Here is a 143,852-nt window from a genome sequence, read left to right as displayed (position 1 = left end):
GACGATTTATGCAGATAGGCATCCCATCTGACAGGCATGTTCAGAGCTAGTGTAAGGTCAGGGGGTGAAGGGTTACTGTAACAAGGTTTACTCACACTCTCTCTGACCCTCTCTGTTGCAGCTGAACGATCTAATAGTTTGGCTTTGTGTCCACACAAACTACACGAAAGAGCTTTCCAATGTCTTTCTATTCCAGGCTTTTGTTGCAGCTTACATTATTCCCAAAGCAAATGCAAAGAGAAACAAAACTCTAAATGAAATCAGCTCAGCAGTAACAAGGTAATACTAAATTATTGGTTTAAAACAGGGCATTAAATAAATATAGAAAATATAATACACAGGCATAAATGACTTTAAAGTGCCAGTAGTGCTTTGTTAAATTGTAAACTTTTCCTAAGGTGGGTGGGTGTGGGTCAATACATTTCTACAGAAATGACGGAAAAGCCACTGAATCACACGCCCATGCAGAATGTGTCTGTCAGAGAGCTTGTAACAGCTTTAACACGATTTCATGGACGTTGAGAACAATTACGCAGCAATCACACACACACACACAGCTGTTCCTAATCTCTGTTGCTATCGTTCGCAGATATCCACAACTCGTAGACAGTTAGAATATCGTTGACCCACAGAGGACACCCATGTGAGTTAAATGAAAACCTGATGGGGTGGTTGTGCGTCTGTGGAAAGCCTCAATGGGACTTTTTTTTTAATATTCTACCACTAATGCAAAATACACTACCTTTATTCTTTCCAGTGAATAACAAATGTAGCCCATCATGACACAATAAACAGTGGGAGCAACAAGAATATATATTTCAACTGCTAACACCAGTTTGTTATGACAGACTGAGGCCACTGGAAGGCTGAGCCAAATTCAGACCCTCTCACAGTAATGTTTTATAAGAAAAACGATCTCGTGACTGTATCAATATGTTGCCTTCTTAAACTAAGATCGTGCTTACAGAGTGTGAAAATGTAGCAGGCCGTAAGATGTTGCAACAATAACAGTCTGGATTATGTGAGTCAGCACTCAGCATTAGACCATGAATGGAAAAATACATATGTATATGATTTTTGATAAAAGGCAATATTGGAGGGTTCTTTAGAGTGTAATCACTTGTAGTCATTGGTTACGGGTGGGTATAAAAGGTCTTAATCTAGGATGTGTCTCTCCTTTGTTTATGTTGGCGCACATTTAAGTTGTTTTGTACTCGTGGTTTCCGGCGTGCTGTTTGTGTCTTAAACTAAAAATAACTTACTTTCAAACTTCTTAACTTAACGTCGGATATGTCAATCCATTTATTTATATAACGAAAAGAAAAACAAACAATTCGGTTCACAATCCGCCGTGCCTCACGGTCAAAAGTTATCTGCCTCGCTGTGCGCCACACCTGCACTAATTAGCCCTGGTGTTAAATAGGCTGGTGGCAAAAACAGCGCCATCCCATTGCAGTATTCAGAATGGCTCCAACACAACCGGCCCCTAATTGTTCATGGCACTTCAAGACATGACAATTATAAACAATTCATGTATGGAGACATTCATACAACGAAACTAACGTTTGCAAACAAAAATAATAAACAAACAAACAAATCGACCCTCTTTTGGTGCGTTTGTTTTACTTTTACATTGACTGCTCTACCAATAGTCCTAATTTTGTCACTGGTCTTTCAATTACATTTGTTTTGGTTTTGATTTGCACAGATCTAACTATGCCTGATTTGTCTGGAAAGGCTTTAATAATCCTTCCAATCATCCAAGAATGTCGTGGTGCTGTAGCATCTGCAATCAAAACAATATCTCCTTCCAAAAGATTACGTTGTGTTTTGTTCCACTTTTGTCTTTCCTGTAGCGTTGCAAGATACTCTTTCGTCCACCTTTTCCAGAACAAATCTGAAAGATATTGAGCCTGTTTCCATCTTCGTCTTACGTACTGGTCCTTTTGATCAAACAGACCTGGAGGCAAAACTGGTTTTCTTTTCAAAGTAAGAAGATGATTAGGTGTTAGTGGCTCTAAATCATTAGGATCCTCTGAAACTCTCGTAATTGGTCGGTCATTCAAGATTGCTTCGGCTTCGCATAAGACTGTGACTAACGTTTCATCAGTTAGAGTCTGTAGATGTAAAACAGATACCAAGACCTTCCTGACCAGTCTGATCATGCTTTCCCAAGCACCGCCATAATGGGAAGCTGCAGGTGGGTTGAACGTCCACTTGATATTGTCATGAATTAAAGCCTTCTCAATTGATCTGTGGTTTAATTCTGCAATTGCTCTTTTTAGTTCCTTTTCTGCACCTGTGAAATTTGTGCCATTGTCTGAGCGAAAGTGTGCCACGGGTCCTCTCCGGCATATGAATCGACGAATAGCACTGACGCAGGAGTCTGTGTCTAACGAGTGTGCCACTTCTAAATGAATTGCCCTGCTGGCCATGCATGTAAAGATAACCCCATAACGTTTCACATAAGAACGTCCTTGTTTTACTTCAATAGGCCCAAAATAGTCCACTCCCACATTAGTAAATGGAGGCAAGTCTGGAGTAATCCTCTCGTTGGGGAGATCCGACATTTTTTGGTCACACAATTTTCCTTGGTGACGTCTGCAAAAAGGACAACTTGACAAGATTTTCCTTGCTGCTGCATTGGCATGAGTTACCCAGAACCTTTCTCTCAATTTGGAAAGGATGTAATTTCTCCCACCGTGTCTTGTCTGTTCATGAATATGTTTAAGAATTAACATGGAGATGTGCTGATCTTTACACAGGATGACTGGATGTTTGCTCTCTTCGGGCATTGCAGTCCTGGACAATCTTCCACCAACTCTTACCAGTCCTTCCTCCAAGACAGGATTCAGCTTGTAGATAGGAAAACCTGTTAAAGGGTGTAGCCCTGTCTTTAGTGCACAAATCTCAGTGTCAAATCTTTCCCTCTGACAGAACTGAAGGATAGCATTTTCTGCTGCTAATAGATCCTCCGTTGATACACCTTCTCGTTTCAATGACTTTCTGGCTTCCAACATTTTTCTGTCAACATCAAGATTAGCCATTCCATCTTTCACCAGTTGCTTCCTTCTTTGACTCAACTCCAATAGAGTTCCTTTGACCAACAGCAACCATGCAACTGCGACTTTCAACCTTTTCCAGTCAGAGAAATAGGTGATGAGTTGGCTGGTTGCATTATCCTCTTGAATGGTTATTGCATTTGTGGAGATTTCCACTTTGACCTCTGGATCATCCTCCTCCAATGTGGACTCCACTTCGTACTGTAACCATGTTTCTCTTGCTCTCCACAGGAATTCCGGACCCGATAGCCATGTTTTGCTGTTCAAAAGCTTATGGACTGTCAGTCCTCTAGATGCGTCATCTGCAGGATTTTGTTTTGTGTGAACATAGCGCCACTGTGCTGGCTCTGAAGATTCCCTAATGATGGCTACTCTGTTGGCCACAAATGTTCGAAACCTTTTGTTTTCATTGCTGATGTACTTTAAGACTGTAGTACTATCAGTCCAGAAACAGGATTCTGACAAAGAAAGCTGTAACTCTGATTTTACCATCCTGTCCACTCGAACAGCCAAAACGGAAGCAGTGAGTTCCAAACGAGGAATGGTTACGGGTTTAAGAGGTGTTGCTCTGGACTTTACAAGAAGAAAGGAAATATGAACATGACCTGCTTTGTTCTGCAACCTTAGGTAAGTTACCGTACCATATCCCCTTTCGCTGGCATCGGCAAAGTGATGCAACTGGGCGTGGACTGGTGTTCCAAAGTCATGTGGTTTCAAGCACCTACTCACTTGGAACTCTGAGATCTCTTTCAGGTCAGTTAACCACTTTATCCACTGCTGTTTTAAGGTTTGTGGAACTTCTTCATCCCAGCCATAGTTCCTTTTGCACAACTCTTGTAATATGTGCTTGGCTGGAAGAAGGACTGGCGCAACGTACCCTAAGGGATCGTACACTGCACTAGTGACTGATAAGATCCCTCGCCGTGTTTGCATCCGTTCCTTGCAGTTCACATGGAAGTTAAACTTGTCATTTTCCAGACACCAATGTAGCCCCAGTGCTCTTTCCACCGGAAGTTCGTCTATGTCCAAATTTAGTTCACTCACACTTTTAGAATGTTCTTTCTCAGGAATTGTTTCAAGGACTTTGCGACTGCTACTTATCCACTGTGTAAGATGAAACCCTCCTTTCTGGCAAAGTTCAGTCAGGTCCTGGACAATCTGTACTGCTTTCTGCGCAGACGGTGAGCTTTTCAGACAATCGTCCACATAGAAATTTTTATATACCGTGTCAATCACTTCATCCGAAAATCCATTCCGACTGTCGTCTGCTGTCTTCCTTAGAGCATAACATGCACAACTAGGCGACGACACTGCTCCAAAGAGATGTACAGTCATTCTATATTCTTCAACTTGCTTGTGCAGATCTCCATTAGGCCACCACAGGAACCTTAGAAAGTCTTTGTCTTCGTCGGCCACTCTAACTTGATAGAACATAGACTTCACATCAGACATAAAAGCAACTGGTTCTTGTCTGAATCGTAGAAACACTCCTATTAAGGAACTTGTAAGGTTCGGACCCTGCAGAAGTTGTTCGTTCAAAGAAGTTCCTTTAAACTTAGCTCCACAGTCGAAGACAACTCGCAACTTGCCCTTCCTTGGGTGATATACGCCATGATGAGGTATATAGAACAGGTTATCTTCTCCACAACGCAACTCATCCTGTGGTACCATTTCTGCATAGCCACTGCTGATGACATTTTCAAGAAAGCTTGTGTATTCTTGGTGGAATTTCTCATTTCTTTCCATTTTCCTTCTTAGTCCAATGAGGCGCTGTTGAGCAATACAACGGTTGTTTGGCAGAGTTACCTCTTGGGCTTTAAATGGCAGCTTTAAACTGTAATGTCCGTCCTTTAACTTTACAGATTGATCCATTATTTTAATGAATCTTGCCTCTTGCCTTGACATTTCTTCATTGTCGTCGGCGATTTGTTCATTGAAGTCACTTTGGTACTGCTTCTCCAATAACAGCTGAAGTGATTCTACAGATAATCTGTTTACAGAAACAGAAGGATAGCCAATGCCGTTCCTATTGTCTTTAAAATCCTTTCCTAAGCCATTGATCACCCACCCTAATAGGGTTTTAACAGCAAAAGGACCCTCACCTTCGCTATTCACAATTTCCCATGGTTCTAGCAACTTTGAAGCATTAGTACCTATTAATAACTCCACGGTAGCATCAATTTCAGGGATTTCAATGTGATCAAGGTAAGGCCACTGTGGTATGTCCTCTGGTTTCATGATGTTTGCTGTGTCAACTGGCATCTTTTTCTGTGTGTAAACATTTGGAAGACTGTAGTACCTTGTTCCATTAAGGCTAGCTACTTCAAGTCCATTCACAATGTATGTTGACACTGATGTCTTTGGGCTCATCGTTAACAAACCTATTTTGGACTTTGTTCCAGTAAGATTAAGTCTACGCATAAGAGCTTCAGAGCAGAATGTGGATGTCGAGCCATTGTCCAGAAAAGCATAAGTCTGAATGACCTTGTTGCCCTTTTGTGCTTTTACCTGAACTGGCAGGATGGAGAGCATTCCACTACCACCGGCCCCGGTCTGGCTCCCAAATGTCTGAGCTGACACAAGCGTATGGTTTACAGCTGGTTTAGGTTCCAAATCGATGCCACTGCTGTTCATCGATTTGTCCACTTGTTTGACGTGAATGTGTAAAGCTGTTGGATGGCTCTGTTTGCATTTTTCACAGGTTTTCCGCTTATCGCAATTTTTGCTCAAATGCCCAATGTTGAGACACCCAAAACATACTCCTTTTTCCTTTAAGAAGTTGATCTTTTCACGATGTTTATTTTTTGCAAGTCGTTGACATTCATCCAGACTGTGATCTTGCAAACAGAATAAACAATTGATGCCGATGTTGCTCTCCCTGTGTTTACCTTCTTGTGTGTCCCTGCGTTGCACGTTGCTAACAGCACAGACGTTTGTAGCAAAGTTACCTTGCTTCGACCTAGACTTGGCTGTATACACATCCCTTTTAACCTGCCTCTCTCTTTCAGTAGTTTGAATATCACCAAAAATAGCATCAGACAAGATTTTTACTTCATATTCCACAAAGTGTATGTGGCGAGTGGAACTCTGTGGGTGTGGAGCGCCTTTTTGGCCCGCTCGACACCGATGACACCGGCAACGCCACCCGGGGAATTTCACCCCGAGAATGGGATCGTACGACAATTAATTTAAATACAGAAAGCACACAAGTTCGATTTATGCGTGAAGCCAGAGACGTAGTTCCATTATAACAATAATTTTATTTACTACAATTACTAAAACATCAAATATAAAATACCATTTAAAATACCCGACCTACTAAATATGGAAAGTAGGCACTGAGGCCTTACCGGTGGAGGGACAGGGCCAACGGGGTGTGGGGTCTCAGGGAAGGATCACCCCAATCACACGTGCACACACAAACACACACTACAGCAAGCAAAACTCAAATTAAACCAAACGGGGGAAAACACAGCACACGAGAGGGAGACACCACCACCTGGGACACCGACACCACCACCTTCGGCACTCAGCAACTATGGAAGGAGAGCATACAGTTATTGGGAGGGAAAGTAAATCAATAAACCAAAAAATAAACGAAAACTACTTCAAGGCAAATCTAGGCAGCAAAGGTGTCTTAATGGCTGCCTAGAGCCTACCAACCCAAAATGACAAAAATAGACAATAAAATCAACAAAATTAGTCTTTTCATTAGAACTTAAATAAAAGAAATATAAACCAAAATCACTTAAATCATAGTTTAACAAATAAACCCATAAACATAACAAACTCCATACACATAGTAGCAAAACACAGGCGACCCAAAAAGAAGGCAAACTATCATTCGGGTCGCAATCAGACAGCCCTGCCCGACACTTTGAGCGACAAATCCGGGCGCTTCAACTACGAGTTGTAGTTGTAATCAAATAAAACGGAGACAAAACAGCAGCGTGGCAGGGAAGGGAGGGGTTGGTGCAGATACCAGCGCACGGCGAAGCAATTTTACGACCCAGTCAGGTAGTGTCGCACCCGTACACCTGCCGCCCTCATACAGCTACACACAGCCTACAATAAAACGGCAGATTACTTGACAACTCACTCATTAAAATACATGAGGAGAAAGGTTTGTCCGACCTACCAGCGGCACCGCTCAACCAGATTCCGTTAAAGGAAAGCCTGGGTTGGTGACAGGGAGACACTGCAAAGAGACAATACACTCTGTAATGGTCATCCCAACGCAACCAAGGCCAAAGTAAAAGAACAATTAAGCACACTACATTACCTGTTCGTCAACCGTGAACGCGCCGCGAACGCGAGAGGACCCAGAGCGGAAATGTACCTCCAGCGACAAAGAGTAACGGGTCAAGATGTCAAACCCCCCGCCTATATAGCATGCAGTAACTTCCTGATTGGTCCAAAGAGAATGAAGTGATTGAAACCACCTGCGACCAGTCAACCTGCTACATGTACAACGTCTTTAAAGTTAGGTTTGCGGAGTTGTCGCTCCCGAATACCGCAAGCAGAACTTCTAAACTTTTCCCTTAATTTAAAAGGAAGTTTTGAAACAATAATTTTGAGGTTAGCCGGCAAGTCCAGCTCTTTCATGTCCTCCAAATCTGACATTGCATTATAGCATCCACGTAGAAATAATGCATAGTCCTGTAGAAACAAAACACCTTCAGGCTTCACCACAGGCCAGTTGAGAACCTTTCCATATATGCTGCTGTAATCTTTGTTTCATTGCCGAAGTGTTCCCGTAGGAGAGCTTTAGCTGTTTCAAAACCTCTCTCCGCACTCATATGTAAACAGCTTTGCACAAGGTCGTGAGGACGCCCCCTGGTGTACCTTTCCAAAAAATACATGCAATCCCCTTTAGATGCAGCTTTCTCCTCCACACAATGCTTGAAAGCTTGCATGAACATTTTGAACTTCAATGGGTCACCTTCGAAAACAGGTAGTTGTCTAGGCGGCAGTTGGCTTGCTTTGTGTTGTTGTAAGAGCAGCTCGGATATTTCATTTTGCCTTTGCAGAATCTGTTGTGTAGAATTGTCATCAACTGCATGTGCAACATTAGCAGTAGATAAACCTTTATTACTCATCAATCTTGTAGATTTTTCAAACTTCGCCTCAGAAATGTTAGGGCTTTCTTTTGATTTTTGCTTCTCAAAGTACGACTCCATACCATCCTGATCTGAAAATGTTTGCAGTACTGCCAATTCTGCATCGGAGGCTTCAATCTCAGCATCCATTTCCACCTGTTCCAGTTTTTTCCTTATTGATTCCACCTCCCGTTCCAATTCATGTTTCTTTTTTAACGCTGCTGCACGTGCTATGAGTGCAGCTTTCCTGGCTTTTGCTTGCGCAACTTCCAATGCAGCTTTGCTTGATCGACTTGATCTTTCACTGGTACGGCTTTTAGTGCATGATGATGTACCAACATTTGATACACTATCCGTTGGCTTTATATCATCCTCAAGGGCAACGGTTTCAGTAGTACCATTATTTGCACTCTTAAAACGATTTTCTACGCAATGGCAAAATTCGTTCACACTTAACAGCTTTGCTTTGAACCAGGTTTCATGCCTTTCCTTTTCATCTACGGGTAGCAACTCAAGCAGTTGGTTATGTGCAACTTTTGTCTTTAATCAAGGCTTGATATTTGCTGAAGCTACCTTTTATTTCAGCTTCATAACCAGACTGACACATTAACCCTTGAACAGTTTGTTTTATATTGGCAGCTTTACTTAACTTGGATTTTCTTAGTGTCTCTAAGCCACCTAGTTTGGAAAGCAGTACTTTTTGTGTCAATTTTACAGACCTTTTTTTCACGGAGGCTTCATCCTCATTAACCTTTTGTAAGTCAGCTGACACATTTGTTACCTCAGTACCTTGATGATCTTCATCCATTTTACCTTGTTTTCCAGTCAACCACCCAGAAAACAGCAATATTTCACAATATCATGAAAAACGAGCATCAGAATAAAAAACAAACCATTAACACTTTCATTTCTTGCAAACCCAAATGTCTCTTATTTCAAGTCCTTGTTGGAAAATGTCAATGTCGATAAACCAAATGTCCATCCATTGTGTTCTCGTCAGTCTTGCCGTTTACCAGAGGTGTGGACTCGAGTCATGTGACTTGGACTCGAGTCATGAATTTGATGACTTGAGACTTGACTCGATAAAACGTACAAAGACTTGCAACTCGACTTGGACTTGAACACCGATGACTCGTGACTTGGACTCGAGCCTTTTGACTCGAGAAGACTTGCTGCTTCCCATGAAAACTGGGGGAAACATTTTCACACCACCGCGCCGCTCTGTTTATCTGCATCTGTCAAAAAATGTGCGCCACCTGTATGCAGAGAGCGCTGCCTGCACGACATCCAATCACTGCAGTCCATTTGACCGTATCAACGAGACAGCTCGTTCATGGTTACAAAAATCGGGATTTTTGAACCCGGATTCAGACTCCGATGGAAATCCTCGCCAACATTATGTCAACGTCTGTTTTAAAGTACTGTAATGAGCTGAGTTAATGTTATTAGTTAATCAGTTATGCAGATGTTGCATGTGTTCACGTTATGCTCTGTTACCAGCTGTAGTTACGCGAGACAACCCGAGTTTTGGGGGGCCGTGTATGCGGAAGTGTTCGTTCGGCGTGGTGACGGCCAACAGTGACAGAAGTTGAGTTGTTTTATATAAATAAATGCAGCGGAGTTGCAAGCCAGTCATCGCCTCCTTATTTACGCTGCAGCATTGGGGTCAGCGTTACAGTACTATAACACAGTCACAGTCGATCCACCATTACCCTTCCCTCCGTTGTCTAGGTCTGTGAGGCAGCGCACCATCACCCAGGGTTCCCCGTCCCCACTATAATAAGATGACTTGAATTAACTCGAAAATAAAATGCTACGACTTGTGACTCGACTTGAGACTTGTTGGCTTTGACTTGTGACTCGACTTGGGACTTGCTTCGTCATTGACTCGACTTGACTCGACTTGACTCGGGACTCGAGGGCAATGACTTGAGACTTGCTTGTGACTTGCATAACAGTGACTTGTTCCCACCTCTGCCGTTTACACTTTAATAACTGCAGGCAGCTCTGCTTCATTCCTTCCTACTCGTGTGTGTTTAACTGCTCATACCTCGTGGCTCGTTCCAGGTCCAACCAACTTTTCTTCACTTGGTGACGTAGTGTCCAATCCTCACTGACCTGAGGCTCCAGCGTACTTTCACCGACATCCGCTACCAATCACCGCTGTCCGTCAACAACCTCCGCCGCCAATCCCCGCTACCGGTCACCGATCTCCGCCCGTGGCTGCGTGATTTGCTCCACTGTCCAATGTGAGACGCGTTGCGCCCGTAGTATACGACTAACGCTATATCCAAAGCACGCGCCAGCGTTTCCATTCAGCGGATCGCCGTCGAAGACAAGGTGCTCAAACAGCACAAGGATCGTGCTGTCTAAACTTGATCGGTCTTTTTCTCATACTGAGCCAAACTTTTGACTAATTGTTGGCGCACATTTAAGTTGTTTTGTACTCGTGGTTTCCGGCGTGCTGTTTGTGTCTTAAACTAAAAATAACTTACTTTCAAACTTCTTAACTTAACGTCGGATATGTCAATCCATTTATTTATATAACGAAAAGAAAAACAAACAATTCGGTTCACAATCCGCCGTGCCTCACGGTCAAAAGTTATCTGCCTCGCTGTGCGCCACACCTGCACTAATTAGCCCTGGTGTTAAATAGGCTGGTGGCAAAAACAGCGCCATCCCATTGCAGTATTCAGAATGGCTCCAACAGTTTATGTGTAAGAAGAACACAATTACTTGTTGATCACAGCTGAGGTTCCTCACACCCATTCAGGCCTATCTTACTACCCTCCTCCCTCAGGAACTCCAGCAACGCACCCGCCCGCTGCACTTGATCCGCCTAGGTGGTGCTGCCAATGATGAAAGGATGTAGGCTGCCGTTACCCGTGTCCATTTAATTGTTATAACGGACATATGTCTCTTCTGCAGTTGTCTTCCGAACAGCCCGCTATCCGTCACTCGTCTGTTTATAGGTATACATATATATTACTTTCATGGTGGAGATAAAAGTGTCTCATTGTATAATTTGTATGTTGTTTACAGTTCAAATGAAGCAGTGTAGTACACGCACACAAACTACCAGAAAATGTGGAAGCACAACCTTCTTTTGTGCTTACAGAATGCTGTGGCAGGTTAACATGAATATGATTAATATCCACGCCCTTCCAACAGTGCATTACCTGGTGGTGGCTGCAATGCGTTGAATGGCCCCCATAAGAACTTTTGGTTCAGGAAATAATACGACTAAGCCCTGTTATATTAAATACTAAACACACTACAGACTAGATAAAACATTAAAGCTTTGATTGTATTCATATGTGTTCACTTTTTTATCCTCTCTCACTCTCTCTCTCTCTCTCCTTTCTTTCTGTCTGTGTCGCTCTCTCACTTTCTCTTCTCTTTGTGTCTCTCTCTCTGGACAGACATTCACACCCAAGGTCACAAGTCAAAAAGGGTTTGAATGGCAGGAAGGGAGTGGGATTGTTAATACTGGACCAAACTATAATATATGGTGTGAACTACTTTCTGTGCCACCAAGCTTTATCTTCACATCTATCTCACACCCCTCCCCCCCCAACCCCCCCCCCCCACACACACACACACATTGTGTGTGCCAGCATCTTATCTCTTTCATCGACAGACCGGTTATAACTCCATTACCTTCCTTCCCAATTATGGAGGAACTTGCCGTGTGTGTGTGTGTGCGTGTGTGTGTGTGTGAGTGTGTGTTTGTGTGTATGTTGGAGCTCCTATTTCTGTCCCAACTCTACTTCCTGGAGATTAAAACAAGAATTAACTAAATAAATAAATGGAACTTAATGTTATGAAATGCACCTGAAAAGAGGTCACTTCTCTTAATGTGATTATTTGTTGTTGTTGTTTTTCTGAATGTGAAAATGCTGTAAGTCATTGCAACCATTCATACAAAATTACATACAAAAAATCTACAATAGCTAAATTCAAGATTGTGATGTTTTGTATTTAGTCATTTAAATCAGTCTGGACCTCCAGCATCCGGATGAGCTTTGGCTGTATTTCCAAAATGTGTTGTTTTTACTAAGACTTGTCAACACTATTGAGAAGGAAACTTGACAGGGGGGCCAGGAGTCTCCAGGGTTGTTCTCATTCATTTGTATTCATTGTTGCTTCAGGTTTTTTCTAAAAAGTACTAGATTACCTGGCTAATAAAAGTGGTATCTGAATAATGCTTACCTGTATTACTAATATTGTAGCAGCCTGAGCTGCTTGTCACCATCAGGACGGCAGAAATTCAACATATATGTAATATTTCCCCTTGGTCCATGAGATACTATTGGTGCTAAATGTAGCACTTTAGTTACTTGGATTTATACTACACATGACATTATTCTTGACATTCTTTACTAAGCTACCCATATTAAGATATTTTAGTGATACATTAAAAGAGCAGAATATAATGGTCTTCACATTTGGTAATGCAGCTTTTCCTCAGAGTTTTTGTGCTTTCTCCTCACAGCTTTCCATGGATCATTGTTGTATCGGGACGCTGTTCCTGCTGCTTCCTTTGTACTGTCTTCTGTCATGCACCTACCGCCAAGACAATTTCCATGTATGTACAACATACTATGGCAATAAACGTTTCCTGATTCCTGATTCCTGCCTTACACCTGGCTTACTACCCTCCATATTTGACTCGTTTCTGTGAAAGAAAAATATTGTACATATTTTACGTTGTTTCTTTCTGTACACATGACATTTATTGCATTCTGTCCATCCCATTTTGGGGGAGTTGTTCCTGTGCCAATGTGAAGGTTTCGGGACAGCGGATGGACTGTAAAGCCCTCTGAATTTGGGCTGATGATGATTTTTTATTATTATGAAACCATACTATACTATATTATAATACAAAAATGACATAAATAAGAGTTTTCGTTTTTATTTACTGGATGCTATACTCCGAATCAGAAGCCATTTATTGCCACTCATGTTACACATACGGGAATTTGTCTTGGTGATTGGTGCAATCAAAGGTGACTATAATAAAAATAATAAAATGATGTAAAGTAAAAGTAAAAATGAACAATATGAACATATAAGTGCATTAAGACACGTGTTGGAGCCATGATGTAGTTTTGTTTCTTTATCTTTGAGGAACCACACGGATTTGGACACAGGTGGCGTCTTATCCTGTGTGGTGCCTGTAACCAAAATGTAGCGTAATGCCAGGGTTTGGACATTGATTGTTGGACATTGGTCATTTCATGCTATGAAGGAGTGAAAGACACAGTGAATTTGTTTCTGTCAAATTCAGCTGGCCAATGAGTCAGAAAAAGAAGAAGCAAATATATATTTGTATTTATTAATAATACATTTTACAATTGTCCATATTTGTGTTTTTGAAATATGGAAGATACCCAGTAATTTATGTTAATAAAGATTTCTGCGGCAAAATATATGCTTTTCCTGCGATTCCTCTCCGCCTGTCTGATGCCCCCCCCCCCCCACCCTTGCTATTTGCTACAGCTACACAGTAAGTCAAATGCAGCCTTCTAATATATATTTAATAAGTATCTGATAGAGAACAAATGTTGTGATACTGTGACAATTGAAGCTCTCCTCTAATTTGACTTAAACTTAATTAACATCGTCTTCTACAAAAATAACTCCTGTAAACAAGTTGTTTTTCATATAAAAATGGTGTGCTTGTGTGTTTAATACACTCACCGGCCACTTTATTAGGTACACCTGTCCAACTGCTCGTTAACACTTAATTTCTAAGCAGCCAATCACATGGCGGCAACTCAGTGCATTTAGGCATGTAGACATTGTCAAGACAATCTCCTGCAGTTCAAACCGAGCATCAGTATGGGGAAGAAAGGTGATTTGAGTGACTTTGAACGTGGCATGATTGTTGGTGCCAGAAGGGCTGGTCTGAGTATTTCAGAAACTGCTAATCTACTGGGATTTTCACGCACAACCATCTCTAGGGTTTACAGAGAATGGTCCGAAAAAGAAAAAACATCCAGTGAGCGGCAGTTCTGTGGGCGGAAATGCCTTGTTGATGCCAGAGGTCAGAGGAGAATGGCCAGACTGGTTCGAGCTGATAGAAGGGCAACAGTGACTCAAATAACCACCCGTTACAACCAAGGTGGGCATAAGAGCATCTCTGAACGCACAGTACGTCGACCTTTGAGGCAGATGGGCTACAGCAGCAGAAGACCACACCGGGTGCCACTCCTTTCAGCTAAGAACAGGAAACTGAGGCTACAATTTGCACAAGCTCATGGAAATTGGACAATAGAAGATTGGAAAAACGTTGCCTGGTCTGATGAGTCTCGATTTCTGCTGCGACATTCGGATGGTAGGGTCAGAATTTGGCGTCTACAACATGAAAGCATGGATCCATCCTGCCTTGTATCAACGGTTCAGGCTGGTGGTGGTGGTGTCATGGTGTGGGGAATATTTTCTTGGCACTCTTTGGGCCCCTTGGTACCAATTGAGCATCGTTGCAACGCCACAGCCTACCTGAGTATTGTTGCTGACCATGTCCATCCCTTTATGACCACAATGTACCCAACTTCTGATGGCTACTTTCAGCAGGATAAAGCGCCATGTCATAAAGCTGGAATCATCTCAGACTGGTTTCTTGAACATGACAATGAGTTCGTTGTACTCAAATGGCCTCCACAATCACCAGATCTCAATCCAATAGAGCATCTTTGGGATGTGGTGGAACGGGAGATTCGCATCATGGATGTGCAGCCGACAAATCTGCGGCAACTGTGTGATGCCATCATGTCAATATGGACCAAACTCCCTGAGGAATGCTTCCAGCACCTTGTTGAATCTATGCCACGATGAATTGAGGCAGTTCTGAAGGCAAAAGGGGGTCCAACCCGTTACTAGCATGGGGTACCTAATAAAGTGGCCGGTGAGTGTACTTGAGCCTTGTAGTTAGTTTATGTTGATGGCTGACCGCTGCTGAGACATACACAATACAAGCAAAGACACTCACGTTAAAGGAAACACACACACACACTCATAAGAATGATCTGGGTCGTCGCGAGAGACAATCCTGGTTCAACAACTACATTCTACATCTGGAGTGGATTATAAAGTATAAAAGCCTCTGGAGCATCACGTCACACTCACACACATAATAACCTCTGCTTTTCTGCACAAGAATGCTAATATTCACTTACACACACACATACACCAACTACACACACCTGTAACGCCTGAATGATGTTGGAATGATCTGTCTCCAGGATGTGTGTGTCCGTGTTGGTGTGTGTTGGATGGGGGAATAAGAGGAGACATGTTTTACATGTTGGATTCTGTGTGAAGTAAAAAAAAGGTAGACATTAAGTTCCATTACTTTATCAAAGTAATCATTTGAAAATTCTCATCAACCTGTTTGTGAGTTGAGAAATTGCATGGTACTGGTTCATCCAGAGCTATACAGAGCTTCTTAATGTATTTATTTTTATTTATTATTTTTTTATTTCATATTATATTCATTATATCATATTTGTAAATTGAATATGTAATTTTTCCTGCACTGTGTTATTTGTCTTGTTTTCCATTGTCTCTTTGTCTTACTGTCCAATAACCCTTCCACCTTCATGCAGAGAAAAACTCCTCTATGGGGGTTTAAGAAGGGGGAGTATGGATGGCGCCGCAGTTGGCTGCCTCAGTGTTTCGGTGCTCTTTGTTTTTTGTTGTTTTTCCTCTTTGCTATTCCCTGAGCTCTTTCACCAGATTTGAGCTCTTGAACATCCGTCATCGAACTTCAGCTGCTGGTGAGAAGAGATAGAGACTTTTCTTCATCCACCGTTTTGTGTTTCACGGAGACCTGTCTCTGTAGATCGATATCAGACTAAGAGCGGACCGCAACATGGAGCTATACGGCAAGACGAAGGGTGGAGGAATCTGGTTCTACTTCAACAACGGCTGGTGCAACGATGTAACAGTGATCCAAGAACACTGTTCTCCTGCTCTGGAATCTTTTATCATCAACTGCAAACCCTTCTACTCCCGTGAGTTCGCTTCATTCTGGTCTTTGTTTACACCCCGCCGGCGGCCTTTAACAAAAGAAACCTCAGCCACCAACTTCTTAAGTTCAAACAGTTTATTAAATGCCCGACCAGAGAGGAGAACACGCTAAATTACTGCTACACTACAGTAAGCAGGGCTTATCACGCCGTCCCTGGTGCTGCACTGGGACACTCAGACCATGTCATGGTCCACCTGATTCCTGCATACAGGCAGAAACTTTCAAACCTGTGGTGAGGGAATCCAAGAAGTGGACCAGCGAGGCGCTGTTTGGACTGCACAGACTGGGATGTTTTCAGGACTGCTTCTGACAATCTGGATGAGTTCACAGAGGCTGTAACTTCCTACATCGGCTTCTGTGAGGACAGCTGTGTACCATCATGCACCAGGGTGAGTTATAACAACGACAAACCCTGGTTCACAGCGGAACTCAGAGAACTACGACTGCAGAAAGATCAGGCATTTAGGAGTGGGGACCAAGACTTGTACACAGTCAAAATACAGGTTTAGCAAGGCGGTGAGAGAAGCTAAATGACTGTACTCTGAGAAACTCCAACAACAGTTCACAGCTAATGACTCTGCTTCAGTTTGGAAAGGCTTTAAACACTTCACAAAATACAAGCCGAAAAAACCCCACTCCATGATTGACCTCCGCCTGGCAGACGACCTGAATGAGTTCTACTGCAGATTTAAAAGAATGTCGTGACTTCATCCCCACAACTCCACCACCCCTCTCTCCCCAACCCATCAGTAGCTCACACCTTTGGATTACCCTCCCCTAACCCACTCCCAATGACCCTCTCTGTTCTGGAGAGCGACGTTAACCGGCTCTTTAAAAGACAGAACCCCCCTAAAGCAGCCGGTCCGGACTCAGTCTCCCCCCACACCCTAAAGCATTGTGCTGACCAGTTCTCTCCTGTGTTCAGCGCCGTCTTCAACACCTCCTTGGTGAAATGCCACGTTCCAGCCTGCTTCAAGGCCTCCACCATCATCCCTGTTCCCAAGAAGCCCAGTATCACAGTACTGAATGACTACAGGCCTGCCGCCCTGACCTCTGTAGTCATGAAGTCCTTTGAACGGATAGTCCTGTCCAACCTTAAGACCCTCACCGACCACCTCCTGGACCCCTTGCAGTTCGCCTACAGAGCCAACAGTTCTGTAGACAATGGTCAACATGGCCCTCCAATTCATCCTGCAGCATCTGGACTGACCTACGCCAGGATCCTGTTTGTGGACTTCAGCTCTGCCTTCAACACCATCATCCCGTATCTGCTGCAGGAGAAACTGCCCGCCTCCACCTGCAAGTGGATCACTGACTTTCTGTCCGTCAGGAAGCAGCACGTCAAGCTGAGAAAACATGTCTCTGCCTCTCGGTCCATCAGCACCGGTTACACCCAAGGCTGCATTCTTTCCCCTCTGCTCTTCTCCCTGTACACCAACAGCTGCACCTCCAATTACCAGTTCGGCAAGCTCCTGAAGTTTGGGGATGACACCACCCTCATTGGACTGATCTCTGGTGGGGATGAATCCGCCTACAGGTGGGAGTCTGACCACCTGGTGACGTGGTGCAGCCAGAACAACCTGGAGCTCAACGCCCTGAAGACCGTGGAGATGGTTGTGGACTTCAGGATGTACACACCCCCACCTTCCACCGTCACCACTGTGGATTCCTTCCGTTTCCTGGGCTCCATCATCACCCAGGACCTCAAGTGGGAGCTGAACATCAGCTCCATCACCAAAAAGGCTCAGCAGAGGATGTTCTTCCTGAGGCAGCTGAAGAAATTCAACCTGCCAAAGACAATGATGGTGCACTTTTACACGGCCATCATCGAGTCCATCCTCTGCTCTTCCATCACTCTCTGGTACGCTGCAGCCACAGCCAAGGACAAGGGCAGGCTGCAGCGTGTCATCTGCTCTGCAGAGAGGGTGATTGGATGCAATCTGGAGTCACTCCAGGACTTGTTGCCAGTAGGATTGTAGCCGACCCCTCTCACTCCCGACATAAACTGTTCGTCCCCCTTCCATCCGTCAGGAGGCTGAGGTCCATCACGACTAAGACCTCCCACCACACTAACAGTTTCTTCCCTTCGGCAGTCGGGCTCATTAACAGACCCCGGGTCGCCCCCTGACTGACTCACTCTCTACATGTACATACACTTTGTCACTTTCACTTGTCACTTTCTGTTTAGTGCACTTTATCTTTATTTTTTTTTTGTTTGATCTTTATTTTTTAACTTCTTAACTTGCTAACCCATAGCTTTAGCATACTAACCCATAGCATATATTTTATTATATTTTTATCGTACTTCTGAACTATGTTGTCTGTTGCCCATTATTATTGTACTGTCTGCCGTCATGCACGTCAAATTCCTTGTATGTCTAACATACTGTGGCAAAATATGTTGCTGATTCCTGATCAATTTAAAGACTAATTAGATTCCTCAGGTTTAAGTACTGCGTTCCTTTTCCAAATGTAAAGACTGAGAACATCTTCCATCATCTAAAGGCTAGTGGATATTTTCATGTTCCCATGACGGCGACCTCTTCACCAACTGGTTTCTACAGCCGCAGCTGTAAATTGTCAGGAATCAGGAAACGTTTATTGCCATAATATGGCACAAGATCACCAAAGAACGTATCTACACCGTACAAAAAAAAGCCCATAAGATGGGACACAATATGCCATGAACTGGCAAGCAATGGGACAAAAGATGGCTTCCACCCCGCTTGATGATGATGATGCAGATTTTATCTAAAGTATAACATGCATTTCCTGCTGAAAATGCTTTGGAATGCTAAAAACTGAAAGCTGAAATGATTCTGAAAACATTTCTGAAGATACAGAAAGGAGAATGTATCAGGATGAATACCATTGAAGGCCAACGCCTGAAACGCTCTGTGATTAGAGGTTACTCTATACCAGTCTGGTTTATCGGTAACTATCATTTTTTACCCTCCCAAGATTAGCCATTGTATCCTGGTGGACTTCGCCTCACCTAACCTCAGACCCCCGAACACGACCGCATCTCCCATTAAGTTGAGCGTTCGGTGAAGAGGCCACCCCAGGAACCAGAGAGTCGCGGACTACTGGTGTTGTTTTTTCGTTTGCTATCTGACCCACAGAATAAACTTTTGGTTTCTACCCACTGATCCGGTCTGCGTGTGGGTCCTGTCCGAGCTAACCGTAACAGCCAAATCATTGAACTGCATAACCTTGTAGTTCCAATGTATTACTGGTAGAGAAGGAAGCTTCGTAGCTGTAAACTTGAATTGAATTACAATAAAGTAAAATATTTATTGTCAAAGTTATAGTTTGTAAAATAAATAGGAGTAGTAGTTGTAGAAGCAGAAATAAATGCAGTAGTAGAGCTATCAGTAGCATTAGTGTTGGTCGTAGTAGTATCTGAAAGAACAGTGGTTGTGGTTGTATTATTAGTTGAAATAACCATAGTTAAAACAAATGGCAGTAGTAGTATTTGTGGAAGAATTAATAACAGTAGTAATAGTTTCTGTAGTAGTTGTAGTAGTACTTATTAAAGTAGTATTGGTCGGAGCTGTAATAACTGTGGTAGTATTTGTAGAAATAGCATTTGTAAAAGTAGTAACAGTTAGTCGAGGCGTTCGATGAACAGAGCCTGGACCAGAACCTGGGCCGCCTTCTGAGTGAGAAGGAGACTTCTTCTTCTTCTCCTGATGTTGTGCAGTATGTAGCTACCGGAATGTGGTGTTGCTGAAATGTTGACTCTTGAGTGTCACACCGAGGTTCATAGCAGGCAGGGTGGTGTTAGGACGGAGTTGTCAAGGGCAAAAGTCAGGTGGTTGGTGGGAGAGCCATTCCCTGGAAGGAAAATACTGAATAGCCTCAGTACAATATGAACCAAAATAATATGCATCATTCAGTATACTTTATTTTACACAAATACTATACATGTTACAAAAATAATGATCACAGTGTATTTTCATGGGAAAAGATTGAAAACAAAGTTTGAAAAGCATCATTTAATAAATTATATATTCAATATCTGACACAAGAATACTGAGACATAGTGAATACAAAACCCCCCAAATATATATAAAAAAAATATTTAGACAGTATAATAAAACTAGTGTCAAGTGTTGACCTTCTCTCTCTCTCTCTCTCTCTTTCTCAGTACTTCCTTTCATCCTTTTCTGGGCCCGGCTCAGCAGTTCCCTCCATCTGAGTCAGTGCATTTTCCACTTTCAGCAGAGCTATCTACGGTTCCCCCACGTTCATCAGGGTCTGCAAACACTTGGAAACTCACGACCAGCAGCGAGATGGGTCATGAATTATACTTGTTAAGTTTGTTATCGGCTCTTTAGCATCTTGTTAGCGTCTTATTAGCCTGTAGCTAGTCCAGTCGTCTCCAGTGGGCCGGTACGCAGCGACACACCTCCTCGCTGAAGGAGAAACCTGGTTCACACCTCCGCCTCCTTACCTCGCAGGGAGGCCTGAGACAACTGCAACAATAAATAAGAAAACACAGTTTAGGGTTTGACATTATTCAATAGAGACAGTTGTGTTAAATAGCTTTGAGAGGTTGTAGGATTAGAAAAGGTAAGTCCAGGTTCCACCATTTTGCAAGAAATAGGTAAAATAAATGGTGTTAATCCTCCCAGGAGCATAAATATGCTCAGTTCATTTACATTTATAAGGGTAATAGTGAACTAAATTATTATTTAAGACAGGTAAAAAGCTTCACAATTCAAGAAAGAGTAATTAACTGCCACAATGTATATCTTAGAGGAGAATTATGAAACGTGTTAAGCTTGAGTTAATGAGCATCTAACCAAAACCCATTAAAAAAAACATTGACTTCTAAACAATGCTGACATGGCTCAACTTTTTGTTACTTTTCTGTCACACTGTCATACTTTTCTGCTGGATTATAGACCAGCTATCATATAATGGCTTTTGTTTGATATTGATAAATAAAGACGAGAGGGGGAGCCATGTAGCATTATTCCAATGTTCAGATGGAATGCCTCACAGGTGAATGAAAACTAAAGACAAACTGAAGTAGTAACTCTGTTTATTGCTGCATTTATGATTCTGTGTTTAGGAGGCTGCTCCAAATGATTGAGAACCACTGCTGCATTACAAAGACAAATGCTAACTACTTTCTTGTGTGTTCTAAAGGTCAATAGGGTTACAGCCAGGTTTTAAATTTCATGGCGGTGTAAATGAAAGATTTCAGATGTGATTTAACATCTCACTTCTGAAACACCAGAGCTTTCACCACAATGGGGTGTCAAACTGTTTTACAGTTTTATTTGAGATGCAGTTATTGTTTTTCTAACTGATAAAACCCACACATGGAGCACAGTAGGGATGGAGTAATGTTGTCAACAAGACAAACACCCTGAGACTGGCATGTCATTGCCGGGCGATTTTGTAAAATATTTAGTCATGGATACTTAAAGAGATCAATGAACCAATGAGGAAATACACAGCAGAGTTCAAGTAGACACACGTTCTCTTTCAAACACACACACTAGGGCCGGATCCCAGACACTAGATTCCAACCGCTGTGTTCGACTCATAAATCACTCGCAAAAAAGGTCACAAAGGGTCAGGACTTGATGCAATAGAGGGATGTGTGCATATGTGTGTGTGCTTCCTTCTGTGTGGGGAGAGGAAATGGTTAAGTGACAGCTAGAAAAAGTCATTAGCACAGCGAGGTCTTGTATTACACACCAAGTTTACTGCAACCGCCAGTTTCCAGACGGGTGCTTTCCTCTAAACGGAACCTTACCAGGGTGTGTGAAGGTGTGTTGGAGTGCACTTTGACTTTACTCTAGGATGATGCAAATAGTGGATGTATCAGCCATTGCCTAACCATGATCACAGTAATATATACTCTGAGTCCTTTCCTAACCCTAACTCAGTAGTCTTGTTGCCTAAACATAAAATCCTTTGAAGATGGAGGTTTATTTGGAGAACACACCTTGCATGTAGGTATATACAGTATAAGAGTATTTGACAGTGTCACATCTCCAGGAGTAGTTTTAAGAGAAGGGCTGCAGTCTCCTAAAGTCTATTCCTCAACACTTTTGCTTGACCTCCAGGGGTTGGCATTATCTTCTTTCCTTCCTATGCTAAATAAGTTGATAAGGGAAGCATTTAAGCACCTTTCCTTAGAATTCAAAGAGTTCCATTATGGCGGCCACTCAAGATACTTCCAGGTCACTTCACTCAGTTGGGAAACTTCCCAAGCAAAAATGACTATTCCATTGTAACTGTGGTCAAGCAACCCCCCATCCCCCTTTACCTGCATGTGGCTTGGTGGAACCTCCTTCCCTTAAGGAAACACTTGTTAGGTGACTCGTTACATTCGCAGGAACACTTAGTCTTGTTGAGGGGCTGGTGCCGGGGACACGTCTTGCTACATGTGCACTGACAGGTGTCCCTGTTGACAATGTGGTTCTGAGGGCAGGAGGGAGCGGGCGGAATGTTGCAGACGCACTGACAGGTGTTGCGGTCGAGGTGTCGGTTGGGGCCGCAGTTTTGAGTTTGATCCCTGTGCCGACACGCACACTGACAGGTCTCCAAGTCCAGTTCCTTGTCCACCCCACAAATGTCCGCTGAGAATATGTCTGCAGAGATGGAAGGAGAGAGAGACACACAGAAGATCTTTGTCTTTAAAGAGTTGGGACAGACATGGTCTCTGAAAAACATTTCCAGTGTGCTGAAGTGGGTTCCCAGTTTCCAGAAATTGTGAGTCAATTTCTAATGAAATCCACTTGACTGATCTCAAACAGTATAAAAATAAAAACTAACTTTCTTAAAGAGGGTTCACCTATTGAAGGATTTCAATGAGAAAAGAATATCGCTTTATTGCTATTATTTTGAAGGAAACTGCTACTCTTTTTCTTCTAAATTTGCGGATGCCAGTACTTTTGTTAATGTGAGCCAGCAGCATCACTGCAGCGTGTCGGCAATCTGTTTTGAGGTGAGATGTTGAAAAAATAAAGATTTTTGGACCTCTACATATTTCTTTACTGAGGTCAGAGGAAAGCTATGTGCTTTGTTTGAGGAGAAAATATTGCAGTGTCCAGTATTTCAATAGGAATGTGATAACCCGATAAGATACGTGGAAAAGGTACAAAAACGTGACTGATGCTGATGATCTTCCCAAGCATCCCACATCCAGGGATGTAGCAGACCAAACCAGTAATGTGACATCCCACAGAATAACAAAAAGCAGTACGCCATCCTCTCATGGGGAGTTTATCAAAGAGTGGGGGTCTCTGCTGAACATGTCAAGAGAAAGATGGCTCATTTGTTTTTCATAGCAACATGATCATGCATCTTCCTCTCTGCCTCCTTACATACATACAGACAGAATCCAGTCATGCTCACTCTTTCCTTTTCAGGTATATTGTTATATAATGTTTTTGCGGGGAGAATCATTTCGATCATTTTTTGGCAAATTGTGTCTTAACTTTTGATTAGTGACTTTGCAGCCACCTCCATCATGATAAGTGTGTGACGAGTGTCTGCAATGTGAAGCCTGCTGCGCCTTCAGAGGGACAAAGGGGGAGTCTGTACATTCAGATATCTGTCGTTGATATACTGCACAGCACCGTCCAGCTCATAAACTGTTCTTGAAGCAGAGGTTCCTGATGCAGTGGTGCCACAACTTTCTTTGATCATGTTATGCAATCGGTGTAATTTACAGCTTTCATCAACATTAACCAAAATGTTGTTTTCAAATATACAGTATGTTATGTTGAAAAAGCTGACAACTCATAGCTGCTGGTTGTCATAGTAACACAACATGTTTTCAGGCTCAAGCAGTTTCTCCATCTTTCCGTATTGAACAGATTCAAAGAAACGTCCAAGTCTGAGACAGCTGGATCCGAGCCCACTAACAGAACTAAAACCTGGTTTGCATGAAAGTATAAAATATGTGATCCAATTTTATTTTCTCTCTAAATGTTTTATCGTGGACCGGCCTCATATCTCCTCTGGAAGGCCATTCTCACAGTAAGCCACATAGAGGGAGTTTGCAGAGTATCTGTTTTCACTGATGATTTGTAATACAAACAGCTGTGGAATCTACTACTGTGGGGTCCCTGCATTCTGCTGTTTCTCATTTGTTTACACAGAGTTTCATCATAGCCAAACACACACACACAGGCTATCAACAAACACATTGTAGTCATAAATAGTCCTCAGTGAACACATTCTGAACATTCTCCTGTCACAAAAGACTATCAGAGGGAAGGATGGCTTCCCCATGCCATCCCTATGTTCCAAGTTGGACTCAAGAGATTGTTTTGCAAGTTTGTCACCTGTAAATAAAGAGCCGTGCACAGCCATTAGGGAATGAATTGAATTTAGTAGAACTGCAGAGCTCAGGTCAAAGTAACTGTCAACAATTATTTTTCAGTTCGGCAATTAGAAGCTTCTCAAATCTTGTAAAAATGTAAGAGTACAAGAACTTTCAATTATTTGGCTGATATTTACCAGTCCAAAGTGTGTCCAAAATTTGGACTGGTATTGTATATTGCTATTGGACTATTATCAATAGGTGCCCCAGGCTGGCCAATCACTGTGCAGCATCAGCCAGCTCTGACAAATTTCTGGCTGTGCTCCTTAGCCTCCGTTGCAAATGTTTTGTATTTTCTTCTGCTACGGACAATTTATCCTTTGGTTACTGACCTGCATAAAGAATGTACCGCTTGAAAAATAAAACGAAAATTTCTTGTTTTATGAATTGACCAAAGATAAAACAGAAATCTGCTTTGAGTGCAAATGTGATGGCTCTCACCAAGGTGCTGCTGGGAGGGTCTGGGAGGGGGCAGTGGCGGAGGGGGGGCGTTGTGCTGCACGTTGGTGCTGAGACTGACACACCGACACTGCCTGCTGCTCCATGACTGACCAGGAGGACATGTCCTGTTCGCTACTGGGCACCTTCAACAGAGAGGGACAAATCTGTATTGATTATAAGACACATGAAACTTTTTTTCAACCCTCACATCCCCAGACGTTGTGTCCTTACTGTATCTAATGCACTACAGAGGCAACCCCATGTTGTTCTGTGTCTGCACAATGTGCCACCAGGGGTCTGGGTGGATCACGACCCGGTCATATGCCTTCTCCAGGTCCACAAAACACATGTAGACCGAATGAGCATACTCCCAGGACCCTTCTATGATCCTTGCAAGAGTAAAAAGCAGGTCCATCATTCCACGATCAGGACAAAAAACGCATTTCTCTACATCCCCAGAACCATCTTCTGCCCAGGTCTGGTCCGTCTAGACCATCACAATCGACTAATCGATCGCCAAGGCAGTGTCGATAGATCCCCTTCTCTTGAGTACAGAGCTTTCATGTATCATTTTAGGATGAGTTATTGTCCAATGATTTGTTATACATAGTTATAGAGTTTGGTCAGAGGTGAAACAGCGTCCAAAGCTTCTCCAGTCAGTCCAGTCTAATTTCAATTGGGTGATTCATTTGATATCATCTTCAAAATATTTGGAGCGAAGTCTAAAAAAACTTAAACCAGAACCAAAGCTGCCAAAAAAAGGTCTCATATCTTTCTATCTACTCATCAAGAGTCAGAAAATGGATTTCTTAATTGGCTCAAGAAAAGAAATTGCTCAAATCTATATGCATGTAAAAGATAACCCACTGCCATGATAAGCCATTTATAGACTAATAGATTCCTAAAGATAAATCAGAATTTCTCCATTTCCCCAAAATAACATCATTTACATTGAAAGCCTTCCCCTAGTCCCCTTAGTACAACCTCTTACTGTAAAGACATTCTTCTAGTTGCAAGGTGAGACATAAATGTCTAAAACCTCATGACTAAACATTCAATACCAGCATGCCAAGTAGTGCGCTATATAAAATGAATCATAACATTCACAAAGCATTCAATATAAACGTCACTACTCTACTGAACTAAAGTGATGAAATGGCAAAATCATGTGATCATTGTGGAGCAATGAGGACAATGCAATGTTCCTCAAATGACTGCATGTAACATGGATTAAATACTTCCATTTCCCTCTGTCTGGATTGGAGTCACAAATGAATTACTCTTTCCACAACCTAAATAGTCAAGTGGTATTGTGTGTTTCCTCTATTTGAACGCAGAAACAAATACTCTTTCCCAACCTGAACGGTCAGCTGCCGCCTTTTTCTAGCAGAATGTCATGACCTAAGCCGCCTCCCATTAAAGCTGCAAACGGCCAATGAAGCAGGACTACCTCAGACACCATCCTGGGGTCCCCAAACTGGGCATTCAGCACGGAGCTACACACAAAGTCAATAGGAGACAAGCTTTGTAAATAATGTGGCTTTATAAATGGACATATTAATATTAATTAATTAATATTGGGACCAACTTGTATAATTGTTTTCTTCTGTTGTCAGGACACATGCCAAAAATGACCACATGAACCACCACCTCATGGGACACTGACGGTCAGAAAGCGTCTGGAAAAATCATTACTCGCTCCAAGCTTGATGCATGTATGCACTCTGTGAAGTTAATCAAGAGATATTCTGGAAAGTGTTTCCTGAAGTAACACCCACAGTATTCAGCCTCAGAACAGGAAGCAGCGGAACAATAGATTTAAACCCTCATTATGCATGTGTGTGCCAACAATAACACCTCAGCTGGAAAAATGAAAAGGCTGCGCCTGACACACACGCACGCACGCGGGCCTCAGAGGTCTCCTTTGGCTCCGAATACTGTGCACAGAGCCAACTGTCGTGTGTAAAACACAATGTGATGATGCATTGAGTATGCAAACTTACTCAGACAAGGATCTCCTGATGATGCTGTGGACTTGTTTGTAGACGTCCAGTTTGGACAGACAGCTGCACTGCGTGTGGTTCGCCACACTGATGGTCACCGGCTTGGTGCCTTGGGTGATTGGCACTGTGATCTCAAACAGCTGCAGGAAGAGCAAAAGAAAGAAGAGTGAGACAAGGTCTTTACCAAGGTGAGCAGGACAACGTTGTCTTCTCCAATAATCCAGTTCACCATCTAAGTCTAGACTTCTTATTAGCAGAAATTCGTGTTCTTTGCCACCATTGACCATCACATTTGAATCTCCTCAATATATTCTAACTGCTGATGAAGCATTATCTAAAAAGGGGAAGCAAAGCAACACATTTTCACTCCCGTCTCCCGAGACTTTAGTGTGACTTTTAGACGCAGGATAACGTACTTTATAAATACTTTGATATCCTCCTTATCAACTGGATGTGCAGTAAAAACTTGTGTTAAAAACCACACTGTGCCACTTCACTCTGTTCAACTCGCTTCGAGGCAATATTTTACACATTCTTTTAGCAAGGACTCTTCAACAACGAGCCTTCAAGTTGAATCTGACGCTTGAATCACTGGGAAAACGAGCACATTTCAAAATGAATACAATGGGCAAAAATGTGAAGGATTCCCACTTGAAGAACAGAAAACATTAAGGAGCGAGGCTTAGTTCTTCACATGGCACTGAGGAAGACTGTCACAGACTGCTGTAGACAATAGGAGAGAAACCCTGAGAGCCACTTCATTCTTGCAATCATTGAGTTGAAAAGCAGGAAAAGAAACGAATTAGTCTGAATGATTCCCATTTGAGCCGCTTTAACAGCTTGATTGTCTCTCTCCCTCTCATCCTAATGAGGATGTGATTAAAGCTGACCAATGCTTCTGACCTGGTAGAGGACTCACCATTGTAACAGAACACACACACACACACACATACACACAGTGACCCGACAAATCCTTCACACTAGGGCTGGGAAACTCAAACTTCCTTACAGTATACATTTTACACAGACGTCAGAGCCGTAATAACGTCAGTAGTAGTAGTAGTAGTACTAGTTATAGTTGTGGTACTAGTGGTAGTAGCAGTCGAAGAAGGGTACTAGTTGTACTAGTATTTGAAAGAGCAGTTCGTATTTTAAAAACAGCTACAAAACAGTTCTGTACTTCATGGTTAAGGTACAGATAATCATTGATGCTTTAACTTTGAAACACTGGAATTGGGAGAAGGGGGGCGGGGATAAATGGACTTGTACAGCGCTTTTCTAGTCTTCTGACCACTCAAAGCGCTTTAACACTACATGACATTATTCACCCATTCATACACTAATGACAGGACCTACCATACACAGTGGCAACTGCCCATCAGTAACTAACATTCACACACTGTAGTCACAGCTACAGGAGCAATGCTGGGGTTAAGTGTCTTGCCCAAAGACACGTCGACATGCAGGTTAGCCGGGCCTGGGATCAGACCGCCAACCCTCTGGTTGGAGGACAGCCGTGCTCCCCACTCACCCGCAGTCGCCCTAAGCTAAGAAAACTAAGAAGTTATTAATTGATGAGCCTTATCAAACATTAAAGTAATAATTCCCTCCATGGTGGGTTTATTTTTAAATCATGGGAATGGGGGGGACAAGCGAGGGAGTTCATGATGTTGGTCTGTTGACAGAAAGCATAGCTGCGTTATGTGACTCTAATCAGCTGTTATGGTTCAGCTGTGTGAGACAGAGTGCAACGCGCGTGTAAGTATCCACGGCAACGGAGCAACTGGGTTCATTAACGAGCTGATCAAAGGGCAGAGAGCATAACAGCCATTTACACAGAATTTACACCTCAAATACAAGAGAAAAGAGTTCAGGGAGGAGGGTGGGTGGAGAAAAGGAAAGGGCAGGGTTCGAAATGAGAGGGGTCTGGGGGGGTCCCGGACCCCCTATAAGTCATTAGGGACCCCCTATAAGAATTTATTTTTAGATTTTGGGGGGTCCCCGACAAATATTTTTAACATTAAAAATTATTGTGAAAATGATAGGTCTTTAGTGACGTTTTATATTTGACGTTCATAAATAAAGCTATGTGTAATAATGTGAAATGACACAGGGAAAAAGAATTGAACACGCTTAGTGATATTTATTCAATACGTTGTACAAAAGCCTTTGTTGGTAATGACAGCTTCAAGATGCCTCCTGTCTGGAGAAACTAGTAGCATGCATTGCTCTGGTGTGATTTTGGCCCATTCTTCCACACAGTCTTCAAATCTTGAAGGTTCCGTGGGCCTCTTGAATCTTGATCTTCTGTTCTTTCCATAGATTTTCAAGGGGATTTAAGTGATTGGCTGGGCCATTCTGGCAGCTTTATTTTATTTCTTGAAACCAGTTGAGAGTTTCCTATGCTGTGTGTTTGGGATCGTTGTCTTGCTGAAATGTCCACTCTCGTTTCATCTTCATCATCCTGGTAGATGGCAGCAGATTTCTGTCAAGAATGTCTCTGTAAATTTTCCCATTCATCCTTCTTTCAATTAGGTGAAGTTTGCCAGTACCATTTGCTGAAAAGTAGCTCCAAACGTCACTGTTGGTATGGTGTTTTTAGGGTGATGTGCAGTGCCATTTCTCCTCCAAACATGGTGTGTGTTATGGCATCCAAACAGAAACATTTTGCTCTCATCTGACCCCACTACATTCTCCCAGTATTTCACTGGCTTTTCCAAATGTTGTGCAGCAAACTTTAAACGAGCTTCAACATGCTTTTTTTTCCAGCAATGGAGTCTTACGTGGTGAGCGTGCATACAGGCCATGGTGGTGGGGTGCATTACTTAATGTTTTCTTTGAGACAAAAGTACCTGCTAATTGCAGGTCTTTTTTTTACGCTCTCCACAGGTGGTCCTTGGGTCTTGGACAACACTTCTGATTATTCTTTTCACTCTTCTGTCAGAAATCTTTTGAGGAGCACCTGGTCGAAACAAATTTATGGTAAAATGATTGTCTTTCCCCAACAGTGCTCACCGGAACATTCAGAAGCTTAGAAATGCGCTTATAACCAATGCCATCATTGTGTTTTGCAACAATTAGGTTGCAAAGGTCTTGAGTCAGCTCTTTGCTTTTACCCATCATGGGATGTGTCTTGCATGACACCTTGGCAATTAGACCTTTTTGTAGGCCATCATTTGGGACTCAACCAGCTGATATTAATTTGCACTGATAAGGGTCTGGATTGCACTTTAATTACTGATAGTTTTCAGCTGTTGTCTTGGCTTTCCATACCTTTTTGCACCTCCCTTTCTTCATGTGTTCAATTACCAACATCTGGTGAAAATGTCATCTCAATAGCTCCTTTGGAAATGCACTAATGCATTCCAATAATAACTAGAAAATGCATTTCCTGCTGAGAATACGTTGGAATGCATAAATCTGAAATTAATTTCAGAAAGTTGCTGAAAGTACAGAAATAAAAAACGCTGAAATTGATTTTTTAGTCTGCCATTTAACAGACTTTTTGTCGCCCCATTACATAACCACAAGCGTTGTGTTGTGCATCATCAATGAAATAAGCACAGGAAGACGTCCCACCACTGCTTCTGTCAATAGCAGGCAGCACTGCGCACCAAGTAAACATCTCATCCACAGCAACAACTGCTTCCATTCCTCAGGTATTTCAGCTTCTCTATCACAGAGCTAAATTGTTTTAATGAGCAGGTATCTCTGCTGCTTGCTTACTGTCAATATAAGCGGAAAATGTCTTATGGGAAACCATGTTTTTCCCCGAGGAAGCTTGGCTTCCATCTAAATTCTGCCCCCCCCCTGTCTGTCAATGCGGAACACGTTGTTCTTCCCCTCCCACCCTCCGTGGCGGGTCATGCTGTTGTGTTTGGGCAGTCGCACAATGCCGTGGGCACCGAATGTCCCGTGCATTTTAATTTCCTCCGATGGTATTGATGAGAGAATATCTGTCAGCAGCAGTATTTGATCCAGTAGAAACACATGAATGTAAAAGATTCACAGATTCTGCCAAACATGGCAACCGTGTAAAATGATATTATATGCTACATTAAAATATAAAATGAATTGATTATTATTTAACTGTTACTCATGAAGCAACTGTTAAGGCCACTATAAGTCAGATTGCAGCGGTACTGAACAGAGCAGCCTTAGGAAGAGAACCTGAGAGACCCAACCTGACCACACACACACACACACACCAAGGGAAACCAGAGCTGCTTTGAGAGAGATCTATTTGTTTATTCTTGTAGAAGTGATTTTGACATCATATGTATGCATATATGTATATATGCATATATATCTGTATTTTCCAATCCAAAGTTTAATGTATAAGAATGGTCATGTTAAATGTAATCATGTTAAGTGTGAGGTTCCGTTAAACGGGCTCGGTACAGTTAACAACCGGATCTAACCACCCTGAAGACAAACGTTACACTTCTGCCATATTGCTGGAAGGACATACGAATACATATATCTATTGATACATCTCAGCTTTACAAAAAAAATACCCTTTAGCACATTTTGGGATTAGCAGAGAGTCAGAGTGAGGCAGACCTTTTCTAAGAATCTGTTCTCATTACAGATCCCATCCACGCTGATCCATGTTTGAGCACATAAGAAGAAAGGAAAACACTGTGCTTACAGTTTTGCTCAGGTAACCAGTGGAGATATTCCTGCATTGTTGGTCTTCAGAGTGGCAGCACCCCCCACATCTGTAGACGGACACACAGGGTGGTTTATAGAAGATGTTGGTGGGAGCCCCGAACTCCCTGCCCACGTCGACACACACTTCTCTGGGCATGCACTGAGTCTTCCTCCACTCCGACTCTATACCTGCACACACACAGAAGGTCAGACCACCAAAGACATGAAACACATCTTTTACTGTCAGCTGCTGTACACATGGGTGGCAATGCACAAAAACATACATGTACAATTCACGCACACAAACTGGTCTCAACATTTAGATATTCCAGTGTTGCCTAGTAAGAACTGTGGTCAACAGGAATTTCATATGTACGTGTACAACATGTGCCATCATCAAACAAAGTGCAGTCGGTTATAACTCCCTAGTATGACATGTTTCTATACAATCCCTGGAATACACACACAAGTGTACTCTCGCAGCACACTGTATAGACACAGTTGATTACACATTTTGGAGAGCTAACATATATTTGGCCACTAGCCCATGTTGTGTCAAATTAGACCCCATCTATATAGCCTGTCTGCAAACGATGACGCTCTAACTGAAACATTACAAAAATATAATCTAATACTACTTAATATGTTACATGAATCTATTAGGCCACTCGTCATTAGGTCATTTGTAATAAGGACCCTCAAAAGGTAAAAAACATGCAGTATGTTGATTACCAGTTATGGAATAAATAATGAAAACATACTTTTCAGAACATCCAAGTTGAGGTAGGCAGCAGCAAATCTTGGTTCTTCTTTATCAGCCAGTGGTTTCAGTGGGCGATTCTGGAGCTTGAAGGCTGAAGGGGCAGCCGATAGTTTGGATTTGCACTTCAGAGCGGCCCAGTACGATGGATAAATAAGATTCATCAGTTCATCGACACTGGAAGCCGAACGCAACTTCTCCTCCATATCTGGCTTTGGTGAAGATTCCTGAAAGAGATAAGATATACTTTCACTTAAAATACTGCTTGTATTTTTTATCTATACAAATACACACATACACGTCTGGAGTTAACTCCAGAACTCCTGGCAGGGCTATCTCCATTCCACCTCTGCAGCTCATCCAGAATGCAGCAGCTCGACTGGTCTTCCTAAATTCTCCCAAACTACTCCAGTCCTCCTCTCTTCACTGGTCACCAGTGGCTGCCCGCATCCAGTTCAAAACATTAGTGCTCACATAGCATGCTGTGAATGGATGGGGTCCAATCAAGGACTCACTGTATGGAGACAGGGAGAGAAATGCTGAAGACACAAGAGCGATATTGGGAATACTGGGCCATGTGTCCCATTGGACGCAAAGCCTTTTCACGCGAGTGAGTCCTCTCTTGAACCACATCGTGAAAGAACCGGCTCCCAAGTCTTATTGCTTGCTACAAACTGGCAACACGGTCAAAGATAGGACAAAAGTCATAAGGGTCTTGCAAACTTTGGTTCTAGCATAAAATAGCAACAACAATACTAGCTTGGCTGTACCAAGGCAGGACTGGACCCTGCTGACGCCCCTCCCCCTCCTATTGGTAGACTGAAGGGTGGTAAACACCTCCCCTTCTACAACCCTTTCAGTATAGGTGGTGATCTGTACCAAGAGAGGGCTTAACACGGTGTTAAGTTCCTCCCATGCTCCAAAGAAAAAACCTGCATGATCAAATAATTGTCGAAATGAATGGATTTATAACGCACATGTGAGACTTTAGCAAAGCAAACCACTATTAAGTGAGGTAGTGATCCCGTAAGAGCTCTGTAGAAACAACATGTTTGCACATTTCCTGCACACACAGATGGTCTGTGTTAATAAATGTTGACTCATGATATTTAATAACTGCAGTATGGTCCAATGGCTGGGTTCTTGTTTGTTCTTTGATTAATTTAACGTTACTAAATGTGGATGTTATCTTACTTCCTGTTGTTCAATAGAATACGACAAATGCCATTGTACTGTTTAGGATAAACAACAATTTAACATTCACACGATCACTGAAACAATATGACTGCCACACACACACACACACTCACGTACACACAGCCTGGCCTTTGTATTAGAGGCAAGTCAAACAGACAGTGTGAAGCAGTGCATTGTATTTAAGTGCTTCTTAACGTCTGTTTAAAGCCAAGACTGAGATAACAACCATACTATTTCCTTCTAAAAACAATGTGTTTATTTATGTGTTTCATATGTGCATGTTTTGTGTATGTGCTTCAGTTCCACATTGATACGTTTCCTCTGTCCTTCTGTCTGTTTCTGTCCTTTGTTTGTCTTTCTGAATGTGTCCTGTCTCCATTTGTCCCTGCTGTTGGTTGGAATGGTGTTTTCACACACAAACACAGACGCTACGCCTTTACATGGGAAAAAGGCGTTTCTTACATCGGCTCAAAGAAGCTTCAACAAACAATTGAGAATAAAGCAGCCGTAGGTCAGGAATGTGTCTTAAAGCCCAGACCAGGCTTTGCATCTTCATGGTTTGAGGTTTCAACATTTCCACAACATTTTCCAAAATTTAACCTGAGTATTTTGGGATCAAATAAGACTTTGATTTAATTTTTGAATTGTTTTGGATAAAATCTTTATTTCCATTCTTCAGATACGTACTTGGAGAGGGGGCATGTAATAATGAGTGGGTTAAGAAAGAGGGCTGAAAACCTCAGGAAATGTAGATCAACAATCAACACTTTCTAGAAACTATATATCCATGTGATCGGCGGCAGGACGATTCACGCCAGTGACATGGTTCTGTTCAGCGAGCTGTTTTGGACCCTACTACGCACCAATCACAGAATCACAGCAATAGTCCATGCCAGATTGTACCGTTTAACAACCACGCTTGACTCTCTGAAGTCCTGCACTTCCACATATCACTGTGAACACAGTGTAGTATCCTTGAGTCAGCTTCACCCCGGGCTGCGGCCTGCGTGAGGCTTGCGTACCTTTTTCTGTTAAGCCAAGTTCATGCTTCTGCATTTTCAGAGAAACGCAAGGACACGCACACACAGAGCCCCATGCGCCCTCTTGCGTGCTTACGTGCGTCGACCCATTTTTCTAAACTTGCTTCAAAAGCTACGCGAGCCTCACGCAGCCCGTAAGGCTGTGATTGGTCTGCTAACTACATCCTTTCCAGAGTCTCACATTTCTGGTTTCATAGCATAATTCCACCATTATTCAAAGAATTTTTACGAGAGAATTAATCATTTTGAAGAGTTTTTGTCGGAAGAAATCCGTAAATATGAGAACTGATACAACCCGTCATTGACGGACGATAAGGACGTGACGATGGCGTCTAATTCATGGACGCAGATCTCCACAAACGTTGGTTTTCCGGTCGAGGGGTGTACAAAGTTGTGGAGGAAAATACGGGACAAATATGTCCGTGATGAAAAGCAGCAGTGGTGATGCACGGTGCAAAAAAGTCTCTGATAAACAAACCAACGACTTCCACACACAAAGACGTCACTCTCTAGGTCGTCTTCAACAAAAAACGCTACTGAGTGCATTTATATATGTGCTATGTTCTAGTCAAATAGTATGAAATAGCTTCATCAGAAGCTACATTGATCAATCTCTATTGTTATTCCCTATTCAAAAGGTACACTTCAGGACGGGTCCCAATCATTTCCAGCATGAAGCCAGTTAACAGCAAAGGAGTCATGGAGGTATGAACATGACGCTACCAGTGAGCTATTTAGATGAAAAGTTAGGATCTCCAGACTAATTAAGATTCATCTACTGGGGACAATGAATATCTGAAACATCTGACAATCCATCCAATACTGAGACCAATCAGTCGAAACCCAACGCTGCTAACAGGGAATACATGCGGTTAGCATGGCTAATAAAAAGGCATATGACCTGTGGCTTTGGGATTGTTTGCAGAATATAAGACTGAAGAATATATGAGTAATACGATCAGTAAAGGAAATAACTCCAACATAACGTGTGTGTGTGTGTGTGTTTGTTTGTGTATGAGACCTTCTTGGCTTGGATTTGATTAACATTGAACAGGAATACATTGTGTGTTTGACTGGACAGTACCAGGAGAAAGAGGAGAAGGAGGGAAACAAAGACCTCATCCTATGAGCTGGATCAGACTCTTACTCAACTTTGTAACGTTGTAACGATTTAACTTTGTGACACTCAATACACCGTGAATATTTCAGCTACACACTTGGGGCTTCACTGATAAACAACAGAAAAATACAAAGTACTTTCTAAAACTGCAAATACTTTGCATTAAAACCCCTGTACAGTCTGGATGGAGGGGTTTGAAAGGGACCGCTGCATGAGGAGTGGTCCACCTGTGCGTGCTTTGGGAGGGAAAGCAGGAGGGGGGCTCACAGCAGAGTTAGAACGATACGTGTCACACAAAAAGTGCAGGAAACGTTGTTCACGATGTCACAAGTTGCTTTTTTTGTAAAGGATTTGACAGGTGGCATGAGTCAGGTTTGGTCAAACCATCCTGGTATGATATTTATTATTCAAATAAGAATGTTTAGAGGATTTTTGAATGGATGCTAATGTAAAAGAAAAGTGTGAGCCACTTCCAGTTCTGGTGCAGCAATGTGATGAGCGAGAGCAGTAAAAACCCTCGTAGAGGAGTTGGACTTTTTGAAAACATTCCTCCATTTGGGTTTACAGCTTGTCCTCCATTTATGATGGTGTCTTCCTCAGTCAGACCAGTTGAGATTTATATGTTGTACTATGTTTCCTTTTAGCCAAACCAAGTGAATTTCAGTATCCTATGTTCTATATTCACAGTGTATGTGTATAGAGCTATTATTGTGAAAGGTAAGAACAGAAGGGCTAGATCCGCAGTGCTAAGCAAAGGATACCAAAGCAAAGAGTAATAAAGCGTGTGTCTGAGTGTGTGTTGTTGTGCAAATCAACCTGTTCTGCTCAACTTTATACTTTGATGCCTTTATTTACAGCACCAAAGCCCCCAAAAAAACTTGCTTACAAAAAAAAAAGACTCCCCTTTTTCTGGGAAAATATTTATTAGTGTGAAATTTCTCAGGACAAAAACAACTGGTTGACAGTAAAAAAATATTTTCTACAATCTGTAAATCCATTTTTTATAATTAAATAATTAGGTTAATAATAATCTAAAATCTGAAATTGTAATGAATCACATGCAATCCCAAACTTCCCACACTGATACCAGAGGTGACTTGAAAGGCGGCAACATTAGCGTAAGACCAACCAAACATGCCAGGTCATTTGAGCCCCACGCCTTTCATCAGGTCTGAAAGCAAATATTGGACCATAAAGCAGAATCAGGTTGCAGATGACCAGCTGGACAAAGGCTTGAGACAAATGTAAAGACCGTCAGACAGCTATGGTGATATTTGGGTTTATAAAACTATCAAATGTTCTACTGCGGAAGGACAGCCACTGACACTCATCAACTGTCTGTTAGAAACATTTGTTGTTTTTCTGATTGTAGAATAACGAAGGAAAAAGCCCCAAAAAAGAAGAAAAGGCTGGTACGGTCGTATCAAGGAAAGTATGTGTGGTGAATCATTCATCGCTTGTTTGTCCAAAAAGATTGTTTAGTCATTAAGAAATAAAAGAATGAAGAAAAAAAGCTGGTATTGTCTCAGAAATCTAGAAATGTGCAGAATGTCTTTTTTACTAAGATAACAAACACACTTTTGGCAGCATTGAGAAACAAAAGCAAGCAAACAGAATTTCTCAAAGAAGAAGCAGAGTGAAACATTGCAAGAGGAGAACTGTGATCACAGATGGTGAAACACTCCCAGCACAAGTGAAAAAGGCATCAAAGACAGGATGTCCAAAATAATTCTTAAGACATTATATTGATCATCAAATGAAACATAGGAATGTGTGATGTGTTATATGCAGATCACAGCTGACTATGACTCTGTCCATCTACATGGCAACATACAGTAGATTATATTACATGATATGATTTTATATCATATTATGGTGTACTAAAGCAGTAAGGTATGAGAGGCGGTACTTTATCGTCTAATAATGTAACAGTCCGGGGGCGTTGTTAGGCAGCCCTCCAACTGTGCCTCAAGTACCTTATTGCTTTTATAATACGGTTACCAGCAAAATTATAAATAATAAGTAAAAAGCTGCCTTTCAACACAAAATACTTGTGAATCACATTTCATCAGTCTAGAGACAAATAGTCCCCTACCTGCATGTAAAAAGCATTGGGTCCCTCACCATCTCATTCATTCACATCGCTCATTACGTCCACCTTAATTGTCCAGTTGCGAAAGCTCGCATTGCCGCAAAACACTCATTTGGGGGTTTCTGGGGGGGTTTCCGGGGGGGTTTCCAGCAATCGCCACTGAGCTAAAAGCTAAAATGTCAGCTAACAGTCGCGCAAAATCTAACATGTTACTTTGAGTGCAGTGATGTGGAACAATGGGGTCAATGTGAACACCAACTGTACATTATCGCTCAATAATGTACACAACGTGACTCACTGGATTTCATCTTCTCGTATTATAATAGTTTATATTAAACTATGTAGTATTTCTCAGTATGTTAAACTGAAAATAGTATTTGAAATTTGATGTTGTTTTTGAATTATTCAAAAGGGATCGGGTAGCTTGTGAGAAAGGAATGGGAAATATGTATAATAAGTTGTATAACATATTAGAGACATTAATGCAAACCTGATGATACTTTGTTAAATCAGTAAGTTTCTTTAAATATTTCAGTTTCATGTCATGAAACATGAAATAACACTGATGCATTTACATGGACCGGATCATAAGAAATCAGCTCTGGCGCTGATGGATGTTCTTATATGAGGAGTGTGTGTGTGTGCGTGTGCGTGTGTGTGTGTTGGTAACCACGGCTTTTCTTTGCCAAACAAACTGTGAGCTTGGTGGTCCCACCAGGAATCAGTAGTTTGTGTGTTCCAGTTAAGTATTCATCATGGCCGTGTGTTTGGTTGTGCGTGTGCTTTGGCTAACAAACAAACACTCACAGTTTACACGGGACGGACAGACGCTCCAAATGTAAAATGTCATTTCCTCTGCATGAGATGTTTACAACACGAAGCAGCTTGGAACTATGAACCTTCCAACAGAAAACATTTAGTTATCAGTCAGACGGGGTTATGGAGCCTTTGGCATTACGGGATAGATAGCAGCTGGATTTGGAGCATCTTTGTGCATAAACATGGCGATAATTGGATAAGACGTGACATTGTGATGATCTCTAATCTGACCTTCCCCGTCACAATGTCATCCAACAGTCTATCACTCAAAGTGGGCATTTGTTATTTTAATGACGCAATAGATGTTCCTAGAGTAAGACTAAACAAGTTACTAAATATCAATATTGTATTTTAGGGGTTTCCTGCTAGAAGATTTGTTGCCATAATTCTGGTAACCTAACAGTTCTGGTTTTTGTACAGTAATTAGAAGAGATTAAAGCTGGAAAAAAGAAGATGTATTTGACAATGTTTGATTTGAAACAAAAGCACAAGGAGAGCTAGTAGCATTTGCTAGTAGCATTAGCTGTCGTGCTTGGCTAGAAAATGGAGCTAATAAGTTCCATTATGAAGCCTTCATGCTCTTTTGGGTCAAAACTAGTATTAGGCAAAGGGAAAATATAACTTGATTATTTTTTCAAATGTAGAGCTGTGTCAATCTTGTTAATGTGTTTTGTGGCCATTGTTCTGTCAACTGGAACCAGCATATTTATGTGTTCCATTTGAGTCAATATTATTCCATTTTGTGTCTTTCAGTACCAAAGGAGTCCAGTGTTAGAAATCTGGACACACTGTTAGGTTTATTTTCAAAGTCCAACCGTAAAACCGTATATACTGAGGAGCGGTTTGCTGCAGTGAACCTAAAGCACCTTCTGCTCAAGGACCCCTCACCCCCATGGTAGAGGGGTGACCCGCTACAGCCACCAGGGAATATCCAACTCTCCTTTCAACTTTTGGGTCAGAAAAGAAACTGCCAATAGATTAGATTGGACTAGACAAAACTATATTATATTAGAGCAGAGCAGACTAAACTAGATTAAATTAGTCTAGAGAAGATTGGACCAACCTAAATTAGATTAGATTGGAATAAATTAGATTTGATTATTTTAGATTGGACTAGATTATTGTCTAGAGTAAACTAGATTTGACTAAAATACATTGGATTAGAGTAGATTTCAGTTTGTATCACAATACAAAATGCATTGTGATACAACGGATTGAGTTGCCAATAATTCCTTCCTGTTATTACTATCCTACTACTAATTTAACCGCATGACAGAATCTCCTGCAGGTAGCAATGCTTTACAGCCAATGCATTAGACACAATCACCTCAGACATCATTTTTTAATATGGACTCCACATGCACATTGTAAAACATCCTAACCCTAAATAGAATTGTGATCATTGTAATATTCTCAGAAGATGTCACTCAGTGGTCCGTGATGACTTAGTCATCTCCCCTGCATTTCCCAGAGTCCCTGCACTTCCACTACTCTCTCTCTCTCTCTCTCTCTCTCTCTCTCTGGAAGGAGCCTTTTCTGCAATGACTGCATTCCAGTTAGGTTTCAATGTGTTGAGGCTCCAGTGTTGTTCATGCTCACAATGTCACTACAATAGAAGCACTCTGCTCAACTGCTTGCTGCCACTGAAACGTCAAGAAGACTTCTCTTTCCTAGTGGGCCCAACACAGCTTCTCCTTAATATGTCGTAGCTTAGAGATAAATAGAGCCACCAACATACGTACATTTCCAACTGTGCTTTTTTAAGATGATTTTTTTTTGCCTTTTACCTGTAATTGAGAGGCAAACACGGGGAGAGAGGCACATGACCTCCACAAAGGTCAGCTGCCGAAATTGAGCTTCACTGTGAAAGCTCTATAGTTAATGAAAAGTGAAAAATACATTAAAATTATAGTTAACCCACAAGGTGTTAGTGTCGCTGTCCCAGCCAATAAACTCCATCACGCCCTGATTCTACCTCCATCTCTCTGGTTAAAAAATAATGTACTGTACATTGTGCGTGCAATAAAAATGACAAACAATGAATTCCATTAAGCTATAACCCCCATGTTATCCAAAATCATACAAACAGATAACATTTTTTAAAAATGGTAATAATCTGCTGAAGCTGAAGTCATGATGAATCTGCTGCATGATGCTACATACTGAGGACGACATGTTAGTGTTTACCTGAATGTTTTATTCTGTACAACAAATGTGTGCTTGCATGGGCCGTTTTTTTTCCTCTACAACAAACAATCCTTTGCATCGCAAGACAGGAGTAGACCCTGATTAGTAAAGTCTGTGCCTCATACATCAGCCCTAACGCAATCTAAAGTATTTGTGTAACAGGTGTAACCTCTGGCTATTGGTGAGGGACCTGCAGTGCTGCATGGTGTGTTATCAGTAGACGGCAGGTTTTAAGAGGAAAGCCTCCGGGCCTCTCAGCTGTGACGATCCCACTTCATTATGCATTCGATCCTCAATGACTGGCTTTCACCTTCAAATCCCTTCCATTCACGCTCCCATCCGACCCCCAGGCCGCCTCCCACCCCATTGACACCACCTGTCAGTCTCAGGGGTTTCTCTTCAGATGTCAAAACTATCTGAATGAGCTCTGCATACTTTTAAGTTCAAGGAGCATCTAGAGTCCGAAAGCCCAAAGATGAGTTCAGAGGACTGATCAGGTATTACAAAAACACAGACATTTGACAAGACAATAGACTCCAAACCAATAATCTATGTAAATATATGTATAGACCAAGTTTCATTCTTAACCTTGCTCTTTTTAGAGGTCAGGAACCTCTATTTCAACAAATTAAGACAAAAAAACCTTTCACTTAATTGCCCTGGTTATGTATGACCTTTCTTAATTATTAGATTAATTACATGTCATTTATCTGACGCTTTTATCCAAAGCTACTGACATTACATTTTAACCCATGGCTTACATTTTGCCTGGGGAGCAATTAGGGGTTGGATTGAGGAAGAGAACAGAATGAGAGAGGAGGTTTCATTTAACTCTGCTCATTATTTTGGTGACCCTAATAAAATGCGTATTTCTTTTACTTCAATGAGATAAAAAATTGATTAAAATAATAAATGGGGCTTGTTAGGAAAAAAAGTGTAGATGTTATTCTAGGCCCAACCCTAGACCCAGCTACCGAGCTGGTTGAGATGGATAAGGAATAACATTTCATAAGGCACACCTTAAATAGAGTTCATCACAGACGAAACGTACACATCTAACCACATGGGATCTACCGTTTTCATTTTGTAAAAGATAGATGTGATGTGGACCTGACCCAGTAGACCTGATCTCAAATCCGACCCACAGAATAGAACACACCACTGACAGTAGCAGAGTGAGGCGCTGGATGGAGTTACCACCATCAGCCCGAGGCCCGTGATCTTTTGGTTGGTATTACTGAGGCTTTGCTCATTCTGTCTCTCAGGCAAACACCAGTCCTGTCACCTATGACCTGTAAGTGATTAGGTGCTCAGGCTCATGCTGTGTGGCTCTGAACAAAGACAGAGGTACAGCAATGCAGGCGGCTTCAAGAGACAGATTCAATGATGGAGAATCATTGAGAATCAAGTGTGTGGACCCAGGGTGGTGTGTGTGTGTGTGGGAGTTCAGGCCGTAATCCCATCCACCTGGTTTCCATCTACAGTGATTAGAGATGAACACACACGCACACACACACACACACACACACACACACACACACACACACACACACACACACACACACACACACAGGCTTCTGTAGAGGTCAGACCGTGGTTTTGTCAAAACTACTCACTACTCACTGTATACTGTTTTTGGAGTGTATTCTCAAAGCAAAGTGAACATTAGGTCTGAATTCTAAAAGGATTTTATTTTTCTGTGAGGAGTTAAAAAAAAAAAATCCAAAGTGAAAAGCATACATTTAGTGGACTCTGAGAAACAAAAAGAAGTGAATAGCAGATTGAAATGTGCAGGACTAGGAAAAATGAATAAAGGCGTTGACAGGAAATGAATGTTTCAACATGCTTTTCCCTCAGAACTTCCTGATAATTTGAGTCCTGTCAATCCTTTTCATGGAACTCAAGGGTTCCTCCAGCCCATTGTGTGCGTTTCCATAACTGTGTAAAGACATGTGAAGATTGGGCAGATCTGTGCGCTGACGTATGAAAACGCCGCATTGCATGGATGGGATGGGGGCTGCTGGTGGTCCCAGGGGTTAACACATTCACGGCTGTGAAACTAAATTCAGAAACTTATTTTCATTGGTATTTCTAGCGTTGCCTTTAACATAATGGGACATAAAGACTATTTAGATCTTAGCACCCAGAAGTTGAATCACCTGAAATATAAATGTTTGTGCTGATTTTGCCTTTTCCCCCAAATGTATATTGTTAAAAATCTTTTCTGGCCCAATGCATCACGTGACAGATCCAGAATTTTTAATTCTATGTCAGTTGCAAAGCTCTACTTGGGACTTTGCAGGGTTCCTTCCTGCTAAATCAATGCTGACGGCCCATGTTCAAACCATTCCCTAGAGTTTTATACTCACTGCCTCCCAAAGATTGGTTTGCCACAAAAGGAAGTCTGCACTTCTCTTGACTGAGTCTTCATCATTTCCAACATTACCTGTTGCTGTAGGCAGCTGTTTTCAGTGAAAATGGCAGATGTTTTCTACCTGTCTGGCACCAAATAGTTGGAGTTGAAGTTAGAGATGTCAATGCTATTAGCAGCTTAACATCCACCCAAGATGCTCATCCTTTAAATCTGACAATGCATATAAACATGAGCGTATTCTTGTTTAGCAAGTGTTAATTACTGTAGCACATTCTCTCTCTAAATTCTTTATACTTCAACAAAAGTGCTCAAATCAATACCTTAAACCAGAGGTCACTAACTGGTGGACCACGGTCCGGATCCGGACCAGAAGGCGTCCCACTCAAGTGATACCACTCAACCAATCAAGTCTTTGCATTCGAGCAGGACAACATCATCTCAATTAACAATGAAATATCAATGAAATCAATAAAAATTCATTATCGATTCGTTGTGTCGCTTGTGGAGATGCGCCCGGAGCAAAAATAAATGAACCGGGCATTTCATATTTAAAAAGCGTGTCAATGGCAAAATATGCAAAGTCAATGTAACATAGCACGAGAGCACCATGTTGTCCTGTTTGGCTCCTCGTCATCCAGCTGATCAAGCTAGCGTTAGCTCTCTAGTAACAGCAGTAAAGCAGTTAGCAAGACTAAAGAAACGTTTTTTTTTACTCGCCTTATTTGTTGTCTTGTATATATTTCGTGCTTTTTCCCATGTCGGTTATTGTTACATATATTTATATGTGTTGTACTTTTTAATGCTGTCATATACGGTAGTCTAGTGCGTTGGTGTAATGCCTGTAAAGGGAGACACACGGTGATCCATTAAACTAAGAAGCCTCTAATGCATTTATTTACAAATGTATTTAGATGTGGTGTATATTTACTTAACTTGCACTACAATGATGGAAAAAATGTAATCAATAAGCTTCAAGTGAACATGGAAAATTGAATGGTAAATTGAATCTTTTAAATGCTGTTTTTATTTTTTATCAACCGATTACAGTTGCAGCTCTAGTCTTAATACTGCAGACAGACGAGAGATGTAGCGGCGAATTACAAATAAAAAGATGGTAGGAAGAAAAGAAAGATCGCAACCGCAAAGCGAGACGAGTGAAACAAATGAGGGACAAATGGACAGCGAAAGTAGAGCATTTCATCCACCAGAATGACTGGTTCATACTTCCCACTGCAGAAGTAAACCAGTGCCTCATTTGCTTAGAACCTGTTCAAACGTCATCATGAGGCTCAATGAGCTCCTTCACGTGAGGAGGTGAACGGACCTGATGCATTCAGGTACAGGTTTAACATCCTGGCAGGAAAAACTAGATCTTAATTCTCCCCAAAAAATGGATGTATATAAAAAAAAAAATATATATATATTCTAATAAACTGTCTTGAGAGAGAGTGAGACTTGAGAGAGAGTGAGACAGGAGAAGCAGTTGAGTATAAAATAAATAGAAACAGAAAGAGAGGTGATGTGGTGATGGGGTCAGGAAAAATGCGAAAGGGAGAGTTGCTCTAGTCCTACAACACCGACAGAGAGCGAAAGAGATATGCTGGCATTGTGACAAGTATTGCTACAGTTAAGAGTCATCTAAAGATTACATGGAGGTCGTCTTCACTCTAAATCGTCATTGAATTTCAAACATAACAGTTAGATTTGATTTGGAGGATGCCGACTTGGCCTGAGTACATTGTACCCTATAACGATGCATCAATGGAACCTAACACGCTCCTTACTGTGCACTCAGATGGAAAACACCCCAAATGTGTAAAGTGCACCAAGATGGTTTTCTAATGAGCTCAGCAGCAAATACATTCACGTACAAGCATTGACGTGTGCTAAAACACTGTGGAAGAAAAGCTAATCTAATCCATATTTTAGCTCATTGTTTAATGGCCCCTCATACAGATGAACTGCTTGGTTCCGTCTCATCAACACTGTTTTTAGCAACAAAGCTGTTAGAATCAAGAGTTAGAACTTTTCCCCAGAAGTTGTTAGAGGCTGATTTCAATCAGAGGGACTCTTAGACTCAGATACATTAGGCGGCTCGAAACCTGACTCCTAATGTGCTTAGGAAGGGTCAAGTTGGAACTGATGCTTGAGGCCACGAACAGCAGTTCCCTGGGAGAACGTTCTGTGATTGTTGGACCAGCCATCAGCCCTCCCACTCGCCCTAAGCAGACTATTATACACTTTGTACCATGGCGGTTGCTCTGAGAATCTAAAAAGGGTGGATGGGTTGGTTTATAATTGGAGGCACCAGTAGTTGATTTGGCAGAGGGATAATATGGCAGTAAGGGGTTTATTGCCAGTTGGCTTCCCCCACCAGGCCAAAAGATAAATGAATGTAGGTAAAATACAGTCACAACCCTTGACCACCAGCTATTAGCTTTAAAGAGGGAATCAGGGTGAATGGTAAAGTGTACAAAACACATTCATGCCTTGGTTTCTGTCTTCTGCTTCAAATCGACATTGACTTTTTCAATGTTTTGACAAGCACAATCTCTACCCTGACCTTGTACCATGTGATTTAAGTTGCCTAAACATTACCATAACTTCAACAATATCAACAGTATCCGGTGTGGACAATGAAAACAAAAAAGATTTTGCAACGCCTTACAAGTTGGTACTTAACGACTTTGTTGTGTTTGACCTAAGCTTTAGCCATTCATTTCAATGCCATGTGTGCTAGATACGCAGTCATCTGGTACTTGAGGCAGGAGTTTCAATAACATACAATTATCACCAACTAAGATTTCAAACTGTTATTTGGTGCAAGATCGCTAGGTCGATAGGGCTGACTCCCAAAAAAACCAAGCAATGAAGCAAAAAATGTTCTGGAGCAGATCCTGCAGCTCAAAAGCAAAAACTAGGGAAGCCAATAAAAACATGGTGGTAAAAGACCAAGAGGAACTAAGAATGTTAAAAACATAAATGGCACTGAACAAGTATCATTCAGTCAAGGAGGATTGAGGCTGAACCATTGAGATCCATACTTGTGTGCGTTGATAATACATTTAGTACCTTCTGTCTCTGTCAGAACACAAACATGGGTACTTCCAAGCCTGAACTCTTTCAAACACTTGTGGAGTCAAGCTAATTCTTAAGGATTTAGGAAATAATGGTCCATTTAGAGGCGAACAGACCATAAAGCAACAGATGCTTTGTAAAATATTCATCTTATCGACTAAGCCCAAAGCAAAAATGTATACAGGCTAGAGCGACTGTAATCTGCCTGCCCAAAGCAGCTGAAACTGTGCAAAAGCTCTTTTACCCCCCCCCCATAACAAAAGCGGGCGTGAAAGACACCACATAGTTAATTACCACACACTATACATTATAGCAAAATCCCCAACAAACAAGCGTACATTGCGCTGATACAAAGGACCCAGATGACCCCCCTCAGTAAGGCGACTAAGTGAACAGTTCCGTGGATTATGGTGCGGGATTCTGGCATCATGCCCACAGACTGTGGTGAGGCAGTGTTTTGGCTGCACAGGGGAGCAGGAGAGTCTTGCCATGCATCCACCTGTCACATATTTGTACTCCTGAGGAAAACAATACAATTAACAGGAACCATGGCAACCAATCTTATTGATATCCATTGTTCCTATATTGGGGCCCATAACATTTATTACCATAACAGTTACAACTAGTAGAGAAAAATTACCGACAAAAAGGGTCCCCTTCCCAACTGCTGTATTTTGTGGAGTGCAGGTGATCTTTACAGCTTTAGTGTGGGGCTATTGTGACAGGTCTCCACCAGAGACATATATGGCATCTCTAAGTAATCCCTCTGCATTCCAAACTTAAACCTATTCAATTAAAACATAAACAAAGGCCATTCTCATATCATTAACCTTAAATACTACAGACAAGATATTTAGCCTGCAATAGCATTTTGTTCATTTATTTGACCTTTATTCAAAATGGCTAATATACAAAAATCGTCAATTCCCAGAGGGCTTTAATTGCGTAATCAGTCCCAAAAGGGCCGCTGAGAAAATGGAAGAGATGGCTTTTTTATTTCAAACTGAGAGCATTGCTGCACGGAGCTGATGAAAACAGACTAAACTACTCATTCTCAGCATGAAGCCATCAATTCAACTGTGTGAGCCGATTGAATGTTTTTCCAAAGCCCCATTTCTCGTTCGTGCATTATGTCCTAAGTTGCTATTCCTTGGTACTTGAAGGGTTTTAAAGAGGACAGGAGCTGAGTAATTTTCAGTGACGTCCCAGTGAAGGGTCTCCTGGAGTCTACTGGTCCACTGTGATCAAATGGCTGCACGTTACTGCATAACACTTAACACCGCTACCATCATAAACACACACACCGGATGTCACGGTTTGGCTTCGCTTCCGGTTTTAGTTTGAAGTTTCATGTCTCTTGTGGTCCTGGGTTAACTTCACTTCCTGCCTTGTCTTGTGATTGCGTGATTGATTCCACCTGTGTCCAATCACCTGCACCTCCCTTGTGTATTTAAGCCCTGTGTGCCAGTTGTCCTTTGTCGCGTCATTGTCCATGTCTATGTGTCCCTTGCCGTTGGAGCACGTTATTGTTTTCTTGTCAAGATTAAAGAGCACGTTGTTCGAGAACCTCTGCATTTGAGTCCTGCTTCCGCCTGCTCCAGCACCGTTCGTGACAGAATGACGCGACCAAGGAAGGACTCAGCAGGGTTTTACCCTAATGATAAATATTTGGGAACTCGCCTTGCGTTTGGGGGACCACGGAGCATGCAGCAGGCTGCCCGGCGAAACACCGGCATGCCAGCGGACTCCTGGAGCGACCTGGGGCCTGACTACCTCGACGTAAGAAGCCCATTTTTTCAATGGAAGACTGATGTCGTTGTTGGCCCCAGGAGCTACCAGGAGGAATGCTTCAGGCTCCGGGACCTCCTCAATCCGAGGAGAAGGAGCCGACGAACCCCCGCAGTCCCGGCTCCCGACTCGGCCCCCAGATATCCGTTCCAGCCTGAGCGGGCCCCAAGACGCTCGTTTCAGCCTGAGCGGGCCCCAAGACGCCCGTTTCAGCCTGAGCGGGCCCCAAGACGCCCGTTCCAGCCTGAGCGGGCCCCAAGACGCCCGTTCCAGCCTGAGCGGGCCCCAAGACTCCCGTCTCCGCCCGTTCCGGCCCCCAGAGTCCAGTCTCCGCCCGTTCCGGCCCCCAGAGTCCAGTCTCCGCCCGTTCCGGCCCCCAGAGTCCAGTCTCCGCCCGTTCCGGCCCCCAGAGTCCAGTCTCCGCCCGTTCCGGCCCCCAGAGTCCAGTCTCCGCCCGTTCCGGCCCCCAGAGTCCAGTCTCCGCCCGTTCCGGCCCCCAGAGTCCAGTCTCCGCCCGTTCCGGCCCCCAGAGTCCAGTCTCCGCCCGTTCCGGCCCCCAGAGTCCAGTCTCCGCCCGTTCCGGCCCCCAGAGTCCAGTCTCCGCCCGTTCCGGCCCCCAGAGTCCAGTCTCCGCCCGTTCCGGCCCCCAGAGTCCAGTCTCCGCCCGTTCCGGCCCCCAGAGTCCAGTCTCCGCCCGTTCCGGCCCCCAGAGTCCAGTCTCCGCCCGTTCCGGCCCCCAGAGTCCAGCACTGCTCGGCGCCCCCCGCCACGACGACGCCGGAGCCGCACTGCTCGGCGCCCCCCGCCACGACGACGCCGGAGCCGCACTGCTCGGCGCCCCCCGCCACGACGACGCCGGAGCCGCACTGCTCGGCGCCCCCCGCCACGACGACGCCGGAGCCGCACTGCTCGGCGCCCCCCGCCACGACGCACGGCCGCCGACCCGGCAGACCCCCCGAGACCCGGAGGCCCGGCCGCCGACCCGGCAGACCCCCCGAGACCCCGAGGCCCGGCCGCCGACCCGGCAGAACCCCCGAGACCCCGAGGCCCGGTCGCCGACCCGGCAGACCCCCCGAGACCCCCACGCCTGGCCGCCGCCCCGGCAGGCCGCCGGACCTTAGCTGTCGGGTCCCCACCCTCCCTCCCCTTGTCTGATTTTTTCCGGTTCTGCTCCCCTTTAGGACCGTCTGGAATTCGGTCCTTGAGGGGGGGGTTCTGTCACGGTTTGGCTTCGCTTCCGGTTTTAGTTTGAAGTTTCATGTCTCTTGTGGTCCTGGGTTAACTTCACTTCCTGCCTTGTCTTGTGATTGCGTGATTGATTCCACCTGTGTCCAATCACCTGCACCTCCCTTGTGTATTTAAGCCCTGTGTGCCAGTTGTCCTTTGTCGCGTCATTGTCCATGTCTATGTGTCCCTTGCCGTTGGAGCACGTTATTGTTTTCTTGTCAAGATTAAAGAGAACGTTGTTCGAGAACCTCTGCATTTGAGTCCTGCTTCCGCCTGCTCCAGCACCGTTCCTGACACCGGACCCATGTCCCCTGCCTTCATTAGATCTTTTCTCTGGCTTTCTTAAAACATTTGGGCCCATTTGGACAATTGTTTCATGAAAGCCTGTAAATACTAGTGTTCTCTGCTTGTTATAACACAATAGGTGGCTAGTTAATAGTAGGACACACAAAGTCAAAGTTTTTCTTGACCTCACAGTCAAAGGCTCAGTAGTGAATCTTTGATATCCTCCACACTAGAACAGGAAAAATACATAAGACAGATGAGGCTGTGGCCTCTCTGACCTTTAATAACGCACCTTTTGTTCCGCTCATCCAAAGCTTCCAGGGGAATACAACTTGGAAAGAAATTCAAGTCAGATTAAAACGGACTGAGTGAGGCTTGGTTGCTGTAAATATCCTTTCACAGGTCTACATGCATAGGGTGTTTTTTCTGGGTTAAAGGTACAGTGCACAATGATCAGGATAGGGTGACATAAAGTATGTCATTTACTAAACGACTTAACAACGTGGGTGAGAACCAATGGTCTACTCCCAGCAGAAGTTCTTTACACACTGATGAAGATCACTTTCTAGAAGGAAGGGAGACCAGAAAAAACACCTCCAGTTTGAGGAGCCCCTCTCTGTTTGATGGAGGAATATCTTCATTCCCAGGGAACTGAACTGGAACTCATTTTAAAGGTTTGATTCATCTTAATAAAGGAAACGTGAATGTCTTGGTTTTACAATCGAATACAGTCTGTAAAGGTGGGCTAAATAAAGTGTTGCGGGGGGGGGGGGGGGGGTCTAGAGTGAGAGTGAACGAGTGAACGACCTGTAGAACATGACACATCCCCATCAAGAGGAGAGAGTAATCCGGGGTCCCTCCGCAGTTCAAACTGGATTACTCCAATCAAATCTCCATTTAGCCTACATGTGGCCCCGGACACACGATGGACCCCGGTGGTCCCTTCGGCAGGGTCACGTGCTGCTGCTGTGAGACACTCACCGGCTCGTCCATCTGCTCCTGCTCCGAGTAGTTATCGTAGTCGCGGGGGCTGAAGTCGCTGGCGAGGTTGGTGTAGAGAAGGTAAGCCAGTAAAATAGATATTCCCAGTAGGTGCATGGTTACAAGGTCCTCGTGCATTTATGATCCGACAGACATGAAAAAAGGACATTTAAATAAGCCTCTGTCTGTGTGTGCGCTCGGGTCTCCTTCTGCCTCTGATGACTCTCTCTCATTTGGCCTCTCTCTCTCTCTCTCTCTCTCTCTCTCTCTCTCTCACCCTCTCCCCCCTTTATCTTTCTATCTGTTTTTCTCCCCCCACCCCCCTCTTACTCTTTTCTTTCGTTTCTTTGTCTCAGCGTCAAGGTCCAGTACTTCACAGAGAGACTGGATGGACCCGGTCATATGGAAACGGATCAACCCGGACGCGTCTCAAACGACCGTAAAGGCGCAACATTACAGGAAGACGCACGATCGGCCTTCAAAGTAAAACGCCTTCGTTCGACCGAGCGCTTTTTGAGACGCTTTCTGGAGGAGGGAATGTGGGCGTTCCCGTTGTGCCAGAGGTAGCAACTTCCAGTTCTTAACCTTATATTACCTAAAGTAATTTTTAAACAGTATTATCATGTATGGCCATCAGGGGGCGACTCATGTGGTTGTATAGAAATCTATGAGAAAACAGGAAAATGCATTTCCTGCAGAGAATGTGTTGGAATGCTGAAATGAAGGAATTTTACTAAAATATATAAAAAATGAGAAAACTGCTGAAAAACATGAATAAGAAACGTTTTAGTAACAATAGCCATTGAAATACAAGACAATTTTATTCATATAGCACATTTCAACAATAAGGCAATTCAAAGTGCTTCAGATAAAGCAAGGAGATCAGTTAAGTACTTTGACTGAAACAAGATTTTTAAAAAGTACAAATATAATAGAATTTGCAGTGTAGTTTGAGAATTTCTTTAAGAATTCTGAAATGGTCAATTAAAGGCAGCATCAAACAGAAAAGTATTTAATGTGGATTTAAAGGAGCCGAGGGACTCAGCTGACCTGCAACTTTCTGGGACTTTGTGGAGCAGAAAAACTGAACGCTGCTTCTCCGTGTTTAGTTTTAAAGTAGAGTAGTCTAAAAAAACCTGAGGGTTTGGCGCAGTTCATAAGGTATCATATCAATATTAGTAAGCAGTAGTAATAATATGAGTTGTAGTATAACTAATAGTAGTATTTATAGTAATATTAGTAGTAGTAGGTGTAGTATTTAATAGTAGTTTTTGCTATAGTAGTAGGAGTAGTAACAGCAGTTGTAGTATTAATACTTCTAGTAGTATCAATAGTATTTTAGTAGCGTTGTCAATGGATTAAAAATAATTAACTAATTAATCTCACATTTTGAAATTCATGAATCTAGATTAATTGTAATTAAACAATTAGTTTTCTTCTAAAGCCTAGATCTAAGTATACATTATTGAGAAATCACTTTGTATTTTATACACTGTTGTACATTTTTAACATTAAACTACACCCATTTGATCATCTTGGAGGTGGAACATGTTGAACTCTTCCTGCTGTCCTCCTGCACTTTGCTCTCATCTCTCCAGTATTTGACGGCTGTGTTTGAAGTGCCAACAAGCTCCCCACAGTTAGCTGGACGTTTTTAAACCAGTCTTTTTGGGACACATTGGTGTCCTCTGCAGGGTATATGTTGAGATGGAAGTAGCCTAGCAGCTAGCTTAGCCTAGCAGCGAGCTTAGCTCAGCAGCTACCAACACGTTCGGGCACTAGGAGCCCTAAAATGGTCCATTTGCCACTTGTCCCCTTCTGTTTGACACACGTGGAGGAACTCCTCTGCTCAGTTCTTCTATTGGTTTTACTTCCAATGCAAAAAGCTCTCTCCATCTTATCTTATCGTCTTGGTCTCTCCGACCCAACTGTCTGCAGCATCCTGTGGTTTCAGGGGTCAACGCACCAGAAGGACAATACATTCAATCAGATGTAACCACCATCAGCTAGAACCACCATCAGATAGAACCTCCATCAGATGTATCCACCATATGCTTGTTGCATACGTTAGTACAGAACCTTTCAGGCAGCTACCACCACAAGTTTGTGTTGTCACTTTCCCCTTTATTTCATTTACATGAATTAAATTGTCTTTTTTCCCCCCTATAGAACCAAGGAGAAGGATATCTGGCTCTGGCAAAAGCTAAATTAATTTAAAAAACCTTTAACACGTAAAATGATGGCAGTGATGCTCACAGTCCAGCGAGACAGTGTTTCACTCCATTTTCACGCCATTTTCACGCCATCAAATAAGGGAGGCGGTTGGTCATTGGTTTGTCAATCAACTAACAGTGTACTGCAGTGTCTTAAAGGAGCCTTTTGTAGTTATTTTTACAAAGAAAAAGTGAGAAGTCAGCTTCCAAGAAGTGTGACAAGGTTGTTGTGCTTTTGTTGAATTTAGATAAATGCCAGTCCTTTTATTTGATCAGTCCACTTCATATTGTTTTTGTGTCTCTCGCTGTCTTTTCTTAAACATTTTCCTGGTAGCTGGGCTCATGTTCCTGATAAAAGTGTTGAGGTGAGCAGGTTCAGCTGAAATAACTTGGCATTGAGCGGCAAGAGATGGAGTGACACAGTTATTGAACGGGCCTTGAGCTGAAGGTCAGAAATGGTACACACACACACACACACACCCACTAGCAATGTGGAAAGATTGTACCATGCAAAGGGTCTCTCTTGTTGAGTTGGGCTACTCAGTCTTACTGAGGAATAAGTGTGTGTGTGTGTGTGTGTGTGTGTGTGTGTGTGTGTGTGTGTGCGTGCGTGCGTGCGTGTGTGTGTGTGTGTGCGTGCGTGCGCATGTGAGGGAGATTGTGTGAGAGGCGCCATTCTGTAGATATTTAGGGGATATGAAATCCTTCAGCTTTGTCGGCATTCCAAAGTATGACACACACACACACTCACACACACACAGAATGGGCTCTTTTCCTTGGGGTATATTCGGTTTGGATTTAACGGTCTAGAAGAACAACATATACACTGAATTATTTTGTGTAGTAGATTATTTATGACTGAGGCAAATATAAACACTCTTACATGTGCATAATTGTACACAATCTTTGTTATTATTAAATTCTGGCTGCTGTGCATGTATTAACATATTTGTGTGTGTGTGTGTGTGTGTGTGTGTGTGTGTGTGTGTGTGTGTGTGTGTGTGTGTGTGTGTGTGTGCACGTGCCTGGGTGTGTGTGTGTGCTCAGCCACACATTTCAACTGTGAGAGAGATGATTCCTTGAAGGGCTGGAAGCGTGCACGGCGGGTTCTTCTTGTTACATTGTTACATGCATGCAGTCTTTTCGAGATACACTGTGTGTTGACTTTATTTGGTTTGGTCTGTCGAGGGAAACAAGGCGCTCAGGTTTAGGATCAGTCCTTCATATAAGAGAGGCAGTACAGTCTATACTATAAACCACGGAGAACATTTGAGTTTATAAAAAGCGTGTGAAGTATTGTCTTATATAGTAATCTTCCTTTTAATATTGTATTATTTTTCCTATATTTGTTAGTAAACTCTGTAAAAAAAACAAGTTACAGACACACAGACACACTCACAGGAACTTAGTTAGGTCATTGACCTATTTCCTTGGGCTCAGTCTAATGAATGGTGTCTGAACCAGCTAACAAAGGAGGCTTATCTCTGCACTAACATACTTTCCCTGTGTGTGTGTGTTTGTGTGCGTGTGTGTGTGTTTAGGAAATCCCACTGAATGACTCCTGGATTGCAGTTTCTCTTCATTCCATTATCCATGTTACGTACTGCTGATCAGTCTGCTGAGTGAAATGCTGAAATCTATAATAAAGTACAAAGTTTCAACTTGTATTTACATGTTCGCAGTCTCAGCTCAGCATTCTTTTTTTAACTTGTATATGTTGCATCATTTTGCATCTCAGTGACACAAAAAAAACGGTACAATAACCATGGTCATCAACCACGATATAGAACAATATGCCATCGGCATTGTGGAATGCATTGAGGGAATTGTAGCATTCAGTGATTTTAGAGCTGCCCCCATATATGAGAAGTACAGTATGTCTTGGCCTCTGCTGCATCAATATCTTTGAGTGTGTCACCTGTGACCCCCGACTCAGGTTGTTCTCACACACTGCTCATAACTAGAGCCACCAAACGTCAACAAACACCAGCAGCCATAAGTATTCCATGTAGTCGTGATCTAGGACAATTGATCTGGTGTGAAGAGGGATTCACCTTGTAGGGACGAGTCTGACTGCTTTGGTTCTGTATGCACCTTTCTGTCACACAGCTTTGTAAGTGACTCAAATCTTCACTCATTTCATCCCAAACCAAGAGCTGTTTGTCATCGTGAACAAGAACCTTTGTTTGGTGAAAACATGCAGGGGCTCGCCCAGTTCCGCTGATTGCTCAGAATCTGAATCAGAAGCCATTTATTGCCACATATGTTACACATAGAGGAATTTCACTTATAATGATAAAATTATACAAGCAAGAACAAAATGTAAATAACAACAATTGTTAATGTTGCTGGACAAACGAAGCAAATCATGTAACATTTGAAAGATGTCATACCAACCTGTGCCTGGAGAGGCCCTTTGGAGGTGGCCCTTTAATACAGACGTCCACAACCCCTTTTTCCTCACCAACCAGTTTCGTGCCAGAAAATATTTTGCCGGTCGCACAAAAAACGCTCGAGTGACGCTGGGGAAAGGGGTCAAGAGGGACAAGCGCTGACAAGTCAAATGAAAAATGATTCTTTTTATTCCGCCGACTGGTACCGGTGTTTGGGGGATTTTGTGGGATGGCTGTCCTCAACTATTGTGGTTTCAAAGTGAAATGATCCAGTTTGAGTCATTTATGACTTTTAGATTTAGTTGAAGCAGTAATCATTTGATGGAGAAAGGGGCCACATAGAGCTGTAGCGTAGTTCACATGTTGCTGCAGGGAGTTCAGCTTATGGTGCTCCCTCTCTGTGGCTCTCAAGCTCTCAGTTACATAAACAACAAATCCTTGGCTCAACGTTGACCTCTTGGTCAGGCAATTCATTGTGCACACGCGCACATATACACACAGTGCACCCAAAGACAAATAGCTCAGACCCCCCACAAACAGCAGGTCAAGGTTGTACGAACTGAGCGCCAACCTCCCCCTTCACAGTGTTTGTGTGTGTGTTCCCTCATTAGAATGCAATGCCTTTGGTCACAGACGTCTGAGGAATTTGAGCTGATATGAAAATAATTGCTTCTCTTGGACTCGGCCCGTTGTAACGAGCGATTGGTTTTTCACAGAAAGAAAACAACAAAATACGCTCCAAAGTTTTCACTGAGACTTGTAACCTGGTCACTGCCGTCTTCTAGCCACCCAGCTCCAACCTACCACTGAACCTGTCATGTTGTGGCAGCCAATGTCCTCTGAATGCTTTATCAGAGAATTGAGTGTGGGGCTTTGGGAGGGGGGGGGGGGGGGGGGGCGTTGTTTGGTCAGCATGGAGACATGTAAATCCCTGATTAGCTCTTTAACATAAACTTCCTTAACTGACTGACCCACACAGAATACCACTGTTGTGTAAGTGGGAGGGGGATTTGTGGTGTTTTAGTGTGTCCCCATTTGATAAACAGATGGTTTGGGGGGTTTTGGATAAGGTTGGGATAATCGAGGGAATGGTCCCATTAAAGTAAAGGACCCGAAGGTTATCTGATGATAAAAGGGCATATTCAAATGATCCTGCAAAGTCTCATTGTCAATCAAAATGTCAATAAGATTGAATGTCTGTCAGTCAGATGCAGTCAGTGGCTCAGAGCCAGAAAGAAATCTGTGGATTAGGATGGAGAAACAAAAACGTAAGAGCAAGGGGGGTGTGGATAAATTGCGGGCCAAAAAAAAAAAAAAATCTAGAGGTTGATGCCTCAACATGTTCCAAAATAACCGACATGTTTAGTGCTATATCTTCAGTTTCCTACTACAGTACCTGACGACATGTTGCAGAAACAGCAGGTGAACATAGCAGGAGGGAGTTTAAATCAGGGTGGGTGCATGAGGATAGTGTGTAGGGTTGGCAACTCTCCCAACCACAAATCAGGGACACTTTCGCCGGCTGACGGGGGGGGGGGGTGCTAGCGGTCGGCGGCCGGGCTTGCGCAATGAGCAGCACACAACTTCACAACAACCAGCAGTTTTTCGCGCGTCGCGCAACGGTTGGCAAACGGTTGGCAACCCTAATAGTGTGTGTGGACCTGGCCACAACGAAGATGATGATGATGATTTAACAGTTACCTAAATTAATGAATATTATAATAAGGCAACAAACATAATCGTTGTCGGTTGTTGCTATTATAAAGTCTGAGTGTCAAGTTGTCATTTGTCAAATTGTCACTTAAAAGTTACTGCAATGGCCACTCAGTTAGCTAAAGTCAAATAACACAGCATAAGCTATTTTGCACTGTTTTTGCAGAGTTGAGAGTTCACTTATTCAATTGCAACTTGGGATATTCTAATGTAACCATTTAAAACTCATAACGGCCGTCGACGGCCCTTCTTCTCTAGAAAAAAACTTAAATTATGCCATTTGATTATTTTAATTATTACGAGTTACACGTTAGAAGAGGTAACGTATGTTATTTGGGGGGTTAAAAACCCGCTTTGCATTTTAAAAGCTATGTATTCAAATAACTAGATATTTTCTAATGTTTCTTCTGATTTTCCAATATCATCAATATGCAATATTACAGCAAGTGAATACTCTAAATTTTATATATATATATTATCAGGACGTTTTGTGTGAGTAATTTGTTTGTATAGGTTTATTATGGGAAGTACCTCAACAATTAGAGGTAAATGTTGTTTGGTGTCATATTAAAGAGGGGTTTGTGCTCTTTAAAGGGATAGTTCACTCAAAAATGAAAATTGTGTCATCATTTACTCACCCCCAAGTTGTTTCAAACCTGTATAAATTTCTTTATTCTGCTAAACAAAAAGAAAGATATTTTAAAGAATGTCGGTAATCAGACAGTTGATGGACCCCATTGACTTCCATAGTATTTATTTTTCCTACTATGGAAGTCAATGGGGTCCATCAACTGTCTGATTACTTTGTGTAGGCCCCGCTCCACTGCCAGCTTTGATCACCAGGGACTGGGAGTCAGTCAAGAGAGAGTGAGTACACTGGTCCATGGCACTTACAGTAGTTCTCAGCTTTGTATGGGTTTTGGGGAATGGAACAGTAGATATGCATATCTACAGGGACCGCAAGGATAGTGTGCTGGTTGCTGGTTGTGTCTGATCGATTGTGGTGGGCCGGTCTGAGCAAAAATGCCAGGGCCCTTTTTTTGTCCCAGTCCAGCCCTGCCCCCAATGTGTATTTTCTCAGCCCGGCCCCTCTGTTCTTGGGTCTGGAGCAGATTCTCATGTGACATCTGACCCGGGCATACTGGACCTCACTTTTACCTGTACTCGGATCTTCTACCCAGTATTCAATGCAAACGATCAACCCATCTACTCTGATTGTGTTCATCTTTGTGAATCAACTGATGGACTACTAGCAATCCCAGAGGAAACAGGTGAGATGACTGAACAATTGTCATATATCTAACCCTAACCCTGTAAAATATGAGTAGATAATGTCCAGTAGCCTCTGAAGTCTAAATGTTTTCTAAGCAGCAAAACAAAGGTTTTCTTTGAGTGTTCACATTGGGGATATTTCACCTATGTCTCCCGTCTATTTCGTCCTGTGAAACAGAATCACAATATAATACAATGTTATCATAGGAAATATCAGAGGTCACAGAGGCAGGATCTAAATGAGACTTATTTGTGTTCCACTTCCTATTCACTTGAAAGTACCCACCGGTATGGTCTTAGTAGAGCATTCTGTTGAGGTGAGTCACAAACTAACAACAATAGCACATTTCTCAGCTCCTTTGGTGCATGCAAATATGAATCCAACCCACAAGTTATTCTCAGAGCTGACGTGGAGCTGTGACTGAAGCCATTTTTGTCATTTGTTTTTCAAAAGCAACACTAATTGGCACAAAGCGGTCCGGCGGGTCTGAGGCGCTTGAGAAGACTTGTTTGATGTGTAAACCAGCTTTGAAGTGACCCAGTTGCTCTGAGTGGTGCAGCAACAATGTGGCCATTCATGGGCCAATTTTATGCAGACTTTTTGACCCTGCTGCTGGGTCAAGAATTGAATGGTAGTAAAAGAGACTCCATTGAACAAGGGAAGGGTTTGTATTTGCTCCTAAATTTTTCAATATGCAAATGAAAACATGATGGCACACATAATCCTTTAAATTAGACAAAAAATAACTGCGTTACAAAATGAGCTACAAGTAGAAAACAATGAACTGTGAACTATGGAGAATAGGGGAAAAAGAAACAAAAGAAACAAGGGGCCACTATGTTTCCATATATGGGGTATCATAGTTTTCTGTAACTTGGGAGATGTCTTTGCTTATATATGTCCAAAACTTATTAACTTTATTAACTCTTCTTTTGCTTTAAATAAAAAAGTAGGAATCTCCCGCTATGGTTTGACCTGGTTCAGTCCGCCTCCCCCAAAGGCTTAGAGCAATCCTAGAAACTAGTTTGGGTGGTTTAGGACTCAGTGTAGGTATACCTGGAGGTAAAAGAGGCTCAACTGCTCTGAAGCAGAGCTGCTAATCTGGAAACAAACTAACCAGCCACTCGACGATACTTTGATCCTTTGTTTCCAAAAGAGAGAAACAAAAGAGCTTCCAGCTATCTAACATCTGGGACACTATAAAGGAAATGGACTTGGTGTTTCTGATAATGAAGTAAGTAATTTCACTAATTACTGTACTGTACTAATTACTGTATGTTGAATATCAATGTCAATGAAAAGTTCACGAGAGGGAATTAAAAACAACGAGACCCTTTATTATTAGCAATCAAACACAGATTTGGTGCTATGAAGGAAAACCAAAAAAAAAAAAATAAACATTGCTTGGATCATGATATTTTTTCTCATCAAAATATACATGCTCACTGTGCACACCCAGATCGATCACTAGCATTGGTGACTTGGATTCAATGAGGAATCCTTACCATAGATTTTTATCATTTGTTTTCTGAGCATTTTAAACGTTTTGATTTAAAATGGCACATGATTGGTTAAGTTGAAGATGTGAAGATTCAAACCTTTATTCCTTCACACTGACCCAGACTCAGAGATTAATTCCATACAATTGTGCTGCCATCTTCTGGTGATGAAGTGTAATGCTACCCGCCTCCTACAAAGGGCCCATTCAATTAGTCTATGCTACAAATACTCACTGATATTTGGTGTATGTCGATTAGGCAAATTTCCATTGTATGCAATAGCCTGCCAATCCTAATTTCACATCATGATCACTATTGATCCAGCAACAATACAAACCAACTGGAAAATAGATCATCTTGGGCCCAATAAACACATGTTAGGTTAACAAAAAACATTCTTTGTTGTCTGTTCAAATGGTGACATCATTCAGCAGGATCCCAGATCGCCATGCAGCACTGCCCCAGCACACGGAACAATTAAAGAGTGGCCTAGAACAAGCTGCTATACTCAAACACCATGTCAAAGCAACCATATTAAAAACATGAATTCCAAAAAGGTGACGAAGGAGGCAAGGTACTGGGCTTGGTTTTATTACAAAGTAAATGAAACGTTTTAGTCTCATCCGAGCGTTTATCTCGTGCTATGTTACAGATATGTTATAGACTTAGGCATAAGACGGAAATGGTAAACGCAGCCTGCTGACTTCTTGTTAAATGAAGAAATGATGACATCCATGTTCTCATACAAATGCTCTATTTGATCAGCATTTCAAGGCTAAAGCTAAACCTTTATGCTGATAGACATAACGACTTCCATTTGTCGCTACATGGATATGATCAGGCCACAGGAACCAGACCTGATCACAAAGGCCACACCACTACTCCTCTTCTTCCTGCTGGCTGAGGAAACCTCAGAATACGACCAGTGGAGATGGTTACAGACTACAGTACTTCATTGTATTTGGTTTCATAGAAACTTATGAAAAAAAAAAAAATTATATCTGAAAAATATTTATAAATATATATATTTTTCAGCAGCAGGGCATTGAAAGTGCTTCACAAAAGGCAAATAAACACATTATAAAAGGTAATATCAATACAATTAAAAACTACAATATTCTATTGAATTCTCATTTTAAGTTCTGCACTCTTCGCTGTCTGTGAATTCAATTTTTTGTTTTATAAATTTGGAATAGCATCGATGGAGGGAGAAATGTCAGCAGCAGTTTCACTGTCAAATCCTCAAGTGTTTGAGGACTCGATGCCAGAGATTTGGAGCTCAGATTGGGACATAATGAGGACAGAAAATCAACTGTGGTATTCGCTCATTTATTCAGCGTTTGGTCTCCCTCTGGGTAGAAAGAGGTGGAGGAGAACGAAGGACACAGACACACGTTGGACAAGAGAAATGTGTGGATTCAGCTCATTAAACAGAAAACACTGACATGTAGAAAGCATTTTGGTACAAAAATATATACAGTAAATATACAATATGATATAGGACTGACAATGACTGGACCCTGCGTCACATTTACACCTTGCTGTGAAAAAAGGCCACAGTGTCCGCACACAGCTGCCACCGACGCAGCAGTGTGCAGGTCATTATCAGTACAATAGTTGTATATTGTTTGGACATTATATGCAGGTTCTCTGCTCTGCTCCAAGTTGATTGTAGCATCTGTGGGACGACCAGTAACCATCGTGAGGAGGGGATGGGGGGGGAGCTGCAGAATATGTGGTTGTGATGTCATGACTTTATAGTTAGTGATTGTAAAGCATAATAAACAGTTAACAAGCGCAGCCATTGATTGGTACATGTGGCACATCTGTCTACAAGCAGATGACATCATTCACGCAGCAGCAGGAGGTCCAGCTCGCGTCTACATCACTGAGGGGGGGGTGGGGGAGGAGGAGGAGGAGGAGGAGGGAGGTCAGCGAAGGGGACAGAGTTGGCTGGCCACTGAGGACAGGAGAAGGATGGGTTGAAGAAAGAGTGAGGAGGGGGGGGATACAGGGGGAAGTTGGGTGGGGGGAAAAAGTGAGACGGTGGAGGAGGGTAGGGGCAGGGAGGGGGGGGATACATGGGATGGGGGTGTGCGTGTCTGAACTGTGGGTGTTTGTTCCTCGGGTTCTGATGCCTGGGTGAAGGTCCTGAGTGTCTGGGTGGTGGGAAACCTCTGACATCACGTTGCTGCAGCATGGCATTCTGGGTAATGTTGGCCGAATTATCTGGAGCGAGGAGAAAAATGTGATGAGGCAGAGTAGGGTTTGTAACCTTCATCCTTTTTCAGAACGTAGTAGCTAACATTAAACATTCAGCCTGTGTGCAAATACCTGCATTGCTGTTGTCCCTCTTCTTTCTGCAGTTTTTCATTTTCTTCTTAGCTTCCTGTTCTTTCTCATCATCACTGTAATCTAAAGCCTGGAGAGAGGAGAGACGGATTGGCTGGGACTCATTTGCATTTAAAGCACAGGCTTTATTCTCGGACTCTGAAGGTAAAATAGGGTGTACAAACACTGATAAGGGCTCACATGATCCACTGAAGGTGCTGTTATTGCTGTTCTAGTTCTAGAATTGGCCTAAATGGATCCAACAGAAGAGCTGCTTTCACAATGAGCACCACCCTTACTTTATCCCAACAGTGGTCCATGAGACGGATCATCCGTTTTTCACTGCATCCTCCTTGAGATACGGAGAACCAGTTCTATTTAAATAATTACTAAATAATCATTGGAGTAAAAATGTCACTTCCTTAACAAATCTTGCATCAAGGGAATGAAGTGTTGGTCCATTTGCTCCTCTGTTGGAGGGTGTTTTGACCCTTTATGCACACGGCACGGTACGTGTATGTGCACCCTCTAGTGGTTCAGCGAATAATGCAACTAACAGCGCGTTGCACATAAACACCATGGTGCATGTTTGGATCAGCTAACTATCTCCCGTGTTGGGTGCCTGGCTGGTTGGAGGCTGAAATGCTTTTGTCTCTCTGCGCTTACCTCCACCGGTGGTTCTTGGTCATTCTTCCAGGATGCATCGGATCCTTTGAAACTGAAGTAAAAGCAATTAGAAGTCAACAGAAACAAACTTCCCATGTCAAAGTGCATCTGCTTAACCAATAACCTAAAATAAGTGTCTTATTGGTCTAACTTGTGCTCCATGCATCATATACTGCGTGTGCATGCACTTACACTTTGAGCTGCTGTGTGAGGATGTAACTTGTGTACTCTTTGATGCCCGGTGTGTAATAGACAGTCTGTCCCTCTGCCAGCCCCTTGTTGGTAATCTGGTCCACAGAGTTGAAACGCAAAATGTACAGTGGACTGGACACGGGGCCAAAGACCTCAAACACCTGAAACACATGAAGCAAATATCACCATGTAGGACCCAACGTGACGCAAAAAGACTGAGGACAGAGGTCACCAATAGGCAGAGCTGGTCCACCCACCTTTCCAAGAGCCAGCCTATCAGATGTAAAGATGACGCTGTCATCAGTCAAAGGGGGCGTGTCCCTCAGGGACTGGATCACAACTGCCGACGTCAAAAGTGCGGTTAGAAAATCTGTCTCAAGGCTCCACGTAAACTTTTCTCAACAAAAACTTTATTCAGTCTGTAGTTTAGACCGTTGCGGTGTGACTGTGTGCTTGTTTATTCACCGAGCTGCTGAATTATACTGGAGATCGTTCCTATAGGCCGCAGTTCTGCATCTTCTGGTAACGACACAGACAACTCCTCCACTGCTGGCAGCTCCTGCACACAAACACAGGCTCAAACTCTGGGCCCCAGTCCTCGTACCTGATCATATTCAGGATAATATTACATAAATCAGGCTTTTTGGGTCTATGAAGCAAGTTTGGCAAAATCACCAAAGCAACACATCTATAAACTTAATGATTACCAGTGACAGTAACAGAAAGGAAATCTTCCTCGATCTGTCAATATTTTCTGACCTCATCACAGCTTAAAAAATTGTACTTTCTGCAATCTAGATACATTTGCAGGCGGCACAAGTTGTGTTGGTGCATCTCTGGTCTCTCATTGTTCCTTCTGTGTCGCTCTTTTGTGTGTTTTCATGTAGCAACAGAGTTGCTGTCATGAGCTGTACCCAGCATGCAGTTCGGCGGGGAAATGTTTTTATAAATGTACAATTATTAGTGTTACAAATTGTTTGTCACAAGCTGTTGTGTCGTGGTGTTTTACCCAGTTAAAGAGTTTGTTGTGGGTTATTCATTGTTATAAAGAAATATATAATAAACCGCTCCACAATGACGTGAATCTGCTGCCTGCCGAAGAGCAAAGTCTGTTGTTATGGTGTAACAACGCTATGAGCGGTATGTGAGAGATTCATAGTGCAAGGAGATCTTATAGCGTGCAGCCCTAGGCTACATGATAAAATTACTTAGTTTGACCAGATAGCTCCCGTTTTAGATTGTACTTTATTTTAGGCATGGTTGAGTTCATTTATGTTTAAACAATAAATGAAACACTTTTAACCAACATTGTTTTGTTGCATGGCAAAAGGCGTTTGTATCAAATTGTTTGAATGCATCCACTCCTGTAACCCTTGGAAACCCATTTCCTATAAAAAGAAGTGAAACGATTGTGTTCAACACGGAGAAAAAACTCTTCCCCACTGACTGACCTCCAGCAGGACCTCATCTCGGGTTTTGATGGGGGCTGGCTGGCTGAAACTCTCCTCATCTTCATCCTCAAAAATGGTGACAGTGGGAGAAGAGGAGGATGAGGAGGAGGAGGACGACGACGAGGATGAGCTACCACTGGCAAACAGGAGAGGAAAAGCTTCAGTTAGTGTCTTGTGCTGTAATAAAAACGTTGAGCGAACATCTGTCTGAATCAATAACAAGCCTTTAGTAGAGCTCTGAGTGAACATCTGTCTGAATCAATAAAAATCCTTTAGTAGAGCTCTGAGTGAACATCTGTCTGAATCAATAACAAGCCTTTAGTAGAGCTCTGAGTGAACATCTGTCTGAATCAATAAAAATTCTTTAGTAGAGCTCTGAGTGAACATCTGTCTGAATCAATAACAAGCCTTTAGTAGAGCTCTGAGTGAACATCTGTCTGAATCAATAAAAATCCTTTAGTAGAGCTCTGAGTGAACATCTGTCTGAATCAATAACAAGCCTTTAGTAGAGCTTTGAGCGAACATCTGTCTGAATCAATAACAAGCCTTTAGTAGAGCTCTGAGTGAACATCTGTCTGAATCAATAACGAACCTTTAGTAGAGCTCTGAGTGAACATCTGTCTGAATCAATAACAAGCCTTTAGTAGAGCTCTGAGTGAACATCTGTCTGAATGAATAACAAGCCTTTAGTAGAGCTCTGAGTGATTACCTGTCTGAATCCTCCTCCTCACACTCATCCGTCTGACACAGTGGGGCTACAGACAGCACAGCATCTCTTTTTTCCTCTAGGGGGGTTTGTGTATTTGATGACGTAACTGCGCTGGCGGGGGGCACAATGGGACTTTCCAGTTGTGACGTCATGGTCACCTCCATTTCTTCCTCCTCCTTCTTGTTCGCTGGAGTCGTCCGTCCATTCTGTTCAGGTAAACTTTCATCCATCTGAGGCAAACAGATGTCTGAAGTCAGATGTAAAGACTACACGTGCATTGTTTTAAGCAGGTGGTGAACAGCCTTCACTTATTTAGTCTGGCTTTGAACACCTCATGAGAGAACCTAAGATATTTTATTTGATATTTACTAAGTACTGTGGACGAGAGGTCGACGGTCAGCTTTATGTATTGCTCAACTAACGTTCGTCAGCATTTAACTTACGTGAAAGCTATAACTGTTTGAAGTTATAACGTGAACTAAGTAGCTAACGTTAATTCACATTCACTTTAGCAGTAGTCGGCTAACAAGCTAACGAGGGTTAGTATCGTTGACTTGCAGTTCTAAAGACTCGGATAAACCGTCTCCAGTCAGCGTGATGCTGGGCCTGCTTTCCACAACAGGTCAACAAGTCAAAAGTAACAACGTTACCTGTTCGTTGGTACTGAATGTGTGCAGCGAAGAACCTCATGCACACCGCATGAAACTCCTGCAAATGTAAGTGTACCACAGTGAGATTAACTACTTCCGTTATCAACCTTCACAATAAAGGCTTCACAAACTATTTTTTGAGCGAGCTAAACAAAATAAACTGCAATTACAATAGATAGAACACTATCAAATTATGCAATGCAGGTTTTTCACATTATGCAGCAGCGTAAATTGATGAAAACAAGTAGCTGCTATTTGACAACCATACAATAAAAAAGTCTTGTAAAATAATAATATCTTATGCAAAATATATACTATAAATACATATTGACAAAACAGGTCCTGCAATTTACTCTGAAGGCAACACTTTTCCGGTAGTAACCTTTAATTCTTTTAAACTTAACGCAGCTAATTCGACAACACGTGGGATGTGTTTTTCCGGGTATGCGCTCTGCAGCATGTAATTTTGTTCAAAACGAAACGTTAAATGCAGATTATATTAACGCTGCTTGATCCTAACATGCATGGTATTGAAAGCATGAGGACACCTGGGGGGTATTTCAGAAAGCGGCTTATGTGAAAAATTGACTTCATTATATTTTGTATCAGCTGCACCATTCAAATCGACCAGGTAGTGGAGCTCTAGTGGTATTTAAGAATTGGAGGGTAAATGTCTACAAAATGTGTGTTTTTGATTTCCACCACGTGTGTATCTTTATTTTTAACGGCTCCTTAAAGAACTGACCAAGTACGAGATAAGTTTGTTGTGCTCATCAGCCAGTGACCCAACAGGAAACTCCTTAAAAAACAATTTACATGTCTGTTTCGTATCATATAATGTCATAAAATCCTGTTTGCTTTCACACCACAAATGATGCAGACCGAGACTATTGTCAACGGGTCTCTCTGTTGTTTTCACTGAGCAGTGTTCAAACCCAGCCTAAATTAACTTAACTAGTCACCTCGTTTTAACCAAAGCCAACCAGTGTGGTATGTACTCAAATAAAAGTAGTAAAACCATTTCATTCATTTCATCATTTTAAAAGAAGAAAGGACACATATATCGGCAGAAAATGCTCCAAAATAGAGGAATCATAGTACGTCTACTTGCAGAAAAGCGGTCCTTTTGTAATCATGGCTTTCTGTGTTTTATATTGGCTCATTTATAGAGTCTAAATGACAAGGTGCTCCAGCCAGATTCAGCCAGATCCTTTGAGTGACCACAGGTTAATCGTGGATTGAAAGCACAGTTTCAATAATCCATTGGCTTGTAAAAAGTAGCATGTCTTTTCAATATAAAAGCCCCATCTGTAAAGTGGTGGAAGGAAGCTGACTGACTTCTACAGAGAAATGGTGTTTGAGTGGCTGACGGTGCAGAGCCTCGAAGAGGAGGAGACCTTCCACCAGACCCCCAGTGTAACAACACATAGACACTACGATGGGAAACACATGAGCTATAGCCTGGTTCTGGTGATTCCTCCTCCGGAGCCACACGTATGATCAGCCAGTTCGCCATAACAATTCCTAGAAGCTGATGATACTTTATATCAATGATTTTTTAAGCTTGTTACTTGCTGTTTTCTGGTATTCTTGTGGTGGATAGAACAGAGAGACAGAGTCACATAAATAAATATATGTGCGTACACAGCTAGACATGTACAGACTATAGCTCTGTCCCACATGAAACTCGCCGACACACACTCAGAGACACAGATGGAATTTCATGCTGCTCGGGGTTTTGCATTTTTTGCTTGAGCAGAAATGGAACCATCATCAATCATATCAACCAACTGCTGTTGATTTGCACATAAGGCACAGGGAGTCACAGCCAAACCACGTATTTACATACATAACAATAATAAAAGCCATCTTTATTGAAATAGTTGTGTTTACTGCCAGGTTCATTGAGAAATTAAAGATTAAATGTAAATCGGTCTGCCTAGATACCAGTTTGCTGGAAGGGAAAACTGCTGTCCAATAGAGTGTGTAGGACTGACATGTCAACGTAGACATCACACTGGTTCTCTCATACTGACATTTTTCTAGAGTTCTTGTGGTTTTGTTCAGAAAGATTCAGGCTTATTATGATTTTAATTCCTATAATAAAAAGCTTACTGTCAACCATTTTCAAGATGAGGGAACCGTAGCTGCAAAGATCAGGGGTCCATTTGATGAAGCGTGTTTAGTGTAAACTCAGAGGTTGTTCGCCCTGAGATGAGGGAAACTCTGGTTGTCTGTTTCAGAAGGGGAGGTAACTAAAGCTCAGGGTCAGTTGCTATGGTAACTGAGCCTGTGACCCTAACCTGGTCAGGAGCAGGTGTTCTTCTTTCACAGGCTCCTCCCTCTGACACAGCGCTCTTTCATTTCCTCATTCATTCATACTCTGAATCAGTTTCCACATATTAATAAAATAAGATCCTGTTATGTTAAAGACTAAAGTTTTTTTTTTAACATGGCGTGTCCTCTTCTTTTCCAGATAACTACTTGTTTGAACGGTATCGTTTATACTCACAGTCCATCAAATATGTCCATAACCTCACTGTCCTCATATAACTAACGTCCCCCATTGTGGACATGCTCTTACATCGGAGCATTTTCTTTTTGAAGCATTACTTCATTTGCAAACAGTAGTTTCCTTTACAACATCGGTGATGGAGAATATTAGTAAAGCTACTGTATGCAGAGCCGTGAGGAAAGTGTGAAACGTCTTTTAAACGTCTTAAAGAGGAGTTCCACAGGATGCACCTGAATAAAATACATTATATGTATTATTCATGTTGCCTTTATACTGTGGTGGTGCACACGCTCAACTCTGAGTCAATCTACTCTGAGTTGATTGAACCAACTCTTGAACAGCTGTTCTGAAACCACAAACGCAGAGTTTCCCATCTCAGGGTAAATCAGAGTTCAGGGTTTCACTACTTGAAACGGACCTCTGGCATCTCATCTTCAACCTGCTTATCCAGGGTCGGGTCGAGGGGGCAACAGCTAAATTGCCGTAGCAACCTTTTAGTACAAGTGTCTGTATTGGTAAGAGTCCACTATTGTTTCTTCTTTGTTCACGGTGACATTTGAGACTTAACTTATAAAAGATTGTGTCTCTGACTGATGCATAATCAACAAAAGCATCAACAAGAGCCAGGTTTTCTGCAGCATCATCCAAAGCCTCTGGATCATTTTGGAGTGTTGCCTCCTTCCCTTTCCCACTGCACCAAAATACCCATTACTCCACTTTCCACTGTCGCCATATCTTCCTAAATGGGTCTGACCTGACTCCCCTCTAACTGTCCTCCTGCGCTCGACCACTCTGCTTCTGAATCAGCGGTCTGGTGTAACTGGAGACCCTGAGGCTATGACTTGTGACCTACCATCCTCTAAAAGAGGCTTAACCCTTGATGCCGCCTGACTGAGTATTACGAACAGCTAAATACAGTTTAAAGGCAATCGGAATTCAAAGTCTGTCAATGTGTTGTGCGTGTTGTACTGTAATACAAACACTTCAATGCCACATATTCAAATTGATATGGTGTTATTGGAGATGCCTTTCTTTTGCCAGTGAACTATTACTTTCAGAATGCATTTCTGACAGTGTAGGGGGTGATAAAAATGACTCAGTGTGTATGAGTGATACAGGGAGACGGGTGTAATGCTGTGAGATGCCAGAGAGGGTGGAGGCAGAAAGAGAGAGAGCGAGGTCACTTGATACGTGTGCTGGGCCGCCTGCACGAAGCAGTGTTCAGCAACAAGAATTCAAAGTTTACACTTAGTTGGGACTTTGTAGATGGTGGCAGCAGGTCTCACATTCTGGATTGGTCCCGTCTTTGGCTCTTCAGTCTGTCCTTTCTGGATCTTTGAGGGTGGTGCTTTCGGGCTCCCACAGTGGTCCGGAGATGCAGGAGCTCAGCGAGAAGGAGCGAGCTCAGAGGGTCAACACTAACCTCACAAAAGCAGCTCATCAGTGAGTAACAGGGTTAGCTGAGAGGGGCAGTGACACTTCAGTTTATAACTTCCTGTAGGTTCGAAAGTTTGAAAAGAAGCATTCATCTTTATGTGGTGACATCTGTTTGTTTTATAAATCAGTGGCCTGTGCTCATCATGTTCACCCTCTAAGCTTTTGTATGGACCTCTTTATGCATTTCATTTGTTTTGAATGAGGCAAGATTTTTGAAAATCACAATTTCAAACACTTAATTCATGAATATGATGGAAACGGATATAAACACAAAAAAACGTGAAAATGTTACTCAAGGCAAGGATAAAAAACAAAATACTTTCCAGCAATTCATTTGGCCTTTTTGAAAATTCCTAAATTTCAAAAAGCACAGTGAGCCTTTAAAGTCTCTGTATGATAATCAGCACAACTGGGCTTATGACATTTGTTGTCGGCTGCAGTGGATCAATAGTATTAGTATTTCATCTATTGTCACTTTGTTTTTTGCCTACACATAAGTGTTGATGGATGTGAATAGAGAGGCTAGAAATAACATGACGGCGACAGATATTTAACTTGTTCCAGTAAATCGTTGCTTCTTTCTGAGAGGAATCCTTGTCCAATTGGTGCAGACAGCTGTGATCTTGAAGGCTTATCCCATGGGCCTCTGCTTGTCAGCAGGCTTCGACAACCTAACTAAGTTTTCCCATTGCTCAACACTTTGTCTGTTGAAACATACAAGTGACGATTTCCCTTCCAGCCTCACAGCAGGGACACTTGAATCATTCACCCCAGAAAACCTGCATTGGCAATATCTGGAGTACAGCGAGGTGGGCGTGCTCCTCTGGTCCTCTAGAACAGTGATTTCTTAACCGATTGGGCCGCGAGCGCCACCTACAGGGCCGCAAAACACTTCCAATCTGTACCTGTGGGTCGCAGAGGGCCGTGGTTGAAATATTTTTTATTTGGGGGAAAGACTTGCCCGACGCTGTATTGTGAAAGCCAATCAGCGTTGAGATGCTCCGCTGTCCTGCTGTCACAGCGTGAAGACACTTTAGGAAACAGTCTCACTGGAGACACAGCTGAGACTGAACGCCTGTTAGTTAGTTAGTTGGTGTCTAACCGAGGGACGTGGGCACCGAGCGACACAACAGGTCACCAGACCGGCTGCTGGTCAGCCTGAAGCAGCGCTGGAATCCGCATCCATCCAGACGCACTTCCTGGAGGAGTCTGTGAAATTCAAGCTGCGTGCGGCCATGAACCCAAAAATGACGGCATTTGCGGTTCGGACATTTGTGTAATTCAAACAAATAAAGAGCAGAAATAGCGTTTGCTTATGTCCATGGTGGATAACGGAAAGTAGTCTTTACGGAGACAAGTAACAGAGGTAAGCCCCGCCCCCTTTTGGTATGAACGCAGCATAACTCCACCAAAGCATTGAAGGCGTCCAAATCAAAGCGTCATGTGGAAACCAAAGATCCAACGCTAGAGGGAAAGCATTGCTTGGTAAACTTTTATTTTATTATTTAATTTAGTCATTGAATACAAATCAAAGCTAGAATGATATTAACTAGTTAATTCAAGACAGTGTTAATATTTGAACGGCCCCCGGGCCACTTTGTAAAAGGTTAAGAACCCCTGCTCTAGAAGTCTCTCTTGATTTATTGCCTCAGTGAACAAGAGTTTATGCTTTCAATCTCTAGTTTCAAGTCTTTTTCATTTAGTAAACCACACTTAATTTTGAGTCAAACTGACCATAAAGCAGGGGATGCGTTAAGGCGGGACTACCTTGTGACAGACAGTTTGCTACCTTTGAGTTGTCTGTGTTTTCACTTAAAACTTTAATCATTTCACAGTTTCTTTTTGCGTCATTAATGAAGTCGTCCCCTGTTGGACTGCTGTTTTGACTACCTGAGTTGAGTGATTTTGCCTCCCCATCTTGATTTTTAACAACCAGTAGCATAGAGTAGCATAGAGTGAGTGAAGCTAAGTACAAATGAATGCTGAATAATGCATTTTAGGCCACCAGAAATGTTTCCCCTGATCCTTTGATTCCTGCAATGTGGCAGAACGTGCACCAATCAGTAATGTTTTATTCATGCTAAAGTAAATAAAATAGCATAAGAGGACAATTCCAAATATATTATGGAGAAAAGCTCTTCTTTCCAATATATATATATATTGTATGGTAGATCCATTTAACAATAGTACAATTTTCTCTCTGCTGAGTTAACGCACATCATCTATTAATCCTCAAACTTTAAATGAGCAACATTTTTTGCAATATGCAATTATGCATTCTTTTTAGAACATGTAACTTACTAGATGTCAGGAAATGTCAATGTTTTAAAAGCATACACCTGTCTGATTTTATTTTTGTTACTTTATGACATAATGCTCAAAAAGTGAGTATTATATTTTTCTAATAGTAAGTTGTTGTTGACAGACGGACTAGAATTGTTCTTTTCTCTTTCTCTCCTTTACTCCCGTCCTCCTTCAGGACTCCTTCTGCTCCTCCTGCTTCTGTCGAAGAAGAATTTCAACATTGCTTCTTCGGTCTTCTCTTTCATTTCAGATTGCAACCATTACTTGGGAGGTCGTCAATAAAACATATTCCATATAACATACAACTCTCATATTTAGTCTGTTCTACATTTTGTTGATTAGCTGGTCACTTGCTCTCAACACGATCAGTGCTTTTTAAAGTAGTTTTTGAATGTAGTTATAGTTGATAGATATCCAGAAATCTATGGACCCATTGGTTCTTAGTTTAATGCTCACTTTTCTCCATGTTGGCATGCTTGTGATGTTTGCATGGACCTCAAGTAACCTGGTTATTATGTTATTATGTTGTCACAGCTGTGTGATCAAATGGACCGCAGCATCCAACAGTTCATGATGAATCTAAAACGTTCATTGGATTGGACATCTGAAATGAATGGCCAAAAACGCCTTGCCCCTAAACTAACTTGTCTCCTATCTGGAAGGCCCCACATAGCAAGTCCGTCAGCAAAATAAGTCTGACCATATAGTTCAATCAATATCAAATCCATTACCCCGTATATTCACAAATTGAATCGCATAAATTATATTTGATTGGTAGAATTCTGGCATGTCTAAAATACACACTTTCTAAAGTGATACTCATTTCTTGTCAAATTTGTCTTTAAAACAATAACAAGCTTTTAATCGTGATTAATTGCGATTAATGGTTGACTTCAATCAGTGCGAGTCATCCGGGTAAGGAAATAAACAATGGATGGAATGATATTGGCAGTTCCCTTGCTTCTGACAGAGGCTTGTTCATTAGTTTTGTGCTTACTCGGTCGCCCGTGTGGGCACCCCTGATCTGATCTACAGATACCTTGTGAACCACCACGAACCCGTAGCTCATCTGGGACAGGTCTACTTTCTGTTCCCAGAGTCAAAACTAAACATGGAAAAGACCACAAACCAATACGTGACATCATGGTGGCAATGTTCATTCGCTGTATGAAATCTATGGACATACCCATTGACTTCCATGAAGCGAGAGCTTGTCCCAGCCTTGGTAGTATTTTGATCCACTATTTACTACCTTAGTCACACTTGATCCAGATGATCTAATTAAGTAATTCATATGACTCGAAATAGGAATGCTGCCTGGGTGTAAAAACAAGTATCATGTGGAAACATGAGGACTGTACCGCAGCATGTGGTCCATCTTGAATATAACTGGATATGTCCAAGCAATGCCAGTGGTTCACTAAGAATGACACTGAACATTTTGAACAAAGTGCTCCTTAATACTTCTAAATAATGTACTTTAGTCGTCACGGTGTGTCCCTGAAGTGTGTGTTCGTTATTGTGTCTGCGTCCATGTGTGAGCGATGTGGTCAGACAGAAACTTAGACTGAGTCACACAAACATAACTTTTAGAGACATTAACTTGGAATCATTTGCTGGAGACTTACCAAAGCTCTAACTAAACCAAGCCTCAAGCTTCAAATGTCATCATTTATGTTATGTGGATTATGTTCATGCAAGAAAAAAACACATGCAGGGCTGTAGCAAGTTGCTATAAAGTTCAACCCTTGACATTCAGGTTAAGTGGGGTCAGTAGTGTGAACTTATTGCAGAAACAGATACCCAGATCACATTCAATGACAAGTTGTTCTTTACATCTCTTTCTTCTATTTTAGCATCTAATTACCAACATTATTTCTCATTGTCCTCATGTCTTAGTAACTGGTCATGCCACAAATTGTTACAATGCTAAGACCAAGCAGTTTTTGGCAGCACATTCAACGACATTATTTTTTGTTTTTTTGTGTGTGTGTATGGCACGCATCTGTCACCCCCCCCCCAAAAAAAGAAGGGTTGAAAATTATTAGATAAAAAAGTCAAAATTATGACTTAAGAAAGTTTCTTTTATTGACCATCATACTGTTTTAATCATGTCATTGAGTACTGACTTCCCACCACATTTAATCGTCCAGAAAGGGACGTCATCAATAGCTGCTTAAATTTCAATTCATTTTATTTTGTATAGCCTAAAATCTGAAATGAAAAACCCTTCAATAGGGAAAAAGGGAAGAAAATTTGAAATCTTTTTCCGGTATGGTTTACGAATTGTTCCACTCAAGGCATGGAAGAGAGCTAGTTAGCTGGCAGCAGTCCTGCATTATGTTTGTAAAAGCAGAGGTAACAGAGGATAACGCTATTAACAGCTAACAGACGCACCCGGTGGAGATACTGAGTGCACCTAAGGACAACTGGGGCTCAGTGGAGACCAGGGTTGTCTTTCAATTGGAGGATCAGCGGATGTATCCGGCTCCTTTAATCCGCATGTTGATTTGTCAACACTAAATCTCCAAACAGCTTTGTGAATGTTGGTTACTGATTTGTCACTGTGTGTGGTAGCTCCATTCATCAGTTTGTGAATGGGTGAAGGCCACCTTGTCGAACCAAACTGCACCCAAAACGGTAGAAATGAGAAAGTCTGTATCCAAAGTGTCATGAGTGGGTGGAAGACTAGAAAAGAGAAATACGTACGTAATAAGTACAGACCTTTCTCATTTCTATCGTTTTGGATGCAGCTACTGTATGTGCAATATAACAACCAAATAACAAACAAAAGTCTGTTCCTATTTTTCATACTTTTTTCGAGAAACGAATAACCTAATTAGAGGCATACGGTAGTTTCTTAATGTTTGTATAACATCATTTTTAAGAACAGCTTCATCCAGCAGGAAAGTATTTTTTTCTCGATATGTCTTGATGTTTTATTCTGAAAAACTGCGGGGGGAAGTGCACCTCGATGTCTACAATGTTGGAACGCAGCCTGATTCTAGAGACTGCGGCTTGAAAAGGAATCACGACTATTCGGTAACAACAAAGTCTCACACCGAACATTGGTCAAAGGTATTTTTATTTTGATGTGTAACGGATTTTGAAATGGCGAGTGTTCATTAAAAGTCACGGGTCTCTTTTCGGTAGCTAACGCTAGGCAGCTAAAGCGAACGCTACGTCGTGAAAACACCCAAAATGGCCGTTATGTGTGGTTCTACGTATAGGAGGGGGATGTATTTCCCGGTTTACGTGGTTGGCTATCTACTCAAATTAGGTATTTGTTCTATCATAGTATGCCCAGTTGCACATATAAGCATGCGGTTGGGGTTTCGTTTGGCTGAAGGTCTGCATGTGGCCGGTTTGAACGAGTTTTAATCCAAATGTTCAGGTCCGTTGCTCAGAAGCACCGAACCGGCACACCCGACATGCAGGGACTCTGGTGCAGCTGTTGACTCACCTTCTACATGGATACGATACCGATTAACCAAGCTCAATTGTTCCTAAAAAAGTACCGTTACCCTTGGGTCTCCACCACATTTCTATTTCTCGGATTAGATGACTTTCCCCCGGAATTGCCGTCGGCCATTACGATGAAGTTTATCGGTGTTCCAATTGCGAAAGCGAGACCCCCCGTGTGTCCTATGTGGCAACAGAAATCCCTTGTGTGAACATGATAACTTGAGTTATAGCTCTGACCTTCAGTGTGAACCGGGTGACAGAAAGTGTGCACCCAAGGCTCTGAATAGTCAGACCATTGATGCACATGTCTGTCTGTTCAGTGTTGTAGCAGCTCAACACAATGTTTGTCAATCACAGGTTTGGATTATATGTTTTAACTGCTTCTTTTCTTTTAATACATACAGTTGGTAGTTTTCTGTTCCCGTCTTTCTTTCTTTATCTTAATATTGGATTATGGCCCGACAGGACTTGAACAGCTGGATTAGTGTCAATGGGTTATACATGGTATTCAAAATCATTGATTTAAATACCTTTTTAAAAGAAACTATTTGATTTTTATTTATGAAGGTGTAAATCCAGCTTGGATCGCACGTACGGGATCAATCCCAGTCCCTCACAGGCAGTGAGGAACAGCTTTAACCCTGCTATTAGATGCACACTTGGTTTCAGTGGATACATGACTCCCGTTTTCCCTGTTAGAACCAAATCCCTATGAAGATGTTGCAAAACATGCAACTTTAAGGTCCGATCACAGAAGAAATGATTGTATCTTATCAACTTCAACGTTCCCTCCACATTGTATTTTGCCGTTGCAACAGCCAAAATAAATTTGGTGTAATATTACACAAGAGACCAAGTTTCGTATTTTTCTGCCTAAGCCGATTGAAATTACTACTCTGATGACTGTGATTAGTAGTGGGTCAACTATGAATTTTGCGATCAGACCTTTGTGACCTCGACTTAACTCAAACCCCAAATAAGCCAGGATAAATACTAATGCATCTTCAATTGCTGAAAGAATTAATGTTTTATTGGGCCTGTTTAGATGGGAAGTTGTTACCTCATCATCGTATTTGAAAGTACGTTAATAATACCATTGGTCCCGGTCTTAATGCGATGATGTGTGAACCATAACAACGTTTTTAAACTGCATTTGATCTTCTTCTTGTCTTACTTTGTACTTGCCTGATTATCCATGGGAGAGGTTTTCATGGGGGTGGGGGTCAAAAGTTTTGTTCATTCGGGTGATTTTTGTGATTATTGTGATGTTGAACATTGAAAAAATACAACACTGTATTCACAATAAAAATAATTGGACGAAAAATATTTTCGGGTGGAATAAAGTTTTGACTCAGTTTTAATAAAATATTATTTTTCATTCATCACTTTTATTTATTTTTTGATATTCACTGTGTTACATTTTTTGGTTGCAGATTTTATATTGTCAGGTTCAAAACCTTTTTTTTTGCCGTCAGATCTTTTTTTTCACATTGACTTTTGATCCTGATGTGGCGTAGGGGGCGTGGCGTGTCATCATGAGTGACCGCTCAACAAATCAGGCTGAGGACAGATAAAAAAAGTTTTGAATCTAAAAATATAAAATCTGCAACCGAAAAATATAATACAGTGAATATACAATACAAGTGAAGAATGAAAAAAAATATTTTATTCAAAAAAATAATAAAATATAAAAATATTATTCGTCCACTTATTTTTATTTTGAATACAGTGTTGTATTTTTCAATGTTCAATAACAAAACTTAAACTTTCAGTTTCACATTTTTTTTCTTCGAATGAAGAAAAATTTTGACCTGGATTTGGCTCCATAGGGGTGCCCCCCTTTTTCAATGCACAGTTCGCACAACATTGCATTAAGACCGGGACCAACGCAATTAATTACTTTCATCTTTAATTCTTTCAGAAAGTAAAGATGCAGTACGACTTATCCTCACACATTTGCAATTTGCTTCAATTGCTTTGTGTCATGGTGAGGTTTGGCTGATCACAAAATGTCTAGTTTACTTCTAATTTTCCCACAACAGCCCTGGCTAGGACCGTCACCAGAGTAGTATAAGACAAGTATTTCAATCGGCACTGGCAGTGAAAAGAAGCACCAACTAGACTTATTTTTTTGACTAGTAAACCATATTTAATGTCATACAAGCCTACATGTTGTTCTACACACACAAGTGTTTGTTTAGTGTTACCATTTTTAAATTGTGTGTTACTGGCTCTATGCAAAGCAAAGTTCTCTGCATTTTGCTTATGTGTTCATTTCGTTCCAGGAAATGGTAAGTGTGCTTTGGAATTTGCGAAATGGCCATGATGTATATAGCTTGCAGGGAGTATTTAAAAAAATAAATTGTTCTGTTGTGCTTTGAATGGCCTAATTAATGTTTGGACAAAGTCTGCTATGTTCAAATAGTAAACATCCATAGAAGGTTATGTAGTCTTTCTTTAAGGGCAGGCAGATATTTATTATTTCTATATGGCCCAGAGCTTTCATGTCTGTAGTGTCCTTGCAGGTTTAATCAATAGTTTCTGTCTTGCATAATGTTGCTTTGCTTTCCCTGTCCTCAAAGAAAAGCACTGTGGGACTACAAGAAATACAACTTGAGGTGATTTCTTGGTGCTTTCACAAATAGGAAAGGAAAGAAACCATAAAAAAATGAGAACTGAGACGTGCTGTAATAGTATATTTCTGCTTTCCACCTCACAGCCTCGCTGTGCACACTGACAGACATTTGCACCTTGCTCCTACCCTTCGTTTGGAGCCCAGTGCAACATTCCCCCTGGCCAACAACACCAGAGGGACCCATTTCCTATTTGGACCTGTGGCTGGTGCTGCTGCAGTGACATCTTTCCGATTGGCTCAGATTGAGACTCGTGTGCAGATTGCTCTCCAGCAGCTTGCTACACTAGCGACCATCACCATTGGCAACCAGTGTCACAACGACAACGGATTGGCACTGCCGCCTCACCTGGCCCTCCTGAGTCTTCTCAATAGACGGCAGGTTTCATCAGTTGGGTTTAACGTGAGCACAAACGGAAAAACATACAGAAACTCAAGTCTTTCTGCTGCCATGTATCACCAGCACTCGCAACAACAAGGGACACCGCCTTTCTCTAGTGGACTGAGACCTCCTCTTCATCAGCAACCCCCAAATCAGAATCAGAGTCGTCCTCCCTCGAATATGCTGTCGCCGGTGATGGGTTTCCCGTTTCCTCGTCCTACACAGCTTCCTGATGAGCTGGAGTCTGCCCTGGCTATCCGGGGTGCTAGAGATGTGGATCACCGCCACATTGACCATATGAACCATCCGAACCAACACCAGAACCAAGGCTCTGCTTCTGGGATCAGTCAACACGGAAGTTTCAGTTCTAACCCAATGACACTCTCCTCGGATAATCAGTCTGGTCACCAGCCAGGAGTAGACTGGTCAAGCTACCAACCTCCAACTAAACTATTTGCGGGTCCTCCGCCCAGTGCTAGCCATCAGTCCCAAAGACAACAGGGGCCTCAACAGCAGCCACAGAGCAGCCTTGCTGGAACAAGCATCCCAAGCTGGACAGCCCCAGTAAGTGACTCACCATCCCCCCAAGCACGACATCCCAATGCTGGCGGAAGTGGTGGCAGTGGGGATGGTCATGCTTTGTACACACCAGAGAGTGCGGGAAGCATCCTGGCTAGCTTTGGACTCTCAAATGAGGACTTAGAAGTGCTGAGTCACTACCCTGACGATCAGCTGACCCCAGATACTTTACCATTCATACTTCGTGACATCCAAATCAACAAGTCGGGCAACCAGAAAACTGTGGCCTCTACGTCGTCATTGTCCTTCTCGCGCAGTGTTCACGATATGCCGCTGCCTCCTTCCCGCTCGCCCTTGAAACGTTCACGCTCACCAGAAGTACCCAGCCTTCTTACTGTTACACAGACTGCAGGTAAAGTCATTGACTATGGTCATGCCAGTAGGGCAAAGGCAGAGACTGGTACCAGAGAAATATTCAAGAGAGAACGCCTCTCTAATGAAAGGACAGTCAAAATGTTTCCGTCCTCGTCAGCTCCAAAGTTGGAGAAAGTGGCAAGGCGGCAAGTTCGTCTGGAACACAATGATTCGAGTAAGCACGGAGACCGGGACTATCGCAGGACGAGTAGCGACCATCGCAAGAGCACTCGGTCACCTGGGAGAGAATTTCCACGGTCATCCAAATCTCGTAATCTGGACCGGGACTACAGGCGCGACGCACCCAAACCTAGGCCCCCATCTGAAGCCAAGAGCGAAGCATCCTCGAGACGGTCTCTGTCCTCTTCGTCTGGCTCAAGACCACGCGTCAGCAGCAAAAAGTTACCGACCCCCACCATGATAAGCGATTTCTCAGCTGTGTCGCCAAAGGTGTATCCGCATACCTGCTCCCTGTGCCACGCACAGTGTGATCAGGAAAAGGTGAGTGCCAACATACCCTTGTACCGATGTCTGAGTTGAATACAGTCACATGTTATATTGTGGAAACTTTTCTTCACCAGGCATTTGTTAAAAGTTTAATCTGATGTCAATCAAGTACTGTTCGGCATGGTTCAAAATGTATATTTAAATGAATTAGCTTAAATTAGCTTAGGTACAGTTGCTCTACATCAGAGGTATCTTCCCGGGGGGCTACAAACAATGTCACAGGAATAAAACCTACATTCAAAAAGAAAAGTACTTAATGTGTGTGTTTCGGATTATAGATGGTCAGGAGTTGTAGAAGTAGTTTTGGTTAAGCACCGTACAACCAGTTCTGTCGGAAGACAGGATCACAGACTCTGACCCTACTCGAAATGATGCATCCAGCATTGTTTGGAGTATTGAATCCCAGCTATGCCACCGTACTGCACTTTCCTTCGAAAGCATTATCTGTACCCTCCATAGTCAGAACTGCAGGTGTCCACCATTAGTGATGTCCGATGCAGTGCTGCATTTACTTACAAGATGGGATCTACTAATCACTTAATTTCCCTTCTCATGTCCTTAGGTTAACAATGGATTTACTTGTTGTTTTAAGAACCTTCCTGTGTGCCGTGGTTCATTTGATTGTAAAATGACTCTAATTTGGATGTCATGTGCTCTTCCTATCACATCTCCACTTGGGCTTTCTCCCCCTTTGCCTGAAATAGCAGGCTTTAAAGTATCAGTGTGCGACGTGGCCCAAAAAGCCCCTCGCACTGCGCTACCCTGATTGCTGAAGCCCATTATTAAAACAACTTATTTTTCAAATACTACAATTTCTCAACAAGATGTTTCATGTGTGAAGTCTAGCCTGTTTTGCTCATTAACTTCATGGCACTATGCCCAAGTTCAAGCTCAAAAACTCCAGCATTAATATGAATACTAATGCTGTTTAAAGTTCCCAGGGAAAGGTTGAAGGTTGACAACACATTTTTAAACAATGCTGGCCCTTCAAACAGTTCATAAGAGAACCTTTCCCCAATCCATTGTTTTCCTGGAATACACCCAGTTGTCAATGGGCTAATGTATGACATTGAACGTTATGGGTCCAGCTAATCAAGTTACTTTTACTGTCATCCTCAGAATGTACGTTTACTAATCTGTTATTGGATTGGGAGGACGTCCACAACATACAATTATACATTTTCTCATAAATATAGTATAAATGTTTAGATTGTTCAACAGTTGAACAGACTCCATTTTGTTCTCTGGCCTTTGGAGTTTTTCATTTTAAATGGTGTTGACCATGGTATTTTAAAGTGGTTTGTAACGCTGCATCTGTTCTACCCGTAGTTGAGTGATTGTCTTCTTTTTCTTTCACATAAGGTGTGGCATTTTCAAAAGTCTGCCATATTTGAACAAAAGAATCAATTTAATTTCTTTTTACATACATTTTCTCATTAGACAAATGTATCTTTTAAATAAAGGTTGACAAATCTACAAAACATGTAATGAGACAACGAGGTGTAGCCTATTGAGTGTAAGTTCAATAAATCCTCAATCAATTGCATGTAATGATCTTGCAACAGATTCACAATCTGTAAACGTGAAATCTTCTGTCCCCACACACATCACACCTTTTATGGGGAAGAAAGCTTAGGGAGGATGGACACGGTTCAATCCAAAGGATGTATAATTCAATGTATATGACATCGATGATAAACCATTGAGAGTAGTGAGCAGATGATGATGGAGAAATTGCAGCTACTAACACAAGCGACAGCAGTGAATAGTTATGGCAGTACAACCGGTTATGGTAATATAAATGTGACCAATAATGATGGCAACAGGTGTTAAGCAAGGTGTAACCATGGAAACCTGTGGTGTGTGTGGAAGAGAGGGGCAGGACCCCAATCAATTCTTATGACTATAGCATTTCCATCAGGGAGACGTTTGGGATGATGATGATGAAAAGTGACTTGGATAAAGAACACTAGTTTAAGAATGTTTTAGTTCTGCTAATACTTGTAACGGGAAATTAATTGTTGACAAGGGTTCGATCAGGCTTTTCACTATATTAAAAGTTGAGGCACAAAGATCCTCTCGAGCCTTTGTCTCAGTACTGTAGGTCAATTCATCATTTGATTGGTTTCTCTGATTGTATTCATGTGACTATAAAGCTTTGACTAGGATTGCTTCTATTTGTTTCTTATTGTAATATCTTGCTCTTCTGCTTGTCGTTTTTCTTCAGGACTGGGTTGACCATGTTAACACCGTCAACCACACGGCTGCCTGCAGAGACCTGCGCAACAAGTCAGTACTAAGAGTGAATGTTCATTTAACATTGTTGACCATGTGTGAAACCGCTGAAAACGCACACACAAAGTGTAGCAAGAAAATGGGCAAATGAGTGGTTAGCTTAGCAACCAAACTAGTTAATCGATCAGAGAACATGTGACCTGGTTAAAAATGCTCCTGAAACCAGGACAGGACATTTACTAATTAAATTCATCCATAAAATTGACCAAAAATCAAGGGTAATCCAATGGACTGGGAATAAAGTGCAATCAAAATGACCAGTTAATTGGTTCAAGCTTTCAAACAATCTGCATTGAGGAGATTGTAATGATCTGCTGAAGCCTTGCATCTTCAGTATTCTTAAATCATTTGTTGCATTTAGTTTTGGGATGAGCAGTCAAAAATGACAAACATGAGAACCAAATAAAAAAATGGGATAAATCAATCTTTGGTAACAGTAAAGCTTAGAGTCCAATGTGCTTTCGGCTGCTGTGCTGTTGTAAAGAATTCATGTCTGGATCTAGAGGTCTGTCATCATTAATATCGACTCAATATTTATTTTATAACAAAACTGAAAATAAAAAGCCAGTGCAGTCACAGAATGGATGGATGGAAGAAAGCTGGTCCCTTCCCAGAGAGTTTTTATGTCAGTGTAATTCTGCCATTTGGTCCATACGTCACCAAAGCGGTGAGACCGAGACTGACCGCAGCAAACAGTTTAGTCCCCCATATGCGTAGAGACATGTCCCTGGCCTCCATCTTTGTTTTCCTATTGAGAAATTGGTTTGAGCAGTGCCAACCACGCAACTGATGAGTAGGGCTTAGAACCAAAAGAGTGGACCTACCTGTGCAGGCAACCATTTGAGATTTTACAGAACATCACAGAAGATGATGCAGATGTGAAATAGTACATCTTTGTCGACGCCTCCGACTTTAGGAGTAGAACATGTGAAATGCCATTCTAACAGGTGTTTGTGTGCGTCTCTGAAGGTACCCTGGCTGGAAACCATATCTACCAAGGTCAGTTGTGCTCTGGTTCTTACGTTTCCATTCATCTGTTTTTAGCCGTGACCAGCAGCCAGTAGGAGTGGGTCCTGATATGTGCCGTGTCTCCACATTTCAAATGTCCTCAATGCATGTCCAATCCGACATGTTGTATTTGTTGTTTCAGGTATGGTGTGTACAGTAATACTACAGGACGTGGAAAGTAGAAAAAAGATTTGATGTTTTTTCCGATTAAGCGATGTGAATAACTTTCTCCTCTTTCAACATGATTCATTCCGCCAGTAACTGCTTTCTGTCGACGCCTACTTGTCATTTGTGAATGAATGCAAAGCCAGATGAATCCACATTGATTTTTAGAATATTGAAATCTTAACCAGTCCTGTTCCTCAGTCAGCACCAAACCACGAATCCATGCCAATGTAGAGCGACCTTTGGACTACCGCTTGTCTCAATCCACTTTGCTTCACTAACTGTTAACAAATGTCATCTTTTACCCAGTCGGAGCGGACCATTTGGCAGCCGGGCTCCGTGGGACCCCAAGACCCACTCTCCATCCCACTCTTTGTCTCGCTCGCTCTCTGGTTCTCGCACCCCGAGTCCTCCTCTAGGCAGAAAAGTGGCCCCCCGTCCCCATAGGGCGAACAAGGGCCCCTTCTCACCTCACAATCAGGCCCGTCTGCAATACTACAAAGGTAGACCACTTTTAAGATGGAAGTGGGGAGTTCACAGCGTGAACATTATCATGTTGCACAAATGCGGTTATGCAAGGTTCTCAGTTTACATTTATTGGATTAAAAATGAAACAAAACCTATATAAGTCTTTGTTGTGGATTTTAGGAGCAAAACATCAGTGGACATGTTAGTATTCCACTTTACATGAAACCATTTAAAATGTGACTTGTGGATATCTGTTTTACTTTTTCGGTTTTCGTCTACAGAGTGTCTTCCTCCAAGGGGCGTGAAGCGTCCTCACGAGGATTTCAACAAGTTCTCGCCTGGAGCCGGCCAACATCCACCCTCCTCTAAGGCGGGTTGTAGCTCCAAACATGGACCACTGCAGACCTTCACCAAAACGGGGAAGAATGGGACGAAGACCGGAACCAAGGCATCCAAGTCGGCAAGTGCAAAGGCTGCTGATGCTTGTCAAAGAGTAACTGATGAGAGGAACAACCAATGATTTCATCCAGAGCGATACGCAGTCTGTTCTTTTTTCAGAAGCCCTTTTATTCCTGAGTAAAATGACCAAATGCCTCTTCAGAAAGTGCCGTAGTAGTAGTTAAAGGACTCCATCAAATGGCTCGGAGAAAGATGGTTAACCAACATATCGGCAAACTATAGATTATGATGTTCAATTATAGCCAGTTAAAAACAAAAAACAACCTATAGACCTAGAATAAACGGAGCATTTACTATTTATTGAAATACTTGATGAAATCTTTCTTCGCATTGTCTCAAACCTGGTGCTCCCCTAAAACTAACCTAGAAACCTCTGCTGTTGACTTCCAGTCTGCCAAAGTTCCACCAGCCAAGAGGAAGAAGAAAATGGTTCCTCCCGCCTCCCAGGACTCGTTTGTTGCAAATCGTCTGGTGTATCTGACAGGCATCCCGAAGGACGCGTCCGAGCAGGATGTCACCGACTTGGTGGGGTCCTTCGGCAAGATCAACAATGTGATTCTCATGGCGTGCTCGGAGGAGGAGAGGCAGACCGGGGAAGGACAAAAGGTGCTGTTCAGGTCTACAGCAGTATTTTAGTAAAGAAAGATGAATAAACACAATGAGAAGGTTGTTCATTGATAACTTGAAAAGGCTCATAAGCTCATGTTGTAAATATTTTAGCTTAGGGCCAAGTTAAGCTAAGTTGAATTTGGCCATTTCAGTTCAACATGATGTTTTCCTCTGGTTTGTCAAGAGTCGCATTTATTCCATCTACAGCAGCCTACAGTCCCTGCAGAGGCCGTGGATAGTTTTCCTGCCTCTGTCTTGCTGAGCGATGTCTGGCCCCACATCATAACTGTGTCTCCCTCCCCTGCTGCAGGCATCTGTGTGCATGGTGAAGGCGGAATGCGCCCTGACTTTGGCCAGCTCCACAACTCTCTCCATCAGAGGCCAACAGATCACTGCTTCAATCGCAAAGGTACTGCTTGCAACGTGTTTATATCTTGCATGAATTGCACATCCCATTTAACCCTTAGGTACATAACAATATGATGAAAAATCAGTTGAAAGTACGTTGCAGAAGGAGATGTTCATCACAAAATGTCTGCTGTCCACTTTTAGTAAACCAATGTTATCCGATTTCTTTTTAGAAAACTGAAGCAGGCCCGTCTTTGGACACGACCAACAGGTTCGTCACAGTCTCCCGTGTCCTGCACGTTCACCCTGCCCATTTCCACTCAACTCTGAATCATTTGGTTTCCACGGTTTCCACAGCAAACCGCCGCCAGCGCAGGACAAAGGGGACGCTGAGGAAGACTCTGGTAGCAAGACGAAGATCTGTGAGGCTGCGACACCTGGCGACAAAATAAGTGAGTGCCAATGTACCACTAATGCTGTCCGTGTGAAGGGGTGCAGGCGTCATGGCTTGTGTATGTAGTGTTGAAAACATACTAACTATAGCCCCCATATCTTCCCCTTGACGCTGCAGTAGGCGAGGCCCACCAGAAGACGTGTGATGAGGTACATGACACATACATACATTGTAAAAGTTGTCGACCAAATCCAGAATGTTCTGTTTAATTTTCTTGACGTATTCTGCTTTATTGTACCGTTTTTGTACCTTACTGTTTAATACGGTGGCCGAGAAGGTTCAGACAAATACAAAAGCAACATCACAACCGCAAATGCCACAACACAACACGAAAGCCGCAACGCAACACAAAAGCGAAAACGGAAGTAGCTGCCCACGGGAGCGAGCGTATTTTGGAGGAACGCCCACGGGAGCGAGCGTATTTTGGAGGAACGGAGCTGGAGGATGCCAGATCGTTTAAGAAGTAAGTGAAACATGATTCCTTGCGGCTACAGTTAAAGTAAGGAATCATGTTTCACTTACTTCTTAAACGATCTGGCATCCTCCAGCTCCGTTGTTACGTGCCGACTGGTTTTTGAACCTACTGGTTTGGCTACGCGTTTAGATGTTATTAAGAGAGTAATCCTACTTGGGCAATGTGCTAGAAAACCTGACAGAACTATGTATTTCACGCTACGCCACCAAAAACCAGTTGTCTTGGCTCACCCTGAACCAAAAGATGTTCTTGCCACTGACGATTTTCAATTTCATGATAAGTAGTGAAATCAGTAGCGGCATTTGACAGCTCGGTTGGCCGACGGCGTAGCGCCGCCGTCTTATAAAGTTTTGCTATTTTGCTCGACTGCGGGTTCGAATCCAGGTTGTGGCGATCTTTTAATAAACGTATGTTCTTTTATTTATTTCTTTATACGTAGCAGTGATGTAGTGCTCACTTATACAATCATAATCGCTGCATTGGATATGGGATGCATTTTGAACATTTTCAGCAATATGTTTGCGAATGTGTGACGGATCAGGTGACCGAGGCAGACAACATCTGCCGCTGTCGGGGCAAAACAAACACGCACGCGTAGCCAAACCAGTAGGTTCAAAAACCAGTCGGCACGTAACAACGGAGCTGGAGGATGCCAGATCGTTTAAGAAGTAAGTGAAACATGATTCCTTACTTTAACTGTAGCCGCAAGGAATCATGTTTCACTTACTTCTTAAACGATCTGGCATCCTCCAGCTCCGTTCCTCCAAAATACGCTCGCTCCCGTGGGCGTTCCTCCAAAATGCTCGCTCCCGTGGGCAGCTACTTCCGTTTTCCCTTTCGTGTTGCGTTGCGGCTTTCGTGTTGCGTTGCGGCGTTCGTGTTGTGTTGTGGCATTTGCGGTTGTGATGTGGCTTTTGTATTTTCGTGTTGCGGCGTTCGTGTTGTGTTGTGGCATTTGCGGTTGTGATGTGCCTTTTGTATTTTGTGTTGCGTTGTGGCATTTGCGGTTGTGTTGTTGCTTTTGTATTTGTCTGAACCTTCTCGGCCACCGTAGTTTAAAATCTATCACTTGCAATACAATGTTGAGTTATTTTGCATCTTGTTTTACATCCCAATCCAATGTGTCTACAAAAGAGCATGGTGCTGATCTCGGGGCTTCCTGCGAGCGGCTGGGCGGAGAGCGACATCCTCCAGCTGGTCCAGACCTTCGGAACTCCCTTGGACGTCATCACGGCAACACAAATGGGAAAGGTCAGTGTGACACAACGCACAACTGGGCGGCAGTAACCGGCTAGACGAGGCTCCAAAGCAGCTGTTTCAGAGTCTTTTATGTGTTTTATAAACTTAGTTCATTATTTATATTATAAATACATTATAGACTGTTATTTAAAAAATACCTCTTCTCCTACACTAGGTCCTTGTGTCAGTGGCAGACATGGAGATTGCTCAAGAGATGGTGAAAGTTAACGCCTCCAGGCCTGCAAAGATTGAAGACAGTGAGCTGAAGATGACTCATCTCAGGCCGCGCGTTGGTCTCAACACCCCGGTAGGACTCAGTGTCCCAGCATTTTGGGCATGGATCCTCCTCTACGGTTTAGTGTGTAGAACCATGGCCGTAAAGCAGTGCCATTCTTTCAACAGGTGGCTCTCTACAACCTGCTGATGGGATCACTGGACCCATTAGTGAGTATTTGGACCAGCGTCCTTCCATGTCCCAATGTGTTTTCTTCATTTAAAAAAGATACATGAAATTAACTTTGATGCAACTGCTCCGGACTTAGGTTAGTGGGGGTTAGGTTAATGACCCTACTTCTTTGCAAATCCCTAGAAATCCCAAATTGGCTACCTCTCAGAGCCCCACAAGTCCTCTTACAAACGTACACAAAGAGTGAATGGACAATCCAAACTATGATTGATGTGGTTTCAGGCAGCGGTGACGCCTTCATTTATTCACCTGACTATGATCCAATGGTGAAAAGCTGAACTGAGCCATTTTGCATCCTGCAGGAGAGTTCTTCTGCAGTCGGCTGGAGCTCCCTGTTGGTGATCAGTAATGTTCCCAACACGCCGTCTGGCCCCGCCGAGGTCCAGAAACTGGTGCGACGCTTTGGTACTGTCATGAAGACGCTAGAGCTAAACAATACGGTGAGGGCTGTTTGTTGGCTCTTTAGGCTGTGTTCTCTCCACATAGACATGTCTCACACACTGCTCACCTGTCTCTTCCGGCTAAGGTCATTTGTGAGATGGCGACTGCAGCTATGGCCTTGTCTGTGTACAAACGCTTCCAGAAGTTTCCATGCATCATCCATAACAACCCGCTGTTCTTCTCCCGCAAGCCTGACCCCAAGGCCACCATACAGACCAAAGTCATCCCGGCATCCCTGGAGCCAGCCGAGGTTGGTGGCTTTGATAAAGGATTTGCACTGGTCATTCATTTACGCAACGTTCATTTAGTAAACCCTTTGTCCAGTATTGCCATACAATTCTGCAGCTTGAACGTGGGTTTGATGGACACTCAATAGCTCCCCGTCTCTGATTGTAGGGACCCCCTGCAGCTGGCAAAGGCAGCCAAGCAGCAGCAGCAGCTGCAGACAAAGAGACAACACATACAGATAATTCAGAATCTCCATTGGCGGGGATTGGAGCGGATGCAAAGCTGCATAGCACTGACGAGGTGGTTGGTGAAGACCAAGCTTTGAAAGCAAACAGGAGCCAAGATGAGGACATGCAAAAAGACATGCTCACTGTTGCTGCTTCTGACTCGTTGGCTACACCACAAACCCAACCAGAAGCAGATCTGGAGACACACCTGAGGGAAAGATCAGATGTTGAAACTGTTCTGGAGACAGTGGAGGAGACCAAAGGTGTTGATAACCAGACAGCTGCTGGTGAAGAGACAAAGACTTGTAGTTCTGAAGGCGAAGCGGCTTCCCAGGAGGCGGCCATGCCAGAGCTCCCCAAGGTAAAGTATCCAGAACAGAACGGCTGCTGCTCTCGGAGCCTGAATGTGTTGCAACGTTTAGAAACCTGCAACATGTGAAATTGATGCGTGTGGGTTTTGTCATCCCCGTGCTATCAGGTTACACAGGAGATGGTGAATGCACTTCTTGTGGAGTGCAGAACCAGAACCGTGGGCCCAGCAGCTCCCACCAACAGGGGACAAGGTGGGACACCGACGGAGACAGAGCAGAGTAACAAAGCAACTGAGGAGACCAAAGTGCTGGCCAAGGACCACACAGAGGACCACTTGAAGAAGGAGCTAAAAGAGAAGGGGACACGGAAGGAGAAGGAGGCCAGGGACCGAGAGAGGAGGGAAAAGGAGAGGCGGAACTGTGAGAAGGAGCGAACCAGGCGAGAGAGGGAGCACAATGAAAAGGCCAGAAGGGACAAGGAGGAGAGGCGAGAAAGAGAGTGGCGGGAGAGGAAGAGAGCCTACAGTGAAGCTCGGTCAGGGTCACGGTCATTCTCCTGGTCAGAGGAACACAAGCAGAGCTCCTGGAGTGATGGACAGTACAACAACACTGAAGCAGAGGCTGAAATGGTAATAAAAAAAACACATCCAAGTCCCAAAGTGTTCACGCTCCGCTTTTTTCCTTTGCTCATTCTGCTGTTTGTCCTGTCATGGAATCAGGTGGACGAGGAGTTTGATGGCTTCCCATTCAACTTAAGTGACTTTGTGACGGTAGATGAAGTTGGAGATGTGAACGACCTTCCTTCCGCTACTTTCCCCTCTGTTCCCATGGAAACCGCTGAGGGAGGGGAGGATGCTCCTACATCCGTCCAACAGAAAACTCCAGGGGTACACGAGCACCCTCTTCTCTGTGGCAATTTTTTGGGGGTTTTGGGATTTAAATCTTTTACAACGTACGGACATCACAGGTCCCTTCCTGTTTTCTTTTTGTAGGTCACGCCCATGGAGGTTTCCACGGAAACATCAGTGTTGGATGTCCCAGCACCCCTGGTGACGGGTGATGTGACGTCAGATGTTTGTGAGTCGGGGGAGACTCCAGCCAGCCCAACATCTGCACCAACATATCCACCAGAAGGGCCGGAGACCACACCTCCGATAGGTGCCATTTTTCTGTTCTTTTATAAAAATGATTATATGGTTACCAAGTGGCCATCTTTTGATTATTTGTAGAAAAACAAACGTAGCCATTGATGAAAAGATTTTGGCATTATTTTTATCTTTATTTGAAGCTACTGTTGGGAAGTTAAACTGGAAATAGTTGTTTCTCTCATATCGCTGTGAAAAAAAAGGCTTGGGAAATGTGTTGAGGGACTAGTGGATGTAATCGAGAGCGTCTAGCCCTGTTTTTCAAGAAAAAAAGTTGAATGAAAAACAAATAAAAGGTTTCCAGTACCAAATGTGCTCGGTGGTGGGAGAACAACACCTAAGACATTTTTGGGATTTTAAGGTTTTGTATTTGTATTTTTTAAAGAAATGTGTGTCATCATTCTGGACTCCACCACTGAAGTTGAACCTGCAGCGTCCGCTGAAGCCTCCACTAACAGCCCAGAAGTAGTGGTGGCTTCCCAGAGGGAGAACGGGGAGAATCCACTCAGCCACAATCACACTACAATGGAGCACACAGCGTTTGACAAAACAGAGGAAGAGGAGAAGAAGCAGGACCAAAATACAGTGGACAATGGTACGGTTTAATTTGAGTGGCAGCAGTAAGATCCAGGACCGGCTCTTCGTAGTCCCTGTTCCAGATCTAAAATGCTCATCTGTGTCTCACAGGAACGCATGCGCAGTTTGAAGCTTCCAGCACACAGGAGGCTGTGCACAAGAAGTTCCCAACAGCCCACTCCCTCCCTCCTTTTAACCCCAGCAGCCCAGTTGGTGAGACGCGTTCTCTCTGTACTCCCCATGGGAGGCTTTGCACATATTGAGTGTCTGACTATTCGACAGTGTACATAGGCATGTCTCTGTGCGTCTGTCCACAGGTTTGGAGTACCTGGTCCCAAAGACGGGTTTCTTCTGTAAAGTATGTAATAGGTTCTTCACTGGAGCCAAAGAGGCAGAGAGAAACCACTGCAAGACCCTCAAACACTATGAGAACCTCCAGGTAGTCAACAAACACACACACACACACACACTCATTTGTGTTGAAAAAGATTGCTGGCTCGTTTGGATTGAGGCTCCTGAGCTGTAGTGCCGGTCTCAGCTGTTCCATCGACTACACATATGTAACACATCAATCTGCTGGTGCTGGACGGGCGATACTCCACCTGACTTATGCATTAAAAGCATTATTTCAGACTTATTATTTTTTATGTTTTGTGATTTGTGTGTGCGTGCTTATTGTTATGTCTATGTAATGTCTCTTATACAAAAAGATAATTATCTGCTAATGTTAGTGCTTCCATGCTAATAGTTACTGAAGGTATATTGGATGGTCAAAGTGAAAGGACCACTGTTCGCTGACTCCTTGTGGATGTGCATGGAATGTCATGGTTCACTTTGACACTTCAGCTTATATTTTTATCTCTTGTGTCTTTTTATTGGATTTCTTCAGTTAGTGACAGTGTGTGCTCCGTGGTCACATGCCTCTTTCTCAGCTATTTGGAGTTTAGCCTGTAATACGGTGTTAGTCTGTTATTTAAATCTGTTAAATGGGTTTGCTTCTAATGGAGCACAATTCAAACTGCTTGGGCCCTTATTGTAATGCAGCTTTCAGTACCTTCAGCCATGTGTTTGGCTGGAATACTCCGGTCTAATCCAGTTTCCTTGTTCATTCTCTTCTAGAAATACTTGAAGACCACGGACCTTGCGGATGTGTCGGTCAAACCGGACTCCATCTGAAGATCCTGACTGAATTTACCATTCCCCTCTTGTTGTGTTGTCTCATCATTTCTACAAAGGGTCCAAATTCTCACGTTGATGTAGATTAGTCTTATGTCTTTGAATATCTGCTACAGATCTTTTCATGTGCAACTAACATAAAATGAGTAGAAACTGTGAGCGAGTTGTCTGTAAGGACTGTGCACGTCAATAAACCATTTGACTAGATTGTTTTCTCTCGTGTGTGCTGTGAAAACGAGACGAGGCTTTAAAGCACTGGTGACTACAGTTGTGTAATACAATGCAAGTCTTGTTCTTAGTTGTTAATGTAAACGCCACATAATTCATCTTTATTTCATATCTGAGTGAAAACATTTCCTTCAAACTATAATAGTATATTTTATGACTAATGGGTGCGTGTCCTAAGGGGGGGGGGGGGGGTACCGGAGTGATGGAGACCACAGCAGGGTTGGATAAAATAGATTTTTATTCAAGGATTTCTCTCGGTGACGGGTCAGCTGAGCGGCCGTCTCGCTCTCACTACGTCGCTCTCACTGCGTTTTTAAAGACAAACACTCGTTTTTCAGCCCAGCTGAGGTCCATTGCCTCCACCTGGTACTGTTCCCTGAGCCTCTCCCCCCGCTGCAGCAGAGCCACAGCCACGCCCACCACCACAATGACGTTACATGTCAACACATAACTAAGATTATTATAGCTAGGATTAAGTTGACCATTAGTCCTTTCTATTGAACAGAGTCACTAGCTGAGTCAGTGGGCTGCATCCTCACAAGGACCCAGCTTTCCCGAGTCCTCCAAAGGCCGCAAACCAAGTGGTCGCTGAAATGAGACGGTCTGCCCTACGAGGGGACTTGTGCTGACAGCTAAAGTGTTCAAATCCCCAAAACTTGGAAGAGGCATGCTGGGTTACTTGTTCCTTGAAGGATGAGAGTCAGAGCCCTTAGTAATAAAGATTCTCTTTTTTGTGGACCAGCCCATATAAAAAGGTACAAATATTAACATTATGAAAGAAAATCTTGTTATTTAATGGTACAACATGCTAAAGATTCAATATGTCAGCATGTATTATTGTTGTCATGAACTAATGCATTAATGATCCTGTTTTATTATTCACACAACAAAGATAACCTTTTTAATTCAAACCTGATTGTGTCACCAGGAGCAAAAACCAATGGTACCAATGTAAACTTTAAACTGGTTATCAGTGTTTTAATGACAGACAAATACAGCATGAGCAAAACTAGAGTTTGAGCTTCCTGCATGTTTTGTTTAAAGGTACACGGAGGTGTCATTAGTCAAATGACGCAGATAAAGTGTCAGGGCTATTTGAATAGAAGTCGGTGCAAGCTGCTCACAAGTGAGACAGATCCAACAGGTCGGTATTTTCATTTCAATTAGGAATCTCAATCTGTTTTGTAGTGCTATTAAGATTTCTGTGAATATATATATATATATATATATATATATTTGTATTATTTACATGTTCATGTTATTTATGTTTTTTCTACTAACTTCAGACAGTTAACTCTTTATTTTCAATGAATTTTACACATTTACCGCATTGACACAAATTAAAAATAAAACATTCTTAATGTGACGAAATTGAAACTAAATTTAAAGTATATATCTCAACTTCATATCCCATGAAATCAATATTTTGTTTCATCCACTTTTGGTTTTAGATTCTCTATCTTCAGAAAAAGAACAGACAGATGGCCAATGTGTCCTCAGCTTCTCATCTGTCTGCAGAATTAGTGTTTTTTTTCAGTGGCTCCCTCGACCACGCCGTCGGAATAGTGATCAACTGCTGGGCTCTGTGGCTGATAGTCTCCGGGAAGCACAGTACCATCGCATCGGAACTTTTAACTCTGAACCTGCTGACCGTGGAAACCTTCAATTCCTTCTGTTTTTTTCTTTCGCTGATCAAAACACTTTTGAAAGTCAGTTCTCTTGTCACTTTCATAAATTTCCATCGTGGAATGTCTGTGGCAGGAAGAGCCATGTTCCAGTGCCATGTCTGTGTGGATCGCTATCTGGCTGTGGTTCATCCCATGGTGTTCATCAGGTAAGTGAACAGGTGGCTTAAAGTTTCTGCTTCACATGGACCGCTCTGTGTAACCATGATAGTCAAGAACATTTGAAGACTGCCTCAATTCACTGTGCTCCATCATTTTAAGTCTTAGGTTTGTGTCACACCAAATCATTCAAATCAATAGAATTATTCACAAAATAATAAGTGACGAGGAGACCATTTATAAATTCAGGCTCATAATCTATATTCTAATCAAGTAAAAGAAAATTAGGTTCATTTTAATTTGAGCACAGTTTCAAGCCATCATCACAGTACACATTCACAAAGTAATTGTCTTTGAAGTGTAACCGAGATTTACCTGCAACAATAACGAGCAAGCCGCTTCTATCTAACATTCCCCCGTGTGAAGGTGAATCTAAATGTGTGTGGGATGGTTGTGGGCAGTGTTGGGAAAGTTCACTTTCTACATGAACTAGTTCAAAGTTCAGTTCACAAATTTTTAAATGAACTAGTTCAGTTCATAGTTCAAACTTCAAAATATTTGAACTAAGTTCACAGTTCCAACTAGTTCAGTTCTTTTTTTCCATACGTTGCTGCAAGTTATTATTTTTCAAAATTATTGCCACAGCCCAGAACCACAGACAGCAAGTATTTTATCAGTTTTAACACTGAAGCTATGCATCAGATTTAATCTTCATATCCAAATTTGAATCCTTATCCAACCAGGGTTTACATTAGCATTGAGGCGACAGCATTTCCCCATTGTTGCTTTAATGTTGCTGTCCATTCACTCCACACTAGCAGCAGCTGCAGCGTTCACCCCTACAGTACATTCTCAAACACATGCTGCTTGAATGGTCTTTTTAAAATAAGGAATAAAAACACGACAGTTATCATTAAGGTGCAAATGTTTGCAAAGAAAGGTCATATTCCTCCCATCCTCACCGATCTTGTCAGTAACTTCATAAAACTCATTTAAATTATTATACGCCGCCTCTTTGCTACACGCAGCTGTCGCCTCCATGCATTCTTATTTTTGATGACGCATGCGGTGGTGCGACACTGGAGGCTGGTGTTGCCAGATTGGGTGTTTTTCGGGTGTTTTTCCGCTACTTATTAAGGCGCGTTTACGGTGTGTTTTCTATAGAAATCTGGCACCCCTTTGATGTTAACTTGAAAGAACGTGCCGTTCATAGACACCAGTTCAGTTCACGTTCGCCCAAAATATGAACGAGTTCATGAACTATCGTTCAATGAACGCGTTCAGGCACAACACTGGTTGTGGGTTAGTAAATCAACACAACTAAAGGGAAAGAGGTAAAACTCAAAGCCCAATAACTTTTACTCTACCAGACACACAAATGGCTCATCAGCTCTGCTCTTTGAACCGCTGATGTTGTCTGTTAACGATCCCTCCCGCAATGACCAATTTAGCAAAAGAACACTGGCAGAAGTGAAACGCACAAATAGTAACTATTATACAGCGTTTACTGGACTATGGGGCCCAGGGAAACGTGGTTTAGTTTTTGCTCTGTTTGATTTCAATTGTGGATTTGAGGGTTAATTGATGGTAGCTCACATTGTTTGCTGGACACCACCGAGAAGTAGGGGGACTGGGGACAGCTTGATGACGGTAGCTTGGTACTAGTTGCTCTAATAGTTGTGTTAGTTTAGAACAAATGCTGACCTCTCTGAAAGGTGGAATGAATCATTCATTCATTATCACAGAAATCTTGCCTTCTTCTTCTTCTTCAGATACAAACAACTAAGGTGTAGAGGAACCTGTCTTGCTGCTGTTTGGCTGGTCGTTGTGTGTAAGCAAAGGAAAATACACACACACACACATATATATAAAAACAGTTTGTATGGAAAGTATTCAGACCCCTTTATTCCCCTCTTTGTTTCATTGCAGCCATTTGCTAAAATCCCAAAAGTTTTATTTTCCATTGGGGTTACACTCAGGACCCCGCAAATCTCCTCAGTGCAACACACATGAAAGCCTACATAGAGTTTGCCAAAAACACACAAAGGACTCCCAGACTATGAGAAAGAAGATTCTCTGGTCTGATGAGACAGAGATTGAACTTTTTGTCGTTAATTCTAAGTGGTAAACGTGGAGAACACCAGGCACTGCTCATCACCTGCCCAATACAATACAGCAGTGAAACGTGGTGGGGGCAGCGTCAGGCTGTGGGGGTGTTTTTCAGCTGCAGGGCCAGGACGACTGGTTGCACTTGAAGGAAAGATGAATATGGCCAAGTACAGAGATATCCTGGAAGAAACCCTCACCCAGAGTGCTGAGGACCTCAGACTGGGCCGAAGGTTCATCTTCCAACAAAACAATGACCCTCAGCACACAGCTAGAATAACAAAGGAGTGGCTTCGGAACAACTCTGTGACCATTCATAAAGGGCACAGCAAGAGCCCTGAATTAAACCCAATTGACCTGAAAAGGGCTGTCCACCAACGTTCACCATCCAACCTGACGTAACTGGAGAGGATCATTCTCAAGAAGGGGGCTTCTACTCAATACGTATACGGGTCTGAATACTTATGACCATGTGATGTTTCAATTTTCTTTTTTTAATTTGCAAAAATTTCTACATTTCTGTTTTTCTGTCAAAACGGGGTGCTTAGTGTGTATTAATGAGAAATAAAATGAACTTTTTTGATTTTAGCAAATGGCTGCAATGAAAGAGTGAAAAATGTAAAGGGCTCTTAATACTTTCCATACCACAAATACATCAGGTTACCTCATAATATGGAAAAAATCCTGCCCTGTGAATGATTGTTTTCTTTTTGCTTATTTGTAGGTTGTGGACTCACCAATGCCCACCTGTCAGGGAATATCACCATGTTGTCCTTTTGTTCAGGGGCTATTCTGGCCCCCGCCCTCTTCATTGAACTCTTCTGCAGTCTGTCCATAGTCAGGATCCTTCGGAGGCCCAAACCGGGAAGTAAAGCTCAGGAGAAGAAAGAGGGGGACCAGCAGAAGAAGAGAGCTGTCCGGATTATTGGCGTGGTGTTGGGGATGCTGGTTTTCAATGTGGTTCCATTCATTGTTTTCCCTTTGTTCACTAAAATAAGTATAGCTGTTTGGTCGCCCATAGCAATGACATTTGCCACCTTCGGAAGTTCAACACAGGCTTTTCTGTTCCTCAGCAGGGCTGGAGTACTGGCATGCAAGAGATGAACTCCAATATAGGTGTGTGTGTGTGTGTGTGTGTGCGCACGTATACAAACACAATATCAAAAGAATGGGAGTTTTTATTTGAAGCTCCAGGCACAATAAGGAAAAAATAAAAATAAGTACTTGAAAATAGACATACTGTATGATTAACATACAAACAATAGATTGATATAATCTATGGGAATTGAAACTAATTATAAAATAATGATTAAAAAAAAATATATAATGCAAATAGTCAAATGAAGTAAAACGTGGAAGTCACACAGTCTGTCCCACATTTGTATTGGGATTGTTGAGAACCTCCAATAAACCATCAGCAGAGGATCGCAATGGCAACTAATTAGAAATGGTAAGCATTACACATCCCATTGATAACTACATGTTTTCATTGGTGTAAAATGACCTGGGACCTTAAATGGTTGTGTTTTGTTTGATTAGAATAATGTTTACAGGGTATTTTTTGGAAACTGACATTATCACGACCTAGTTCACAACTGGTGAAACCAGAGTGAATTTCAGCCGAATGAATGTTCCTGATGGTTTTTACTGCCACTACCACATCATACATACCCCCGTTTAATAATAAGATAAGCGATGTATGCTTGATGAATCGTAACGTTGTTTTCTGCATATGCTATTACAAAACCTATAAACATGAAACCAAATAAAAGCATTCAGCTTTGTTTGAGAAATGCATATTTTCAGTTGTATACTTTAACAGTTTTACAACAAAATGTGATTTTCCTGATGTGCAGAATCTTTCATTACATTATTACATGTGATGCTTTTAACAAGCAGCTTGATGTTGGGATGGAGGGTTTCACCATGTCCTGGATGGAGACTGGACCCCATCCATTCACAGCATGGTATGTGAGAACCAATGTTTTGAACTGGATGCGGGCAGCCACTGGTAACTAGTGAAAAGAGGAGTGGAGTAGTGTGGGAGAATTTAGGAAGGTGGAGACCAGTCGAGCTGCTGCATTCTGGATGAGTTGCAGAGGTGGAATGGAGCAGGGAGACCTGCCAGGAGAAAGTTACAGTAGTCCAGGAGATGACAGGAGCCTGGATCAGTACCTGTGCGCCGTAGTACCTTAGTGTTGGGAAGACTTAGTCAATATTACTTGCACAACAGAGGGTCTGTGCCCTCTCACCCAGAGATACATTGTGTTCTGGTTCTGTTCTTGGTATCAGGCTCAATGCCATGTAATATGGTGCAAGGGTTAGAGAGGGTGCGCCAGGAACCACAGGGTTGTTGGTTTGAACCCTGGTTTACCCATGTTCCAATGCAAAGTGTCCCTGAGCAATACATATAACCCTGATTTGCTCCCTGGCCTAAAATGTAAACTCCATCTGTTAAAAATACAACATAAGTTGCTTTTGATAAAAGCATCAGCTAAATAACAGATATGGTTTGACACTTATTACGAGTTAAATTGTTAACACTTTGTTGAGTGTTGATTTAACACTGACAAGATTGAGACAATATAAACACCAGCTTACCCCGCGGTAACATTACTCAACTAATAAATGAGGATCTTTTTAAAGTCAGTCAAATGTAAACACATTAATGCCTCAATGATTAGGATAATGTAAAATATATATTGCATCACGGCTACTTTTGTTTTTAATCCTCATGGTTTATTTTGATGCTCATTTTTTGTCTGTAGACTTTGATTAAGTAACAAGTAAGTTACTTGAATGAAGGATTTCTACTTATAAATACAGTATTTACAGCAGGTTGTGGTGTTAATAGATATTCTTACTGTAGTACAATATCTGCATCAGTGTGAAAATGAGAGAACAGACGGGCAAACATGGTTATGTTGTTTATTACATAGTTTAATGGTCACAAGGTGAACTTCACTTCACACTTCATTACACTTATTAACATGTCATGTTCTTCATCGTGACAGATTAATCTGGGACAGCAGGGATGACGGCTCTGCACCCTTCATCCTGAAGAAGAGCTGTTCTCCAGGTACGAAGATGCACAAGCTCCAGGTGTATCTCCAGAAGAAACAGCCTCCACCCTCTGGCTCCTCCAAACACAAAGAAGGAGATGCACTTCATCATGTTTGCACTTCAGATGTTCATTTAATGCCATTTTCATTGTGTATATTTTAGGGCCGGGACTTTAGCGCGTTAATTACGATTAATTAATTACAATGTGAATTAAGATTAATTAATTACACAAAAAATAACACATTAGACATTTTTTACGCATTTTTACACGTATTTTTTGCACCGCGGAACATTTCTCACTGGATGAGTTTCGGAGGACCGATTATACTGGAGCACCAACTAGCGTTCATGACTTCAGACAAACAACAAACCACAGTGAACATGAACGAAGAAGCTGACGAGACCGTGTCGTTTGGCCCCGTGAATGGGAAATCTTATTATAATAAACACACGGATGGAAGCGTCGATAAGAGCATGGTTGTGTGCAAGCTGTGCAACAAGGAATTCACATCGAGCCTCAAATATCACCTCAACGCAAAACATTTAGCAGCTAGCATGGACGTTAGCCCGACTCCGAGTACAAGGACCCACACCCAACCCACACTGCACCAGATGACTGGTTTAAGGACCAGGGTAACTAAGTCCACGTCTGAAAAAATAACCAATGTTCTGAATGTACATGAAAGTATTGGTCTACTTAAAAAAACATAGTTTACAGAAGGTCTACTTACCTATAGGCTACCTGAATTTCTGAAAGTACTATATTTCTAAATATGCTATTGCTACACTGGAATTGGTTGAACAAAAATAAAAATCCATGTGAAAAAAATTACTTCTCACTGTTCTCAGGTCAAATATTTGTATGTATAATATATGCGATTGATTTCGAATAATTAATTACAAAGCCTCTAATTAATTAGATTAATATTTTTAATCGAGTCCCGGCCCTAATATGTTTACATCACAGTGAAGGATGAAGAGGAGGAGCTGGGGAGGCCCATGTTGACCATGTTTCCTTCAAAGCATCAAGTGCAGAGCTAACTAACTTGTAGGTCACGCCCTATTACATTACATTATATTTTTACCCACAGAAGTGTATGATTCTGTAGGTCAAAAATATCCAAAATCCAATTTATCACTTTTTGCGACATTTGATTTCCTTTTATTACGTCTTCATTTGACCGTTTTCATATGTAAGTAAGTAATTGCATCAGCTATCAGCTATGTCATGAAAGAGGAGTGTCAGTGTACAGACACATTTGAAAAGGGATACCTGCACAGCTGCACCTGTTGAGCAGGTTGGATTGGATCAGCTCGTGGGGGCGGGGGGGGGGGGGGGGGGTGTCAACAGCACAATGACTGAAGAAAGGTAAGTGAAAAGGAGAGGAATGTAACAACTGGAGAGCAGATAGTGGATTAACATTAGTACAGAGACAGAGCACTGAGGCTGACATTTCCTTCAGCCCTTACAGCAGGTAAGGCCATTCGACCTCAGCAGGAATCTGCGTCTCACGTGTCTCTTATATTATCAAGTTCTCTTTTGTAGTGTCTTGATAGCATATAGTCCACGCTAATGGACTAAACAGTCTGTCGTACATTTGCAATAACCCATAACATCGTGTTTCATTTTAAAGTTAGTCCTGTATGTGAGATAACAGCAGTGACTTTAGAGGTCTTCAGTTTGTGAGTATATGTACTCAAAGCACATGGACAACGGGTTAAAAGGTGTTAAAAGGTTCCAGCTGACCTGTCTTTGTTCTGTTCTGCTAAAAGCCCTTTCTGGTGTTGGATCGTTGTTGTAGTGGTAAAAGTAGGTGATTATGTGCATGCGGAATGGTGGATACTGCCTCTTCACAGTGGTTATCAGGCTTGTTATCAAAGCATTAGGAGCCAGTTTCAACTCGCAGAACTTAACTCATGACTGCTGACATAATACACAACAATGCACCTGTGAGTAATGTTGTTGACAGGGCACATAGAGCAAATAGCAATTGATACATGACAGTGGAAGTATGCAACATATTTTTTTGGTGGGGAAAGCGTTGATGTTTCTGTGAGGAGGAATGTTATTTAAACGTAATGTTTGAGTCAACGTGAAAGCTGGTGTGAAAGATGTGATTTGATAACTGTACAACAACAAGTGTATCCATGTTTCAGACCAGCAGATGTGCAGTCACTGCAGCTGACACAAACAAATGAATGTTCCAGAAGTCATTAAACCTCCCAGATTGTTGCAAAGATGAGCCATAAAACAAATGGTTGTGAAAAATAGTGATTGATTGCAAAATATCTAAAAAACACAAGTGTCTTCTGCTCTGAAGATCTCCCATCTAAAGTAATTGGTATAAAATGGTATTAAAATAGGAGGAAATAGAACATTTGTCCATGGTACAAAATGTCAGCCAATGCAACACTGATGAATTGTTGATGACGATATTTATCCGACTCATCTACACAGAAGGTATGTTGGTTTTAGCGTGTTGTTGTCAATGAGAAAAACATAGATTATCACCACATGTATCTTTTAAGATTAAAACAAGGTTTGGAAGATCTGCAGCTGTTTTTTTTCCTGATTTTCCTGATGACCACGAGGTCAGCAGGCGGAGTCTCACTATTCCAACCAAACCTGATTTTCTTGATCTACGAAGCTACTCTATTTTCAAAGAATGTGTTTGTGAGCACCGGTGTTGAAGTGCAGGAGGTGCGGGACCGACGTTTGACCTGAATAATGCTGTTGCATCTGTGTCTCACTTCCCTCCAACGATTGAAAGACTTATTGACATTTAAGTTTAAGTTCATCACCAAACTTCCGTCACAGCATTGGAACTCAACCACCTCACTCTGTGGTAATAGATTACTGTTTTAAAATAAGAGGATCCTCTATCAGTCCCGCTGCAGGGGAAGTTTGCAGGATTTATGGCAGCAGAGGTGGAGTTAGAGACAGTAATATTATAAATAAGGACTCAACAAATCCACAATAATAACTGAACACGAAATTAGGTATATATAGATTAGATTAACCATCAAAAGCTGCTATTGGCCATGGTTTAATTTCCCTTTAATGCATCAGGTCAGATTATATCCACAAGGAATGCATGTCTGCCACAACGGTTTTGAATATCCTGAATGTCTTTCTTATGGCTCCACTATCTGTCACACAGCTTTAGATTGGTTTGCTATGGCGCTGCCAGCAGCCTTTCTCTCTGAAGACCAGTTCACCTGCTCCATTTGTCTCGAAGTGTTCAACAACCCAATCTCAACACCATGTGGCCACAGCTTCTGCCAAGCCTGTATCTCCTGCTATTGGGATGGAGGAGACGGTGCCAAGGGCTACCAGTGTCCCCTCTGCAAGGAGTCATTCCGCCAGCGCCCGGAGCTCCATGTCAACCGAACCCTGAAGGAAATCACTGAACAGTTCAAGCAGCTGTCCACTGCGGAAGTGCCAATGGGTGGACGAGGTGGAGGTGGAGGAGGAGTGGAGATTACAAACTCACGTCCACACCCTGATCTCCACCTGGCCCTTTCTGCAACCCAAAGGCCAGGAGAGATGCCGCAGACCATCTTTGCTGAGATGATATCTCGTTTTCAGCAGATTACGAGTCCTGGGTCTCCTCCCCCCTACCCCAGTAACCCTCAACGACAAAGCCTGAACAGTGATCGCCTGGACCCGCCTCCTCCCTACTCACCTTCGCGCAGGTGACAAACTATATTCTTCCTTTGAAATGGGTTTGACTAACTTTAGCGGCCACAGAAAAGGGTTTTATTACAAAAGAAATGGTTGGCATAGTAGTATTATAGTGCCCCATGTATACTTTTACAGCGATTTACTGTTCAGTTTCTGTTTAGCCCAAATTCAAAATTTACAAATGTGCCTCACAGGGCTCAATAAACTCTGTCCTGACACCCTCTTATCAGCACAAGAACTAAAGAATAAGTAACATGACTACTAATAGTGGATCTCAGGCAGGATCACCGTCCAGATGTTTGATTAAAAGGGTAATGTGAGTGTAGCAGAGAAATGGACTTGGACAATGTTAATGACAACAATGTGCTTCACAACAATTCAAAAACCATGCGGGAAATTCTGGTTGGACTTTGGCTCAGACAGAAGGGGGAATTTACCTTTGTCTGATATCGCGACACAGGTACACTCTGAGCGGTGCCTGTGACTCTTCCATCAATCTGCCACCGTGTTCCATCCACGCCAGAGGCCTGGAGTTCTTCTGTCATACCGACAACACCTGCGTGTGCCGTCTGTGTGTGGAGACAGGAGAGCACCAAGGACACCACGTCAGCCCTGCCAGGAGAGAGTGGCAGATCAAGAAGGTACTGCTGTCAGCAAGGGAGCGTCATCTTTTTACACTGATTGCATTATGACAAGAGTCTTCAATCCCAAAACAGTTTGCAGCCATTGAAGCGTTAGCATACTGTCGGTTTATGTGGTGTAGAACAAGGCTGCTTATTAATGGCAGGCTGTAACTCCACTAAGGAAAGATGTGCTTGATCTCCTCTCTAGTCCCAGTTAGGCAACGCAGAGCTGGAGCTGAAGGATCTCATCTGTGTGAGAGAGAGGAAGGTGGTGGACATACAAAACTCTTTACTAGAAATACAGGTGAGTCCAACTGGCACAAGACCGTCCAACCTGACTAGACGAGATCACTCATTCAGATCAAATGGGTTTAAAGCAGCAGGAAGGTTATTCCAGATGAGTATGAGAAATGCCCAATCAGACTGGCATAATCCATTGCATACAGCTTTGTGTTTTTATTGAAAAGGCTTTGATTGGCCTCAACGCACAGACAAAAATCTGATTTATTTTATGATAAAACCTTTTATTCCAATTGGTTTAAGTTTTAGAGGTGTTATGCATTTATAGTTATACCAAATGATATTTATTATTTACCTCAGAGAAAGAGGGAAACAATCTACAATGGAATCATATATGACACGCAAACTGATCCCAGCAATTATATCTGGTATATCTGGTTTTCTAATGGAGAGATGCTAAATGATTGGAATGAATATTGTCAGATTGGAACCAGTATACAACACGTCTTTAAACAGCTCCCGTCTATTGGTGTTCATTGTTTATTCAGGCTGCTGCTGAGAGGGAGACAGATGGAACAGTGTCTGTGTTCACCAAGCTGATCACCAGTTTGGAGTGGTGCCAAGCAGAAGTCTTGGAGGTGAATCTGTTTCACTGAATTAAAAAACCTGTGCTTATTATTGAAGGAGGATTATTGTGCGGTATCTGAACTCGGCTCGGCGGCGTCCTTTACCCCCCAGGTGGTGGAGATGAATCGGCGCGCAGCTGAGCACAGAGCTCAGGGCCTGCTGAGGGAGCTGGAGGAGGAGATCGCTGAGCTGAAGAGGAGGAGTTCATCTCTGAGCCAGCTGGCTCTGTCAGATGACCACATTATGTGTCTCAGGGTACTAATGAAACACAAAACAGCAAACATATGCTGGTGTACACTAGCTACGCATGCTATAATCAATACAGCAGTTTATTTGAGATTTTGTCATTATATTCCCAAACTCCCTGACACCAATGATTAGAGATTACTGTGAAGACTCTGAGGTACCTCAGGAGAATCTAGGCTGTAGTTGGTGGCTCCCTACAAGCCCTTGCTGCTGCTGATTTATTACCGGGTCTGCTAGAACATTAAACAAACATATCAAAAAAACATTTCCACAGCATAATGTCAGTTCCTTTGTAGTGTTGCTGTTTCAGCTATGCTTTGAAGAACAGCTTGTTCCTTATTCTGCTCACCAGTCCAACCGGCTCTTGGAAGTGGTTTCAACCACCATAATAATGCACTAAGCACTAAGTGAGAACATTGACTTTTTTGAATTACTTTTTTTTTTTTCACAGTTGTATGGACCTTCCACATTGTTATCTTTCTTCAATAGGGACTCTCAGAACCCTGTGTCCTTTGCTGTATGCTTTATTTTAGGCCGCTTTAAGTTTGCCAAAACCTGCATGGTTCACTCCCACTTTCTGCTCAGTTTTCAACACGTCACTGCCGGGAGCCAGTAGTGTGTGTTACACTGTTTACATGCAGGACTCAGTGAATGATCCACCAACCAATGATGTTTGTCTGGAAGCCTGATGAAGCCACATGGGACTTTTCTTCTCTCTGCAGAAATTCCCTGTCCTCTCCAAACCTCCACATGCTAAGGACTGGTCCATTGTCTGTGTACAATCTGAGCTGACCACAGGGATCATTCTCAGGACGGTCAATCAAATGATGGAGCGCTTTGGAGAAGAGATTCAGAAACTACCAAAAGCCTGTAAGTCTTCATTCAGACCAAAAGTAAGGAGGTTGTTATAAGGGAAACATTCTACCAAGTAAAAACCAAAAGTAAGTAGATTCTTAATAGATTTAGGTGTATTTTGTAACATCTGCGTGTTGGAACTACAGATGAAAAATTGCCTTTGTCTAACTCTGGCTAACATTTACAGAAAGGGTTTTATTCATGTGCACTGTGACGTATCAAATACCTAATTTCGATTATTGATAATCCTTTAATGTGTACAGCTATGATTACTGTAGGACAGCAGTACCTTTAACTTTCACGTGTTTTTTGTTTTAGTATTCTGTGTATTATCCTTTCTAATTCGGAGTTTAGATCATATTAATTCAAGGCAGAACTGAACCAGAAATGTTCTCTTCCCTAAACAGGCCAGCATGCCTTATTGGACCCGTCTGTACCCAGGTCGGAGCCAAGTAAGATTCTGATGTGGTTCAACTTTATTTTCTGGTTCAACAGATCAATTGAAAAAAGTCCAATATAAATACTAAAGCAAATATATTGTCTTTTCTTTGCAGAGAGGAGAGTTCAAGAATATGCAGGTCAGGGTTCAGAAACTTGCGTCCATGTCATTTGAACTCTGTGAACATATGTCATGTTATTGGTACTTAAATCACCAACGCTCCCTCTTTACCTGTCAGCCAACATCACTTTAGACGCCAGCACAGCACACCAACGTCTCATCATCTCAGAAGATGGAAAGCAGGTGCACTGTGGAGAACGCAATCAGCCAGTACCCAACAACCCGGAGCGCTTTGACCGGGTGGTGTGTGTGCTCGCCCACCAGGGCTTCAACTCAGGGCGCCATTACTGGGAGGTATGTGGGACTAAGGTGAAGCTGTGCACGGGTCCACTGAAGTCGGGCATTAGGGGATCCATGTGCGGTGACCTTACGAGGAAAAAGCTCAGTTCAGATGTGGCAGAGATGTGCCATGACAAGTGGGATAGCAGAAAGTTAGACAATGACTAGGTCACCACTGATCAGAGCATCGTGAAATGACTTATCCATCCTAATCAGCAATGGCTTCAGGACACCAACGCCCAGCTTGCACTATCTATGCTAATGGGAAATGGTCAGCAGTGACCTAAATAAGAACAGTGACTAATGTACTGGAATGACACTGGAAATGTAGTGTTAAGTGTTAGAATATCAGAAATATAACCCACTTGTAATTGTGAAGATCTCATCTGATCCACTTTAAACTTAGTGGGTGTATTCCTTTGGGACCTTGTTAAGTTTTGGCTAGTATGTAATAATTTGTACATTTTGTAAGAAAAAAAAATAATTAAGCACATAGAGCTTTGTGTGGCATAGGGGGTGGAGCTTCAGATCCACACGTAATGTGTAGCAAGCAGACAGCGGCTATGATGAGCACAATTATGTCATGGTGTGTTGAGGGTGAAGTGTGAGCTGTTAGTAACAAAAAACAGGCCAAACATTCAGTTCAGTTGCAATGGTTTCATTACAACTCAACACTGACCTTGCCCTGATGGAGGGTCTGTACTCCTCACGCTATAAAGCTCTAAACATCACTGCCCCCTTCTAGGTGGAGGTAGGGGAAAAGACTGATTGGGACCTGGGAGTTGCAAGTCGCTCTGTGAACCGAAAGGGCAAAATCACCGTAAGCCCCGCCCATGGCTATTGGTTCCTCAGCCTGCGGGATCAGACCGAGTACGCCTTCCGATCAGAACCCTCAACCAGCTTGACAGTCGGCTTGAGACCCTGCAGGATTGGAATCTTTGTGGACTATGATAAGGGACTATTGTCCTTCTACAACGTGGAGGCCAGAGTGCTCATCTATACTTTCTCAGATCATTTTTCTGACACAATCCATGCATTCTTCAGTCCCTGTACCAATAAATCAGGACGGAATGAGGCTCCACTGACCATTTGTCCTGTTGCAAAGACGGAATGAAATGAGCCACAAAGAGGACGTCTTTATTAACCTTATTTGTTGGAAGAAGAATGAGATACACAAACATACCTCTAAAACAGTTGTGGTAACATTTTTATTGCTACAGAGCAGACGTTCCCAACCTTTTTAGTCCCAGTAAAAGAGAAGATTTGAACTCTGTACAGTTACATGAGTTATTCAAATCAAATCCTCCACATTTGATTTGCCTGCTACAAAGTGGGCGAGTTCAGAATGTACTCACCCTCTTTGTCTCTAAAAGATGCAGATTGATTGATAAATGGAGATCCTGATATTGGTTGAAATGGCTTGATACTGGCTTAGATAAATGTGTTAGTTTTACAGGAAGAAAATCATCATCATAATCAAAGATCATTATTTATTTATTATTTAAATATAATGTATGTAGGTGCAGGATATGAGGGGAAATGTGATCTAATAGGCTTAATTTCATCTCCACTTAATCAACCCATTTTCTATCATTGATCAATTGAATAAGTTACATGTTTTATGGATATGTTGTGTTATACTTAATACAACAATGTTGAAATAAAGATAACCGTTAAATTTAATAATAGCTTTGCGAGCAGAAAATGTTGTTCCAAATGAGTTATCTTGTCATTTTTAGGAATATTTATACAGTCGTCTGACTTAATGTGTTTTTGTCTTCTTCTTTTTTAGCAAATAGAGCCTGTGTTCACATCCACTGTTTGTCAGAAATAATAACCCAACCATTCAAAATAGCAATTTCATTCAAATGTCTTCATAGAGAAATGAATGAAATGCTGGGACTCAAATCAAGATCTCCAGCAAACACTTACTGTGTGTGAGTGTAGTCGGGGATCGGGACCCCCAGGTTGGGGATGTGTAGAGATGGTTCAGGATTTTTGGCATAGTCATTAAGGATATTGTAGCTAATGGTCAGTCAGATTTGGTATAATAACATCCGGACCGTAACAATGCTCTGTAAACTAAGCATAATGACTACTACTACTTTAAAATGTAATTTTGCCCCTGCAGTGGTCCTGCGGTAAACCTGGCTTACTAATTGCAATTATTTGTATCATTTCTGTTACAGGAATTGAATGTATTGTACATCTTTTACATTGCTCATTCTGTGCACATGACATCCATTGAAGTCTGTCCATCCTGATAGAGGGTTCCCTCCTCTGACACTCACTGAGGTTTCTTCCCTTTTTCCCCTGTAAAGCCCTCTGAGGCAAATTTGTAATTTGCGATTTTGGGCTATACAAAATAAAATGAATTGTATTGAATTGAATTGTCCAAGTTAGTTTCTGAATAAATCACATTTGAGGCGGTAAATTTTAATTTATTAATAACCTGCATCAGTAAGTGATTTTTTTCTTCCTTATTTCGGATTCTCCAAAAGAATTAGGGATTTTACCTTGAATTAGTGGTTGACAAGTTGTACAATTTTAATTCCAATAAATTACAAAACTGAACGGTTCATGTGAGCTTGAAGAACAATCTTAGGTCCGCCCCCAATGATCATATTGGTTGAGAAGCATGATAATGCCCCTCCCAAACAACGCTTATTGTTGGAATGCATTGATGCAACTCAATCGCCCACTCCCTCACCCAATACCATCATTTCAAAATAAAAGCTGCAATGATTATCTGTAATTTAACCATGAAGTTTAAGATAAAGCTGTTTCATTGAATACTTATTGCTCTTTCAAATAGTACTACAACCACTTTTGCCACCACTATACTTCTACTAGTACTTCTACACCCTAAAAAATCGCTGTGATATCCACAGTTATTTACTGTGTTTGTGAGCAGTAAGCTACTGTAAAACTATTTCACAGTAGTTTACTGTATATTCAGTCAAAGATTACAGTAGTGGGTGGTTCACTTAATTGATTGACGTCACGGGCTATAAGGGGAAGCGAGCATTTGTTGGCAGGTGGTCTCGTCAGGAGAGATGCGCCACCGGTAAGCTGCTGTTGTTGTTTCATTTGAGCTGTTTTATGTGTGTTTGCCTGTTACGCTGCTCTGGTTTAGATATTATTTGCTCCGTATGATAATCGCTGTCGGCTCGAAAGCGTTTGGAATTGGAGCGGTTTCGCTGTCACACTCACTACTTCCTGGTTGCGGTGCTGGATGGGAAATGTAGTAAATCGGTCTATTTTGTTAATGGGTTGCTACGCACGGCGCCACTATCTAAAACTACACTCTTTTTACTCCCGTTTACTGATGTACACCCTTGTGGTTTGGGACTATGAGTTTAATGTGTAAATTTGATTGATGTGTTTCTATGATTAAATGTTTGGTAGTCACTCAGTTAACACTTATAATAAATAGATAAATATATATATAGTATAATAATATTTATAAGACCAGATACTATATGTTAAAGAACCATGGTATATTTTGCATTTTTGAAATAATGTTGTTTACACTGTAACCCATTTTTATTTATACAAGTTTATAACCTGCTATGTGGAAAATTACAGCTGTTATTGTGGAATCAATCGGCTTAATAAAAAACTACAAACGAGTTAGAACAACGTGTCCTCTCCTGATGCCCCGTTCGGTGGGGAGAATCATATAGAACCGAACAATAACGTAGTGTGAAAATCACAGTAAGTAAAAATTACTGTTGTTAATCACAGCAACACATTGTGTACTGTATATAACACAGGAAATATAAAAAGTACTCTGGAATAACAGAGTAGCCAAAAAGGTAATGTAGAAAATCGCATTAACCAAAAATTGCTTTTTGACCGTGCTTGTGAGCAGTAAACTACTGTAAAACAATATCACAGTAATTCATTGTGTATTCATTCAAAGTCCTTAATTAACTGTATTATATCAAATTAACAATTTGTGTACTGTAGAAAAACACATTAACCAAATAGTCACAGTCATTAAAAATGTGAGAAACACAGTTTCATAAAGATTACTGTAGAATCTACAGTAATCTTTATGTAACTGTGTGCTAGGAAACTGCATAACCTTAAAAACCTCTGCAGTACTTTAGCTGAAAGACACCAGTTGCCACAAACATATTTACATTCCGGCAGCTTTTTTCCTCCAATGCTTCAAATAGGGGAAGCAACTAAGTTTGATGAGTAACTAGATTGGCATTCAGAGGGCTGTCAGGCTTAAAGGCCTTCGTCCAGAAGACACTATTGACACACCTTCTGTAACATTTAAAGGTACACTGTACAAAAGAGGCATGGCAGTTTTTAGTGTCCCAAAATGATATTGGCTACACCTTTGAAAATATTGTGCTCAACCTGATCAATCAGTCATGTGCCCATTTTATTGTAGAGCTGTATCGGTCAGTGCCTGTCGTGGATCTTGGTGTGTACTGTCTACAAAGCACTAACTCTGCTCATTATGAGTGTTTGACCATTCAGAGTCTTGCTTATTACTACCCATTGAATGAAAACAATAAGTTTGGTCTTCACCTGATTGCTCTTCACCATTATGTGTGTTACATGTAAAAGATGAATAAAAGGATTCTATTGAGAGTGTGATAAAGGCTGCCACAACTAGATGGTGAGAGACTGAAGACGGTTGTTGCTGAGTTGGTGTCCAAGTTTGGAGTAGAAACACCAGATGATCTACAGTTCATCACAGAGGGAGACATTGGACATCTTTTAACACCCATTCAGTGCAGAAAAATGATTAATGGCTGCAAAAGAGGTAAGCATTTCGATGTAGCGGCATATTTTGCTCTGCTATGTATGTACATGTTTAAGTTGTTTGTAGCTCAAATGATTCCAATAATCTTGCAGCATAGATGCAAATATTCTTCTCACTTTTGTTTTTGTATGCAGATCATAAAACATCAACCTTGGCCACATCTTTACCTGAGGCCGAAAATAGTGCTTCCTCCAGCATTTAGTATTTTACCAGTCCAATCAGTTCTTAGGAGAACAGCATTTGGTTGGACGCTTTTGTGGTGCCATGGGACAAAATGAGGCCCACTCTCAGACCAGTGATGATGACCAGCCGAGGTGAAACTGTCTAGATTCATAGTATGTATAATATCAAAGAATTGGAAAACAAAAATGAGGGGGGGGAAACTAGTAACATTGGACACTCACACATTCATGCACATCAAGGTTATTGGCAGGACTCTGGTTGACACAACCGTGTATTTCTGGGACCACCAGATACTGTATGCATGAGTTAGACAGTAATTTCTGTGAGGGCCACCAGGTAATTAGGCCAGCTCTTAAGCCTTGAACATATAAGGCTGTAAAAAATGTCTTTTGTGTCTGTTTTGTATAACAGACTTTCAAATGAAATGCATGTCTCAAAACTGGCTGATTCCAAATATTAAGATCCATTTTCATTTTTTTTAGGTTCCTTGTCAGGATCAACCCAGACTCCAGCAAATGTGGTGCCAAATTCAAAAAGGGCCAGGAAACCGGAAGACCGGTTAAACGCAAAAGCTCAGGCATGAACCAACGCGACTTCTCCATGTTCAACCTGCTAAATGATTAGATGGAGGTGGGGCTTGTATAATGATGTGGCCTTTAAATTAAGGACTTAACTGTTTGGTTATTTATACATGAAGAGGTTCTTATCTGTCTGTTTTTTATGTTATTGTTCATGTTAAATGTGATATTTGCCTCTACAATAATGTTCATGTTAACTTTGATATTAGCTTCTAAAAAAAGTGTTTTTGTTAAATTTGCCTTCAAAATGTGAAAGGAAAATTTAATTTGCAAATAAAACCTGCATGGAGTGAAGAAATTCCAATCTCTGTGGTATTCTGTGGGTCTTCGTTACTAAGTTCCTGATAGTTAGATCCGGTGGTGTCTAGTTGAATATAGAACCAGCCGTTATTATATTGAATACTGAATTTTATACTGCAGCTAAAACAGTGTTACCATAAAAGAAACCATACCACTTATTTTACAGGTCAAACTCTAACTCATGAACAAAATTACACTACTTGGAGATGGGTTTATATTACGGTTATACCTCAATTACTATAACAAGAAATATGTTATTACATTTTTTATTATTTGTTTCACTTATTTCACAATCAAAAAACTATTCAAAAATACAATACATAGTACCATTTACGATATTGTACTGTGATTCATTTTACAGTAAGTAACTTACCACTAGCTGCCAGTTAATAACTGTGATTCTTTTCACAGTAGTAAATTGTGATTCATTTTACAGTAAGTAACTTGTCACTAGCTGCCAAATAATAACTGTGATTCCTTTCACAGTAGTATATTGTGATTCATTCTACAGTAAGTTACTTGTCACTACCTGCCAGTTAATAACTGTGATTCTTTTCACAGTAGTATATTGTGATTCATTCTACAGTAAGTAACTTACCACTAGCTGCCAGTTAATAACTGTGATTCCTTTCACAGTAGTATATTGTTATTCATTCTACAGTAAGTTATTTGTCACTAGCTGCCAGTTAATAACTGTGATTCTTTTCACAGTAGTATATTGTAATTCATTTTACAGTTAGTTACTTGTCACTAGCTGCCAGTTAACTGTGAATTTCACAGTTCGTTCGTTACAGTGTAGTATTTCAATTGGTATTAATACTAAAATGTTTGAATAACAAACATTCTGTCTCCCCCCAAGCTCACCAAATTCCATTATTTCAAAATAAAATCCTCAATGATTGTATGTACCTTCACCTTGAAGCACAGAAAGAAGCGGTTTTGTTAAAATACGTATTGCTCTTTCAAATATTAGTACAACTAGTAGTACTTCTACAACTGATACCGCTTCTGCCATTACTAATACTCTTACTAATAGCATTTCAACTGCTATTAATACTAAAAAATACTCTTACTACTAATACTACTACTAGTAGTACTGAAATACTATCACTACCCGCACCAGTGACACTGCAACTGATTTTACTACTCTTACTACTATAAAATGTACTATTAGTTTTTTTACTGCTTTAAAAATTTTACTACTAGTTGTACTACTACCAACGAAACTACTTTTACTCTCAATACTATTATTTCTATTGGTATTAATACTACAACTACTACTGATGTTACTACAAATACTACTATGACTAATAGTATTAGTTCTATAGCTGATTATACTAGCAGAGACGCCTCAACCGGGCAGGCAACCCGGGCTATTCCCTAGGGCCCTGAGCTGAAGGGCTTCCTGAGGGACGGCTGACGTCAATAACAAAATAATGGAACTACTCTAGACGCTGCAACAAAATATCATGATTCTGGGGGGCCTCATGGTCCTTCTTGCCTAGGGGGTCTAGAAACTAGAATACTAGTATTACTAATAACACTATTATTTTTTACGTTTTTCTACGGCTGTGGTAAACTAAAATGTACTTCTTCTACTTCTACTGCCACTAGTACCACAATAACATTTTTTTAATTCTCAGCTTTTATTATTTATGTATTTTGTCAGATTGATATGAGCTTCTCCCATTTTTGTGTTTTTTTTCCAATTCTTTAAAATTAATTTCAGCTTTTCTCATTTCTGTACTTAAAGCAATTTTTAGCTTTATGCATTCCAATGCATTTTCAGCAGGAAATGCATTTTAAAGTTAATATTGTAATCTCACTGTAACCCCTGATGTGTCTATATGTTTATCCAGAGTCAGGGAACAACTATCTGCTTAACCCATCTTGTTTATCCGCCTTCAAATAATAGCCGGCGTGAACCGATTTTGCAACAATACTGCCCAGCACTAATATTCATTTGATTCCTCTTAATTGAGATCATCAAAAATGATTGTAATGGATACTGCTATTTTTTTAAATAGCAGTACTGCCTTATTAGTGTTTGCACATAAAAAAGTCCAGAATGCACTACTATTTGAATATTTTTTAAATTCTTCGCATTGTATTACGAATAATCACATGACATCATAAGATAAGAAAGCACACATATGGTGTCGGGTCACAATTAGAGCACCACAGTGCAGAATCCAACCAACTGGAATTTCTCGTGTCTTTAGAAGCATGAGAGCTTCTCTCTAACACTTCCCGAAACCAGTGTTACTTTGAAGCCTGTAAGCCAAAGCTAACTATAAGCTAACGGCATGTGAGTTGTACAGGGAACGGCCAAATAAACTTGACACAAAAATCTTACATTTAGTATGATGTTGTAGTAAATTGCTTATTTAGCAAAAGTAGAATTTTCTCCTTTAAAATAGATTTTTCAACGATGCCCTATTTACCAATAACCCAAATTATACTGTTGTCAGCTTTATTCTCTCTCTGCTTGAGTTGACATTTACAGACTGATGGGTGTAAATAGTGAAAGACAAATTCTTGATGTTATGACTCAGAGGTTTATAATGAACAGTTTTTTAACCACATCATCCAGTTTTGAGAAGCCTCTCACTACTACAATCTGTGGCTAACTGTCCGGATATGATTAGTGGGGAGAGTTGTCCTTACAGGTTGCTCAGACATTTTTAGTAGGTTAAATGTTTACTAGGTCATGTTTTTCAGCCTAAATAGTTTGAGTCCTGAAACCAGGAAGTGAGTGAGAAGTTTAGCATGTCCGAATGCAGTTCATCACCCGAGGAATGTATGTATCAAGCTTGATTGAACAGCAATACAAACATTATCTTTGTCTACTCATGTGATAAAACTTCTGAAGTTAAACTTCCTTACATACAGTCTTAATCATGCAAATAAAGGGTAAAACACCAGTGTTTTTGCTGTTCCATCATAGCAGTGTGTTATAACAGCATATTCAAAACAACTTCAACATGTTATTGCAATATTTGATGGAAGCTGGCATGATACACATGAAAAAGGCAATGTCTTACAGAAAAGATGCTTAGATCATGTCAACATATTTTTGAAACTTCTATTATATAAAATATGATTTAATAATACCAGTAATGGCATTTCCTGCCCGGTAATAAACTGTTTATTCGGTTCAGTTTTACATCACAATCAATCTTTGGATAATATGTCCTGTTTCGTAAGCACATCAAAAATGTTATAATTACTGTGATTTTTAACATCTAATGCAACGTTGCATATTGTAAAATTCACAGATAAAATACATACAACAGACAGTGGGTTCTATGGACATCTTTTTGCTTGAAGTGCTGGAATGATGTTACCTGATAGCAAAAGGTGGACTTGTTATGAAGAGATCTTATGGCAAACATGCCATGCTGCCCCAGTGCACTGAACAGGTCTACTAAAGCACACCAACGTCTACACTAAAGTCTACAGTGAGAATAGTATTGGTGCAATAACAAAGTGCAATCAAATATTTGGGTTAGTAATAGTGTTTCATCCTGCACAAGCCCTGCTAACTACTAGTGGATTGGATTTGAGCTGAGTCTCTATTACGTTTGGACTAATGCACATCGAGCTGACCAGCTGCAGATCAACACAGTCAACATAAGAGTAGACCTCAGACAAGTAAATGTGGTAATTGGTACTAGTGTTTTTACATTTTGGGGGGGAAGAGCCTCACCATCAAGCACATATTTAATGTCATGGTTTTTGACAGTTTCTCATTATCTGAAAATCTCACAATAGCAAAACATAGCATTCCAGAGGCATTCCCTGTCCACTAAAGCGGTTTATAATTTGGTGTTGGGCCCTGATCCAGACACAGAAACATGTCTGCACCATTGTGTCACATCCTCTCTCGTTCACTGCTCTGCTTCCTGTGTGGGTGTTTCTGAGCATCCAGACACTTCACCCCCTCCAGCAGCATGGGAGTCCCGTGATGTGGGTCTGTCCACAAAGAGAGAAAGGGAAGGGGGGGGGGGGGGGTTTGTGTTCCCTCCTGGTACTGCAGGTTTAAATACAGCTTATAAATTCTGCATCCTGGAGTTTAGTGCATGACTCCTTAACAGAGAAAAGATTGGGTTTGAGGTCTCACTGGTGTCTCTGTCCCACTTAAACATGACACATGGATTAGTTAACAAAATCTCACTTTCTTTTAGTCTTTTTTGCCAGATCAAAAAAATCTGATTCATATTTTACAAAAACCCTTCACTGGGTGTTTGTGAAGTTAATCTTGGGCAAGCAAAACGTGATTCAAGTATATTGGGGCAAATATTTAGTAAAAACACTACATACTTATTTGAATGAAATACATGCATAGCTCAGGTGTGTGTGTGTGTGTGTCAGGACATACCAATGATCTTTGCCTGGAATCTGACCTTCAGACTGCTTCCTTTCCTCCCTCTGGTTACCAGGGTGATCTCCTCCTGCAGCACTCCCTCCTGGTGAGTCCTGTACTCACACGTTACCTTTACTCCTCCTTTGAAAAGAAGGAGAGGGTTCATCACACAGACATTTACTCACTTACAATATTCAGTTTAGTCTTATCAAGGAAGGAGTGGGGTGGGGTGAGAGAGCTGCAGTTTTTCTGCTGGTACTTCTTTGTCTGTGTGGTTAATTGATCCTGCAGCTCTGCATCAAACATGAGCTCCCTGTGGTATATTCTCACTGACTTGGATGTAGAATATACATACTAGTCAATTACAACAATTACAATTTTTAATCACAATGCATCGCAACAGACCTTTGAAAATACTAATAATTTAAAAAAAATAGATCATGGGAGATTACGCAGGTTGAGGTGGACAGCGGAGAGGGGACCTATGCACTGCTTTGGGACAGGATCCTCAGGAGCAATAACAAGAACCTTCAGTCTTGTTTTTATTCAGCTACTAGTGTACTTCAGTTACTCTACAGTACATCCTATGGATGCCTGTAGGAGGGAGCAGCAGCCTATAATGTAAGTAAGACCTTACAGTGTTCCATAAACCCACGATGCAACTCCACCACACTCTCGGTTGGTGCTGTATAGGCCTACCGTACACAAAGTAACTGAAGACTTTTGGAGAAGAAACCATGATTAAGGCTGCGTCTGGAATCATTATTCACATGCTCGGTTCATTTTTCAATTGCTTCCGAATCGGAATTCAAATTTGTAGAATATGTCACTTATTGTTTCCTACAAGGCACTTTATTATCAAATGAGTACCAATATTTGTGAAATACTAATAAGAGAAAATAAGTAGATTAAAGACTTTACAGCCTTGTGGGCAGCTCCGTGAGAATGTACATGGATACAAAGGTGCTTTTTGCTAAATGCTACTGTGAGCATTCTGACATTCTATCAATAAGAAATCAGCATGTAAACCTTAGTGGACCAGAATCTTTTAAATGATAAGCTCAGGCAGATCAGTCTCCAAAATATTACATTACATGTCATTTAACTGACCCTTATCTGAAGCCACTTTGCATAGTGCAATGCACATTGCATTATAACCCATGTGTTACATTTTGCCTGGGGAGCAATTAGGGGTAAGGTGTCTTGATCAGAGACACTTCGACATGGCACATGGGGCCGCCAGGATTCAAACCGCCAACCTTGCGGTTCCTAGCACACTACTGTTGAGGATTGAATATAATCATGGTTGCTCACGCTAGATGGCAATTACACTTGAACAATAATGTAATACTAATAATGAGTGGAGGCTGTGTATGACCCGGAGCACACGAACATGTTGATAAAAAGGCTGCACGCACTCTCAGGGTCACGTCCATACATGGGACGGGGTGACCATGGCTCACACGGAAAACATTCTAAATATGGAGTGAATCTGAGGCTAAATAACTACACGCTCTCTCAGGGTCAATCGTAGATAAAACAGAATATTGAGACTAACATTTCTCAATCACACCTCAGAGGTATGCAGTCAACTCATGAACAACAGGAGACGTGATGATCCGAGAGCCTGGAGGAATGGACATCCCTGTGCTCCAATGGGGCTCCCCGAAGGTCATAAACAAGGAGCCGCCTCCATCATAGTGAACCAATCAAGAATGCTCTTAAAGACTATATATTCCGAGCGCACTTTGTATTAAGCGCCCTTTCATTGCTGTTGCTAGACAGATTGAAACAGGTCCGTGCACGTATGACTGCAGGACTGAATACTCCTGTCACAAATAAACATTGTCATATTGCTTTGATTAAAGTCTCAAGTCTGGTCCTTGCTTTGCGTTCACGACACTACGCTATTCCATGCGCCACCATCGCTCTGAACTGAATAAATGGACATTGTAACCTCACAATGCCACATCTACATACAGTATATTTCATATGGTAAGAGATGGTGCTGCTGACTAGGAGAAGTCAGTATGCTTCCTCCTCCTCCCTTGTTCTGTATATTCTGCCTATCTGACAGGGATTGATTTATTTCAGTTTGGACAAACTAAAGTTTGGCACTGACTACACTACTACGATACTACGGGTATTGTCACACTAAGCAACGGTGGCATGTCCTCCTCAGCTTCACCCAGGTCCACAAATCATTAATCCAAAGAGAATACTTGTAATCACTAATACGGTCAGGAATCTAGTATAAAGCAGCATATGCTTGTTATCAAGGCATTTCTGGATCTGCAGAGCTCATATTTCCCTTTGGGTTGGTAGATATCAATGTGTATTGTAATTGGAACTGCTACAAATGCACATGTCTATTGGTTACTGCCTGATGACGACAGTTTTAACCTCTGTGACCTCCTCAACATCAATAGAGAAAGACTCAGACGACAGAAAGGCGGGAACACAACACCACTGAAGAAAGGCAGGAAGATAGACTGCACAACACGCCAATTTCCGCACTGCTCACAGCCATCATGGTAGACCAAAGATAGAAAACCCAACAAACACCAACCATTCGCTGTCCGTGCATGATCTCCAAGTGAGATCCCAAACAGATTCTACAGCATCAAGCAAGAGGTCTACTGTTCCAAATGCCTAGACCTACCCTCCACAGTGGAACTAATACGATGGACCCGCAGGTTGGGGAACCGCCGAGCTGGAGAGGAAGAAGGGAGACAAGAGAGCTCTTTGCCCAGGGTGGGGACATCTGGGACAGTGAAGACAATCTCATAGCAGTGGTGGCACTTCAGGAAACCAGCCTGCACAGGAGAATGACAGAGCAGAGGCAAAGAGTGAAAGTGTACGTTTGAGCGGCGGTCTGCTGTGACTGAAAAGGACTCCATGCTCTTCAAATGACCCACAATCCAGAGCTCCCAAAGAGCTGAGGCTGAGAGGCTGATCATCACTGTTCGTGACCCCTCTTTCGTAGTCTCATTATTATGTACGTGCCTCTTTGGTTTTCCACACACACACACACACACACACACACACACACACACACCTTGACCAGGTAGCTGCCATCTTTCTGCAGGACAGCAATGAGGGTACAAATGTTGGACTCGTCGTCTCTCCGTGTTGGAGAGCCAGGGGGCTCCTCGTCGTCAGGGAAATGCACCCCACCAGCCCTGGAGGTGGAGCCTGGTGATGGAGTGGACATAGAGGTTTTAAATATAAAGCCCTGGTCACGGACTGACTCTGAGACTTTTAGTTAAACTCTTGCACATAGCTAGCAAGAGTGATTCATTTTGTCCTTGCTCTTTTTGATAAATACACTCTGCACTTTGATAAAACACTTGTTTCCACATAAATGTTTGAAATCTAGTGAAGCGTGGCTCGAGGGTTTGTTACATCATCACACGCACACAGATACTATGCTCTGACATGACCTGGGACTTCTTACTATGTATGCTGGTTCAGTCTGCTCTCCATTTGGACAACAGTCTACACAAAGATCGTGACATATATGATCAGTCTTCTCCAAGTTATTGCTGACATCTTTGGGATTTTTTTTCCCCACTGTTTCCGATTTATCCATGTGTACAAAGTCTTCACCACCAGGGCTTCCACTTGTTAGATAACTGTATGACGGCCAACTGTAGCATTCACAAACACACACCTCTAAAACCTACCTTTTCTTCCTGTCGCCATGGTAATGTAGTTAGGAATTAGGAAGTGTCAGACAATGCCAGAGAGATGTCATCACTGACCTCCACAGTCTGAGGACAGACAATGACAAGAGAGGACAACAGGGAGAGATGGTGCCATGCCAGTGAGGGGGGACAGTTCATACTGAAGTCAAACTGGGCCTTCAGGCTTCAGGTCTGCTGGGTTCCGATCAATATCACAGGACCTCAGTTCTGTCCTGATCTCACACGCAACTCCATCCGCGTCTCTCTAGTGTCATAAACAAACTACATGTCAGAGTTTAACTTGTCAGTCCCAGGCTGGCAGCATGAAGCTTGACGTATTCACCACAAGGTCTCACATTTTGATGCCTTTAATATTCGTCTGTTGCCATGTTCACCGTTTGATCAAAAATGACACAAAAGAGTGGAGCTGAAAACACACTGACATGGTGAGAGTTTTAAGAGGAAATAGACAACTCTCAAAAAACAACATGGTAGAGACCTGTCCATCACTGTAAACCCCACCCTACAGCATCCTCTGCTTAACTTTAAATGGACCATCATTTACTCAATTAACATCATGCTGTATTAAAGAAAGAATACTTGAAACTGGAACATAAACTCGGTTTGCTGAGGGAATAAATAATGGTAAAAAGCGGCGGCCTTCTGGTTGAAGGTCGACCATGCTCTATCACTGATCCATGTCGCCCTATGCATGAAGACGTGGAGCTTTGGCTTCTCACTTTTGAGAATTGGAGGTCAGGAAGAGGAAAGAGTATCCCTCGATCAGATCTGCTTGTCAGTCAACAGATGAAAATGCAAAAATAGACAACAAAATTGTATCTTTATGAGGTAAAATCTTTAAAGTTGCACAGTCACTAGTGTGAGTGTAGGCGTCTAGTCTGTGGGTGACCGAGATGATATGAAGAGCCTTCGAAGTAGTATCTTCGTGTCCGGCCTGTACAGAGAAGCAAATAACCTAATGTTTTCTTTCAATTTTTTTTTTGGTACACAGAATGACGGGATCATTGTGGATTCACTTAGACCAGAGTGCTAGTGGAAAGGTCACCAGTGAAAGGAGGATAATGTCTTATTCATAGAGAGGAGGGGAAGGCAACGCCCATCCCCCCTTCTCAGTGCTAATACATCACATTCATATATAGATATATATATGGAACACCTCGCAGCATGTTAGAATAAGCCATATTGGTAAACGCACTGATACAAATATGAAAGCGTGTAAACACGCAGGAAGCTGTCAAGGAGACCTGCTGTGAAAGGAGATCCACACTTACCGCTTGTTTTCATCGGCCGGTTGTTTTTCCGCATCAATGCATTCTAATGATCAGAAGGAGACATACCGCCTGTCCCCTCGGGACACACACGGCGACATCTGTTCCGGTCAAGCGCCGCTAAAATGGAAGACTGCTGCGTGGACCGACGGACGGAGGCACGGACGGCTTTCATTGGAGCGGGCGTGCGCCTTCTCCACGGACACGCGCATGTCAGCAGCGTGCCGCACCTATGGTCCGTGTGCTACTTCTTTTTTCTTTTAGTAGGGCCAGTCAATCAGTTTCAGTGAACATCCCAGTGTGAGTCCATGCTAAAAAAGCGTATCAAACACGCATTATTACTTTGCAGTTAAATATTTAACATTTATTCCAACAGTTTAACACATTAAGAACAATTCAGTATATCAATGAACCCATAAAACAATCTTCAGAATATGATAACTACCATCGAAACTATTATAAATATCAAATAGTATAAATATCATTTAATATATGATATTAAAGAATATATTACAATATAAATATTTTCATAAAAAATCTATTAGAATATGTATATGTATATATTGAGATGCACCTATGAACCCAGTCTGTTGGGGAAGAGGAAGGAAAGGAAAGACCAACGCAAAAGCCCCACAAAACTTCACGCAATGAATTATTTTGGATAAAATACAGTGTAGGTCGGCAAAGGGCAAGTCCAAATCTCAACAACTCATGGTGGGGCCCTCTATGGACCAGCCGCCACTGCTCTAAACTGATGAAAGGAATTATGAGAGGATGTAAATGTAACGCAATTAAATATATGATATTAACAATGAAAATGTATGTTTTACCTCTACAAAAAAATTCCTGGGAACTTAATCCGTTCATGTTTAAATGACAAACCATTGCGCGTTCCTTTGTTAACAAACTTAATCTATGTAATCTCAGCCAATCTTCTGAAGTCGAGGCACTCAACAAACATCATGTTGTTGTTGTATTTACTCTGCAAAGTAGTGGTAGGCAGGTGACTCTACTTCAGAGGCGAGATGCTGATTCCTCTCGTCATTCACCGCCAATTTACGTCTTTACATTATTCAGGGGGACTGGACGGAAGCAATGTAAAGTGAGTTAACGTTAGTTCGATACTGCAGTCATTGTAGTGGAATTTAAATAAACTAGTTGCCGTACGTAGACAATTCACATGTAACATGCAATGACGCGACCCAAGAAAAAGAGACTCACATTAAATACACAGGGGAGGTGCAGGTGATTGGACACAGGTGGAAACAACCATGGACATGGCAGACAATCACAGGGGAAGACAGGACAAGGCAGGAAGTGAAGTTACCCAGGGACACAAGAGGCAGGAAACTACAAAATAAAACAAGACATGAACCCAAACCGTGACACACTTGGTAAATAAATGATACAAAAGTTAAATAATTTTAGTTATCAGGTGCTACATAAAATATGATGATTTTGGGTGGCCAAGCTTCACATACTGCTCATCCTTTAAATTCAGTTTCTTTTAACTATTCTGTTTCATACCCCTTCTGGTCTTATTTACCAAACTGCATCGTATCCATCCTGAAAGTATGGCTATCTCAGTCAGTGACAGTGATGATCCAACCGGGCTCTCACAATTATTTCACACAGAATTAGTGATCGGAAGAAAAAACACAATCATGCTAAACAAAAATATATATGAGTGTGATATTGTGTTACACAATTCTGATTTCTAAATTAAAATACATTTTACTTACAGTATCTAACCAAAAACATTTTAAGGAAGATTATTTGAAAATGTTTTAGCTGTTGTGTTGTGCGGTTAACATGTTTTTTGCATAAGTGAACCATTTGCAAAATATTTCAGTAGCGTATAAGTGTTCAAATGTAATGTAAGTTGCTTCGGATAAAAGCGTCAGCTAAATGACCTGTAATGTAATGTCCATTCCTGTCACACTGCTTAAACATGGTAATCATGTGTGTGAGCCTGTGGTCTTTAATATTCATATGCGTTATATTATCAGTGTTCTGAAATAGGTAAAGGGGTGGAAGTGTTCTGAACCTTGGTTTCACTCAGCATTTATTGGATTGTTGCGGTTTCTTTGTAAGCGCATGATGTGCAGAGAATAAATTGTAACATTTTCATAATTTCATGTTTTTTTTAATAGCACCACAATGAAGCACAATTCAGTCATACGATGATAATTGTGATTATTTAATAACTATTATTTAATAAATATAATAATATTAATTTAATAAATGTAGACTAAAAAAAGACCAGAAAAGACAGCACTCTAAGTACAGTCCATTTCCAGTTGAACCGAATAGAAGGTTGACCTTCAAAGCCTTTTTGGCCTAACAAGAGGAACAGATTGATCCTCACTGTTTGCTCAGTGGTTCATTATAGGGAACTAAAGTTAGTGGGATTATTGCTGAAGGGGGCCCATGACCTTGAGCGATGTGGGTTACCAACACTGATCTGTAATAAAGTTAGCAAAGGAATTATTATTTATCCGCGGGGTTCTCTCTACTAAATATATCTTCTTTTGAAATGGGTGGCAATTCATTTTATTCTCTCTCAATCTATACCACCATATGTAAACTACACTTATGGCACGTTAGCACTTTTTAATAAAACAATAATTTGCTTTTAAATAGCTTGTTCTGACTTTTGAGATGTGAATAAAAGGCCAAATGGTTGTTGAGATTTAGTCACACCTGAATGCTGACATTTACTTACATTAACATTTGTAGACACTATTGTCTTAAATCATGTCAGCAGGGAAGTCCATCCCTCTTTGGAAAGTATACAAGGAGTCACTGGCAGCTGGTCCATAGAGGGCAATGGGTCCAGCAGGCCGTCCCATTTCAGAGACCGTTGGGTTCTGCTGGAGGACCAGCCCAGGTCGACCGTGACAGCTGCTGAAGGCTACAAGGATGCAGCCTAGCGACTTTGAGGCACAGCTACTATATATTTATCTATGGATACTACACTGACTGTTGATGTTGTCTCCCAACCCAGTCTCCAAAAAAAGCGTGAAATGGCTACGTTGGTCCACCGTGATAAACGTAGTCATGTCACGTTTTCCCCCAAAATAACGTTACTATGTTACGTTTCTTTTGGCCCATTCATTTACATTGCTTTGCAAATAGGTTACGTGACTATCAAGTTTCCCGGTAGCAAAAAGAAAAACATGGCGGACGGTCAGCATAATCTCCGTCAAAAACACAATATTTTAAGAAAGCATCAGCATTTGTATGCATTTCGATGGCATTTCTAGCGAGAAGTATGCGTTATTCTTTCATAATCTTCTATCAGAGACTGTAGAAGACCTTCCGTTTATTCGTTTCTGCGAAGATTTGAGTGTCTCTTTGGGAAAGCGTGGCTACGCAACGCCTTTAACGGCGCATTATTAAAAAAACACTTCCAGTGGGGGCGTTACCGTAAAGAAGCGTTCAGCCTTAAAGCCACTAATCGCCAAACAAAACAAACTCAAAGCACACGAATCACATTATGACTTTTTAAACATAAATTCCCTTACTTTTATGAGTTTTCAATGAAAGAATGCATAATTTCCGGGTGTAGGCAAGCCCGGGACATCCCGAATTATGGGCAATTTTGATTTGTCCAGCTTTTTGACAGCTCCAGTCCCGACTTCCAATCACAGCCTCCTAAGTCAATGACGCGCCTTAAACTCTCGGTTGTTGTGTGAGTGCAACTTCCCCCCCCCGAACATTACGTCTTGTTTACATGGAAAAGGGGGCGGGGCTTCGCCTTCAGAGCGGAGCGTCATTTCTCGCTCCACACGTCTCCTCTTTTTACTGGCCAGGAAAACGGGCGATCTATCCCACGTGGGTCTGGCTCCATTCCATTGGCTCTGACGAATCCACGGAGAGGCGGGACTTATAATTTGCCCGGCAAACGGAGAGATTTGAACTCCATTGCTTGCCCTGTGCGTGAAGTGGCCGTGAGGCCTCCACTAAAGTCTCTCTCTATTTGTTCTGCTTTACTCAATAAAAGTAAAACCTTTACAGATATACTGTACACACACTAGGCTAACATAACGGAGATTCCAGGCTTCGTCCTTTATGTTTTATGGGGATAAAGCCTCTGTAAGTAGTTTTTTCCCAAGCAAATCTGAGTTTCTTCTGTTTTTTGTGTGTCCCATACAAATATCAAAATATATATACTGATTTTCACATCTAAACACACTCACTTATGTTCCCTTTTATCATGACAACAAGAAATTTCAAGATAAACCTTTTGCTTTCATAAATATGACAGTTTTAGTGTGTAAATGCCCAGCAGTGTACAGTACGTTTATCACGGTGGACCAACGTAGCCATTTCACGCTTTTTTTGGAGACTGGGTTGTGTCTCCCTCTGTGGTTGAATTCATAGTTGTTTTCACAGCCGTCCTCGCTCTGGCTCACCTCTACTGTCTCCCTCTGCTGGTTATTGTCTGTACTACAACCTCCGCAACCCCTCTGCTGTGTACAATCATCACCACGGTATTTTTCCTCAATTTTTGTCTTTTCCCCCAGAATCCTGACCCTCTTCTTTTCTTTCAATTAAACACACTTTTGGATAGTGTGTCCACACGTGTCACAGTTGTTATAGATATTATATCTTGGTACAACTGTAATTCAATAAACTTTGTTATATTTTAAGATGGGTCATTGTTGGCATTTTGTTGGCTTACAAAGGAAAGCAAAGGAAATGCTTTCATGGATTGGTGTTTATGACAAACACCATCCAATTTGGTATTTTTGGGGTATCTGCTTGAAACCAATAAAAACATCTTTCATACTTCAACGTATCCAATGAATTAGTTAAACATTTTTAATTTTGTTTCTCACCACCCTTTGTCAGTTTGTGTTGACCTTTAATTATTTAGTAAATGTTTAAAAAATATAACAGCGCAGAAGGTTGTGCACAAACAAATTTCTTTATTACCAGATTATTGCCTGCAGGTTTCTCGCCGTATAGAAGAACAGAACATAGAAATAACATTAGAATAATGGATGAAAAAGTTATGCTGTATCTGTCAGTCTACCTTTCATTCAAAAGCACATACACACACAGTGTGTGGAATGATCTGTACAATAAATATGCAAATACCTGCTTCACTTTTAAGTTACATCTGTATAATCAAAATGTACTTGTAAACACCCAAGGTACATGTGGGAAGGAGTGGAGGTCTAAGGATGGAAGGTGTGTAGTTTGTAGGGCCAGAAGCACACACACACACACACACACAGTACTAACACTTGGAGCACGGATTTAAATTAAGCAATATTAAGTGAAACCAAAGTGCAAAAATGAAGAGTTTACATGAAAAGCCCAGGAAGAGTTCCTTCCTTTAAGTCCCCGTCGTGATCAGCGTCCCTCTCTCTCACACACACACACACACACACACACATGCAGGTCAACTGCTATAGAAACGTAGAAGTAAAACTTCTTCATACACGTTATAAATATTGCCCCTGAGGCAACTGTTAGTCAATTAAATAACAGTGTTATTACAAATGGTTCTGTCCCTGCAGCCACAGAGAACCAGTCCAGTGTTTCCATTGGTAGTGGGCCTTTTTTATTATAAGGAGGGATAAAGAATTCCAAAATCTTCTTCCCCACTGCTGTTTACAAAATGTAATCTACATATTAAAGGATATTTCATATTTTGTAGTTCAGGCCATAATTTATAACTAATTAGGAAAAAATAAACGTTGAGAAGTAGGAACAGTCTGAATATAATGGCATTCACTGTCCTGCTAACACGGTGTCTTTGTTTATCATATTGGATGGTCCCAAATCTCAGCGGTTAGCCAGGACAGCACATTGGTATTATTACGGACAGAAATGGCGGCCAATGGTTGTAATAAACTTTGAGCTTCCTTGTGAGTCCCCCCCTTTGTTTATCCAGAAGCGGAGCTGACACAGTTGAATCCAGTGAGTGGAGCCACTCGGCCCATTTTGTCAGAGCCTCGTTGTAGCCACAGAGCACAATTAAGATGTTGTTGCCACGGTCAACCTACTAACTCATAGAGAGCATTAGCTGGCTAACAGCTAACTTGTCCATTCCGGCCCCCGCCGCTATGACTGGGCCTCCGGCAGGGACCGACCGGGTCCACATGGCACCGAGGGCCCACCCACTGCTAGTCCATTTGTACTGTGACACAGTAGAGCTTTGGTTGCCGTGGAGGCCGTTGTTGATGCGGAGGCGCTGCCGGTTATGGTAACGTTGAGGTTACGGTAGGGCCGCTGCCGTGGTAACGAGGCCCGTCGGCGGGGGGCAGGCACAGCCGCTGAACCACGGAGGCACACAGAGGGAAAGGTCAGACCTACCAGACAGCAGCCTGGACAGGAAATGACCTCATCCTGCTCAGAGTGGCCACTAGAATCCTGGGCCTCACTGTAACCATTTGCACACCCTCCTCTGCCCCACTGCACCTGCTGGCCAATCACAAGGGCCGAGCCATTGTCCAGTTGTGGTGGAGCTGGCGAGGAGGGTGGTCCATTGGAGTTGGGAAGTCGCCAGCCATTGGTCTGTAAAAATGAGGAGATGAGCAGGGGTCTTCTAGGTGAGCACTCCATGCCTCCCTCTGCTGGCTCTGGAGACTTGGTACAGTCCATGGGTTCTGTTAGGCATCCACCCTCCTCTTCCTCCACTTCCTCCAGCCGCACCAAAGACAACATCTCCAGCTCCACAGGAAGCCCTGAGTCCTCTCCCGTCCTGTGCTCATCCTTTAACAAGTCTCTCTTCTCAGTTATATCCATTAGTTCACCTGTCCTTTCTGACACATCTTTGCCTTTCCTTATGTCGTCCTTCACACCTTCAAACGTCCCTCTTGTTAGTGCCGACCTGACCTCCTCCTCCTTTTCCTCCTCCTTCCTTCCAGTGTAACGTAGCAAGGCTACAGTCCGGCTGAGCTCTGGAGTACACGGGAGGGACTGACATCTTCTCGGAAAAGCTCGCGCCCCCGGCATCCTTCGGAGCAGGTGGGGGGAGGAACATGGGTCCTGAAGCGCTGGGAGGGTAAAGGTCAGGGAGATGACCGACTTGCTGGGTGTGTCTAAAAGTTTACAACGCCCCCCATTCAGGTCCTGTCTCAGAGAGAAGGGGTTGACCCGCGGGGGTGTCCCGAGGAGAGGAGGGGTCAGGGTTACTGAGGGTAACATGTCTGACTGGCTCCTCGCCAAGCCATGGCGTTGCCAGCTTCGCTCACCGGGATGACACGGAGAGCTGCGGCGCCGATACGGGCTGACTTGTACCGCCGCTGGCTCTACGCGAGGGAGGGAGGGAGAAAGAAATGTAAGACATGTTGAAAAGTACCAATGATTGAGAGGTGAGTGAAATGGTACAATATTTACTTAAACGAGTCCTTTAAAGCCAACTGACCAGAGCCTTTTTATCCTCTTGTTTACATATTCTCTGAGCGGTTCTATTCGGTTCTATTCATGGTTTTAATTGTGCACTAGTGTTAATGAGGATGGGAATAGGTACATTACTCAAGTATGCAATTGCATTGGTAGAGGAAAGCAGATTCTGGGTAGAACTTGTAGGAAATAGCTAAATCTAATCTCCAAGGATTCAACCCAAGGTTGTCTGTGGTTAAAGGGACAAGATCTGAAACCCGACCATGACACCAGCTGTAGCCAAGGCCGCCTGGAAAACTTCAAGGTTCTGAGGCTCAATTATCCCCAAACCATCTGCTACCTGCTGAATGAAACCTGCTGTTCAGTGTGGTCAGCTCCGGCTGCCCGATGCGTTGGTGGTTTGTTATGCATGTGATCACAAAGCTTAAACATAGTGGTGTGTTTAGTGTACATTAGGGGCTCACATAAGGATCTAGGGGGCAGGAATGGGATCGGGCTGGGGTCCGGGAGCTGCCCAACTTAACTCTTAATGGTTCACAACCGACCCAGTTGTTCCTCGACCAAACTCCATCTATTGTATCCACATTACGTCGTCACCCGGCCTTCGTGGAGAACGAAGTGAGAGGCCTAAAAGAAGTCATTCAGCTGCAGCTAGTCTTTGAAGATCAACAGGCTGAGACAGTCTGCATGAGGACGTTCCACACGCAGTCCGAGACCCACTTGAGGACGAGCCGTTAAATAAACAGAAGAGCTGTACACCATCAGAATGTTGGCCTTCTAGGCTACACTATATCAGGGATTCATTTCCATTAGAACTAGACAAACGTCAGTGGAGACAGGGGACACATCAGAGTATTCAAAGTTGTGGCGGTGCAGTGAAAAACACATAAAAAAGTCAAATCTACATGATCCTTTTTACCAAGTGCAATGGACGCCTCTTTGTGTTCTTCTCCCTCCATGCCTTCCAATGTGAAGACAATGTCAGAGAACGAGGGACGCCTCTCCGCACTCATCTGAAAACAGCAGGAGGACAGTGACCCCCACAAAAAGAATGAGTGTGTGGACAACAGTAACATTCGCCATCCAGGGTGGTGTCAGACGAGGGAAAGTGACCCACTGCGAGCTTCTAGGCCATGACCACTGAGGCACTTACATTACAGCAGGTGACCGCGAGGCTCAAGAACGCAGCCGGACAATCGCCAACCATGTTCTCAAATGCCTCCACGTCCAGACCAAAGTCCTACACACACACACACACACATTTCAGAGTCATACATCGATGCCTTCACACTTTGTCGCTGTATTCCAAATGTTAAACTGTGATTAGTATCCATGACTCTCTGAAGCAGTTTGGACGAGTCACATAGAGCACTTTCTTCCCACCATAAAATATAAAAGTAGGAATCTGTTTCTGTGTAAAGGAGCGACACGTCACAACACCACCTGTCTAATGGAGGCTACCTCTGTCCGGGGTAAGAAGTCAGGGTCGGCTTCAATCCGGGCGATGATCTCACACAGGATGATGCCAAATGCAAACACATCCACCTGATGGGAGGAGAGTGCTTGTTAGTTGTGACCCTGCACACACACATGCTCAATCCTCATGGGGTGGGTGGTGTCTTAATGCCCAAGGTTGCCTCCAAATACACCGGTGTTGGAGCCAAAATGCAGGTTTTGGGGCTTTTGTTCATTTTGAGGGAAACACTGGGTGAATTGGAACGCGCAGTTTCTGAATTTGACCACATTGCCATGTAAATGCATTTAAGTGGGTGCCTGCTAATGAGCACAGGGGTCTGTTTCAAGTAGGAGGTTTAACAAACTCTGAGTCAAACCCTAAACTCTGCGTTTTGGGTTTCAGAACAGCGGTTTAGAGCTCGTTCAATCAACTCGGAGTAGGTTTAATCAGAGTTGAGCGCGTGCACCACCACAGTATAAAGGCAGCATGAATGGAGCCATGATACAACAATTTACCATTTTCCAGAAGACACTTTAGTCTTTAACGTAACAGGATCTTATTTTGTTTATATGTGGAAACTGCGCTAAAATCTAGTATGAATGAATGAGGAAATGAAAGAGCGTTGTGTCATTGGCTGGCTGCTGTCAGAGGGAGGAGCCTGTGAAAGAAGAACACCTGCTCCCGACCAGGTTAGGTTCACAGGCTCAGTTACCATAGCAACTCACCCCGTGGATTAGTTACCTTTGATCAAATCAACTGCTCCATCACTGACCAGATACTGACAGTAAGGGCTGTGCGATATGGCCAAAAATCCTTATCATGGTATTAAGAGAGATTCTGACGGTATCCCAGTATATCACGGTATTGCTTTTTCAAGTAAACGCATTCATTCATTGACCCCGAAAAGGACCCGTACCGCTGTTCACTGCTCGCTGGCTAAATCACTCGCGACTAGCTTGTTAGTGGGTTAGCTTGTTAGTGGGTTAGCTTGTTAGTTTGTTGTGGCTGCTAGTGTTGCCACCAGCAGCCTGACAGACTTAAAAAAACAAAAACCCTCCAAACAGACACAGCTCCTCTTTTGGGCACAAGTTGTGTTGGTGCATCTCTGGTCTCTCGTTGTTCCTTCTGTGTCGCTCTTTTCCGTGTTTTCATGTAGCAACAGAGTTACTTCATGTTGTGAGCTGTACCCAGCATGCAGTTTGGCGAGATAATAATGTACAATTATTAGTGTTACAAATTGTTTGTGTCATAAGCTGTTGTGTTGTGGTGTGTTAAAGAGAGTTTGTTATGTGTTATTCATTGTTAGTTATAAAGTTGTAACCATGACTCAATCTCAACACACGTAAGACAAGTAGCTCCGACCGCTGCACTGTCCTTGAAGACATGTAAAAATAAATTCTGCGGCCTGCCGAAGAGCGTAACACCGTACGGGTACACCTCCCAGCCCCACTGACAGGGTTTGTGTTATAAAAGGATATATTGAGTAGAGCCCCTGCTCAAAAGTGGAGTACCCATGATAAGCATAAGGTCTATTTGAATAGTGTGAGAGTCACTATATAGGGAAACACTTGTGAGGTTTCATCCACATGTGTAAATATCAGACAAAATGACTTAAATGCAAACGTTTCAGGTTTCAGAATGAATAGCCCTTGAGTTATAAAATGATGGCTCCAAATGTCTACCAGATCACAGCACAAAATATCAACATTCTCTCTGCAAAGGTTGATATTGATAAAATGAAGGACACATTTTTTGATTATTTTAGTACAGACAGTTTAGGGCAAGATGTCCAAAATTGTGCTTGACAGCGAGCGGTCGACGCGTAACCTTGATCCTCCACCAAACTCCTGAGGTATTGAGACATTGGGTCATTCATGTATTGTGTGTATGGAGCATGTTAATGTCGATGTAGCCCCAGTTCTGGTGTTCAGTGGGATGTGCAACATTCAATAAAACTGTGATTGGTGCATTGTTTAGGACAGTTGCACAATTATTTGCTAAGTCTTCTCCCAGGCCCCCAATTAGGGGCCTTAGTGGAGTCTTTTTGACTCGACTATTAGGCAACCTGAGAGTGAAATAAGGCACTGTGCTTCTTGATTCTAAGAGTCTAAAAGTAGTACCAGCATGTGTGGCCTTTGCTAACATCCCATCTGTACTCATCCTACCAGACCAAGTGAAGCCTGAGTGGACTGTAAGGACCACGGGTGACTTCTCATGTGTATTAGGATGAACAAGTTGTGCATTCACAGTGTTGTGTAGTGCAGTGGGTGTTTGTTACCTTCTCATCGTACAGCTCCCCTCTCAGAACCTCCGGGGCCATCCAGTAGGGGGAGCCCACGATGGCCAGAGGCTGCTTCCCCACAGCATCACTGCAGAGGAAGCAAGGTGCACGTTGTAACATTTTGTGTAGTCCAGCAGCAGCCCTGCAACACGTCTTGGTTGCTGTATTGTTTCATATTACAAAGATTCTTTACAGTCCCTGTACCGACGAGGAGGAGTATTAGTGACACATCTGTACCAAGGATCACCGGCTAATGAGAGAATGTAGTCATCTCCAGAGTGAGATGAAGACGTGCTTGTGCACAATAAGTCATTCATTGGCATATAATGCACAACAGACACACTGAGATGGGTTCAGCATGAATAACTTCTAATAATGACACAATTATTTGGGGTCCTCGATAGATAGAAGAAGATATGTGTTCGTACAAATAAAGCAGAACACTGGAACAGATGATGGTCCTTTATTACTTGTCTTTAGGTTGCTGGGGTTAGCTCGGCTCGGCTCACAGAAAGGGCGAAGAATGACATCAAAATGAAATCAGACTAAATCGCTGACTGTTTCATGAAGGGTTTGTTATTACACGGCAGTAGAAGAATAGACACCAGCATCCTGCATTCCCCACCACTGACCTGTAATCAGGGATCTTCTCTGCCAGGCCGAAGTCTCCCACCACAGCTGTAAACACGCCGTTATCACAGCGAACCAGACAATTCTGCAAAGAGAAAGAGAAATCAGCGTATTCATCAATACAAATACACACTTTGTTACTGGTCTAGCCATGCAGGGACTTCCGGACCCCGGCTGAATGTTGACGACTATGTAGGTTCAAAGAGTACATGACGTGGAGGAAATAGAGTAGGTGTTTATCCTGTGATCCACCGCAGGACCATCCTATTTGTTTGTGTCCACGCTGCTGATCAGATCGTGTGTGTGAGATCACATGGGTTGCTACACTAGGTACACTGCTGGCAAGTTTGCGGTTCGCATTTCAAACAACCTCTTGGTAATGTTAAGATCCTTTTTGTGTTTTTTCTGCCGTCCAGACTCTCTCAGATCAATCTGTATAGTATCTGTATACCAGAGTTGAGCAGTCATAAAAAGGCATTTAGACTGAAATGAGCCTTGCCTTAAAACAAACCAGAGGTGGTCCTTGAGGTACCAGTGAGACATGAGATCCGATCCAGGAAGTCCGGTTGGAGTAACGGATCTCGAATGCCAGGCACTGCACATTAGTGCTGCCAGGATGTGTGCCTCAGGTATCCGCCCCACTGTGCTGCTGCACTGGTTTCATTGAACACTACTCTGGTACTACGTGCTGCCGCGGCTACAAACACTATCCGATCATTCATTCAATGGCTTTGAGCCTTGGTTTTCCCGTTTGTGTCAACGGGACGAAGAACCTCGCACAGCAGGAGGCAGCAAACTGCTCCTTCTACAACTTGGGCATCACAGAAGAATTCACTGAAGCGCTTTGTCTCTTGGTAAAAAGGATACTTTTGATTTCATTATGTAGATGTATTCCCGGACAACAATCAATGATCTATACGGCCGGTTGTACCTTGGAGGTGAGGTCCCTGTGGAATATGCCCTTGTTGTGCAGGTAGTGCAGCCCTCGGGAGATGTCCAAAGACAGACCCATTCTGACGCACCACGACAGGTACAGGTCGCTGTCCAACAGCTGCTCCAGGTTGCCTCCATTGATATACTACGACGGAAGCATGTCGGTCATTACCATTTGTGGTATACAAGCACAGGTTTCAATGTTGAATATAGGACTGTGTCACTATAAAATGCTCAACATGGTCCATGATAGGTTTGACCAGTTTACTCCAGTACAGTTGACAGTAAACAGAGACCTCTGCTGGAGGGGGCAGGTATGCTTAGCTAAACTTTGGTTGGTAAGCATAGTAACCACTGAAAGCATAGTTCACAATCATTGAAAGCTGCAATTTACCTATTTCAACATTCAATTATTCTACAGTGTGGTTTCAATTGTTTTATGTCATAATAATGGAAGAAGGACACATTCCAGAAAGCTTAAGAAATCTGGTAATATCAAAAGAAGATGGTATTACCTCAGTAAGGGCGTGGAGTTGTCCTTCATGTACACAAACCCCTAGAAACCTGAAGGGACGCAGATAAAAAGGATGTATTTATAAGGGGTGCCCAATAGGTCGATGGCTGACTCCAATCAGTGCAAGTGAGGTAATGACCAAGAGTGTCTGGAATGTTTGTGATGGTTCCCTCGCTTCTGACGAGCGGCTCGCTTCCTTTTAAAATCTTTGTTTTGCGCTTACCGTACGCTGATTGAACTTGGACTAGAGGCAACAATCAAACCAAAGTGTGCTGTGGTGTCAAAGTTAAACTTTAATGTTGATATGGCACACACAAAAAAGAAAAGGGCAAACGGAAGCAACAGGATTCGATAAACACTGTTACCTTAGTATGTTGGGGTGACAAAGCCTGTTCATGAGCTGCACTTCTCGTAGCATGTTAGCTTTGTTGCTAGCCAGAGTGTTCATCTTCAGCGCCATCACCTGCCCCGTGATCCGATGCTGCACCTGGACAATCAGCACACAACACACACTCACACACTTGTGAAAAGGGCCTTCATTCCGTACAGCAGAGAACCAGTGTCTCTGTACGCTGGGCCTGTGGTCATGTGTGTGACTGGACGGGTCATCGCAAGGTACAGCCATTGTCTGGACCTGCAAGGACATGCATCTGTGTGTGTGTGTGTCCGTGTATTAATAGCGTAGCACTAATAGGCTTTTTGGATTTCCCATCAGTCCTCCTGATCTGCACAAATCCACTGGTCCATTACTAAGACCGGTCCCAGCAGCAGACAGGAGGCACGCAGGCACCGAGGCAAGGGGCTGGTCCACCAGTAATAACAGACCAGCCCCCCTGTTATAATGGTGGGGGAAACACTGAGACCTTGAACTGAACTGAACTGGTTCTTTGTCCCACAGTTGCTTCTGAAAAAAGTGGCAAACCACTCTATAATAATAAATAATCTGCATCATTAAAAGGACTAGACAAAGTATATTTGTGTACCAGATAGATGCACTGGTAAACTGATGTAAACCTTAAGGATTTAAGGTGTCATCCGTCAGAAATTGATGTTATCATTTACATTATGTCCCTAAAGGTTACATATTTTACACACACACGCTGTGATATACTGTCTGATACAACACACGCCGACTCCTGTCATCCGTGTGTGGATGGACAACCAGAACATCAGGTCTTGTGGATCTTAAAATATATATAATTCATTAATAAGCTGAGTCAGGCTGATTACAAGCAGTGCATGATGTAGATTGGATTTGGTGTGGATTATATTTTGTTTGTATTAAATCTGTGAGAATTTATTTCTTTGATGACATTACACTTGCTTCTGCGTCTGCATCTTCTGAGACAACCTAGAGAGTGACATCTTTAGTGTGGAAGTCATTGGTTTGTTTATTTATTAATCAGAGACTTATTTTTGTCCCGTTTTTTCCTCCACAACTTTGTTCACCCCTCAACCGGTAAAGCAACGTTTGGGGAGATCTCCCTCCATGAATTGGAGGCCATCCGCGTTTCCTTATAGTCGGCTAATGGCGCGTCTGGGTGAGGCTGGGCCGCATCAGGTATTCTACAAAAAAATCCAAACTTCTCAAATGTCATTACTAACTATTTAACTTCAATGGGTTCTTCTGAACATGAATAAAATATTGAAGAACATGAAGGTTCTGTAGATTATGAGGGGGGGGGGGGTGGGGGGTAATGCGTTCCCATCAGATTTGGTCCCCACACCCCAGTCACAGGCAGACACAGCTGTAGCGGCTGCTTCTCTGTTCAAAGCACAAGGATCTGAGCCGGGCTGTGGATCTGCGCTCTGACGCGCTCCGGTGCACAGTGGAGCCCAAAGAGGGAGAGGAGAGGACCATATGAGGGTCACTATGCTGCCACTTCTTTCTCTGCCTTCAGTCTCAGCATCACACTTTTCTTTACATGTTTGTGCTTACTTTGTGCAGGCGTGTTGTTACTCAATGACGTGTTATAAACTGCTGCGGTTTAGAATAATCTCTCTGCGTAAAGAAGCTCCAAAACCTCACAGCGTTCGTTTTCTCTGCTGGAAACAGAAGTCGCCTTTGCTCAAGATGCCACTTTATTTATCACTGAAACAAAGACTGATGCCGTCACTGCAGTGTAGCCTAAATAAGTCCCTCTGTAATGTAAGTGCACGTGTGTGCCGTTTTAAGCGTTGTTTTATGTGTGTTCCGGGACCTGTGCTCGTCGTACCTGCACTGTCACATGTACACCTTGTGATTTACAAATGAAGCACTGGATCCATCATGACCTGCGCGAATGAGGGTGGAAAACTATGAATTCCACCCTCCTGCTCTCCGCACATCCAAAGCCATTCTTTTCTCTGCCGGCTCTCTCTCACTCACTCAATCACTCTCACGCGCACACAAACAAACACACACACACACACACACACACACACACACACCGCCCCCCATGACACTCACATGCATGCCGCATTCACTGGACAGGCACACAGACGGAAACCAGAACATCATAACAGTGTCCCATACAGCAGCTAACAGCGGTGTTGCTACAATATAAAACTCGCGGGCCGCACTAACAATAAACTTTCATATCAAGGTGGGGGCCACAAAATATCGTCCCAAGGGCTGCAATTAACCCGGAATATGGGAGGAAGCTTGTGTACTGGGGAGAACCCACGCAGACACCAAGTGTTTTTTTTATTTATTTATGTTTACAGTATTGTTTAAACAGTTAATCTGTAGTTCAATTTGAAGAACAAAATTTTCCTTGCCAAAAACAAGGTGGTTTAGCACCGGTATCGGTTAATAAACCAAAAGATACTCATCCCTAATCCTTGCTGGAGTGGTTTTTGGACATCGGCACATTTGAAACCCAACATTGATCATTTGACATTTCATATAGAATCAGTTCATCTCACCCACTGATCAGCTGTTGTTGAATCACTAGACAGGTCACATACCTTGAAGACCTCAGAGAAAAAGCCTGAACCGATCTTCTCACAGAAGAAGTCGTCGATGCGGGCCAGGCTGGACACGGCGCTCCTCAGGGCTCGGTAGGAGGACGGGCGAATACGGTTGGGTGCGTGGATGCTGTGGAGGGGCAGCTCGTCCGGGCCGCCGTGACCCTCCTCGGGGTCGCAGAAGCAGCACTCGGCGTGGTACTCCATGATGATGGCTGACCACCGCGCTCCAGCTCTGTTCTTTCCCACGGGGGGACCAGAACGTCTGTCAGACCGCTCTAGTCCTGAGACAGGAGGTGATGGAGGAGGCCAGCATCATGATGTCAGAGTAATATGGTTATATGGATGATCTGATAATACAGCGTTTCCACATGTCTTGGTGCATACGGTAGACCTTATGACATTTATAGAGATTTTTATTGGCTCAGCCTCATCTCATTTTGGTCATTGCGGTGAAGGTTGGTCTACCATCCAGGAAAAGATGGAAAAGTATCACTAATGAAAGATACTTCACATCTCCAATTTTAGTAATTCCTGCGGCCCATGAACGTCGCCTCCCAGTGCCGGTACGTGAGGAGGCTGGTCCCCTCCGTCATCGCGTTAGTTCCGAAGCAGAGATGAGAGGGTGAAGTAGGGCGGCCATGTAAAGGTCCCTGTGGAAGTATTAAGGATTAATATAGGATCCACACATTTAATATATATATATATATATATATATATTTCACAGCCCCGGGGTTAACTGCTACTACAACGGGACGTTACTTATAACGGGAATGAAAGAGGGGTCCATTATGACGCATTAATACGCAGTCGCATTTAACCGACGCTCTGGATGTGTGAACGGGGTGTGTGTGTGTGGCTAACAGCCGGATAGAAAGAAGCCAGCTAGCAGCGCGATGAGCCACCACCTCCACCGATAACGTCGAGCTGCATGCTCTTCACAGGCCTAATTCAACCACCTTTTTTAACAACATTTTTTTTCATTTAGTGCATAATTTAGCGAAGGCTAAATAAAAAGCACAATATACGGTTCGCGTTTCGAAATACCATTTTTCTCCAGGTCAGTGAAGCACCGTGGTTACCGTTAATAACGGGAGCTGTCAATGACAAACCGGCTGCGGAGGCACCGTCCCCGGCCTGTGTACTCACGTCGGTCGGATGGAAACCTCGGTGCGGTCCGAGAAGAAGCGAAAACAGAATAATTCTAGTCTAGTTAGTTACGCGGTTTGTGCTGTTGATAATCCCGTCTGGGTCGCTGCTTCATGAGCCGCTCTTTGGGACGCCTACCATCATAAACAGAGTCCAACCGCGGAGGTTTTCCGGTTACCACAATAAAATACTTTGAAAACGAGTAGTCGATTTCCGGGCTTGCGTATGCACGTAAAGACGTGTAGCGTTAGTATAAATAATAATCACCATTCCAAGAACACAAACTACACTGTCTGAAGATGGCAGTCTAAATCTCAACAAATATCAACTTGTGCCATGTGTTATTATTTCAAATACAACCATGGATAATTTAATCAACTCTATTTCAACACAAATTTTAAATGTTCAATATATTCAAAATATCAGAGCAGTTTTTAGACTAAGGCAAATGCAAGTTTTGAATTAGAACAGATGAAAGAAATACAATTAACAAAATTGAATTATGAAGGCTAAGTTACAATGTGGATTTATTGTGCTATGAAGCAGACTTTTCCCATCATTTATAAAGGGCGTGACATTGGAGGGGGTCCAAATGAAAACCCTTGCCCATGGTTTTTTTTGTTCAGTGCATTGTCTACGATTCTATATTTATATACGAAAATTGTACATTTAGAACATAGTTTCAAAGATTACATTGACCAAAGTTACACTACAAAAACAACAAGTCTGGAAAAGTGAAGGCATGGAAATGCGGTGAAATTAAATGTGAAAGTGTTTTTCATTTGAAGGATCATTTTTTATCTCTTTCAAGACTCGTGTTAAATATACAGTTGAACTTGCTGTATATCATTCTGTGACTATTGAGGGATCAAGAATCAGTCTTCTCTGTTCACCTTAAAGCTTGGAACAAACAAACAATCCCAAACCATCATCAGAGCTGCAAGTGGCGTACTGGCAATGCAAAATAAATAAATAAACAAATAAACTAGCAATACATATCATTGCTTGACTTTTTTTTCGAGAATTAGTTAATAAGTTATTCAAATGAAACTCCACTCCACTCTTCTCCTGACACTGTGTAATAAAACATAGACGGTGTCTGCCCCACATCCATTTAAAATATTTAAATCAAATAAGCAGATTTACAACTTACAGCTATAAATAAGAGCCATTATATGCGAAGTGTAAAGAAAAGGATTGTAGAAATGCATAAATGTACCACTAACACTTGCTATTAAAAATGTTAATGTACTGTAGAAAAGCCTAAATTTATATTAACACCTGATATTAAAGGTTTCTTGTATTAAATGTTTCTTGTTCTTCTGAGTTTGTTTCCTTATGGTTGAAATAAATGTATTATAAGACACTAGACTCAAAGTTGCTAGGCTGCATCCTTAAGGACTAATTCGTGACTTAGGCTGCGTCTCTGCTGCGACTTGCCTGTCCCAATGCGTCAGCTCCTCTGAACGCGGTAGAGGGAAGCAGCCCTCTAGGAGCCGATTTGGAGGACACATCGGATCTATCCTTTGTGGCCCACCATATCCCATCATGCAGTGGAGACGAAATTCAATTCGCAGTCAATTGACGATTGAGACCAGTGTGCCAGTAGCGGGTGATAAGAAATGCAGTATGAAATGTAATCACTTTAAATAACCTGCATTTCAGCCGATGAAATATGTAGAATATAATACATAACCGTACTTTGTAGTTAAAAACGTGCTTAAGTTATATGAACTTAAGTTATATGTCGGTTATTAACCGACAAGCTGACAGTAACAGGACAGTAGCACTTCTGACCAAGGTCAGCCGTGAGGAAATGATATTGGTCACTTTCAAACTTTGTTCAAGGATTCCGACGTTTGTGTAGATACTTTAAACTTTTTATTGTGGACAGACCGAAGTGAGCTCTTCTTAACATGAAATATCACATGTCAAGTAACGTTACACAAATGAACTGAACATGGTTATTCAATGGCAGCTCAAAGGATGCTAATGGTGTTACAGTAACTGAATTAACATTTTGTGTGTGAGATGTATGCTCCTGTTTGTGTGATTTTTACATTTTTTCCTATAGAGTAGATGTTGTGACAATGCAGGAAATAACACTGTGACCATATAAGGCACACAAGGGAACTGAGGGATGAAGGAGTACAGGAAGCGTGAAGCTTAATCACTATCTGACACAGTGCTCCTAGCACAGAATGGTACAGAGGGGGAACACCTAGCATAATTCCGCCATTATTAAAATGAAGAATTTTCAGGAGAGAATAAATCAGTTTGAAGAGTTTTTGTCGGAAAAAACTGTAAATATGAGCACTGATACAACCCGTCATTGGCAAGCTATGAGGATGCGATGATGGTGTCCTTATAGTGGACACAGATCTCCGCAAAAGTCGGTTTGCCGGTCAAGGGGTGTACAAAGTGGTGGAGGAAAATACGGGACGAATAAGTCCGCGAAAAAAATGCAATGAAAAGCAGCAGTGGCGATGCACGGGACAAAAAAAGTCGCCGTTCAAACCAACGACTTCCACACAATGACGTCTTGTGCTCACTGGGAACCTTTGGGGGCCCAATCGGGGGCCGCTGCCCTATGGTTAAGAATCACTGATCTTGTTTATAATGTAATAAGTAAACAATATATGAGGGGTTTAACATACCAGCTGCTGTTATTATTATTAGTCACTGTAGGAGCCGCATTTAAGTTTTTTGTATTTTGAATGATTTATATTTTTTCCCTATTTTCTGTGGAATTGCGAGTGCCCTCTTTAGGTGGTGACGGTGCCACCCTTGAAAGGACCGACGGACGTGCATGACGGGAGGAAGGCGGGCGCAAATACCGTCATTGACCTCAGTGCCTGCAGTGACCTGCAGTTCTCCTGCCTTACACCGGGCGTACTACTCTCAATATTTGAATAATTTTTGTCGTAGATATTGAACGTACTGTACAGTTCATTCTGTACACACCTACCCCTCTGCTGTTCTCAAGTTTCTCCAAGTTAAAGGGAGTTTTACCTGTGCCGATGGGATGGTTTTGGGACAGGATGTTACGTGTTTACTGACTGTAAAGCTCCCTGAGGTGTATTTATTATTTTGGGTAGGACAAAATAAAATAATTTGAATTGAATAATGTTGACCAGAGGAATCTGCAGTTGAGGTGACTCCCTTAACACAAGAATCATCGAGTGACGATGAGGGAGAAGGAGCTGATTTCAGGTATTCTATCCCGATTCAAGTGACTCAGAAATGGGCTACAAATACAGAATTCTAAATGAACTTGTCCATGTTGTTGCTGCACTTATAATTTCATAGTTTATTTTCCCAAAATATATTTTATTTTTGTATTCTGTTTTTGTATAGGAAAAGTGTTATATGTATAGTGTTAAATTGATATTAATAAATACAAATTAATCAAATGTGTTAAGGGCTTGTTAAGGGCTGTGGACACGACAGCAGTGAAAAAAAGTATGTAACTTGTAAGTTTCCAGTGAGCAATTTATCCGTTGAAGCGACGTTTAAATGACGTCTATGGCCCGACATTGAAAAGAGGTTGAAATTTGAAAGTTTTTTCAACGTCTATTCGTAGACGTTCCTATACCGTTCCTATAGGCTGACCCGCCAATCATCATCATCATCATCATCATGACACATGCCAACTATTTGGTCCATGTACCTTTTGATAGTCCCTTTTACTGTAATAAAACAGAAAACAAAAAGACTGGTTTCACGTTTTTCCCCAAAATCGCTAAAATGGAAGTGGGCAGATGTTTTCTTGTTTCTCGTTTAGAACCAAAACAAAGACTGACAACTTTCCAAAGTTACTAAAAATTAAAATGTTCTGAGACCATTATAATGCTTGTAGTACATTTATCAAATATACATGTACGGTTTAATACATACAACATAGTGTACCTATAATGTATGTCAGAATGATAACATGGAACGAATGTGGTTCGTGGCCGTAGGTGGGGGGGCGCAAATCTTAGTGTCGCCTAGGGCGGCCAATGGGCTAGAGCCGCCCCTGTCTATGGGCTACGTCACTTGTCCGCGTCCGGATGAGCCGAAGAAATGGGACGGCCGAGTTGCAGCCAAAGTGACGTATGCGGTCGACGAATGCGTCCTACACGGATGCAGTTCCACTGAATTGAGACACACCCCAGGTCATTGTTGTGGCTGCAGACCGAATGAAGAGAAAACACAGCGAGCAGGCTAAACCGTCTGCTTATTTTATCGCGTGAATAACGAGGTGAGTCAAGTTGACGGAAGGAAATCCGCAAGTTAGCCAACAAACCAATGCTTGTAGAGATCTGCGTCCATGAATTAGACGCCATCCGCGCGTCCTTATCGTCCGCCAATGACGGGTTGTAACAGTGGTCATATTTACTGCTAACTACATCCTTTCTGGAGTCTCACATTTCCGGTTTCATAGCACAATACTGCCATTATTAAAACGAAGATTTTTTACGAGAGAATTAATCAGTTTGAAGAGTTTTTGTCAGAGGAAATCCGTAAATATGAGCATTGATACAACCCGTCATTGGCGGACTATAAGGACGCGATGATGGTGTCCTTGTAGTGGACGCAGATCTCCACAAACGTCGCCGGTGTACAACGTTGTGGAGGAAAATACGGGACAAATATGTCCGCGAAAAAAATGCAATGAAAAGCAGCAGTGGGGGAAAAGTCTCTGAATATATAAACAAAACCAACGACTTCCACACACAAAGATGTCACTCTCTAGGTCGTCGTACGCAAGGGACTCTTGCGTCTGCGTGTCCTTGCGTTTCTCTGAATACGCAAAAACATAAACTAGGCTTTAGTTACTTACTTTGCATGCTGCTGCTTGCTCTGCCGAATATAAGCAGAATATAATTTTTTATTTTAGATTTCTAACGACTATTTTACCCCTAAAATATATATTTTTTAAATCACAGAAGTCTCTCATCAAAAACTACCGGTAGAGCGAAATACTTTCCTCCCAACACACTCCCATTGCTCTTCTCACGCCAAAGAATTCACCAGACTATAAACAGCCAAATGCTTGCCTCTGTTTGTTCTAGATCAGTCACCATGACAACCAAGCGAGGACTGATAACGGATTCATTCAAGGTGGTGAAGAAAGCAGGGAATAGGGCGAAACGAGAGAAGA

General features: G+C 42.3%; 8 protein-coding genes and 1 long non-coding RNA gene across 12 annotated transcripts in view; 5 read left to right on the top strand and 4 right to left on the bottom strand.

The window, feature by feature from the left end:
* Nucleotides 1-19,637: 19,637 nt before the first annotated feature.
* vegfc (vascular endothelial growth factor c) lies at nt 19,638-50,938 on the bottom strand. Its single transcript, XM_037473206.2, has 7 exons — nt 50,595-50,938; nt 32,408-32,633; nt 31,645-31,835; nt 26,994-27,133; nt 24,991-25,133; nt 22,486-22,810; nt 19,638-20,674 (listed from the first exon to the last, which is right to left on the bottom strand). Exons 1-7 carry the CDS (start codon nt 50,730-50,732, stop codon nt 20,566-20,568), a joined length of 1,272 nt encoding a protein of 423 aa, XP_037329103.1. The 5' UTR covers nt 50,733-50,938; the 3' UTR covers nt 19,638-20,565.
* On the top strand, nt 50,533-54,463 carry LOC134132764 (uncharacterized). Its single transcript, XR_009956959.1, has 3 exons — nt 50,533-50,675; nt 50,951-51,157; nt 54,349-54,463. It is a non-coding gene; the product is annotated as an uncharacterized LOC134132764 (long non-coding RNA).
* Nucleotides 54,464-60,260: 5,797 nt separating this feature from the next.
* On the bottom strand, nt 60,261-65,775 carry naf1 (nuclear assembly factor 1 homolog (S. cerevisiae)). Its single transcript, XM_037473111.2, has 9 exons — nt 65,685-65,775; nt 65,035-65,264; nt 64,326-64,461; nt 63,340-63,433; nt 63,132-63,214; nt 62,875-63,035; nt 62,683-62,734; nt 62,020-62,107; nt 60,261-61,914 (listed from the first exon to the last, which is right to left on the bottom strand). Exons 2-9 carry the CDS (start codon nt 65,262-65,264, stop codon nt 61,571-61,573), a joined length of 1,188 nt encoding a protein of 395 aa, XP_037329008.2. The 5' UTR covers nt 65,685-65,775; the 3' UTR covers nt 60,261-61,570.
* Nucleotides 65,776-69,490: 3,715 nt separating this feature from the next.
* Nucleotides 69,491-92,156, top strand: LOC119217536 (zinc finger protein 638-like). Of its 3 annotated transcripts, none has more exons than XM_062564215.1 (24): nt 69,491-69,642; nt 78,125-79,853; nt 82,087-82,148; nt 83,124-83,153; nt 83,637-83,830; nt 84,077-84,255; nt 84,645-84,860; nt 85,174-85,272; nt 85,445-85,482; nt 85,569-85,663; nt 85,783-85,814; nt 87,275-87,391; nt 87,555-87,686; nt 87,782-87,823; nt 88,148-88,285; nt 88,372-88,536; nt 88,683-89,102; nt 89,220-89,681; nt 89,772-89,939; nt 90,045-90,210; nt 90,583-90,792; nt 90,885-90,986; nt 91,091-91,212; nt 91,893-92,156. In XM_062564215.1, exons 1-24 carry the CDS (start codon nt 69,575-69,577, stop codon nt 91,947-91,949), a joined length of 5,043 nt encoding a protein of 1,680 aa, XP_062420199.1. In that variant the 5' UTR covers nt 69,491-69,574; the 3' UTR covers nt 91,950-92,156. The 3 variants fall into 3 exon arrangements, with proteins under 3 accessions (XP_062420199.1, XP_062420200.1, XP_037327154.2); XM_037471257.2 differs by lacking the exon at nt 69,491-69,642 and adding an exon at nt 77,047-78,023; XM_062564216.1 differs by lacking the exon at nt 83,124-83,153.
* A 1,376-nt stretch (nt 92,157-93,532) lies between these two features.
* Nucleotides 93,533-97,737, top strand: LOC119218332 (G-protein coupled receptor 20-like). The gene is made up of 3 exons (XM_037472695.2): nt 93,533-94,011; nt 95,734-95,792; nt 96,792-97,737. Exons 1-3 carry the CDS (start codon nt 93,659-93,661, stop codon nt 97,169-97,171), a joined length of 792 nt encoding a protein of 263 aa, XP_037328592.2. The 5' UTR covers nt 93,533-93,658; the 3' UTR covers nt 97,172-97,737.
* A 2,752-nt stretch (nt 97,738-100,489) lies between these two features.
* Nucleotides 100,490-109,158, top strand: LOC119217340 (E3 ubiquitin-protein ligase TRIM39-like). The gene is made up of 11 exons (XM_037470828.2): nt 100,490-100,605; nt 102,292-102,826; nt 103,276-103,456; nt 103,647-103,742; nt 104,227-104,316; nt 104,417-104,560; nt 105,274-105,421; nt 105,814-105,858; nt 105,961-105,984; nt 106,084-106,259; nt 106,990-109,158. The coding sequence occupies exons 2-11, from the start codon at nt 102,309-102,311 to the stop codon at nt 107,356-107,358; spliced, it is 1,791 nt and encodes a 596-aa protein (XP_037326725.2). The 5' UTR covers nt 100,490-100,605; nt 102,292-102,308; the 3' UTR covers nt 107,359-109,158.
* Nucleotides 109,159-114,547: 5,389 nt separating this feature from the next.
* On the bottom strand, nt 114,548-121,682 carry LOC119218420 (adipose secreted signaling protein). The gene is made up of 6 exons (XM_037472835.2): nt 121,436-121,682; nt 120,144-120,230; nt 119,516-119,652; nt 119,120-119,273; nt 116,473-116,598; nt 114,548-116,066 (listed from the first exon to the last, which is right to left on the bottom strand). Exons 2-6 carry the CDS (start codon nt 120,160-120,162, stop codon nt 115,966-115,968), a joined length of 537 nt encoding a protein of 178 aa, XP_037328732.1. The 5' UTR covers nt 120,163-120,230; nt 121,436-121,682; the 3' UTR covers nt 114,548-115,965.
* Nucleotides 121,683-126,346: 4,664 nt separating this feature from the next.
* On the bottom strand, nt 126,347-138,880 carry LOC119218389 (dual specificity testis-specific protein kinase 2-like). 2 transcript variants are annotated; one of them, XM_037472783.2, is made up of 11 exons: nt 138,845-138,880; nt 137,558-138,210; nt 134,974-135,095; nt 134,610-134,658; nt 134,093-134,239; nt 133,164-133,246; nt 132,529-132,619; nt 130,256-130,339; nt 129,948-130,034; nt 129,714-129,807; nt 126,347-128,700 (listed from the first exon to the last, which is right to left on the bottom strand). In XM_037472783.2, the coding sequence occupies exons 2-11, from the start codon at nt 137,762-137,764 to the stop codon at nt 127,511-127,513; spliced, it is 2,154 nt and encodes a 717-aa protein (XP_037328680.2). In that variant the 5' UTR covers nt 137,765-138,210; nt 138,845-138,880; the 3' UTR covers nt 126,347-127,510. The 2 variants fall into 2 exon arrangements, with proteins under 2 accessions (XP_037328680.2, XP_037328679.2); XM_037472782.2 differs by having other exon boundaries at nt 138,707-138,874.
* A 3,906-nt stretch (nt 138,881-142,786) lies between these two features.
* pold4 (DNA polymerase delta 4, accessory subunit) overlaps nt 142,787-143,852 on the top strand; it is a 5,254-nt gene continuing 4,188 nt past the window's right edge. Inside the window, exons 1-2 of the mRNA XM_037473112.2 lie at nt 142,787-142,949; nt 143,764-143,852. The exon at nt 143,764-143,852 is cut by the window's right edge and continues 27 nt beyond it. Of these exons, the coding sequence (XP_037329009.1) occupies nt 143,774-143,852 (79 nt within the window). The 5' untranslated portion in view covers nt 142,787-142,949; nt 143,764-143,773. The remainder of the gene's footprint in view (nt 142,950-143,763) is intronic.

The sequence above is a fragment of the Pungitius pungitius genome, chromosome 9, assembly GCF_949316345.1.
Source record: "Pungitius pungitius chromosome 9, fPunPun2.1, whole genome shotgun sequence".
NCBI classification, from domain to species: Eukaryota; Metazoa; Chordata; class Actinopteri; order Perciformes; family Gasterosteidae; genus Pungitius; species Pungitius pungitius.
Note: the sequence above shows the minus strand (reverse complement) of the source record. Positions and strands in the feature narration are given on the sequence as shown.

Coding starts and splice junctions, on each gene's coding strand:
- vegfc (XM_037473206.2), bottom strand. CDS start 50,732: ATGCACGAGGACCTTGTAACCATGCACCTACTGGGAATATCTATTTTA. Junction 32,634..50,594: donor AGGAGCAGATGGACGAGCCG/GTGAGTGTCTCA, acceptor TATCTCTTTCAG/GAATCTTCACCAAAGCCAGA. Junction 20,675..22,485: donor TTCCACCAAGCCACATGCAG/GTAAAGGGGGAT, acceptor TTATTGTTGCAG/TTGTCTCAGGCCTCCCTGCG.
- naf1 (XM_037473111.2), bottom strand. CDS start 65,264: ATGGATGAAAGTTTACCTGAACAGAATGGACGGACGACTCCAGCGAAC. Junction 64,462..65,034: donor GAGGAGGAGGATTCAGACAG/GTAATCACTCAG, acceptor CCTGTTTGCCAG/TGGTAGCTCATCCTCGTCGT. Junction 62,735..62,874: donor CTCACACAGCAGCTCAAAGT/GTAAGTGCATGC, acceptor CTTTTACTTCAG/TTTCAAAGGATCCGATGCAT.
- LOC119217536 (XM_062564215.1), top strand. CDS start 69,575: ATGCAGGAGCTCAGCGAGAAGGAGCGAGCTCAGAGGGTCAACACTAAC. Junction 79,854..82,086: donor CACAGTGTGATCAGGAAAAG/GTGAGTGCCAAC, acceptor GTTTTTCTTCAG/GACTGGGTTGACCATGTTAA. Junction 90,987..91,090: donor TAACCCCAGCAGCCCAGTTG/GTGAGACGCGTT, acceptor GTCTGTCCACAG/GTTTGGAGTACCTGGTCCCA.
- LOC119218332 (XM_037472695.2), top strand. CDS start 93,659: ATGGCCAATGTGTCCTCAGCTTCTCATCTGTCTGCAGAATTAGTGTTT. Junction 94,012..95,733: donor CATCCCATGGTGTTCATCAG/GTAAGTGAACAG, acceptor CTTCTTCTTCAG/ATACAAACAACTAAGGTGTA. Junction 95,793..96,791: donor TGTTTGGCTGGTCGTTGTGT/GTAAGCAAAGGA, acceptor GCTTATTTGTAG/GTTGTGGACTCACCAATGCC.
- LOC119217340 (XM_037470828.2), top strand. CDS start 102,309: ATGGCGCTGCCAGCAGCCTTTCTCTCTGAAGACCAGTTCACCTGCTCC. Junction 102,827..103,275: donor CCCTACTCACCTTCGCGCAG/GTGACAAACTAT, acceptor ATCGCGACACAG/GTACACTCTGAGCGGTGCCT. Junction 104,561..105,273: donor ACCACATTATGTGTCTCAGG/GTACTAATGAAA, acceptor TTCTCTCTGCAG/AAATTCCCTGTCCTCTCCAA.
- LOC119218420 (XM_037472835.2), bottom strand. Junction 119,274..119,515: donor ATGGCAGCTACCTGGTCAAG/GTGTGTGTGTGT, acceptor TCTCCTGTGCAG/GCTGGTTTCCTGAAGTGCCA. Junction 116,067..116,472: donor ATTCCAGGCAAAGATCATTG/GTATGTCCTGAC, acceptor CTTTGTGGACAG/ACCCACATCACGGGACTCCC.
- LOC119218389 (XM_037472783.2), bottom strand. CDS start 137,764: ATGGAGTACCACGCCGAGTGCTGCTTCTGCGACCCCGAGGAGGGTCAC. Junction 134,240..134,609: donor AACTCCACGCCCTTACTGAG/GTAATACCATCT, acceptor CTTCCGTCGTAG/TATATCAATGGAGGCAACCT. Junction 128,701..129,713: donor AGAGGCGTCCATTGCACTTG/GTAAAAAGGATC, acceptor TCCCTCGCGTAG/AGCCAGCGGCGGTACAAGTC.